The sequence below is a fragment of the Nesoenas mayeri genome, assembly GCF_963082525.1.
Source record: "Nesoenas mayeri genome assembly, chromosome: 17".
In the NCBI taxonomy this organism is placed as follows: domain Eukaryota; kingdom Metazoa; phylum Chordata; class Aves; order Columbiformes; family Columbidae; genus Nesoenas; species Nesoenas mayeri.
The window spans coordinates 10,514,690-10,624,559 of record NC_137565.1 but is presented as its reverse complement, the minus strand read 5'-3'; the positions used below and the strand labels follow the sequence as shown (position 1 = coordinate 10,624,559).

At 43.4% G+C, this 109,870-nt stretch overlaps 3 protein-coding genes across 3 annotated transcripts; all 3 read left to right on the top strand.

The window, feature by feature from the left end:
* Positions 1 to 7,922: 7,922 nt before the first annotated feature.
* On the top strand, positions 7,923 to 11,051 carry HSPB8 (heat shock protein family B (small) member 8; the record flags this gene model as incomplete). Its single annotated transcript, XM_080355312.1, has 3 exons — positions 7,923 to 8,562; positions 9,670 to 9,733; positions 10,892 to 11,051. Exons 1-3 carry the CDS (start codon positions 8,184 to 8,186, stop codon positions 11,049 to 11,051), a joined length of 603 nt encoding a protein of 200 aa, XP_080211438.1. The 5' UTR covers positions 7,923 to 8,183.
* Positions 11,052 to 30,474: 19,423 nt separating this feature from the next.
* On the top strand, positions 30,475 to 80,583 carry CCDC60 (coiled-coil domain containing 60; the record flags this gene model as incomplete). The annotated part of the gene is made up of 14 exons (XM_080354989.1): positions 30,475 to 30,924; positions 54,823 to 54,906; positions 55,964 to 56,055; positions 66,022 to 66,198; positions 67,179 to 67,301; positions 68,249 to 68,353; positions 69,911 to 70,001; positions 71,797 to 72,025; positions 74,777 to 74,867; positions 75,460 to 75,555; positions 75,979 to 76,101; positions 77,506 to 77,637; positions 78,864 to 79,053; positions 80,485 to 80,583. The coding sequence occupies 14 exons, from the start codon at positions 30,475 to 30,477 to the stop codon at positions 80,581 to 80,583; spliced, it is 2,082 nt and encodes a 693-aa protein (XP_080211115.1).
* Positions 80,584 to 91,195: 10,612 nt separating this feature from the next.
* Positions 91,196 to 109,113, top strand: TMEM233 (transmembrane protein 233; the record flags this gene model as incomplete). Its single annotated transcript, XM_080354988.1, has 3 exons — positions 91,196 to 91,384; positions 98,047 to 98,181; positions 109,069 to 109,113. The coding sequence occupies 3 exons, from the start codon at positions 91,196 to 91,198 to the stop codon at positions 109,111 to 109,113; spliced, it is 369 nt and encodes a 122-aa protein (XP_080211114.1).
* Positions 109,114 to 109,870: the final 757 nt, after the last annotated feature.

Sequence of the window (109,870 nt, the reverse complement as noted above, 5' to 3'; positions counted from 1 at the left end):
ACCAGCTGGTCCAAAGGGAAGAACTCAGCTCCTTGCTCTTCTGCCAAACCAGGAACCAGCAAATTAATTTCTGTTGGGGGGAGAGATCCAGTTAGGGAGGAATTTGCTGGGAAGCTTTGGTGACGAGTGGGGGTGACCTGTCCCCACCACAGCAAGTATCAGGTCCCTTGGGTCTCTCCTCCAGAGTTTCTGCCCACTCCGCAGCAGGCCTCTTCCATGAGAGAGTGTTTATTTATTACCAGTCATCCAGTCCCTGCTATAAATAGAAGGCTAGAAATCACCCCCCCATTCCATCTCTTTCCCCTGCCCTTTCCTACCAGGTATGCATTATCTTTTGCAGGGTTGTTTTATCACCCCCACCACTGTGACTTGTATGCAAACAAACCGCTGAGAGGCGCGCAGCAGCCGTGGGGCTGGTGGGCACAAGGGAGAGGGGAGCTGGCTCCGCGCTGCGCTCCCAGGGCCAGGCCACGGCGTGGGAGGGGGTGGCCGTGAGGTTCCCTTCTCAGAGGAACCCTCTGGCAGTTTGGGGACAGTTCAGGTTTTTCTAGAAAGAGCTTTGCCCTTGGAGCACAATGCTGGTGGGACAGTGAGGAGTTGAGGTAGCCAAGCTATGGGGTGTCGTGAGAGCACACAGGGTTAAAAAGGGCATCACATGAGCCAGGGGACCCTGATTCCCCTTCCCCATAACAGGCAGCGATTTTAAGCAATGCCAAGAGGATTTCAGGAAATCATTTCTCCTCGAGACCCTGAGGCAGGATCAGCAGCCCCATCACAGGGCCCACACCGAGCTGGGGCAGATGCACTCACCCCAGTTTGTCACTGGGAGGATGGAGCAGTGCAGGGGGGCAGGAAGGGCCCCCCACTAATTGCCTGTTTTCCCAGGAAGCCGCAGACAAGCAGCAGGAGAGCCCTGGGCCCTGGGGTTTTGTCTCCCTGCCAGCCCAGCTGCCTGCGCAATGACTGTGTTTTGCAGGGTAACAAAGGCTTCTCCCAGCACAGGCTGAGCTGGTGCTGGGGAGTTTCTTTCTCTTACAACACCTGGGTGCTTAGAGACGCTAATTTGGGCTTAAGACCAAGGCTCCCTCCCTTTTTCCATCCCCTCCCCTTCCATCCTGCGTGATTATTAACGAGTTTGGGCTTAATGAGTCAAGGAGGTGTGTCATTTTAATGTCACAGAAAAGGGCTAAGTGGAGATGACATCTGCTGGAGGAGGAGAGGGGGTAGAAAGAAATGCAACCCCCCCACTAGAGTTACCTTAGCAAACATAGAAACCTGTTGGAAAGTGCAGCAGCTGGGGGTGGATTCCCACCTGGGTGGTACAAAGGGAAGATTTTATACCAAGGGTCCCTTTTTCCCAGTGTCCTTCCTGCTGCTGGTTCCCTTTGTCCTGTGCCTTCAGCCCCCAAAGCCCCCCTTTTCCTAGCTCCTTCCCCCCACTTGCTCTCTGTAGGTGATGTGAAGGTGGCCGAGGCACAGAGCTGGGCACTGGTGTGGTCTCTGGTTTGGTGGGGACGCTTGTCTGTCTCCTGGGAGACCACTTTGTAGGACACAGAGAAAGGCATTCCTGGTAGGGCTGAGCCAGGGCTGTGACGGAGGCATCGGAGATGGGGTGTCCTCGCAGTGGGGTGCCGCTGCCTTCCCTCCCGCGCTGGCCCTGACAGCGACGCCTCAGCCACCTTCTGCAGTGAACTCCCTTCTCGGAAAGGGCTGAAAACCTCACACTTCTTCCCCAAAGAGTCTCTCCCAGTTTGATGTTGAAACACCCCATCCCTCAGCTCCCTGGGAGCACCCGAATGCAGTGATTGGAGCCAAAACCCCAGATCTACCCATGTTTCAGGGCAGTTTGTGCCCCTCAGCACCCCGTGACACAGATGTGCGTCTGCGGCGAGGAAGCAGCGAGCCGGGAGGTCAGAAACTGGGAAAGAGAAGAAGAGGGGCTTCATGCAACTGGTGTAAATACCACACATAACAGACTCGAGCTCCTGGTGGCTGGGGATGGATGATCCAAGCATCGCATCAGGGCAGCAGCGCCCACCGACCGTGGGACAGGAGGTGACTGAGGGTCGCGTGGGGGTGACGGTGGCTTTATACCCGTCCGGCTGACCCGCCTCGAGGGCTGACCCCCTCCAACAGCCCCTGGCAGCCGAACACTCCCTGGGGCTTCCTGAGCAGACTTGTGCTGCAGTCAACCTCTTTATTTATTTATTTATTTATTATTTATTATTATTCTATTTTTTAATTGTATGTCAGAATGGATGCAGGTGGTCACCATTACCAGTATTTATTTATTTTTATTTGTTTTTTTCTGGTAACAATAAGTTATTTTTGGATCTGTTTATCTGTTTGTTTGAATGTATCCATGCCACTGTTCTCGTGTAAAGGTTTACAGCGCCGACCCCTCTCGGCGAGGTGGCCAGAGGAGTGACGGTCACTCCTGCTGCCAGCGTGTCCCTTGGGCTGCGCTCTCCAGAGCAGGACAGAGAGCATGTGATGGCCAGAGGGACGCAGGGCAGAGCTGTTCATCTGTTTTCACGTTACAATCTAGCCTTTCCCATTAGATTTGTGATGGGCGTCACCAGAAAAACGTGTCTAGGACCTCACGGAGGTGACGCTGAGGGTCTGCGTGCCGGTGGCCGGGCGCAGGGCGGTTTGCTGGGGACGTGTCGCCGGGTCCGTGCTGGCGCCGGCCGGCTGCCAGCTGGCGGCTGCGCTGTTTCCCTTGGCTCCGCAGGCAGCAACAACTCGAAACCCGGCTGCTCGGCACCCGCACCGCTGGTTTCCCTGGGAGGATGCGTCGCCAGGGCTCCCCTGCCCTGTTTATCCCTGCATGATGACCCACCCATGGAAAAACGACAGAAATGAGGCCATGAGAGAGCGATCTGTGCGGAAGATGATGCAAAACCCAGCCTCGGGTGACGGGATCTACCCAAGTCTGTGTGTATGTGTATATATCTGTGCGTGTGTATGTATATGCGCACCTGTGCATATACATATGAATTTCCCTCAGTGGTGGTATTTATTTTTTAACTTATTTAAGATTTTTAGTACAACCTGGAACATCACCCTCCCTGTCAGTGGACAACTGGGTTTTCTGTCAGTTTGCGAGAAGCCCACGAGCTTTTCTGTCTCTGTGCCTTTTGCCAGCGCTTTGTTTTTTTCTTTCTTTTTAATGTTGTTTCACTTCATTGCTTTTATGGACTTTTGCTGTGCATCCGGCATCTCAGACTGCTGCTGGCTCTGTCTGCAAAGAGCAGCGTCCATCTGGTGCAAAGGCAACTCGGTCATTTTGGCGTTGGTGAATCACTGCTCGCCCGCAGTTGGCCGCACATGGGATGCCCAGGGCCGGCCGCAGCCTCACCCAGAGCAGCGAGGCTTGGGGAAGATATCTTGGCCATCTTTTGGAGGTGGTATCTCAGAGGGTTTTGCTTTCCTCATACACGGAGGCCGTTTCCCACCCAGGATTTCTCCCCCAGAGTTGTGCCGTTGGCTCTCCCCGCTCCCTGGACCAGCCTTGGCTCTGGGTTTGTCACACCGAGCGAGGCTCGTCCCCCCTCTCCCAACCGCCCAGCATTGGGGTCAGAGTACAGAAAACCCAACACCATCTCTGCAAGTTTGCTGGGAAGCAAAGAGAAGGGATATTTCAAAGCACTGTTGCGTTCTTTCTTTACTCCATGGGTTACAGCATTTGGCTGAGTTTTCCTTTATGTTGACTGTGACTTTGCTCCATGTTTTTGTTGTTTTGGGGGACTGAATTTGCACCAAATTTGTCTGCAACAGCCAATCACTGTTATTTTGCTATGCATTGTACATATATTGAACAGGCTAAGAGGACTTAGCCTCTATTTAATATTTATTTCTTCTATTTATTGAGCATTACTTTAAAAAAAGCTACTTGGGTCTTGCTGTTGGGTCCATGAAGGTAGGAGCTGTTGAGCCGTTGCCATTTACACTGGAGAGAGGTTATCAGGTGAATTACTGAGGCTGTCACCTGCCAGCACGGGGGCATCTGGCAGAAATTAGGCTCATTTGGACCTCAACCACCAGTGACTTAGGGAAAAACCTCATTTAGATGGTGAGGAGCAAGGCAGGGGAAAATCCTTCAGCTTCTTGGATCAGCTTCTCTTGACAAGTCACAACCCCCTGGAGAGGTGTTGGGTGTTCAGAGGCAACAGACCAGCTGTGCTGGAGGAAGAACGCAGCTCTTCATCCTCTGTGCCATGTAGGGCTGCTTGGATCACCAAAGATCCCTGGGGATCTCTGCTCTCCCACCCGACCACCTCGTGGCTCTTAGTGGTCGCTGGGGGAAGGGAGGACTTGTTCATTGGTGCAAGGAAGGGGATAGGGTTGAAGTGACTTGCCGTGGTCTCTACTGGGAAGCAAGGATGTCCACCCTGCCCACCTGGAGACCCTCCTCCTTGTGCCATGTCCTGCTTTGTCCCCTTTCTCGAGCCTTGTGCCAGAACCAGCAGCTTTACCTGGGCATGAGCTCGGGGAAGGTGGCCAGACCAGGACTGGGGAGGTCTCTCCTGTTACCTCCAACACGAGCTGGAGCTTGCTGCAGGCATCTACCCCGGCTTCCGAAAAAGCGTGGGATGTGCTCAAAATCGCGACTTGCCGCAGTGTCACTCTGCCATTGTCCCCGTCACCCGAGTGGGAGGTGTTTGTGCTCCATGCGAGAGCTGCCCGGGCTGGTGAGGGCGGACGTGGCTCCAGCATCGGCCAGCAAGTGCCCAGTGCTGGGCTGTTCCTGCCAAGCTGGCCAGGAGCCCTGTGGCTGTCAGGATATTTGAGAAAGGGATGGATTTAGTTGCCTGTGGACTTTGCCCTTTAGTGTCCAGTGGGGTTTTGTTACCTCTATACCAGAGGATAAATAATTCTCATGACTTTTGCTGCTACCTGGAAGTTTGCACATGACCAGGAGAGTCTCCGAAGCAACTGGTGCATCTGTTGTAGCAACAGCTACACAGTCAAGCATCCCAGCTTTTGGGCTGTTACCTACAGAACAACACCCTGAACCTCACCAGCCTGGGGGCAGCTCTCCGCCTTGGAAACCCAGGGAATGAGAAGATTTAGAACAAAAGCCAAGGCATGAGAAAAGCCACGAGGGAAACGGTGTCTCTTGTTTTCTCGCCTGTTGGTTGATTCCTTACCAAATGACACTGGTGCATCTACTCATTTGACTTCATTGTAAAACTCCCTTTGCTCTCCATCGAAATGCATACTGTATCCTTTAGTCTTCCTGGGGTATCCGAGTTGTTAGCCTGGTTAGAAAAAGGGTTCCAATAAAGGTTCAGACAGTATTTCCTTCTCATCGCAGCCCTGTTTGTCATGTTCCTTTCGGATCCAACTGTGCGCAGTGGGATATTTTGGGTTGTTTCAGCTGCTCTGCGGGGAAGGGCATGTGCCTTTGCTCCCAGCTGCCCAGGCCCGATTCCTCGGGGCATGGGCTGAAGCAAAAAACGTTGTGGGTTAGTATTTCTGGCAGCTCTCCCTCCTTGCTGGGCCGGGCTTTCGCTGCCCTTTGCCAGGCACTTTGGATCCCCCCGTCCTGTTCGGGCACCGGTAGCACAAGGCAGAAATGCAGCCGTCTCACCATGGAGGTCACCATTTGGGGCAACTGGTGCATTTCCCTGCCCGCACAGCCCTCGCTCCAAACCCTGTGTGACACCCCTCACCCTGGGCTGCCCCCCAGGGCTGGCTGGGAGTCCCACAGGGAACTGGGAGCACTGGTCCCTGTGCTGCACCTGGTGGGGCTCAGATGGGCACCCAGGAAGGGTCTGGCTGCAGCATGGATGGATCCTGGGAACATATGGCGGTGTCCCCAGGTCACTTGAAGGAGAAGGGAGGCTGCGAGGCCGCTTTGTGCTCCCCAGAGCTGATGTTGTGGGGCCAGCTCAGCGGCAAGAGGCAGCCGGGAGATTTGGAGTGACAACAGGAGCTAAATTGGGATGGCCTGGAGAGGGTGAGAGCCGGCTGGAGGGGATGTGTGACTAATGGGGATAAACAAGGCGACAGGGAGGATTCCTGGCCGGGGAGGGAGGATGACCCGGAGCTATGCGGGGAAATGCAGGAGGATCCTGGAAACACGGCAGGATCGTGGAGCTCCCCAAAACCCCCCTGGGGCTTGTTCCCCTCTCCCTGTGGGCTGGTGTTTGGTGCAGAGCTGGGTGCTGGGTGATCCCGCTGCCCAGCCAAGGTGAGAGATGCTCATTTGAGCTCAGGCTTGGTGTGTGGCGGTGTCCCCCAGGACACCCTGCTGTCACCCCCAGGCAGCAGGAGCCCCCAGCCGGGCAGGACAAGGGGATGGAGGGGGATCCTCTGCCCCTCCGCTGGCAGCTGCCTCCCCGTACCCAGGGCTGCTCAGCCAGGACCTCCCCAGGCATCCCCCTCATCCCCAGGGATCCCCTGTGATGGCCGGCTGTGTCCCCACGCACGGTGGGGACAAAGAAGCTGAGCACAGGGGAGCAGCCCTGCCCCACACTCTGGAGAGGCAGTGATGTCGCGTCGGCGCAGCGTGATTAATGCCGCTGGAGTGACCAGCAGCTGAATGGCCGTGCGGTCTGCGCTGCATTAGTCTGCCTGCTGTAATTAGTTCCATCAAGTCCATTAGAAAAATTGCAGGTGCTGGAGAGAAGGAGCGTGAGGCAGAGCCAGGATGCAGCTTGAGGAAGTGGTCCCGTACCCGGCATGACCCTCGTTGGTGACACCCCATTCTCCAGCGCATCCCATCGCCCACCCAGCCGTGCCCGGGCCACCTCCACGGGGAGCCCCCATTGCCACCAGGTACCCCCGGCTCGCGCGGTCGGGGCCGTGTCCCCAGGCGGATGCTCGCCGGGAGCTCTCCCGCCACCACCACCACCGCCGCGCCTCTTCCCACGGCGCGCTGCCCGCTGCCCTGTAATTAGCGCCAGCGCCGTGCGCGGCTGTGATTACCGCCTCGCCCTGCCCGTGCACAGTGATTGCAGCAGGGCTGGGGCATGCAGCGGGGTGAGGAGGAGGAGGAGGGTGAGGAGGATGAAGGAGCACCATGGGGACCCTGCCTACTTGCTGCCCAGGGTCCTTCACCTTCCTGCGGTTTGGAGACATTTCTCAGGGCTGAACAGTGAAGGTGGACAAGGAAGCGGGGCTGGAAAGGGACATCCCGTGGAGCATGGCTCTGCTCCTACATCCCACAGTCCTGCTCACATCAGGCTCTGAGGGCAGCTCCTGCCACAAAGGGGTCTGTCCCCTGCCCCAGCATCCCCCAAACGCCCACCCATGGGGTCCCACCACACCACAGCACCACACCAGACATGCCACCAGTGACCCATTTCCTGGTACAGTGGGCTGCTCAGTGGCATGGGGACACGTGGCTTTACAGTGAGGGGAGCAGCTTGGCCCAGCCCCACCGAGGGGGTATTTTTAACGGGTGACACTGGGGTGAAAGCAGCCGGCCCTGAGCTCGGGGGCTATTTTGGGCGGGTGGGCTGGGCGCAGGGCGCTGGGAGGGGGCAGCAGGGGCCGGGGCAGCTGCCGAAGTGCCGCAGCCCCGCAGCAGCCGGGATCCTCGGGCCGGTTGAGAGGTCAGCTGCCGCAGCCCAGATTCTCCACGGCTGTTTCATCCTCTCCAAAATACTCGGCTGACAGGGCAGGAATTGCAAAACACACCCCCCCCTCCTCCCAAATCCATATAAATAGCGCTCGCCCAGCGGCTGGAAGGTTAGAGAAGTTTCTCGGCTCCAAGCTCAGGCATTTATTGCAGGTCTCCCCCGGGAGCAGCTGGGAAAGTCGCACATAAAGTGCTGTGGAGCAAGAGGGGTGAGATAAGCTTTTTAATCTTGGGATATTCGTTTTTGGTTTTTTTTTCCCCCTCTCACCAAGTTTTATTTTCCTCTCCCTGGTTCCTGGGATCACAGCCAGACAGGAAGCATTTTCTCGCGGCCAGAGAGCTCCCTCCGTCCTTCCTGCGCTCCTCCGGCTCCCAGTGATTCAGCCTTGCATTGATTTTCTCCATCATCCTTCACCTGGTGCCGGGGAAGGAGGGGACCGGCCCCGCAGCACCCGCCGCATCCCGCCCGGGGTGGATGCGTCTCCTCCGGGTTGGGCTCCCTGGGGAAGTTCACAGCCAGGAGTGGCCACACAGAGGCTGAGGCTCCGCGGGAGAGCCCTGGGGACGCGCTCGGACCCCTCTGAAGAAAGCCATGGCTGACAGCCAGATGCCCTTCTCCTGCCATTACCCCGGCCGCCGCAGCGTCCGTGACCCTTTCCGGGAGCCCGGCTTGACCTCGCGCCTGCTGGACGATGATTTCGGCATGTCACCCTTCCCGGGGGACCTGACGGCGGACTGGCCCGACTGGGCTCGCCCCCGGCTCACCACCACCTGGCCGGGTCCCCTGCGCGCTGGCATGGCCCGCGCCTCCGCCATGGCCCCCGGCTACAGCGCCCGCTTCGGGGGGTACCCCGAGAGCCGCAGCCCCGTGCCCTTTCCCCGCGAGCCCTGGAAGGTGTGCGTCAACGTGCACAGCTTCAAACCCGAGGAGCTGACCGTCAAAACCAAGGATGGCTACGTCGAGGTGTCAGGTGAGAGCGAAGGCGCTGCGGGAGGAGGATGGGGTATGAAAAGCAGCCGGTCCTGCCCTACCCATGCTGGCTCAAGAAATGGCTGGAAAATGCAAAAATCACCTTTATTTTGAGCCAGCAGCAGCAGCCCTGTGCTGGGGAGCAGGGCCAGGGCTGTGGCGGGGCAGTTCAGGGGTGCCACGGGGAAACCGGCTCACAAGCTGCACTGGTTTGCTACCAAAATGAAAAGGAAAAGCCTCTTTTGGGGTAAATCTCCCCACTTTCCACCCCGGCCGGCCAGGGAGGCCCCACTGCGGGCGGTAGCACCCTGCAAACAGCTGCCAAGAGGGGCCCCAGCTTGGCTGGGTTAATTATAGCCGGGTGAGGCCGGCTCGGAGGGAGATTCCCTTTAAAGGGGCCGAGAGAGAGGCAGCTCTGGCACTGGGAACCAGGGGCAGCCGCCCCACAGCCCCCACCCCAACAGGCCCCAGCCTGGGGATGAGCCGGCCAGAAGCACATCCCTAAAAATTCAATTAATGGTGAGGACAGTGGGTGTGGGGTGCAGAACATCTGGGGTGCCCACAGACATCCAGCCTTGAGCATTCCTCGTGCTCAGCACCCAAATCCTGCATTGTCCCCAGTGCCCTGGGCCAGGGTCCCCAGCGAGGGGCTGGGGGCTGCCACCCAGCGTGGCCCTGGGTGTTTATTTGAGGTTCAAGGCGGAAAAATGCAGGTCAAGGGGATCTGGGCAGCCGCTGGTGTGGTTTTATCTTCAGGATGCTCCAGGCACAGGGACCCCAGCCTGGCAGTGCAGTGGCAGGGAACACAGGCTGGGGAGGGGGACAAGGACAGACGCTGCCAACTCCAAAAGTTGTATCACATCTGGAGGCTTTTTCTTAAGGCGCAGCTCTTGGCAGCCTGTGAGACACCAGGCTCTCACTGGAAATATGGGTGTGCTGTGTCCCCACACGGGAGAGGGTCCCTGAGCCCTCCCTGCAGGGAAGGGTTTGCACTGGGGAAGGGGAACAACCACTCTGAAAATTTCCTGTTGGGTTTTGTTGTTGCTTGTTGGGGAAGAAAAATAATCTCCTGGCGAGGTGGTGACGTGGGGTGTTCTCTTCCCTCCAGGCAAACACGAGGAGCAGCAGGTGGAAGGAGGGATCGTCTCCAAGAACTTCACCAAGAAAATCCAGTAGGTACCAGCTGGCCCTGGGATGTCCCCCCCGCAGAAGGGGCTGGGGTGCAGGGGGGCTGCCACGTCCCCTTGAGCAGCACTCAGATGTCACCAGGCTGTTGTGGGACCCCTGTGGCACTAGCAGCAAAAAGCTGAGCTTTGCCAGTCCCCGTGCCCTGACTCGCGTATGCAGGGACACCTGCGCCTGTTTGCACCCCCAAATCTGCCCTTTTTGCAGCACATACCTGGCTGTTTTGTGCCACACAGTGATTTCCCAAGGGAGGTAAAAGAGGAGGAGCTGTTTTTCCGGGCCTTTTGTCGGTCTCCTCTAGGCCTGGGGCTGCATTTGGGCGTGCAGGGAACAGGAGAGGTGCAAGGAGCAGTGGCAGCACATCCCCCGGGGTTCAGCAGGGCACGATGGGCTGACACCATCATCAGCCTCAAAATACAAAATACATCCCTCTGCACGAACCTACCTATCACTCTATCTATCTGCATGATGTCAGTGTGATCGCTATCGCGGTGACTCACCCCACAGCTCACTTTGGCAACAACAACAGCGAAGGACAGGGAGGCAGGCAAGTCCCGACCGCGGCGCTTTGCCCATGCAGGGGACAGACCCCCGGCCGCAGGGCTCACGGGGTTAACAGTGAGAACCAGCAAAGCCCAGGGCATGGGAAGGGTTTCCTCAGCGGGCAGCAGCTCAGCGTTGCTTTTCCACCCTTTTGCGCATCCCAAACTCCCACGGGAAAGCTGGGGCCAGCACCGCGCTCCCTCCTGCTCGGCGCTTGGCCGCGGCGGCGGCTCCTTTTACGGGCAAGGCTTGCGGCTGACGTGGGCTGCGGCACGGCCGTGAGCCGCTCCTGCTCTGCAGAAGCCCGGGCGGCACAAGCGGCGGGTGACATCCTGTCAAACACATCTGCCGGGGAGATTAAACAGAGTGCCTGGAGGGGCCAGACCAGCCAGGAGGCCGCTTTAAATATCCCCAGCGCATTCCCAGGCGCTACAATAATAACGCAGGCTTTGCCGAGCCCGGCGCCGGGGCTGCTGGCTCAGCATCGGTGGTTCCGCACACGCTGGGGTCCTGCGTGGGCTTCCCAAGGGGTGAAGTCCAACAGCGATGCTGTGAGCCCACAGCCACCCCAGCCCCTAAATCATCTTTCCTTTCTCCCGCAGGCTGCCCTACGAGGTGGACCCCATCACGGTGTTCGCCTCCTTGTCGCCGGAGGGGCTGCTGATCATCGAGGCGCCCCAGATCCCCCCCTACCAGCAGTACGGTGAGGGTGGCTGCGGCAGCGACATCCCCGTCGAGAGCCAGGAGGCCACCTGCGCCTGACCGGCCACTGCATCCCTCCCGCACCCCGGCATCCCTCCTCCCCTCTCCCCTCTCCCCCTGGACCCGCCCTGGTCCCCTGCGGCATCCGGACAGCCTCTGGCAAGGGTGATGGTGCCACTTGCAGGGACGGCAGCACTCGCCACCCTTCAGGGGGACCACCTGAGAGCCGGGGCACATGCCAGGGTGCCAGGCCACTGTCCCCGAGGGCTCGTAGCGGTCTGAGGTGCTGGTAGAGATTTTGTGCCCATGGGGCCGAGCAGAATGGATATCCTCACTGTGGTTATTTTTTGCTCTGAGTCGCTCGGATGGGATATTTATAACAATAGCAGAAAATGGCCCTTTTCTCTCTGAAATTGACATGGAATCCCGTAGCCCTGTGTCTTTTCCTTCTCCATGGGTTGTTTTTTTTCAAACTGCATCTCTGCAAAGGACGCGCATCCAGCGGAAGAGCCTGACGGCACAGCATCCGTCCTGAGAAATGCAAACTGTCCGTGTGTTTTGAACGTTGGTTTGGGGTTTTTTTTTGTTTTTCTTGTTTTTTTTTTTTCCAAAGAGAATTGTGCTTTTACTTGTCAGACCTGAGGAATAAAACCCAGTCGATGTTCTTAGACTCTGCTTGTCTCGGAGTGGGCGCAGGGCTGCGGGAGGAGGGCAGGGAGGAAGGGGGATGACACCATGTGCCACCTCCTGGCCTGGCACAGGGTCCTCCCCATGGTGGGGAAGGAGAATAGAGGTGTGTGGCGATGTTTGCACTGATGGGTGGACAAAACATTTGCTCAAGCCCTTTCTGCAGCCTGTGAATGCCAAGTCCCAGCTAACACTGTGCTGGGGAGGCACTGAGCCCCATGAGGACCATGGGCTCATCCTTTCCTTACCTTCTTGAGGGGTTTGCAAATGTTTGTCCTGGTTGGGGATGATGCTACATCAGCCTCTGAGTTGGGAAGAATTGGGTTTGTGCCACCCCCATTTCCAGCTCCCCACCAGCAGCTCTGCAGGGAAGCACTTCCCAGTTAATTCCCTGGTGGAGATACTGACAAATGGGTTCTGCTGGGCTCTGGACACGGCCGTAACACCATTCCCGGGGTAAAAGCACCAGGTAAGATTTGTTAACGTGCGGCAATGCCTGGGGTCAGCAAAGCAGAGGTGCCAATGAGCAGCAGGAGTCTTTCCATCGATCTGTGCAGCACCTGGACCGGGCACCCAATTTTCCATGTCACCAGGACCTGGAAGTTAAAAATACAACCTCACATGCTCCGCTCGGGCTCATTCGGGATGTGGTTACCAACAACAGCGCATCACGTGCTCTAAACCCTGGCTCAGGGGCACGATGGGACCTGCACTCCAGGTCACAGAGGAGAACCTTGGGGATCTCGCCTCAGTTTTATACAATTTTCAACAGTGGTTACGAAGCCTGGACCCCAGGCAGTGCACAGCACCCCATGCCCGTCAGCGGGAGCCAGCCTGGGCTCAGCCACGACAGCTCTGCCAGGCACAGTGATTTTTATGAATAAAATCTAATCCTTGAAATGTAATACTGACACCAGCAGGGAAAGCAATAAAGTCATGAGTCACAGCTCCAGCCCTGTGTCCTTGTGCCACCTGGAGCCATCATGCCTCACGGATGACACCTCTCCAGCACAAACCGTGCCTCCTCTTTCTCACTGCAGCTGGGCCCCTCTCCCACCCCAGAGTGTTTGAGGATGTCCCCAGGCTGCTGCTGCACCAGTGCTGGTGCAAAGGGAGCCCCAGGCTCAGCTTGGGGGCTGCAGCACTGGTAAGGTGTTGGCTCTCAGCTTTCCCGGCTGATCTGGCAGTTTGAAGGAAGCTTTTTTTTCTTTATTTAATCACTTTTTGTTTTATTTGGTTCTCCTTTCTGATGAATTCTTTAATAATGTCTCATAAAGGCTCTTGGAAGGTACATTAGCAATAATTTCTTAATGGCTGAGGCTGGCATTGGCAATTAGCACTGAGGACCTCTTACACAGGCAACGTGCTTGGACCTGCGCAGCCAGCGGCTTCTCAAGCTCTGAGATTGTCTAGAACATCACGTATTAATGAAATCATTGTAAGTGGAACTCTGTTGTGCTATGGGTTATTTTGGGGTGTGTTTATTTGTTTTTTATTTGTTTTTAAAGTATGACTTGATTATTGAAGTGAAGGAAGCTTTAAAACAAAACTAATCCCTCCTGGTGTTTCTGCCAATGGAAAAATAACTTTGGAAACACTGGGACATTTCTGCATCAGCATTTCCCCGTGTCTGAGGAGGATGGGGTGGGAAAGGTGAGTTTCTGGGGTACCAGGGTGCTGCAGAGCTGGGACCAGCGGGAGCTGTTTGCTCATCCTCAGCTTGCATGTGAGTTAACGGCTTGGAGCCATTAGAGCTGTAACACAACACTATAATGGCCGCTCCGCCAATTACATTACATTTCATGGGTTTATAGCAATTACACTGCATCGGCTGGTGTCATAACACATTATGGTTTATAGCTTAATATCGGCTCTAACAGGGAGATGCTGTGTGGGGGAGCATCCTCCGGGTAGGGAGGAATGGGCTTCCCATGGGTCCAACCCCGGAGCGGGCTGAGGGGGCTCAGGAGGGACCAAGACCCAGGGCTGTGCATTTTGGAACCCCTCACACCCTGGAGAAGGGGCAGAACTGTGCTCATCACCAACTCCCCTTGCATGGGGCACCTTTCTGCTGGCCCCGTCTGAATAACCGTGGCAAGCCAGTGCTCCCTAAATAAGGAGCAGTGTTAGATTTATCAATATCCACATCATTCAAAGCCACATGATTTTTACTGGTGGAGGAGCCGTCCTAATCAGGCCTTTCCAACTCTGCTCTTAGAGCAATGCTGCTGGTGCCAGCACGAGCCTGCGCGCCTGGCCGAGGAGGGGAGAGGAATGGGTATTAGGAAGATATATATATATATATATATATTTATTATTATTATTATTATTATTTTTTACTAAGAAGTCAGTTCTGATAAAATACCCAATCACATCTGAAAGGGGCTGGTGTAATTAAGCAGTTGGATGCTGGGTAATTTGCACTGAGCTCTTTGTTGGCAGCACGTGCCTCACTGCCTGGGCAGCAGCCAGAGCAAGGAGGATGAGGAGGGTGTCTGGTCCAGGAAAGGAGATGCTGGGAACGGAGCTGAGCTTAGAAATCCAGCAACTCTTGATGAATCTCAGAACCACAAGCTTGCAAGCTCAACTCTAAGCCCAGCAAAGCTCTTCTGATCTGCTGGAGTGAAATGCAGGTGGTTCATGCAGCCTTTTTGTTTGGGGAAAGATTTTCATGGCTTCTTTGCAGCAGGGATCCCTCCTGTAGCACAAGCTGGTGTTTCTTGGTGCTGGAGGCACAGCGCTGGGGTGGGCTGGGAATGCAGTGCCAGGAGATAAGGGGGCTGTGTCATGGGAAACTGGCCTTGGGGGACCTGCCACCCGAAACAGCTGTTGCAGAGGGGCCAAAGGACATGAAAAGATAAGGATAAGGTCACCCCAGCGCTGGGAGAGCTCGGCAGCAGCAGCCTGGGTTTGCAGGAGGCTGAATAATCTTCTCAGCCATGTCCTGCTGTCTGTCCTGAGCTGCCGAGGGAGCTGCAGGGGCTTTGCCGGCACCACCAGCCCTTGGCAAGGCAGGGACAGGGGCCAGTGGGGCTGAGCAGCTTCTGTGCACCAGTTTACACCCCACCAGCGCTGGGCTGGGTGAGCATGTGGCTCCTCTCAAGGCACCGGCTCCCAGCCTGTCCCAGAGGATTCATTTTCCTAAAATGGAAGCAAAAGCTGAATTGATTTATTTTGGTTGGCAGCATGCAGAGCAGGGTAAATAATCCCCAAGAAGCTCCAGGGCTCTCCAGATGCACCAGGCATCTCCAGAGGCCTGGTTTCTTCTCCTAGAAGACCCGGGTTGGTCTTATATTCTGAGTCCCCAGCCGGAGCCTGGGCAGAGCCGCGGCCAGCGGCCGGCACAGCAGCTCCCAGCGTCACATCCAGCTCTGCTCCGGGCAAGCATTGCTCTTGCATCCATGCGTTCCTGTGGCTCAGGACCTTTCCAGCTGCTCTGGGAGCCTCTCTGCAGAGCCATGAGCCATGTATGTGCCATGGGCACGCAGGAGTTCAGCCTGTTTTCCTCCAGCATCCTCTTCCTTGGTCCCTTCAGGAACCTGCAGCTCTCCAGGCTCTCTCTCAGCAGCTGGTTCTTATTCTGCAGATTATCTGTCTGGGTTTGCACAGGGGGGTTGATATAACACTTCTGTGTGTTGCTCATCCCCAGAGCCCTCTGGAGCATCCCGGGTTCCCTGAGGGCTTCTCACTATTTCTCATGTAAACCCAGGTCCCTTTGGCACAAGCCAGTCCTCACAGAATATCCTGTAACCACCCAGGTGTTTCTCTGCTAAAGTCGAGGTCATTTGGGGTTTTTCATGTTTCTCTTTGGGAGTTTCTCATCTGTCGGAGATTTTGCTTTGTTGCAGTTTTGTTCTCTACTTGCAAAGCAAATCTCATCTGCTTTATCTCAGTTGTCTCCAAAAAGAAGACTTTGCCACACAATGGCTGTGGGGTCAAAGAAGCAAAAACTTTCTTTTCCTCTAATGAAATGACCCATTGTCACAGAAATAACCCACCCTGGCTGGCCAGACGGCTTTTCTGTCTCTTTTAAACCACAAGCTGGGAAGTTCAGCAGGAGCTCCTGGCCATGAACCAGCACAGCTGCCCCTCCGAGCAGAGCAAGAAGTTGCTGAAGTTTTGCCCATCCCAGCAGAGAGGAGGAGAGGAGAGACCTCCAGAGAGAAAGCGATGCCAGTGCGGTGTTGTGGCGTTGTGTTTTGGATGTTTCTGCCTGTACCCATCTTGGGAGGGATCTGGGTGGCTTCGGGGCTCCAGCACAGACACTCCTGGGGGGACATTGTGTGACGGTGGTGTTGAGTATCACTAACCCCTTCATGGAGCCACAGCTGCATCCGCGCACTGGGGCATCTGGCAGCCATTTCTCCCTCAAATAATGAGCTGTAGCCAGGGGGGAGGAGACTTTTCTTCTATTCATTTTCTATTCTCAGTATTTAAACCCTGTTGCAAATGTTGCTGGTGATTAAGGGTCATCTTGCCATTTGGGTGACGTGCTGAAGTGCCGCTTTCTTCTCCCAGCCAGATACTCCATGGCAAATCCATCCTGAGGAGAAGCAAATTTCGCCTTAATTTTCTTCTTTCATATTGCAACGAAAAGGTTCCTATCCAAGGCAGCCTTAGAAACCTCTCCTTATTAAAAGACCTTCTTGAAACATATTACAGCAGCTGAGAAGGGTGGCTAAGAAGCACAAAAAGGCTGTAGAAGAGCTCATTAAAACAATAAATTACAACTAATTAGAATAAATCAAGCTACATCATCTCCAGCGTGAAGGTAAAATGAGGTGTGAGTGAGTGTTTTTAATAAGGCCGGTGCTAATCCCAGGCTCTTCTTTGAAGCAATGGTGAGTCCTGCTGCAGCGATGATCTTGCTGCTGGGACTGGAGTGGAAAACAGACCCAGACCCAGGAGAGGGGAAAGCGGAGATAATGGGATTTTTAATTGTTTCCCAATCTGAGCTGCCCGTCCCTAATTGCAGTGGGTTTGGGGGTAGCACAGCATCCACAGCAGCTCACAGAGGGGCAGAACAGGTCAAGGCACTTGGGTTCGCTCACTTCAGGGTTTTTTTTCTCTTTAATTTGCAATGCGCAAAGTGGCTGTGGGGTTTTGTTCCGTTCTGTCATATCACTTCATCACGCGCAGCCACCGCTAAATGACTTCTCTGCATAATTAGCAGTGAGATCATCTCCACCGCCTTGGCTCAGTGTCATTTCTCCTCCGGTCTCCAAAGAGCTGCTCAAAACAAGGGAGAGGAGGGAAGAGTGATGGGAGGCAGGGGGATGGGTGCTCTGCCTGTGCCCAGGCAGCCCCAGAGATGGGTGCTGGAGGGGGACACCTTGGACCCCTGCTCCTGCACCAGCTCAGGAAGGTTTGGGAGATCTCGCTGTCCTCCTCAATGGCATTAACACTCAAGCCAAAGGTCCCATGGAACACAGACCAGCAGTCTGACCCACACTGAGGACAGGGCTCGCAGGGGAAACCTTCTTTAGTGTGTTCAGTGCCCATGGAGGACACCATTCACAGAATCACAGAATGTCCTGAGTTGGAAGGGACCCACAAGGATCATCGAGTCCAACTCATGTCCCTGCTGCATCTGACAACTGACCAGAAGGTCTTTGAGCTGCCAAAGTAAAAGGTTTCCTGCTGAAATGAATGACTTCTGAAAGCACCTGGAAGCAGGCTCTGCTCTTGGGAAGGCAGAGGTGTGGTGCCATGGCCAGGGTCAGTGGTGATGCTGCTGGGACACCACGCCTTGAGCCTTCCTGGCTTCTGCTTCCCTCCGAGCGATGAGCACAACTGCCACTGCTGGAGAAATGTAGTAGTTTCATTAAGCTTAAATGATTAGCTCCAGGCCTTGATAATGATACTTAATGGATCTAATATTTTTTTGGCCTTTATGCTGTTGTATACAGTGGTGTATATCATTAATAACCTTCTTTAAACCTCCTTGCTTTCACTGTCACTAATTATGTTCAAGCCCTTCTTATGCCTAAGCCCAATTAGCTGCCTGTAAAGAGGCTTTACCCCATGAAGAATGCCTGGCTGTGCTGGGAGGCAGATGCTGATGTCTGGAGTTACTGGGCAGAAGGATGTTGGATTGGGTCAGCAGAGCCACCGGCTGGACCCTGCAGGGTGGCTGGGGCAGTTGTGGGGGTGCTTTCTGCAGGAGGTGGTGCAAGGACCCAGGGCAGCTTCACCCTGCTCAGAACCCCTCTCCCAGCCACCCTCTGAGCTCTGCAGGGGGTTAACACCAGCCAGGGCCACCCCGTGTCTTGGTTTTATCACCATCCGGCATCCAAAGGGAGATAATGGACAGTAGATGAGGGCGGTGAGGTCAAATATTGTTCACTATTTTTTCCCAAGGGTTTATAACAAATGTGTTGAAGATTTGGTGTTTTCTCAGGGAAGGTGTATCTGAGCCTGAGCCTCACCTGTTATTGCTAGATCAAACCCATGTGGTCCCCATGCTGGATGTGGCCAGGTGGAAGAAGGAGCATCACCACCATCTCCAGACACCTCTGAAACTTGCTGTCACCCTTGGGAGGAGCAGCCGGGTTCAGCTGCTCCTCCGCTCCTCCTTCCCGTGCCCCTGTGAGCTGATTAATCCATTAGGATTAACCTCTCTTTAACTCCTTGATTAGCTGCATTTTAAAACTCCATTTGTTTTCCTCTTTAAATCAAGCCAGAGTCAAAAAAACAGGCCAATTTGCAGCGATACTGATTTACTGCAATTTCTGAAAATCAGGGCGAACGTCGGGAAAGCGTGCTCGGCATTTCAACTCCTCCATGCAGCAGGAGCCAACTTTGGGAAGCACACCAGGGAACCAGCATCCACCCGAGTTCCCAGGGCTCGTGTCTGATGGTATCAGTGCAAACCTGGAAGATGCAGCCTGCATTTCAAGGACTGAACATGTCCTGGGGAAACTGAGGCCCTTGTGAAGTGACGTGTGGGGTAGTGAGGCTGATCCTGAGTGCTTAGATGGCTTTTTTGGTCCCTCGGGGACATCCGTTTCTCCACTGGAAATGTCCTCGACTTCCTTGAATTGCACCCAGCAGGAATTTCTCAAGATTCGGTTTCTTGCTTTAAGATCCCACAGGGCAGTAATGTCATGGATTGGTCTCATCCTGACCCAATTTGCCTGGGTAGACCCAGTCCTGGGTTTACTGAACATGAGTTTAGACTGTGAGCTGCCGGATCCCTCCAGGGTACAGGGTGTTTGATGACAAAATCTTTGCTCTTCTGTGCTTGGTATCAGCTCCAGTTTTGCCCAACACTGGGCTGCCCTGCACGGGTGGTGTTGGAACTGGAAAGTCTCTTGGGAGCTGTCTGTGAGCTGTCAACATATATTATAAGCTACAGTCGAGGTTTGAAAAGCTTCACACTGATGCACAATTTAGGGGAAGCATCTTGCATTTCCATAGCAATACAACAAGATTTTCTGAAATTGCACTGATATGAGAAAATGTCTTTTAAAGTGGCACCCAGATGGCAGGGAGATATTGTGCTGTTCGAATTCTCTTCAGATAAATTGAAGCTAAAGGGATGTTAAAACATTTTATAGGTTTTCCCCCACGGTCTCCTTCCACCACCTGCTACTGAAATGCCACAGAAGGAGTCATCAAACAGAGCAAGTGAGATCCTAACGGTGCACCACTTAGGAAATGGCCTCATCTCAATCCTGCATCTGATGGCAATTATCACCAATCGATCCCAAACCTGGCAGGGTCAGGGCTCCTTGCTCACTGATCTGTAAAGGTTGGGATGCACATGCAGGATTTAGGTTCCTTGGAGCTTTTGCCAGAGCCCAGAGCGATGGGGAGAGGGTGTCGGACCCTGTGGAGCGACAGCTCTGGGGGTGTGGGTGAGGTGCTGCCCCTCGGAGCCAGCCCCAGGGTAACCCTCGCCATAAATCATAGCCCAGGTCACTGCAGACAATCTTTGTGCTAACAAACCTCCCATTTGCTCCCTGGGAAGGTGGTTTTCAGGGCTGGGATTTCTCGTGGCTGTTTGCCCAAACCTATTTCCAAGTGAAGATGAGGAGCTGTAGGCAAACCCCAGGTGTCAGGGCTTAGCCTTGGCGTCTGCAGCGTGAGCAAGAAGTGATGGCTGGAGCCGTATCTCTCTTTGGAAGCCACCTGCCACAGGATGCATAGACCCCCAAATGTAAGAATGGAGCATTTGGCTATAAATCACCCCAATTCCAGCCATCCCTGGAGCTGTGCTGCCTCAGGGATGGGCTCCATCCCCCTGGCTTCGAGATGATGCTGCGGAGCCTCCCCAGCATTGCTCTGTGGGGCTGCAGGTGCTTCTCTCATAGGCTATTTTTTTCCTTTTTCTCCCTCCTTGGCATTCACAAGCGAGGAGTGTTTTCACTCCTGAGCTAAATATGTCACTTTGTCTTGTAGCGGCTGCCAGGTTTTAAAACGCTGGCAACTTGCAAGAGCACCAAGAGGACAAATGACAATAATTACACATCTGCCTTTACTCAAGGAAGGAGAACTGGGCTTTGTGACTTTTTGTTTTGGAAGTATAATTAGCTTGTTTACCCGGTCACAGACTTAAGCTGTTAGTCATGGCAAAAGAAACGTGTGCAGGCTGGTTTGTCTCCTCTGCTGGGTCTTGCTTCCCTGGGGTGGGCTGGGGTGCTCAGGGGAGACCGTGAGTAACAGCAGCAAATCTGTGAGCCGTGGTTGTGTTGCTTCCCAGGAGAACACGCAGCAGATGACAGGAGACCAGCACCAGGGCTCCCGGAGCCTGTCCCTGTTCCGTACCTCCCTCCCAAGGTGCTCTGACCCTCTGCTGGGTCACAAACTGCTGCTTCAAGCCCTGTCCAAGCCTGGTCCATGTGGGGCAGCTGCCCCTTCAGCCCATCTCCGGGCAAGCTTTTTTTACATACATCATATCCAGTAGTGTGATTCCTGGGTGCATCCAGCAGGCAGGGTGACGCACCCAATGGGTGGTGAGATGTCTTTGTGCTCAACACAAAATGGAAGCTGCTGGTGGAGTGTGTCGCCGTGTTTTTTCCAGCGTAGCAGAGCGCTTCCCAGCTGGGACCTGCCTTGAGTTTGGGGAGAAGAGATCCTGGGGAGATCCCAGCAGCAGCTTCAATGGGCTGAGCCCACAGGGAGCACCTGCTTGCCAGCAGCGTGGGCTTTTCGACACCCAGCAGCACTGCAGAAAGCCACGAGGGCTGGGGCTAGGTGTTTCTAAACAACCTTGGCCAGGCAGGCTTTGCCAGAGCGCTGCTTTTTCTTGTTATCTCTTCCTGCAATTATGGAATGACTCAGTGACAGCTATCCTGCGGTTTAATGCGAGAATCTTCCTGCAGGTATGGTGTATGTAATGCCCAGCAATGCTTTTTGGTTTGACACGGTACTGTCTTGTGTTATCACAGCTTGAGATGTTCAGCAAATAATCCAAATCTTTCCTTCAAACTCCAGGTTATTTTGGAGGGGGTAGTCATGTTATCTATTATACTCATGAAAACAGATAATAATAGTAATACCAGTTGGTGGAGTGCTGTTAATGCAACAAGGCTGTCACTTGTCACCAAGAATGCTGTGTGTGGCAGCAGCCTGTTAAAGAGAAAGTCAAAACAAGGCTGGCAGTAGGCAGCCTGAGCGCATCGCCGTCACTGCAGGGGCTCTGCGAGTGCCATCGGAGCCAGCAAGGATGTTCGGTACCACAAAGTGATGCTGGTTTGGCTGGTGCAGCCCATGACATGCTCACCAGCTGGGCAGCAGTGACATCCCGGTGTGCTGTGTCTTGTAGGGACACCAAGAGCACTGCCCTGGGTCTTGTGTTTGTGAGTTGTCTTGTTTCTGGCAAGAGATGCTTGCCCCAAGCTAGGCTGAGCTCAGCCCCTTCCCAAATCCGTGCGCTGCTTAGAGACCGGTCTTACCTCATGGGCCCCAAATTCCTGGTGATGTTCAGCAAATAACGGTGTTCAGTGCCTGCTAAATCCATCCCATGGGATGTGCAGGGTGCGGGAGGAGCAGCAGGTGTGTGAGCCCCTCCGCCATTCACCCCCTGGGACAGGCAGATGCTGCATCGCCCTGATGCCTGGGTTTGTGGCTGGTGGTACCCAGCACCCATCTTTCTCCATCTTTCCTTTAAAAAAGACATTTCAAATGCAAAAGCAATGCAAAGACAGGCAGTTACATGTCTGCAAATGTATCACTGATGTAATAAGGGTATGACCAGGTTTCTGTAGGAATTCATCTTCAGTGTGTTTGCTTCACAGTGAGCCATAAGCTTTCCAGGGGCACAAAAGCCTCTTTAGTTTTTGTCTGGGGGAATGTCGGCCCTAGCTCAGTGCCTGCTTCCCCCGGCTGCCGCCCCATCCATTGGGGGTTTCAGACCCCTGCCGAAGCAGAGGCTGCTGCGGGCAGGAGGATGCTCGCTGCATCCGCAATGAGAGCCACGGCAACCTCCCCGCCAAGCCTCGACGACTTCAGCATTTTCTTTCTATAGTGGAATGGAGAACGGAAACCTCTGCAGAAGTGAAATGTCTCTCTCAAATCATCAGGTTATTTTTATGTGCATCTATATTTTCTTATGTGTGTGTAAATACCTCCCACACACACACACTTTTATCTCAAGGAGTGAAATAAAAATAGCTGAAGAGCGAAAGGGGAGCAGGTGAGGGGGCGGTTGTGCTTTTTGGAAGAATCTCTTCAAGGTTCAGAAACAGCGAAGCCACGGTGATAACATGATCTGACAATAACTTCTCTGGGCCTGTCAGGAATGGTGTTAACGAAAGAGATCTTAATGACTTTCCCTCTACGTTTCAATTTACTCTAATGAGCCAACAGCACAGGCAGGAGCGCAGACTCAGCGCTGCGCTTGAGGAAGTCCTGACAAGCTCCGAGGCTGAATGCGTGCGGGGAATCGCTGCTCCGGGGCTCGGAGATATGACCCCCATCCCGCAGATGCCGGGGTGGCACAGAGGGATCTCCTGCCTCCCCGGGTTGACAGCAGCACCCGCTTTGCCCTCTGCAGCCACGGGGCCAGGCTGGTTTCCCTTGCCGAACCCCAACTCTCCCGCTCCGCAAGCCCAGGCTGGGCGAGTTGCAGGGGCGGATGCTGCATGACACTGGAGGAGAAAAGGAACACGCTGCAGGTTGATACAGATGTTGTATAGGCTCTGATTTCATTTTTTTTCTCCCCCTCTAAGTAGGATGGCAGCAAGGAGAGATTCCTGAGAGCTTAAGCTCTGCGAGGAGGGGAGGGAATTTCCCTGTGGAATGCAAAACGAGGAGGGTTATATGATCCCGCAAAGCTGGTGCTACACAACCCAGAGCCCTGTGTGCCCTGGCTTACGATCATTTATTGTCATTGCTTCTTTTTTTTTTTTTTTAATGATAACAAAAGGAGGATTATGAAATATTTTGCTGCGGGAAACCACGTGGCTGGATGGGGCCATGCATGGGACTCAGCGACGTTTGTCTGGACTGAGCCCCCTCTGATCCTTGGTACCGAGTGGCTGGAGCATTTCTGGTGGGATGAGATGCATCCAGCACCTGTTGTGGTGTTGGAACTCAAACTGCGCCAGCTGAACTTTGGCTGCAGTGCTGTCCTCAGAAATAAACCCATTGCGTCTGATAACACTTGGGCTGCAAGCTGCTCTCGGTGAGCCTCTGCCGGCTGCTGGGGCCGAGCGGTGTCACGAGTCACTGAGACGCAGCATCATGCAAAGTCACCGTCCCCATCCTGACCATTGCAGCAAGGACACGCAAGTCCCCCCTCCCAGCCGCTCCCTCGGGGGCCTTATGGGGCTGGGAGTAACTTGTCTCAGCATGGGCAAAGCTTCCTTCTCTTCCACTTTGGGACAGAGCTGGGAGGATTTCCAAATGCCTCTACTTGGCAGCTAATCCCCACTGTCCCGCTAATATGCTGGACATCAGTCCAAAAAAAGTTCAAGGCTTGTGTCCCTATAAATTGCATTGTTGGGTGTCCTCCCCCTTTGCAGAATCTCCCAGCTGCTGCTGAAGTCCAGTCTGTTAATTCCCAGTGAGGCCAATGCTGGGTGCAGGTGGGAGAAAAGTGTTGAGAAAAGCTGGATAAATTCTCGCTATTTTTTTCCCTGTAACCTTCCTGCCCCCACAATGCCTGTGCTGTGCCCTGCCTGGGACTGGTGACAAAGTGAGTGCTGGGAACAGGGACTTTGGCAACCCCCAAGCGGCTTCTGCAAATACTTGTGCCTTCGGTGCTCCATGCAGGGGCCTGTACACTGGAGCAGTTTACAGGTAATGTCTGGCAAAGGCACTTTGTCTTTGAAGCCAGGTCCGGGGCGGTTGGCAATGTCCCACAAACCTCTTGCTGAGCAAGTTCCTGGCAGCCCTGGAGGCGGGATGGCACGGTGAGGGGCAACATGGCCTTTGCTTCGTGTTTTGGGCACAGATTTGCTTGGTGCACTAAACGCAAGAGCTGCTTTTGGTCTGGAGCAGCTCTGGTTGCTGTAACCCAGCAGGTCAGACTGCGGTCAGGCTGGCGGCTGCAGTTTTGGTGATGGCTTCTCCCCATCGGCGGTGGGAGCCGTTCCCTCTGTAGTGAAGCTGTTGGCAGCGCACATTTAAGCCATTTTGTTCTGGGTTGGTCATTTGTTTTTTGTTTTTTGGGTTTTTGTTTTTACAAAAAGTACTTTCTCAGCAGCACATATTCCCATGGCAGAGGGTGAATTCCTGCTGTGGGGGGAGAAAAGCAGGCAGCAGGCAGGTTTTGGCTGTTTTGGTGAGCAGCACCAGCCTCTCCCCTCCTCACCCACGTTGAAGCCCTGTGAAGACAATTCTCACTTAAATGGTATGTGCCCACAGCATCTCTGAGTCACGCTGCTAGCAGAGAGCTCGTAATTCTTCATTTTTTCAGTGCAAATGTCTTTGGAAAAGGGCATTAAATAAAACACTTGACTGAGGTCCTGGCAGTGACTAATTCCTGTGGTACAGCCTGTTCCAGTGTTGATCCTGCTGAGCTCACTGCAGGCAGGGGGGTTTGCGGGGATCCTTGCAGGTGGAGGAGCAAAGAAAAAGCTGAAGGTTACAGGAGAAGGGTTGGAAAGGGGCAGGCACGGGCTGCGCCGGTGGGACAAACCCCAGAGCTCTCCATTGGGTGCCAGTGTGAATGTTTGGTGTGAGCTGTGCTCTCGGTCCAAAGTGGGGATACAGGCAAGGGGTGTATCAAAACCTAAAGCTTCTGCCCAAAAGTTACTGGAAATGTCAGACAAGCGGGGAAAATCCCTCTCTATGGATGAGCTCAGAGGGGATTTTGTCCCAGCTCGGGGGTTCCCTGTCAAGGAGGCAGTGGCAGCTCCAAAGATTCAAACAGGGTGACTGTATATCTGTATTTTTAAACATGCTGCCTCCCACCACATAAAAGCTGGCAAACCCAGAGCTCTGCTAAACAATCATCGCCTGCAAGCACACCTCCCAGGCACCTACACCATGAAAATCCCCCAGGGTGCAGCAGCAATGCTGGGAAGAACCCTTATCCTCCTGGGACCCCACTGCTGAGCAAACCTTCTCCATGAGCCCCTCCAGGCCTGGATGAGATGGGTTATTGCAGATCTCCCCATGGCCAGGACAGGACTGTTGCTGGGACCAACCCTGCCATGCAGCCGGTGCCAGGTGCTGCTGCGGCTCTGCACAGCGGTGCCAGGCACCTCTGCAAACCCTTTGCTGCTTGGGTACCAGCTGAAAACACGATCATGATAGGGGACTTTTGCAAGATGAACTAGCTTTGCACCCTGGCTTTATTATCCTCCTCTTTACCTCGAAAGCCCTGAGAGCTGCGGAGCAGGAGGCAGCCTGTGTGCACCGCCGACAAAACGGCTACAGGACTGGGCATAACTAATTAGAGCCTCTATAAAATGACATCTATTTCCACAGATGGGAAGCTGCTTCCCCTTTTTATGGCTGCTTCAGTTAATTAGTTATCTTAGAGGTTGCATTTGCATTCCCGGCTTTGTGAAATACCCTTTTGTTAACTACTTTTCATATACTTTTATGAAGTCGGCCACTGAAATGGGCTCATTTATCTCGGCAGTGACAGGCTGAGAGGCTTGCCCAGAGCTGCGTGCCAAATGCCGAGATTGTAAAATAATGTTTGGCTTGTCTAGTGTTTGGAAAGGAAACAGAAGGTGCTGGGCTGCGAGAGAAAAGTCCCAGGCTGCTAAAACCAGGCTCTGGATCTTGACAGCTTCTACAAAAATGTCTTATCTCTTGCTTTTGGGGAACTTGGCAGGAGCTGGGAGGGGATGGTCTTGTCCTGGGCTTGGACATCATCCTCATCCCCAGGGATGGGGTCACACAAACGCAATGTGATGGGAGTGCAGTGTGAGTATTTCAACTTCTCAAGCTTTATTTGCTGCATCCCCCCTCCAGCAGCACTGGGTTTAGTGCATGTCCCTGAGGGGGGGGGGGCGTTGTCCCCAGGAGCCCTCGCTGCCCATGGGGACCCTGGGGACACCCCAGAGCCACCACACCAGCCATGCTGCACATTGACCCTCCATTAGCAAGCTCATGAGCAACAGCAATAATCAATCACCGTCATTATTGTCAGGAAATGTTTGCAAAATCAATGTTTCCTCTGTAGCATAAGCAATTGGGGCTTTTCAATTTTCAGCTGTTTTGCAGGCACGTTTCTGCCATAAAGAATGGAAAACACTGAATAACTACAAAGTACAATGCAACAGATTTGCTCACTCCTGGCGGTGCAGCTGACTTCTTGCTGTGCAAGGCTCTGCAAACGCTCAAAGCAACCCCGCACGTGTTGGCGTTCGCTGCTGCACGGTGCGGGGAAACCTTCCCAGGCCACTTGGATGTGTTTAGGGACCACGCAAGATGCCCACGGGTGTTACCGCAGGTGAAATTTCCATTTGCTTTCCCCCTGTACCTACCACTCTGTGCTGGTGATGCATGAACGTTGCTAAATGCCCAAAATGGGGCAGAGGAATAGGGCGTGCGCTGCTGGCGGTGCCGGATTTGTGCTTTCAGCAGGTTTTAGTGCTTTATGCATTGCAGTCAGCACACTGGGGACATGATGCTCTATGCCGGGGGGCATGGTTGGGTGGGCTTGGCTGCCCCGGGGCACTTTCCAGGGACCCAGAGAGATATTATGTTGAAAAAAGGGAATCTGGCCATCAGTTCAGCCATCCCTCTGTTGCAGGAGGGGTTTTTGTGGTGACAAGAAACCATGCCTTTAAATCCGAACTTTGAAAATTCAGAGTGCAGCCCAGTTGTTGGGGGTGAAACAAAGACCAAGATACGTAAATCTCTATTTTCTGCACCAGTGAGTCTGTATTGGCCTGTTAGTTGACGCTCCTGAAGGTATCCGCTGGGATGCAACTATTATACATCCAAACTGTCACAAATGGTAATGTCGCTTTGAAAGACAAAGGGTAATTTATTGAGAAAAGAGTGTCATTTAGGTGGAAGGATGGAAGGAAGACAGTCGCTGCAGAACTGCCAAAAGAGAATACCAGATCTGCTGATAGTCAAGGAACAGCTTTGAATTTCCAAGGCTGCCCTTGAGGGATAAGAAAATAAAAGCTAAGGACAAAAAAAAAAGTCTTAAATACAGTGACAGCAGAAACCTGAAGGATCACAGTGAAAGATGAGACTTTCTCCTCTGTAACAATAACTGAGAAGAAGATAGGAATGTAATTTGTAAAAGCTGTTAAATTGCCACCAAAAATGTAAGCTGGATGGAGAAATGACACAGAAGGAAAAACGAAACAAATGCATACTTGTCATTCCTGGAGTATTTCTTCAAAAAGGGGACTAAACAACAAACAAGGTGGAGGAGAAATGAAGCTGAGGAAGGGACGAGCTGGGAGAACCCACTCGGCTCTGCTGGGCAACAAGAGCTTTAACCAGGAGCTTCCGTGGGCTCTGGGAGTAAAATGTTTTTGTGTGTCCCCCAAAATTCAAACCCCTAGATCCATCTTTTTGGGTTTTTTTTCTGAATGATTCATCCTTCTCTGTCTTGGAGGGAGCCTATTTCTATGGAAATGGCAGTGAGGAACCAGGCACATGCAGCTCGCACATCTCTGAGCTGGTGGCTGGTTATTCACCATGGCTCCAGGGGGAATTTCTTGCCAGGAAGGAGGTTGCAGGGTGGGCTCCCAATAACAAACTGTGGAGGAGACAAATGGCAAACAGCCTAGAGAAAGGTGGGATTGCCTTGCAGAAACCAGCCAGGGTGAAAAGATCTCTGCAAGAGCCTTGCCCCAAGCTGCTCGTGGGGTGCGCACGCCAGCAGGATGGGGCACTCGGAGAGAGGGGGTGTCTCCAGCACCAGCAGGACACTGTCCTGCATGTGTCCCCTCCGGGCTCCTGAGCATCTTGATGAAGACAAATGGTGCTTTTGTTACTTTAATGCCCTTAAAAATGGACCTGCCGGGGAAGCAGAGTGTGCTTTGGGCACAACTCCAAAGCATTGGTGCATTGAAGGCTGCAGGGTGTGGGTGCAGGACGGCTCTTGTGTGCCCAACCCGGCCATCAGCAGCGCTTGCAGCATCTGGATTGACTCAAGTTAAACGAGCAGAGGTGCTGGGGGTGACATGTCTCAGCTGGGGTCCTCCTGCTCTGGGACCCGAAGCCTCTTGCAGGTCTCAACCTTTTGCAGCCAAAGGTTGGGCTGAGGCTTCTTCAAATGCAAACCAATCGGCAAAACAAATCAAGCACCATTTTCAATGCAAAAGCATCACTGTATTATTAAAGCATCACAGATTAAAATGCAGGGAAATAATAGCAAGGGTGGTTTTTTTTCAGGGTTGAGAGGAAAGATGGGAAGGAGGGAGGAGGTGTTTCTAGGTACCCCATCCCTTTGGAGAGCTCACAGGATTCAAATCGTTGGAGTGATCTTGACAAGCTAAAAACCCAATCTGCTGGAAATCATATACCTCAAATAATGTGCTATTGCTGCTGATCGTCTGTGTATTTTAGGGCTGAATAGACAGAGTGTTCAATTCATCTCGACTTCTCATTTGCCACCAGTTACTGCTTGTTTGACAAGGTCTGACTGAAGTTTGAAAGGCTTTTACTGAAAATGGTCGTAGGAGGAGTGAGATTTGATGGGTTTTCTCAAGGGCCGAACAGCATCTGCCTGCAGCTCCTGGACCGGGTACGGGGGAGCTAGGGGTGCTCTGCCACAGGCCCCATGTTGCTGCCCGCAGAGAAGCCAAGGATTTTATTGAATTAATTGAAATACTGATTAATATGACCTTTACTGTGATGACATTCAGGTTTCCCACTTCTCAGTGCACAAACAAAGTCTTCTAACAATTTTGAGAACTGGTAAAGTTCCATTCACCTAAAGGCAAAATGTTTATTTACAGCCCTGTCTGCCCTTGGTCACAAGCTCTGGTGCCCCTAAGCTCAGGGGAGCCACCTTAGGTTGTCTCTCAACTGGAAGAAAGGTGAGAAAAGATATAGCTCCACAGGCAACCTCATACTTGGAGAGATCCTAAACTAGTTGCTGCCTCCTAGTGACCCCCAGTATTGGTTTTGCAAGAGGAACCCCTTGCAACTGTCACCCCTCGCAACTGTCACCCCTCATGCCCTTGAGGGCTGAAGCAATGCTCCTGTGGCATGGCCACGCAGCGCAGCCTCATCCCTAAGGGTGAGCAAGCAGCCTGTGCAAGGGCACAGGACACCCCGTGCACAGCCCGTACTGCAAGGCTTGTGCCTCAGCAGCCCAAAGTCCTCACTGCTCGGCCCTCGTGCACAGCCCTGTGCAAGGCTGGGTGCTCAGCACCCTGTACACAGCTCTGTGCAAGGGTCCTAGCTCACACCCTTATGCACAGCCCTGTGCAAGGCTGGGTGCTCAGCATCCTGTACACAGCTCTGTGCAAGGGTCCTAGCTCACACCCTTATGCACAGCCCTGTGCAAGGCTGGGTGCTCAGCACCCTGTACACAGCTCTGTGCAAGGGTCCTAGCTCACACCCTTATGCACAGCCCTGTGCAAGGCTGGGTGCTCAGCACCCTGTACGCAGCCTTGTACAAGGTTCCTAGCTCAGGCAGCTCAGGCTCAGTGCTCAGCACCCCATACACATCCCCGTGTGATACTGTAAAATCGGCCATATAGGCAATTATAACACGATTACAAAACATATAACAATTAATAAAAATGCGTATATCACATGCAAAGGTCGTTGCCCAGCCCGCTGCGCACACCCCTGTGCAAGGCTCGGTGCACACAGCCCCGTGCAAAGGCTCCTGCTCAGCCCGCTGCGCGCGGCCCCACGCGCGCCCCCACGCGCACACCCCATCGCGCGCTCCCCACGCGCACCCGCGCAGGCGCGCGGCGCCGCCGAAGTTTCCCGGGCAACCGCGTGACGCGGCAGTTAACGGTCGCGTGAGGCGGCTGAGGAGCGGGGCCGGCCCTGCCTTCCTCTTGCTCTGGGGAAGGAGCTGGGGGTGGGTTTAGGCACCTCCCTAGAGTTTGGGAGATGGGAGACTCTTGGTGTGAGGTCTGTGGGCAGAGTAGGTTGTGCTATTGTTAAAAATAGGTTTAAACGAAGTTTTATTTGTAACAAAACCCTTCAGAAAAAGGTGCTCCGGGTGTTCGTGAGGAGAGGGATTAGGGGTTAGTTGTCTCGGTCCCTCAGGATTTATTTCTATTTGAGGGGAATGAGACCTCAGGTGGTGTTAATCAGCAGAAGTTTCTTCTGTAGGTCTACCCTTTAGAAAACGTACTTGCTTCAGGGTTTGGGCAGCAAGTATGTGTTTTCCTGACTGCAAAACTAGAGTTTTTAATAATTTAGGGATTAAAACGACGAAGGTTCCCATTCTGGAACAATGCCAGTACCAGATGCAGCTAAAAACTGCCCAGGTGAGGCACCTGTGGGAGCAAATGCAGGGAGGAGCAGCATATTGAAGGCACCTGTGGCACCAGACCCACCAAAGAACAGCAAATTCAAGGCACCTGTGGTGTCAGATCCACCCAGGAACAGCAGAGCCAAGGTGCAGGTGGCCACTAAAGTGCTGAATCCTCGAGATTTTGTGCGCATCCAGGCTTTGCCTGGCTTGGCTCAGAAGGAAGGGAAGGTCTTGGCCAGGAGCAGAACGATTTACAGGAGCAGTGAACCTTCGAGAGAACAAGTGTTCTGGGAAAACCACCAGAGGAGGCAAAAGCAATTCACTCAGGGACTCTTCACCCCCTTTGGGAAGCCTTATCAGGAGATTGGAGAGATTGCCTACACAGACCCGAAAAAACTCACCCTCTACTCCTTGGGGCAGCTGTCACAGGTAGGCCTGGCTTTCCTAGTTCTGCTTTAAAAAGAAAAGCGGGGCAGCTTCTAAGTAAGCTGCAAGCCTGTGTTTCCAGGGAAAGGAGTTGTTATTTCTGCTTAAAGAAGAGTTTGAAGCTGTATTGCTTGCCTGCATGTGGACAATCAGAATCTGATCCAATGTTTTATGAAGCATTTACAGAGCATTTGTAAATAAAGTGGGACTGCTTTGCTGTCTACATTGTGATTTTTGAGCTGGCTTTTGAAACTGACCTTTAAAGTTCTTAATGAGAGCACTTAATATGAAGGAGAGACAATAGCAGGCTAAAGAATGAAAGGAAAAACATGGGATATTGAGAGTGTACTTAAGGGAAAATACTCAGGGAAAGGTAATAAGCCTTGAAAATGGAAGAACAGGAATCATACTGAGGGCATGAGTGTAAAGGATGGGTGAAAAAGCAGGAACGATAAATAGTGGCAGTTGAAGGTGGGTAAAAAGCTCAAAAGTTGAGCGTAAGAATGGTATAAAAAATACAGTCTTTGTAATAAAACTTACATAGGTAGGGATGACTTTGAAGGTTGTGAATTATTACTTTGTACTTTACTTGCATCTGAATTTGAATTTCAGGAAGGTGTAAGGTCCTTAGCCAGGAGTGGCTGTGATAGTTTGGTTGGTTGTGTGGTTGTTATCTCCGGGTGTCCTTAGTGCTGTAAACCCACCAGCTTTGTGGGTCTTGTACTGTCTCAAGTTGCTTTTAAGCCAAGCTTGAATAAACCAAAGGGACAAGAACTCAGTCACTGATGCTTGCGATGAGTTTGCAGTGTTCTGCCATTTGCTTTGTTTCCCTTAATGCTGTTGGTTTATGGAAGGAGATCTGAAGCTCTCTGTGTTTTCTGTGAGGTTTTGTGTGGAGAGCGATTTTCCTTGTGGAAACAAAGTGAGGTCTCTCTGGCCTATCTGTAACATCAGTCCCTGTGACTTTGAGCCTACGCTTTGCTTTGTGCTTTCTAATGGAGTGCCCAAGGGATAATCTCTGACAGCTGCAGCAGGAGCAGTGTGGTTGTTATTCAGGGTAGGTAGAAAAGATTCTGTCCACCCACTACTTAATTTTCTGCTCTGATTGTGTGTGTTGCATTCAGAGCTTGAAGTTTTAAGCTCCAAATATACAATGAGTGACATTCACTTTATTTTTACATACTACCTAAAGCAGTATCTTGCTGTCTGTCTTTATTCAGAGGCTTGTTTCTGTAAGGGGCAACACTTGCTGGATATTGACTAGGTGTTCTTGTTTTAACCCTTAACTTCTAAAACAACTTTCCTTCTGCAGATTGGAAGTTTCTTTAAAGTTGTTTTTGGTTTTTTTTAGCCTCAGATATACTCTAAAATTCTGGTAATCCTGAAAATTTGTTACTTTGTTGTTGCTGTTTTGGTGTTGAAAAGTGCTTGCAAGCTTTGATCTGTAAGGGTGCTCTGAAACCCATTTGGAACTTGGCTACTTAACCTGACCAAATTAAAAGTATGTAATTTATACAGAAAACAAACTATATGTACGTTGCTAAATATGTGGTTGTGGCTTATGCCTCAGATTCATGAAGCTGTCAGAGGGGATGTAGTCACACCTACCGTTCCTTTTTGTGGGGAGCATGGCTAAAAGTATTACATAGCCTTGAGAATCTTAGACTAACCATTTTTTTTCCTTTTCCTAAAATATAATGGTTACTAAGTTGAAAACCTAAAAACAAACACACACACACAAAGATTCCTGACAATGAATCTGACCTGTCTTCTGCTTCCTTTCATCCTCAAAAACTGAGGAATGCCCACGGTTTTCATGCTGCTCACACACTAACTCTCACTATTTAAGCTGCCAGCGTGCTCTGCAGAAATTTATATATGCATTTTTCAGAGGTACTAGAACAGAAATGTATTCCTACTGCCTAATTTTACTGTTAACTGGTAACTTTGTTACCTGTATTTTTGTGTAATATGTAGCCCCATTCGTACCCACACCTAGCAGTCCCTGTAATGTTTTTAATAACTGAGAAGATTGTAGGTACCAACTATGTCTAATTATAGGTGTCTGAGAGCATAACATTGCTGGTAGTAAAAATCATGGTCTCTGGTTAATGCTTTTGTACTGATCTCTGCCTTCTGAGTTAGCATTTTCTTCAGCCACAAGCACAGCTGATGATTTGCAATGATGACTGACAGTAAAATTTATAAACAACAAGATGATGATAAAAGCCCTGTGAATTCAACAGGAATTGAGTATGCTAATATCTGCTGGCAAATGCTATGTTCTAAACTGATATTATTACAACAACAGATTTTAAGAGCTAAAACCATTTGAGTAAATATGCAGAATGGTTATACAAAATGATAGGGGCATAGGATATTATATGTAATAATTGCACATTTAGGATGCTTTTTTATATACTTGATAGCAACAAATGTGTTCAGAAAAGCTGTTCATTCATGAATGCTTTTTGTATCTTTAAGTAAATTTTATATCTGAAAATGTAGAGCTGATACTTGACTTTTCTAGGGGTTGCATTGGAAACTCTGCTGTTCTATGGTCACACAAAAAATGTGGTAGTAAAGCTGGGTCAATGTAGTGGAAGAATTGCATCCCACTGGAACAAAATAAACACCTTTTAAACTACCAACAATACCAGAGAGGGATGGGGGAAGCTCAGAAGTGTAGCATTTGTGTTTAAAAAGGCAACCAGACAACTAAACCCTGCAAAAAAAAGCTCTAAAACCCACAACAAGGAGGCTTCTTTTACCCATCCTGTACAGTATTATCCAAGAGTAACTGAGTGGCTGCCTGCTTCTGTGTTGCGTTAATATCACTCCACACCCATACTGTGAGATAGAGCCCTTCCAGCTTCCATTACAAATAATTGGAAATTACTTCATTTGGTTTGGTTTTTTTTTCTTCCCTCTCTCAAAGGTCAGGTACGAATTGCAGACAGGACTGATTCATTGAAAGTCAAAGAATGTAGCTATCCAGACAGTATTTTTAATTTCCTAAGTGTTCAGAGCAATGTGTTAAAGGTCTCTTTCTTATTCCTTAATGGAACGGTGCATGGTAATGTTAGTCACCTTTTATCATGTTTATATATCTTCTTTCCTTTAATTGCTATGACAAATTAATTTGCAAAACCTCTGAGGTGGTTTGTTGACTTTTTACATGAAAGAGAAGTGGCCTTTCTGGCCAAGCCCTAAAAACAATCCAAGTCCACAAAATCTTGAGTATTATTAGTGTCAAAGCCTGCTCTGTACTTGTCATAAAATTCTGTTCTGTAATTCTGTGCTTTGGGTAAATAGGTCACTAGATAAGATTGATAACAGCATCTCCAATGAAAGGTTTTAAGCTGAGAACTAGAGAAGAAAACGGAGCAATTTCTTTCAAGAGAAATGACACTGATGCTATTTGTTATTGCTGCAGTTAAAGATCTGCCAGGGTTTCCAATTTAAAACCTTGCTTTCCAGAAGACTAAAAGCATGTTATTTCAAGGCAGAACTTGTAATGCAAAGAACCTTTTTCCTGCCAGCTCTCTGATGTGAGGATCGGTCATAATTCCTTATCGCTCTGGGAAGAGCAGGAAACATTACTGGTGCGTTTTCTTAGTATCTCCAAAATGAAGAAACTGGTCAGGCCAGAGTACCCTGGTGTGGTGACATTCCTAATGCTTTCCAAATTGAGTGTGGTCATTGATCAGCCCTGGTCTCTCACCTGCATCAAAGTGCTATACCAGAGTCATTTAAAAACCAAACAAACAACTTTATTATAGATTTAGAAGAAGCTTAAGAAATACCTTGAAACTTCCTATTTGAAGAACATGAAATTTCAACAAAATGCTAGTGAGGAAATGGATAGCACAATATTTCTTTCTGTTAACTAGACTGGCTTTGAAAGTGGAAAGCTACAAAATACTAACACTTTTCTAGTGTATTTTTTCCATATTAGATATAAGAGGTAGAATATATGGGTGAATTATCACTGGCATGGCTGTTACTCAGAATTGCCAAACCATTGATAGAGATGTTTAGATGGAAGCATCTTTTGGGGTATTTTGATAGGTTGTTGGCTGGTAAAATTGGATCCATACAAATTTTGCTAGAGGTGGTCTCAAAGTATTTGTTGGTAAACATTTGAGTATTTCTAAGTGTTACAAAATGCATATTGGCAGCATGAAAGAATTTTGAGGTATGCTTTATTTGCAAGGGTTAATTAATATTTGGTTTAAGGTCAGCTTCTTTTTGTTTCTGCTTGTACTTCTTTGCCAGGCTTATCAAGATACCACAATCTGTTAGCTCAGGAATTACAGTGTTTCTAAGGGCTGGTATTTTGGACAGAACAAGGGAAACAAGCAAGGGAGAGTACAGAAGAGATTGTAGCGGTGAGAGTCATGCTTTCAGCTTCCCCAGAGGTCCAAATTTTTCATGTTTGTCCTTGTGCATTTCTGGTGAAAAATTGGGAATGAAGATGAGAAACACAAAATTAGGCCCCAATTCCTTTTTTTCTTTTTTTGGCTATGGATGCAGTGCATGCCCCCCATATGAAAAAATCAGGGTGAAAATTAAAAGCATCTGCAAAAACAGGTTTGTCTTTACCCTTCCATTGCAATAGCTATATAGGTGGTGTCATGGCTTGCATAATCTGTTATCTGTTGCAGATCAGAAATAAAATAACTGTGGTGCACTCAGGAAATTTAATATGGGGAAATTCTAATTGTCAAGAAATTACTTTTTTTGGATTTTTTCCTTTTTTCTTGCTTTCTGAAGTCACAACAGTTTGCGGCTGGCTGTAAGCCTAGGGCAGAAAAGAAAGAAAGAAGGTGGTGCAAGAAGTGTCGGAATTTGGAAAAGTGCCCTTTCTCAGTTGACTAGAGTTTATCACCTTGCTATGACCAAAACATACTAGTGACGTAAAGTCCAGAGCATGTAAAACAGAAATAAAAGCAAGTGCAAGCATGTGATTACAATTTCAATATTCTTAGTTTTGTATTGTAAAAAATATTCTGCTGCTTTTTAAGGAAAAGAAAGGGTTTGTTGTTTTCTGCCTCTGAGAGACCTGGCTGAATGTACATTCAGGAATGTCTGAAAGACTTTGTCAGCAGCGTGTGATGCTTGCATCTGAAAGCCTGCCATACATGCATGTACAGGTATGCCTGGCTTAGGTTTCCATGGAGATTTCTTGTAGCTAATTAAGATAGGTGGATTTTGCAGCTAGTTTTTCTTTGGCTAACCTTCTCTAGTTTCCTTTTGTTGTCTTTAACAGGTAAAAGGGTCCGTGGTGGTGTGTGGTTTTTGGGTTTTGGTTTTTTGGTTGGTTTTTTTGGGTGTTAAGCAGATACAAGTTGAGGTGTTTGGTTATGTGGGTTATTCTTCTTTCTGGAGTGAACATACAGGGCTGTTCTGCTCAAGTGTATGTGGGCTGAACTAACTATGGGTATTATACCAATGACTTTTCCTACAAGCTTCATAACTTCTATCAATAAGTTCTGTGTGCAAGCTCTCAGCATGGTAATCATCAGGTAATCTCATTATGAAAGCTGATTACACTTTCAGCTTTCACCTGGGTCTCTGCTAGCAATAAAAAAGTGAAACTCAGGTTATACATGTGTTATGGATAATGCTGACTTCCAGTAAATAGAGTTGCTTAAGTATTTTTTTAATTGTCTTCTGTAACCTTTAGCTTGGTTAGCAAGAATAACAATACAGTACATTAGTTTTTCTTTTTAAAAATAGTAACAGATGCATTTCTTGTTGCAGAAGACAAACATTGGAGGATGTTTGGAAATGAACAGCCTAATGGCATGCATCTCTCTCTCTCATGTATGACTTTCTTGTCACCCATCCAAGGAGGTATTGACCCACCAGACATTTACAACACAATGATAATGCACTGTTATATTGCTGCTTTTATGTGCACGTTATTAAATGTTAGTAAGCCTGAATGCGTAAGGTTTGAGGGCATATTAGAAAGTGGTGAATAAGCAGACTGTGGATAATTTGACTATGGAATAACAGGAAAGGGTATGGCTTTAGATGGCTGAACTAGTGGTCTGGAGCAGTTTGCTTATGTGAGAGCAGTACTAAAAGGAGGAGTGGAATGAAAGATAAACAGAAACTGAAGTGATAGATAATAGTGTCATCATAGACAGAACTGGAACAGAGCAAATGAAATAAGGGAAGTTCAATTTTAGACATATTTTATCAAATTTGGATGTATGCCTAAATTGCAATAGCAGCTGTTTTTCTGCCCCTTCCACAAATATTACATTAGATTAGGCTGTTAGACTGTACACTGGCTACTGTTGGTTTTATTAATTAAGCTCATTCCCCTTTGCTAGCCTGAACCATAAATATATTTATTTCAACTTGGATTTAATTTATGAGCCTTTACTAAAAGTTTTAAAGTGTCAGTCACACCATTTCTGAAGAACTACAATTCTTATTTGTACATGTCCATGGACAACATGGAGATATTACATCCTACTGCAGTAATTCTAACAAGAGGATACCAACATTGCCAGCCAAGTATTTGAGGTTATTTAGCAGGCATAGTGAAGCTGTTCTTGATGCAGAATTTCTGAATTTCACTTCTTATTCTTACCTGTGATTTACTTTGCCACTGTAGTCACGTATCTGTTAGAAATTCTTGGCTATTTTAGAAGACCAGCAGCCCTTTAGTGCTGAAGTAGTTGGTTTTATTATTGTTAATCATAACATTTAAGCACCCATGTATTGAGGGTTTTTTTAAATGTTTTTCTTCATGGCCTTGTGAGACTGACAGTTGTTACCTCTTGTACCTTTGGGGACAATGACTTAGAAAAGTGAATTATCTCAGATAATTGCATGTGAAAAATAGAAACCTGGTGTTATAGTAGAGAATTTTCTGATCCTAAGCTTTTGGTTTTTCCTGCAGGTGTTTTTGCTTTGTCTTTTAGAATGTGAAACAAATAGTGATATAAATGAGATAGCATATACGCTTACAAAATTGTATTTTTAAGGTCAAACTCTTTTTTTTTTTTTTTTATTAGTTGGTTAAGAGTAGTAGTTTCACTTTCTAACATTAATATTAAATGTTAGGTGATACTCCTGAACTGAGCCTAACTACATATAAATGTTATGATCTATAGAAGTAAAGGCTTTATTGTCACTATATCAGTTTGTCATATCTCCAGAACAGCAGCTAACTGGTAAGGCCCACACAATCTCCATGCTATTAAGTTCAAAACAGTCTAATCAATTTCAAAAGTTCAATTTCTGTTCCGTAATGAATTAAGAGAAGCATATAAAATGTAATAACGCATTGTTATTAAGGTTTTAGTAAACTTGCCAAATGTCACACTGCTGGTACAGTCATGGTGCATTACACTTCTGTGATTACAGCTTGAGTTGTCATTATAGAGAATTGCGTTGCTCACCTAGATTTGGGAATCAATCTGCAATATTACGCCTGGGGCAGGAGAGAAATGCATTACAAAGGTTACACTTTACAGTGAATATTCAAAACATTAGATTTTTAACAGGTTTAATGTCTGCTTCTCTTAAATAGTGCATACAAATACTTTGTAGGTTACATAATGAAAGAAATCCACAACTTCTTGTATTTGAAGAACCTGGCGCTCCCCTGGCTGCAGTGTGGCAGTTAAAAGTGACTTTTGATAACTGGAAACACTTCATCAGATGGTTAATTTTGAGACAGAATGGGGGTGAGGGGGAATTGAGATTTGACTAGAAGTGCTATGGAAAAAATAAATGTATGTTACTTTTGATGAGTATGATCAGTTTAGAACTTGCACTGAACTGTAAGGTTAACACTCTTTGTAATTCATGGTTGAGTTGCTGGTTCCTTTGTGTCACTGATAGCACAAAGGAATGTTAATGCTGATCTTGTCAGACACTGGAGGATTTCTGTAATGTCATGTTCAGTGGAGTCATATCAGGAATGAATGTAATGTACTAGAAATATAGAAAATGTTTCAGGTGGTAAAGTCGAGCTTTTTTGCATATGTGGAACTTAGAAACCTCTCTGTGTATCTGATTGCTAGTAGAAAGTAAGCAGGTATTTAATTAGGGGTAGGGGAATGTGAACAATGTGGAGAATTTTATGTTTACATGAGGAAAAAAAATCAGAACTGATGTAGAAATGCAAGACTAGATTGGTAGATGGGTTGTGTTGTGCCCATTTCTAGGAAGGATGATTTATTTATAGATTAATTTTATTCCAAATGATGCTAAAAGCACTTTGCAGGCTCAATGTAGAGGTCATATCAGTCATGCCTGGTTAACTGGGTTCAGCAGAGCAATACTACCTGAGAGTTCAGGGTAGAAAGTGATGAAGAATAATGTGTCCAGTTGAAAAAGGAGAGATGAACTTAAGTGAGCAGACAGCAGTTTGAACAAGTTGAAGTTTAGACAAGACACCTTGCTAATTCTCCCCAAACACTGCATGGCACAGGAGAGGAATCATCTTTCTCATAAAGACAGTAAGTTTCAGGGTAAGTTGATCTGAATGCAAGAACTTTGAAACCTGTTCTTAAATTGGAATGTTTCCCTGTGCAGGCAAAGTAAACGAAGGCATTCAGCGGGGGGGGGGGGGGGGGGGGGGAAGTAATAATTAAAGCCTGAGTTTGGCTTGCAGAGGAAAACCCATTTATGTAAAATCAGATTATTGGTGTTTCACTTTCGTTGAGACTGTAGAATGATGCATCTTAAATTACGAGTAGTGGAAGGCAGCATTTCCCATGGCTAGAGTAGCTTCTCCTTATTCATGCCATGAGTATAGAAAAAGTGTTGAATGCGTAACAGCAATGATGGGAGGACTGTAAGCAGGAATAGGAGGACATAATGGAATGTCACAACATTCCTTGTAGTGTAATGTGACCTTCCCATTAAATTAAATGTATGCTATTTGCACAGAAGGAGAGCTAAGATAGGGAGTATTTTGTAGGGGACAATAGTAAAGTTAATTAGGCAGCTATATTACTGTCACTCTTTACATTAAGAGCTCAAAAGCAGGGTATGGCCAACGGAGGTATAAAGTTACTTCGGATTCTGTTCATTTTGAAAAAGGAATTACTTTGTTATTTGTGAAAACTAGGCTGTGACGTTGTTTGGGGTATTGTAGCCTGGAACCTGTTTTTCTGGTGTATTAAGAGGTTTTAATGTAATTCTTTAATGACTTGCTGCTAAAAGGTTTATGCATCCTCTTTGCTAATCTAATAGGTACAAAAGACAGATTCCACAGTCCTTATTGGTGTGAAATACTGTGATTTTTCATATGCCTGTTTATCAACCACAGTGGAGTAATCATGGAGTAGGGCACAGTTCAAGCGAAACACTGATAGATTTTGGTCTGCAAGCATTTAGCTTCATACCCACCTGTACAATTTTATTCGAGGGTCAAAAGGTGCTTCATGAATCTGTTGTGATATATTTAAATTCGTAATTGCTCTTTCATACACCACGTTCATCACAAATCTTCCCTTTTTAAGAATAACTTTGAATTTTTAGTAAGTTTCCTTACTCATAAACAAATTCAAGCTGTGTTTCATTGGGCTCCAGGAAAATAATCCATATGTTTGAAATAAAGAGACTGCAAAGTTGTTAGGGTTATTTGTAAAATTTTTTTTTTAGGTTGCAGTAAATTATGGAACCCGCTGAAGTCTCTGGCAGATCCTAGTCGCTATGAGTGCACTCTGCTGTGTCTTTGGCCTTGAGCTAATGCCTGTGGCACTTCTGGGAGGGTGAATCAAGTCATTCCTCATCTGTTAGAGCAGTCCTTGGACTGCACTACTTTAATTGGAAATGTCTTTACTTCAGTTGTTTTGGCCTCTGTGCCTCATTTTGCTCCTGCAGGTACAACCAATAGTTCCCAGTGATCAGATAGCCTCATTTGTCTTCCATACTGAGGATCCTGATCTGTCCAGGATTCCGAGATGGCATCATTTGGTCCCTCTGTGTGTCAGCATTTCCCTCTCAGTGCTTCAGAAACCCTGCGGTTTTGAACCCTGGTTGATTCTTCCCTCTCCCCTCAAAGACTGCTTGTACCCCTTGAATCTGTTAGCTCCCAGTTCAGACAGAGGAATACTTAAAGCTTTATTAGATAACAAATGAATCCCCATAGCTAATTATTTGCCATGCTGTTTGGAGAGATATTTATTTTAAGAATAAATGAAGCTGTGTTATAACTATGGCCTAAAAATAAAGGACAAGCATTCTCTCTTTCACTGGAGAGTTACTGGCAGAAAATCAAACCTGTCATGTCTGACAGTTTTAGAATAAGTCTCGCACGTATGGTTCATGCCTTGAATTCCCTCATGACTAGGCTGATACCTTGTGTATTTGTAGTACTGTCTCACCCCAACTGCCAGGTGCTACTGGTCATCTTGATCTGCCAGCTGGCTGTATTAGTTATGTTGGAGAGGTTGTGACACAATGCTGCAGGTACTGTTACCTTGGGCACCCTACATGGAAAGCATGCCCCCCTAAAATTATTCTTCCCTAAAAATCACACATGAGAGCCCAGCAGCAGTGTTTCTCTCTGCCACATAACCTACTGCTAAGACATGCCTGAATACAGGGAGTAGGAAATAGTAAAGGTCTGGAGGTCTGGTCATTGGAAGCTTTTAGGACTAGTATTTTCTTGCAGGTGTCATGAAGTTGGCTGGCTGGCAGAGAATAGTGTGACCGTCACCAGTTCACAGTGGTCAAGTGTGACAACCGTAAGCCACAACAAGCTGGCAGCTTGCTACTGACAAAGATTTTGGCCCAGAACAGACTGAAATAGATGGACTGTGATTCATCTGCACCATAATGATCACATAACAGTAGGACTGAGTTTAAACAGGGTTTATATTCCATTCCTAAATGTTTTTCAAAGCTGGTATTTACAGTTCTATTTAGGGTTGATTAGTTCTGCCAAAACTAGAAGTATGTATGAATTTCATACAGTGCATTTACTATGTTGACAAAATAATTGAAAACCTGTAACAGTTACCTTGTCAAATATATTCTAGTCAAATTCCATAATTTTAAAAACTGGAAACAGATCTCTTTCTAGTTCTGAGCCCATCTTCCAAAGTGGGTAGATGTACAAAGAAGCCTCTTCTCTAAAGAAGCTTCTCAAATACATAGGACCATCACAGTATTAGCTTAGAGCATATGGTTAAAATATTCTGTCCTTTATGTTGCTTTACATTGTTGATACTGTCTTAGGTTTATGTGTTTGTGTTGAAGAAAGTGAGTCTTTACTATAACAGAAACACGCTTAACTTTTCTGTTAACACCGGTGGCAGGTGATAGGTTATCTACAGATATCTACCACACACTGCTTCAATTTTTATTTTTTTATTAGGTTACCCTGAAATGTTAGAAATTAATTCCTGGAGTCAGTGTCAGATAAAGTGACACTGGATCAGAACTGTGAGACAAATTGCTCATTACAGTTCAGGGAGCTGAATTCTCTGTGCAGACAGCTGTACTGTCACTGGAGGGTTTTTGGGCACTTCACCCGCAAGCTCTGCCTCAACAAATGCTGCCATTGCTGGTGAAACTCATAGGTGGATTTCTGTAAAATAAGCTCATTTTTAAACTCGTATCGGAGGCATTGCTATGTCTTGGAATTGTTATTTGTTTGGTTGGGTTTGTTTCTTGTCATCCTGTTTAGAGCTTGTGTCACTGTGCAACAGCCTGAATTATAAACAATGATGTTAATCCATGAAAAATCAGAAATTAAACCTTGGCAAGATCCTAGTGATACCTATCCAGGATCATCAGATGAAAGCTATATTTTTTTTTCTGACTTTTTTTTTTTAGGAAAAAAGAAGAGCTCAGCAGCATGGAATCCATTCAGCTTCGCTGTCTGACAGTCAGAAATCACTCTTGCTGACAATGAGCTCACTTCATCTTGTAGTGAAAGCAGATAAAGAGATTTAAAAACAAACAAACAACACAAAAAAGCCCAAACCACTACACACCACACCAAATCTTTTCCAAAAAGTCACTTTGCTGTTTCCATTAGCTCATCAGAAATGTTCCTGTGTAACCTCATCTGGGTGTTCCTGCTCCAGTGGGGGGATTGGACTGGATGATCTTTCAAGGTCCCTTCCAATCCCTGCCATTCTGTGATTCTGTGAAATCCTTCCCTCTTAAGAAAGCTGCTGTCAGTAAAATATTGTGTATGTAATTTTTTTCCCTTCAAGTATTTTACTTTCAGCTGTTCTCCTAAAATAATATGAGCTTATATAATCTATGTGAGATCTGAATTGGTGTGTGGCAATAATTGTGAGTCAGAGCAAGTTCACTATGTAAGATAGAGGCTTTGGAGTAAGGCTTGCCAGTACCTATTGGTTGTAACAGCAAATTCTGTGAATGTAAGGCTTTGTGCTGTTTTGCTCAGAGGTCAGCTGGAAGACACTATTGCTTGAAAACTGTGATTTAATGGCTGTATGACATACAGCCTTAAAACTAATGGAATATGAAACAGGAAATCAAAACAAAGACAGTGCTTAAGGAGAATGGGCCACAGATGTAATGCAGTCTGTGTGTGCAGCTGGCACAGCTATCACAAAATGCTTCTGAAAATAGCTGTCCTTTGGAAAGTCAAGTTTTGGTGGTTTAGCCATGGCTTATTCCTTTGTTTCTGTGTCAGATACTAGCAGTTTGGACTGAACTTCTTTTACAAGAAGTGTAGAGTAGTTCCTAAATATTAATACCTTTTTAAAAGTCACAGATAAAATGATATAAGGTTTTATTTGCAGATAACCTTGTCAAATCTATTCCAGAATGCTAGTTCAATTAATGTGATGATCCAACCCACACTAGGTACAAATGAGGGGCATGTGTGTATGTGTGCATGTTTAAGTTCTATTATAAACTGCAAATTTATAATAAAGAGAGGATGTTTTTACTTCAGTATGTTACATCTAAAATCCATGCGGAGCTGTTGCTAAGACCTTGGTGTATATATTTAAAGGGTGTTTTGGATTAGTATCGAGATTAAGGGATACTCTGTAATCTTGCATGAAACATAGCTGCTAAGATCCTTTTCTTGACATGTTCATCTGTCTCATGTTTATCATGGATGAAGTTGGTGCCAGCCAGTCTGTGGATACAGACTCATTCTGCTGGTGCAGTATGGACCATATTCATTCCTGTCAAAGTACGGATTCACTTAGAATCTGTATTCAAGCAGAGAACTTGACCCTTTGACAAAAATATGCTTCAGTGAAATTAAACAGTGGATGAGAATTTGGTTGCCTTTTTGTTTGTCAACTTTATATTTTCAGTTTACTTAGAGAATGTGCATTTATATAGCAACCCATTGTATACTCTTTGTTTATTCTATATAAAGTGTCACTGGGAAAATACTTTAAGAGATTTATAAGCTTTTAAATTAACTTAGTCTTCAGCTTGCATCTAAAACTGAACATTTGTTTTAGGGAAGCAACAGGAGTGGCTGCCTGGGAAAATAACAATGGAACTGTCAGCCCCATATTGTGACGTGCATGTGGTGAAAAGATGACTTTTTTGTTAGGGCTGGCAGATGTACTCTGTTCATTTTACAGGTCATTACATTTCTCATTATATAAACTCAATCATCTGAGTTTTTAAAATATGATTTAGAACATGAAAAAAAATAGTGTGCAAGATAAATGTAGAATTTTAAATTTTGAAAAACAAAACATAATTTGAGAAAATGATAGATAAATTCTATAATGATCCTACTGTGTTATTCTCATTGTCTGGCTACTCCATATGGAAGGTTACGTTCTGACCTTAGGAATATCACTGCATGCAGAGTAACAACAAACAAAAAATTTCTATCTGCCAATCTGCTTAGAGATTCTGATTAATCTGCCTGCATTCTTAGAGGAGAGAATCTGTAGCATTAATGTGTGCACTAGGATATTCTTTGTCTTGATGTGGCTAGCAGACTTTTTAAAAACGCTTTAAAGTGCTGTGATCATGGAAGAGAATTACTGTTATTAAACTTCTCTAACATTTCTTTGCAGAAACTTGTTTTTCCTGATCACTGAGTCTTAGCTGTCTTTGGAAACCAGATAAAAATAAACAAAACAAAAGCAAACCACGAAAAAACCCCACAAAACAAAAACAAACAAAACCTCACACCCCAAAACCAAAAAAAACCCCACAACTTCCTCCCTTCCACCCCCTCCCTGAACTGGATGTAATGTTTGTTTGCAAAAAGCTCAAGATCAGATAACAGCTACTACTTTGGAAAAAAAGTGGTAAGTTTTGACAACTCCTTGGCCTGAGTAATAACTCACTTAGATTTCTTGCTTGGAAAGCAATCTGTTAGCACAGCTCTCCTCCACACAGATTTTCTTAGGAAAACCATAAATGGGAGGAGGTGATGTTTAATCAGCTGAGCTTTCTGTTACTGTTGGCTTTCCATTGTTTTCTTCCACAGAAACATGAGTCACTGTGATCCCAGAGTAACAACACTTAGAGTGCCACTAGTGAGCTGGGAAGATACAAGTGAAACAATGACTCTAACAAGTTCAGGCTTAATCTTTCCCTATGCGTTCGGCATTTTCTTCTCTGATCGCTATACTGTCCGGCCTTTCCAACACCTTCAGACTGCTGTTACATGAGGTTTAGGTATTACTCAGCAAAAAACAGAGCTGTGAAACAGAACACATTAGCTTAAGCATTTATGCTAAGCCCAAACCACTGCTATTTCACTAGCATGTGTCCCACAGCTAATTCTGGACTATCCATATGGATTGTCCAGAAATTAGATTCTTGACATATCCCTAAGAGTTATCAGACCCTTAAATAATGTAAGTACAGTCTTCCATATTAAAGCAATGCTAGACTTTGTAGCTTCTTACCATGTAGCCCAAGTACATTGCCTACTGCAACAGGGTGTTGGTAAGTATGTGTGTCGATGTGATTGAATGCTTTGTAGCTTAGTTTTGAGTAAATCAAATGGTCTATAATTGGGGAAGTCCAAGATGGATCTCTTTTGCAGAATCCTGAATAGGACACCCTCAGTCTTCAGCATAGGAAGGAACTTCATTACTAAGAGACCTTTTAAAATTTTACTGTGAAATTGATTCAGTAATGTTTTTTGGTTTTTTTTTTACTATGTCAAAGTAAAGCCCAGGATAGAGATTAAGATTATTGGTTTATTGTTGTGTCCTGCAAGTATTAAAATACAATAAGTATCAGGGTGAGACCTTCTAGAAATATGTGCTGGATAGGCACAAAGCTAGCTCGTGTAATTAGCAGCTTAACACCCAGTAATTTGACTCTAAGTATTAGGGAAATTCTCTAAGCCCTTTCTTGGTGTGTGTGTTTTGTTTTTTTTAAACTCAAATACAGGTGGATGCAATGAATTCCAATAAACCTTACTAACATAAACTGTCAGGTGTTCTGAGCCATTAGTAAAGCAAAATCACCCACATAAAGCTGATAATTTTGAACTCTCCTGCATGAAAGAGGTTTTCTAAAAGTTATGAAAGTAACTGTCTCAGAGCTTGAGATAGAAGTTCTTGGGACTGATCCATTGTGCGTTCCATTTACAAGGCAAAACTGCGTTTGCTTATGCATACTCAGTTCCTTCCAGAGGTGAATTTAACCATAATTGTTAATTCTACCTATAGTTTTCCTGGCCCTATGCCAACTAAAAATACTTTTTTTCTTTCTTAAGATCAGGGGAGTTCCAAGTCCTGGTTTGTTTGTCTTATAAAAAGCACAGCCAGCTCTTTCTTTCCTGTGAGTCTGGCTTACTTGGCCAGCTGTTGTTTGAGGAAAATTGTGCCAGGAAGCCTGTCATATTGTATTTTTTAATGTGTTTTTCTTTGTTGCTGGGATTTAAAATTATTTTAGATCTTATGAAAAAATGCTTGCTTAACAGTCTTTGCAGAATTAGGTTTTCTATTTATTGACAAAACCAGTAGGAGCAATGCATGTTTGCTCCCAGAACCTCTCAGAGAGTGTGTTTTGGTGGGAATGGATGCGGTGAGGATGATGGTTGGGGGACCAAATCCACTTATTAAGTGGGCTACAGCAGCCTACAAGAAAAAAAGACTCCAAAGCCAGTTTTTTTTTACCTCAGGCTATATAGCATAGCTCACTGCGTTGTCTGCATTATGTTGTCACTTGAATTTTTTTTTCCTTTGTAGGTCTGACAGTGAAATAGGAAGTAGCTCATCTTTCTGAAATGTTTTTTCCGGGCCAATGACAGTACTTTTAGTAGAAGTCAGATCTGTTCTGTTGAAAAAGTAAATAACTTTTTAGGCATGTCTGCACTTTAATCAGACCTATTCAAAAACTTAAAGACATATTCCTGGAGGAAAAACTGTGTTGTAATATTTAATTTTCAATAACTTCGAAATTCTAGTTAATATGACTGCAGTTTTAGAGAATGATAGCATTTCATTTGCTGGCTTGATCCTTTAGTTGTCTTCTCTGATATGTAGCAGTTAAACACAGTTGGTATTGGTGGGACTGGAATGACCTGCTACGTGCTGCATGGAGGACTTGGTCTGTGTGTTTCAGGTATTAGCTGAGCAGGAGAGGAAAAGGAATTAGTTACTGCTAGGGGAAGAATGTATCTCAAAAAGACAGTTTACTGTTTAAAAACCAGTGAGGTATCACCATGTTCCTAAACTGTCTAATTTCATTGCTTTTTTTGACTATTCATTTTTAAAGCTTCTCTTTTTGCTGATTTGAATAGTAATTCTGTGATAGATTTATGTAAACTATTCAGACAGCACAGGGTAGTCTGAAGATTTTTACACAGTGAAGTCCTTTGTCTTGGGTTTCTGAGCTAGTTTAGCATTTTGCAGTCCTGGCCATTGCCAGCTGAAGTAACTCCTGACTGTAAGGACCTGTGAGAAAGAAGCAGAAGAACGTCCTAGAAAAATTAGTGCTTGGCTACAGCCCACCTTGATGATACTTCCTTGGTGCTGTGAAATTTAGTTTCTACTAGACAATAGAATTTCATCTCAAGCTAAACCAGATCTACTGTGAAGCAGGACAAAGCAGATGATCATGGTCAGATACCTTGTGAAGGGTTCACTAACAGGTCAGTTGACCTAGTCATCTCAGCCTATTTGCTATGAATCTAGATGCAGAATTCTGGAGATAGGAAATGGCCACTCTGCTTCCCTCCACGAACAAATCCAAACAAAGGTCACATCAGAGTGAAATTTCTTTTAGTCAGCCTATAAAATAAACAGATTGCCTGGCTCACATATAAATGCCAAGAGTTTTAAAGGAACTGTTTGAAACTCTGAAGATCTTAAGGTCCATAAGGAGTTGAGATAAGACAGAGAAAAAGACAGAGGGCAAGGTGTCAACAGCACATCTGAAATCCACTTCAACTTCAGTGCTTAGCATCCACATGAAGAACAGTTGTGGAATATTAAACTGAAACATGGTTGAGGAGAAGGGAGGTGGTTCAGAAATTTGCTTCCTTTGACGTTATTCAGCGACAGTGACAAATGCTCTAAGATTCAGACTGTGTGAGGGGGTTGGGACTTCCAGGCCCACATGCAAGCTTTTGGTCTCACACACCTGCTTTCACTACCCTGCCCTTCCTGTGTAAGTTTATGTGACCAGGGACAAGTCACTTATCTTGTTCTACCTTCATTCTTCATGTATACAAAAAGGATAATACCACACTTGACAAGAATGTTGTGAGGATTAATGTCTAAAAGTAGTAAAGGGCTAAACTGCTATAGTAGTGGGGAGCGTGCAAGTATTGTAGACAGAGAGGCTCGGGAGTCCTCAGTGTTACTGGATGCTGTTGTAGCCCCTGTAGTCCTTCCATCTCTGCCAAGCCAGAAGACTTGGTCCCATCTATCACACTCAGAACCAGCCATGCTTAGCTACAAATTTGTGACCTCCAGGTGTGAGTATTACTGCTTATATCTGGGAATGAAGCCAAAGGAGAAGTAAGATCTTGCTCTGTTTTACTAACACACTGACAAAAATAAGTGCTGTGCCTTAAACTTAACTAATTCCTGCATCGGTGTTAAGTAAATAGAAGCCAGCATGGGAGAAACCATGGAAGTTCAGAAGGAAACAGGAAGTCTTGTGTTGGTTTTTGTTATGTATTTTTGTGTTTAATGATTCCTGAGTGATGGACAATTGGAAATTCAAACAACACAGTTAAGAGTTAACAATCTTCACAGCTGAGAACAGTGAGCAGTGGCCAAAAACAACCATTAACTTCTGCATGCACTGCTTGTGTTTACTGAACTACTATCCTGCACCCTTCCCCCCACCCCCCCCCCCCCCCCCCCCCATTTCCTTTTGTAAGAGAAGTGCTTTGATTGTTCTTAATATGGCTGTGTTTCAGTTTTATGGTAGTTTTCAACTTTGGTGTTCTTTGTCCTCTACCAGGTGGCAGTCATCATGCTTTTTATTCCATGGTTTTTATTGATTTGATCAAAAGTAATTAAAGAGATAATTTGTTCTCAATTACATTTCTGTGAATTTCCTGAGGCTGGTAACTCTGCTCTCCAGCTGTGTCTTTCCCCAGCTCCTTCTCAAATTAACTTTGTTCTCACTATGAAAAAAAGCAGAATAGTGTGTTCTTTTTTTTGTTTGTTGCATTTGGATTGAATAGAGACTCTGCTGCAGCAGATATCGATCTGATAATTTTATTAGGTACTCCTGCCTTGGTCATGAACTTTCATGTTTTTAGCATAGCATTCCAATAAGAAATCCCGTGTTAGACTAGCAGAAGTAAGAAACTGCTATTGTGGTGCAAAAGGGTTTTCTTTTTTTCAATTTAAAATAAATTACATTAATTTCTAGTAGAATGAATTTTTGAGGATCCAAAATATCATTGAGACGTTTGGTCTTCTGGAAGTAGATTTGGTGAGAACATTTGTAATTCTGACTTCAATAAGGCAAAATATCTAGAAAACACTAGCTATGGGTTAGTAATATTATCATGGCAAATATGCAACCAAAAATGTGAATAAAAGGTGGTGGGAGTGTTGCATATACCTAAATTACTGGCATGTTGCCTGGAGACCATGGAAATGACAAACAGAAGACAGAAATATTAGCATAGAGGGATGTCATACAGAAGTGATAATTTTTTTTTTGCTTGCTTATTTGCATTGACTTCCAAGAACATGTTTCAAAATTTTCAAATCATCTTAATGAAAAGAGTATATAGATACTATAAAGATGGCAACTCAAATAATGTAGCTGCTTAAGGGGTTAAAAGTAACTCTAGAGTAAATGCACTGACAATGATGGTATTATAACTGAGACTAATTTGATCCAATTATTTTACAAAACTTACCAAGCTTATCAGAATGAAGTAGATATTATCTGGAGAAAAGAAAATAAAAATGGATTTCCCTGAGGAATACAAGAAACAGAGGGAAATCAATGGAATAAACAATACTGAGCTGGTTTTATTGTGCAAACAACAGTTTTTCTATACATAGGCTCTCCACCACTATAATATCTGAGTGCTTCATAGATGTTAATGAATGAAAAGTGTTATTTTTCCCAGGTTCCAGTATAAGCTGGGGAATGATCTATTGGAAAGCAGCGTAGGGGAAAGGGACCTGGGGGTCCTGGGGACAGGAGGGTGACCACGAGCCAGCACTGGGCCCAATGGCATCCTGGGGTGTATTAGAAGGGGGGTGGTTAGCAGGTCCAGAGAGGTTCTCCTGCCCCTCTGTGAGACCACATCTGGAATATTGTGTCCAGTTGTGGCCTCTCAGTTCCAGAAGGACAGGGAACTGCTGGAGAGAGTCCAGCGCAGGGCAACAAAGATGATGAAGGCAGTGAAGCATCTCCTGTGTGAGGAAAGGCTGAGGGAGCTGGGGCTCTTCAGCTTGGAGGAGACAGGCGTGAGTGTCAGGAGGATGTTTACAGATATATAAAGGGTGTCATGAGGATGGAGCCAGACTCTTCTTGGTGACAACCAATGATAGGACAAGGGGTAATGGGTTCAAACTAGAACACAAGAGGTTCCACTTAAATTTTAGAAGAAACTTCTTCTCAGTAAGGGTGACAGACACTGGAACAGGCTGCCCAGGGAGGTCTCCTTCTCTGCAGAAATTCAAAGCCCACCTGGACACCTTCCTGTGTAACCTCATCTGGGTGTTCCTGCTCTGGCAGGGAGATTGCACTGGATGAGCTTTCGAGCTCCCTTCCAATCCCTAACATTCTGTGATTCTGTAGCTGGGATAAGGTGCTAAATGGTTTATTTAGGATGTCAGTGGAAATTTCTGACAGAGGTGAAATTGAATCTACTTATTCCAAATTTCATTCTCATGCCTTCACTAGCAGACAACCTTTCTCTCACTTTTCTGCTGTCTCCTTCCATTTTTCTGATATGTCTATACTGACAGTAACGTGCTCACTGGAGTGCAGAAGGAGACCTGACAGGGCTGGAACTCCCTCACTCATTAAAAGTACCCGTGGTAAAACAGTGGGATGAGTGCCCCTTTCTGTCGATATTGGGACCAAGCATGGAAGCTGCTGCAATAGCTCTTACTAAGTGCTCCCCTTGGCAACAGAGATTCTCAACTGTGAAGTGCTTTGCATTATTGATATGCTACAGCACAGCCTTAACAAATCAGGTATCTTGTCTTTGCTGACATATGTTTACATCTGCAGTTTTAGTTGTGGCATTTTTTTAAGCTGAAGCACTAAAACAGCATTACCCCCAAAACAATTTTAATTTTCTGTAATATATTTTTAGTCAAGTCCTTTGCTTCAGAGCCTCTTGTGTTTAATTGAAAATTCTCTTTTGGTCCTGATGCCTGTTCCATGTTCCCACCTTCTAGTGAAAGGGCAGAAAAGGTCACTATTGAGCAGCAGCAGTAAAAGAAGGAATAGGAAAAAAATCCTGAGTACTTGGCTAGAATCTTACCTTTAAAATTCAACACTTATTATTGTACCTGCAGAACAGCAGTAGTCATCTCTATATGAAGTGCTTCACAAAAGTGTTCTAAACATTTTTGTAAAATTAAAAAATACATTTCACCAGGTCAGTCTTGCACTTGGATGACTAAATGTTGGTTTGTGATGAGGCTGTGCTGATTTATTTCCATCAAAACACATTCACAGGCTGCAAATGTGATCATAATGCTTCTGTTCAAGTGATATGTTAGAAGGAAGAAGAGTGCAATAGGTGTGTCAATCTGCTATTTTTGACAATAACATATAAGGGTAATGAGTTAGCCAGAAGGAAAAAACTTGAGGAGTTGCCAAGGAAATTAGTTCTTTCACCAGCTTAAACAAAAAATTTGAAAATGTACAGCCTAAAAGTATGTTGATTATACTTCAACTCTGCATCTGCAGATGGTAAACACAGCACCTGCACAGGCTATTTCCACAATAAGAAGAAAGTTGGAAATTCAAAACATACAGAACAACATCTGCAAAGATGACAGGTGTATGAAATGGAGAAAATGTTTAATAAGAGGAAGGATTTGTCAGAGTTGAACAATTTTTGATCTCCAGAATTATTTAGAAGAGAAAGTGGTAGTATTTGAGAATTATTAGGATAAAATCTAGTGTGTCTGCAGGAGATGGGTTTTGACTGAAACAAAAAAGAATTTGTTCATCCAAAAATACTTTACGAGCCTTCAGTTTTCTTTCTAAAGCTGAGGAGGACACAGACAGAGGAGCTGTCTCTGGTAGGAATGCTGGGGTTTCCTCGGTGCCAGCAGCCCCCTGGGGCAGGTCGGAAAGGGGTCACCTCCAGGTCCCCAGGAGCAGAGCTATCGACAATCGGGTGGCATCGAGCTCCACCTGCTGCAATATTGCTGTACTTCATTTCACCTAGAGCTGCTGGATGTGATCTCAAGAAAAATGCCTGTAATCATCTTAATGGAAAACTTTTTGGTCGTTTCCTCGTATAATCTCCCTTTAAGATGATGTTTCATATATTACTTTGATTTTTTGTTTTGTTTTGCTTTTGTTTGTGTTTGTAATTATTGTTACATATGGAGTTGTATGAGATTTTGTTACTTCATCATAATGAAAGCAGGAAATGATCACCAAAACAGGTCTGTTGATGACTTAAAAGCAAATTAGATGAACTATGATGAAAATCTTCATAAGCTGGGAACACTAAAAAAAACCAAACACCCAAACTCCAAAGGTTGTTCAGATTGTCATGATAATATATTGTTGAGTTTAACAAATTAGACATGCCAGTATTGTTTTCTCTGTTTTTATATCTACACTGTAAATTAAAAAGATAGTGTTCTACTGTTCTATAATTATGTACTATTACTGTTTTAAGCTCAGATTGCACCTTTTCAATACACGCCATGGTAATGAAAGATAATGTTGTAGAAAGGAAGCTATTTCCTTCTGTTTTCTATGATAAGGCTGATTGAATCACATTATCAGTGCATGAGTGGAGGGGCTGATATATGCAATACCTCTTTCCCTGAGCAACTGTGAAAAGGTTGGCTGAGTTCACAGCTCTTTTTTTCCCTCCTTTGTGAACTGGCAGAGCTGGCTGGCCAGAGGTGGGATGCAGGGAAATGTTGCACCTGAACAAACTTGTCAGTGCTCTGTGGCATTAGATGCTTGAAATGGATATAGATAAATGGCTTTAGACCCTGTATTAGTGGTCAGTGCCTTCAAGACATTGAAACCTTAGGACTATATTCCACCACTTTACTAAGTTATTCTGAGAGACTCTCCATTGTTTTTAATCATGTTATTCAAGGTATAATCAGCCGTAAAAGCAATGGCACCTGGGCATTGTAGTGGGGGATTGTAACTTCCCTGATGTTTGTGTTCCTCAGCAGTGTCATTGTTATCAACCCCCCCGCACCACCCCCCCCACCCCAGTTTTCTGTTGGTTTGTGGGCTGCCTCAGTCATTATATTAGAACATTGGTGTTTGCAGTTCTCTAGTGGATGAACATACTGTTCCTTACACTTCGAACCTTTGTTCTGCTGAAATGTTACACAGGAACATAAATTTTGAAAAAATTTTGTGCCTTCTCAAGTCAAGATTCCAACAAGCAACAGGCTCTTGCGCTTAATTTATTTTTTGAATACTTGAATATTTCCAGGCCTTGGTCTGTTGTGCAAAAGTTGTGCAGCATGGCAAGCATTTTATCCACAGCTCTGAATCTATCGTGCAGTCTTTCAGCCTTTTTTGTACATTGACCATACTCTGACTGTATGGATGCTGCTTGCTGGAGCCTCTAGCTTTGCTTTGCTTGGAATCAATAAATTAGCTCTTTGATCTAAAACTAGTGCAAGGAAGGAATTGCTGTTTTCATATCCATTTAGCCTGAGCATGATACACAGCTGAGGGATCTGAAGACTTTTATTAATCTACCTATGTAATTTTTTTAATAGGAGGCAATATGTCTTGCTTCCACTTGAATAAACTAATGGTTGAAGTAGAACTAAAAGTGTGCTTGTATTTGACTTCAGGGCTTTTTATGTGTCTGTGCCTTCCTTGTGGGTGAAAGCACAGATCCAAGAATAGTGGTCTGTCACAGTTTGTGTCTTTGGGGAAGAGCAATTACAGGTAAGTAATTTCCCCTTCCTGGTTTTGGAAATTGGATTTTCTTTTTATGTTAGACACAGCACTCTATATAACCATTTTCTGAGAGAAAAGTTACATTTTTCTAAGCATTTAAGCATAGTAATTCAGAAAGCATGTATGCATTTTGCACAGTAGCTTGTCAGCAGACACTTCATAGGAAAATTGATTTGTGCACCAAAGTTACTTAGTGATGTTGTAATTTTTTCTACAATAGATTAGTCATTATTTTTGCTTTAGTTTGTATCTCTGTAGAAAAACTTATTTGCACCACTTGATTTTGAAAATTATGACCTACAATTATGCTACAGCACAGGTGACTAACAGTATTTCAAATATGGTGACACAGTTTTGTTCATTTTTTAGGAACCGGTGAAAACACATGTGGAGGAAAAACCACCCAAAGAAGTGGCTGAAGTTACTGCTAACAAGTACCCTCTCAATCTGAAGGTGAGACTACTGATGAAACCTTGATTTAAGATGGAGTTAAAGAAGGCCACAAACATGTTTTAATTATTCATATAGATATCTGTTTGAATTTGAGGTTTAACGCCTTACTGTACATAAGGAACCAGCCTTTTGTTGAACGACTGAACATTCATAGGTTTTATCTAGTGAAACTCTTTCTGAAAGTATTAGAAAAAATTGCTCATGAGTGAGATGTAGGGTTGTTGTAATACGGTAAAAATAGTGTTCTGAAAGTTCACTTTAGCTGTGTTAGTTATTCCATGTGTCAATTCTAGAAGACTGACCTTTAAACTATATGACAGTTTATCACAGAAATGGCTAATACATTCAAAATTCTTTTTTATTTCAGAAATCAATATTTTTATTGAAGTAAATAGGTTAATCTTGCACATCCTTAGATCTCAGAAACCTGAAGCAGCTGCTCCTTTGGGTGTTATGAAGAGCTGCACAATTTAACAGTTTTTGATGATCTTGCCTATACCTGTTGTTTCAGCCTTTGCCTGGTGTGACCTTAACCTAAAAATTTAAATACTGTAAGACCCGGCAAAAACTCTATTTAGATGCCACTTTTTGGCCAGCACAGAACAGTCAAATCTCCTTGTTTTGAGTCCGATTGAAAATTTTTTCTAGGCTGGGACTTGTAAAAGATTTTTCTCCCATGCATACTTTTGTACTTTGTTAATGCATAAGCACTCACAAGAGTCATTCCTCCAGTCTAAGCCATTGAACAATCTCTTCTTCCTGTTTTGTAGTTTAGTGAAGCTCACAGCTGCTTAACTGCCTGTAAGATCTCTGTCAAACGTGAAGTCAGCCAATGAGCTAAAGGCTGTTGGAACACGTGCACACACAGGCATGCACAGCAGTGTGCTATCAGGCTTGTTTACATGCTTGTGAAATGACACGATGCTGTCCCAGATGATGACTGTCTCAGAAAATATTTGGTGATTAAAACTGAACTCTGAGACTGCACATACCTTCTCTATGCTAAGCTATTCTTAATTAATACCATAATACTTATTTTCAATGTGATCATTTCTAGTCTCATCCATCAGAACCTGTGAAGAGGCTATCCCCAGTTAGAGAAACAGGAAAGGAGCTGAGGACTCTTAGTAAAGCTCTGGCTCACTCAAGGTAAGGGAATCCAGAGCATACAGAAACAGGCTGGTCATGGTGAAAGGAATCTTTGCTTCTGCAATGGCAGCAGTTGGATTATAGGCAAAACAATCAACTGTACTAACAGCTTAGAAAAGATGGTTTACAATTCTTTTATAGGCTTTATGTATATTCAAAATGTTGTCAATGCAGTATGAGGGATGATTGTTTGATAGCTCTGTGTCAATACTATATTGTCTATAAAGGTGCGTATTACTTTTTTGCAGTCTTTTTCACGACACAGTGTTGTGCCAAAATTAAGTAGTCAACAAAATAGTCAAAAATAAGCAGTGTTAGAACACATGATTATTATGTGATGGAAAATCATAGTGAAAATGTCTACCACTATTACAGAAAAACCTGCATGGACTCATTTGCAATATACCAACTTGAGTCTCAGGAAGATGCTGACATGGAAGGAATAGATTTTTGTACCCCTTATCTAATGGATACTGAGCTGTTATATAGGATCCCAAATCCCTGTCCTATTATACCTTTTAGCCAGCTGAGTTTGGACAGCAACTATTATTTGTTTGATGGGACTGATCACAGAAAGTAGCTGGTGTGCATGCTTTTCGTAGAAAATATGTTCTGTTGCCACTAGACACAAACTCCTGTCCCAACAGGGCATTTCTTGTGGTCTCATTAAAAAAAACACCACCACATGCACAAAAAAAAAGAAAACACACAAGAAGACCTATTGGGAACAGGCTTTAGCAAAGAGTATGCTCTCATTTAGGCGTTCATATTCTTAAATGCACTTAGGTTGTATTGTCACTCATGTTTCACCACTGTCACTGCAGGTGGTGATAAGTTGACAAGATTGAGGTGATTGAGGCTTCAATATGCTTTCCTGTTGCAATCACACATTCTGATTGCACTCCAAACTTGCCTACAGAGACCATTCACTCTATTTGCTCAGCATTAGCTTAAACAGTTGCTAAACTGCATAATAAGCCTTGCAAGAGGTGACTCTAGGGTTTTCTAAATTTTCCTGGAACCTCCTAGCTTTCTTGATGTGAGTGTGAAGCTAAGAAATGAATTAATTTGCAACTGAAACAGCAAGCAGTAGTACAAAAAGATTATTTACATCTAGCAAGGTTTAGTTACAGCCTGCTGCAAATACAACTGACAAATTATCACTGCCAGCCCAGCAGGGTACAGATTACACAAGTGTTTCAAGGTTCCTAGACTCAGTCTTTGAAGAACATTCACTAGATAAAAATGGTTGAATCAAAGCAAGCAGCAGTGAAACAGACATCTATATAAACACTTAATTATTAAGTGAAATCTAAGCAAATATGGCAGGGGGATTGGACTAGATGATCTTTTGAGGTCACTTCCAATCCCTAACGTTCTGTGATTCTGTGTAACAAGATACAGTACTGCTTTTCAAGGTGGTGGTGTTTGGGGTCCTTTATGTGACAGACTAAATCTGAAGGATTCAATGGCATGGAAAGTCATGCTTTTCAGAGTTAACTTTTCCACGTGCTAAAGAAGCACCATGTAGGATAACAGTGGTGCAAACTGAAGCTGGACATGATTTGTCCATACCAAAAGCAGGGAAATACATAGATTGCCTCCCTATACAATCTGTTTCTTCTGCTCCTGGTTTCTGAGTGTTAGAGCATTGTGTTGAATGCTGTATGGCGAGGTCAGAAATGGTGCAGGTGGTGTGGGGAGGGGAGTCTCAAGATATTGATCCTAACTCTTAGCTGAGCAGTTAACTTTACGTACCTTTGAGCAAATCACTTATGACCCCTCTGCAGCTCTGCCAAGTAACTTGTAAATTGGGGTTGGAAACTGGGCAATGTATCTGAACTAAAGTCACTGCATAAATATGCGGCTTTTAAATCGCCATGGATGGCACAGTGTGAATGAGAATTGCTTGTATTACTGATTATCTTATGCTTTTAGGGATGTTAGTTTGATAAATCTTACAATTCCTAGTACTCAAGTACATGCAAACTTTGTCTTATTCATCTCTACAGCACTGCTAGGTATTAGGTGGATAAATATTATTGCTCTCATGGGTAAATTATGAAAGTCAAATTGGGGGTGTAAGATTAATTATCACTGGAACAGCTACAATTGGAACTCAAGTGTCTCAGATAAGTAAATGCTTTACTTACTCTTTTAAACTTCAGTGATGCTTCTGTTTCTCTGATTTTTATTTTCAAAATTGGCCTGCTAAATTAGAAGCTCCAGGGAAAGACTTCTTAAGCGATCCAGCCCATTACTGTGGATGAGTGCAGTTGTTTCCTAGAACAGATGAAGTGTTTAGTCTGGCTGACTTTTAACTGAAGACATTTTTGTTTCCTGCACCAGATTATGATAAATGCAGATTTGCCTTCCACTGAGTTTTTAATGGTAATGCAATCTACAAAATTATGTTAAATCTAGATTTTTAATGATGTGAGTAAATTTGATACTAATGTGTTTTGATGTTCTGTCTTTTCTCTGAGTGATTAAACCCCCAAATTTTAGTCTTTCATCCCTTCTCACCTCCAGAAACCAGTACAGCTAAAGGGACAAATAAGATTATATTTCTTTATGTACATTGTCAGCAGAATTGTCAAGTCCTGATCAGTTGTACCTGGATCACACCCATAGAGGACAGCGATGTTGTGTGATTGTTCTTAAATACCTAACTTGGCTTGCAGGAATCCTTTTTACTGCTGATGCAGAAAGTGGAAAGAATCCAACTTCATTTTAATAACTCAAGCAGAGTTTGAAGAGCTCTAAGTAGGAAAATGCCTACCTATTAAAGCATCTTTGACTCTGCCATCCTCTTTTAATCCCATAAATTTAATTCACAACTGCATTCAAAGCCAGCATCATGTGATTGCACATGCCTGGGTGGAAAGTTTTCCATGACGATTGAAACAGAAGATGAAGAAAGGGAAGACTTAATTTTGTGCTACTCCACAAATAAATGTATATTTACTGAACTCTAAATGATATATTTACACATATTTGGTTTTTGAAGATCAGAAGTTTAGCATGGTCAGGGCCTAGTCAAAGCTGCTTAGTACACGTGAGAGGAAACGTGCCTTTTTCTTTTGTGTAGGCCATGGCCACTTTAATACTAGTTTCTGGAAAATGCAGTTGGCTGAACAAATGCTCAAATGAAGTTTGCCATTCATATTGTGTAATACCACACATTCTCTCCATTGAAATCCCAGTAGTGATCCTGTAACACGCCTACTATAATTGATTCTATTTACTGTGGCAATTAAGTAATGAATCCTACATGTATTGTTCAGGAAGTGAAGTAGGATATGAGCTATAATGGTCACAGAGAAATTTGCTTGAGAAAAGTCAGGGAAACAGACTTTTTGAAATATGAACTCAGTTTCTCAAATGCTTTCTGAAATGTACGGTAGGCAAATGACCCAGTATGCAGAAGAATATCCAATAGACTTAATATCTGGAAATCAAAGGTATGCATTAACTGTATGGTTTGGGTTTGTGTTGTGTTGTGTGAGCCTGGAAATTCCTTGAGTGTTATTGTATTACTTCTTAACAATGGAAGTGTGCTAGCCTTTCTTCTTGAGTGTGTACAATGTTACTTTACCTAAATCTGCATGTATGAAAAAATAACAGTAAGAAGAGCAAAGAAATCAAACCCATGGACTTTTTAACCAAATATTGAGATATGAAATTGTGGGAAAATAAAATTTCAAGTGAGAATGACTGCACTGATGGTTTTGACCAAAGGACAGGTCAGAAACACTGCTTAGTAACAATTTCAGAACATAGAAAAGGAGCTATTTTAGAAAAAAGCAGAGTGGAAAATGCGAGAAAGAAAGAAAACTGGAGTTTTTTTCTCCATGGCAGCAACTTTTAATTTCAGTTAAAGCAGTCAGGCTAGCAGAGTAGCATGCTAACACATACTTCAGGGAGTCGGTGAATACAAATGACCTTTGTGGATTTGGATTTTGCTGCTTTTCCTCCTTCTGATTGAAAAGGAACACCCAGCAGTTGTCTTAATTGGACATTAATTGATATATATTCACAGGAAGTAGTGTCTGTGATCTTGCAGCTTGTTTGTATGAAACAGTATAATGAAACAAACTGTGAGGAAGTTTTTTAATGATCACAGTGACATAGCACAGTAGTATGAATTTTAAAATTATCTCAAAAATGTTTGAAGAGTCATGACCGGAACAGACTTTGCTGTGTTCATAAAGCTTTCATATTCTACCTTACACATTAAAAGCATAATTAAACTGAAGATAAACCTTATAATTATGACCTCATACCTCCTCTCAGTAATATTCTCTTATATTTTCTTGAGTCCTCATGGTGATATAAAAGAGAATGATGACAGAACACAAGGTTGTTCGAACTACTCATCTTTCAAAACTATCAGTCACTGGTCCCAATTAGAAAGTCATACCAATGCTTTCCTACTGATGAGTTGTACCCAGTCCCTTTAGGGCACCTGTCAGCTCTCAGATATATTAATATAATTTTACCTAAACACAGTACTGAAATGTAGGAAGGAATTTGCTTATCTTTGTGCAACATATAATGAAAAACCATTTGGGAAATCTGTAGATGATGATCATTCCTCTTCCTTTGTAGGTCAATGCATCTTACTTCCAGTGGAGATTGCCTAAGTAGACACAAAGTAGCTCTGACTTCCTTGACTAAGCACTTCCCAATGTTAGATTCAGTGGGTGGAATACAGTATGGCATAAAAGACAGCACCTTTGTCCTTGAGCATTCAGATATCTTTAGCTCTGAGCTAAGAATTATGTTTTCACTTCTGCAGTAGGAAATCTTGTGCTGCTATTCTTGCAAAAACTAACCAAACAAGAAGTACAGCCCCTTTGAAAAGACATTCAGCTCTGCTGCAGATCCTTTCTTATTGCTTTGTTCCAGTGACATCTGTAAATGGGATACAGAAATAATGTTAAGTAATCCACACTTGCATGATGATATATTCTGTGGGAACCAAGAAAGCAGAAGTCTTTATAACTAATCACAAATTACAGAAAGATGTAGGAACAGTTACACAGCAAAAAGGATTACCAAAGCATTGGAAGCTTGTAGTTGTTAATCCCTAGCAAAAGCAGGTTGCCTTGAATCACTCTGTAGACTAACTCAGCTGCCAAGACCATGCAAGTGTACATGGAAATACTCTTGTTAAACGTTGCCACAAAAAATAGTGCTTAAAAATAAGCACATTCCTTCAGATGAGACTAACTGAAAATACTTCTTTGTATAAAAAAGGAGGTAGCAAGGGTGCTAGAAACTGGAATACACTGTGTTCTGACACTCATCTAAGCACAGGTGCCCATATAAAAACGATGTCTAGGAATTGACAGCTTGAAGCTGCAGGCTTGGAAGGAAAGTGTCGGTGCCATTCCATGAGCCAGTCAAGCCTTTATTTGAAAGAAGGCCAGGCCAAACCTCTGCACTGCGTTTCCCACGCTAAACCTCTGCTTTGCATTTCCCATAGTTTGAAGAAATGGCTCCCATGTATCTGTTTCGCTGTGCTAGTTAAATGAAACTAAACGTCAAACTGCTGGCAGTTTAACAGTGTTCAACTGGCTGCTTTTTTCTGTTTTAACTTAGAACCTGGATGGCTCTTTAAAATGGTTCAAGTTTCCTGAAGGCAGGTCTCTAAAAGTCACTTTGCATGCAGAAAGCCCAGCCTCTGCTAATGCATTCTTCATGCCTGCACCAACACCTTAACTGCAGTTTCTCCTGCTGCTTCTTGTGCTAGTGGCTGTGTATCTGAATTTAATACAAAACTATTTAAATTTTGTTACTGCAATGGCAGCTACTACCAAAACATTTAAAATGGCAAGAAATGTGTTATTTTGGGAGTTTTGGCTATGACCTTGTCTATCCTTACCCGTGAATCTATACCAATCCTTTTCTAATCTATTCAGACAAAAGAGATGTTAGTGTTCAGAGGTTATGATAAGTTGGCATTCCGTAATGCATGTGGCTTACTGGGAGATACAGCGGAGTCTGTAAAAGCAGGAAGAAGAGGCAATGGAGAGTTAAAAAGCAGAGAAGAGTCTGAGGCAGTACTAACAGAGAAGGTGAAATGTTTATCTGCCAATATTAGTTTACAATGTATTTAATATTTCATAATGTCAGTTGCTTGGAAACCAGTGTTTTGTGCCCTTTTGCTGCTTGGCAGAAATCACTCTAATTGGCATGTTTCTAGCACTGTCACTGCTGGCAGTTTGCAGCATTTTTTTTATCCAGAAGCAAAAATTTTCTTTTACATGAATGATGGCTCACATTAATTAGACAGCAGTCATGGCAAAGACAAGCATTTGAGTGTACGGATGTATGAATCATTATCTCTATCATCAATCACTGTAGAGGCTGCTATTCCCAACAACAATTCTGCCTTTCCAGGCTGTTCGTTTAAGTCTCGGTCTCCTTTCCTTTTGTGCAAAAATGTTTGTTTATGTTTGAAATTTAATAAGTGGGAACAGTTCATTGCTGATTAGATTTTACTATCTATCTAAACACTTATTATGATACAAAATGATGTGTTGTCACAATGTTTGAACAAAGCTAGCACTTAAAATGGGTTTTCCATTATTTAGTAGTAAAATGCCATGGTTCTATAAATACCTTTATGTAGTAAGGTTAAGACACAAGATCATGAGTTGTTTCTGCGTTCACAGGAAAATCTTGAACCAGCAGTATTTCTTGGTAGAGGATCAGGGACTTCAATGAAATTCCACTTAACAAGCAGTGAGGTTTTTACTGGTGATAGGAGCATAAAGTTTTTATCGTACATTCTTATAGCAAGAGACTGGAAAGCCCAGCAATGTCCAGATTTATTTTTTTTTCTTTTGAAGTTTTAGTAATCGTTCCCCCACAGCTTTTTAGAGAAATATTTAAAGGAAAGCCTTGAAATCTCAGATTTATTTTGCTGCCCTTCATCAGTAAAAGCTGTCTTCTCTGCTGCTCTGGAAGTACTTCTACCCCTCACCTTCATTTACATACATCTCTAGAGACACCAAGAGCTGGAAACCTAAATGTGCCTACCCAAAAATAAAACCTTTATATGAAGATCAAGAGGAAGAGGAGTTACAGCATGGCACAAAGTTGTGCATGTGTGTGTGTGCACATGTTTTTGTGTTCTGGGACTTCCTAAAAGATGAATTGCTGCCCTCTGTTCTTTCTAGATTGAGAATAACACATTTCCAACTAAACAAAATCCAGGGGTTTTTTTTGGTATGTTGCTTTTTGTACCTCCAGTTAGCCAAGTATCCTGGGTTTGGTTTTTAAACAGAGACGTTTCCATGCAGAGTATTGCACTCATCTGAGAATAAAATGGGAATCTACATCTGAAATAGTGTGAATATTCCGGATTGTTTGTATGTCTTCAGCTACTGAAGACAGCTGTTGATATGGTAGTACTTTTATTCCTTGCCAGAATGGTTAATGGTTCAGTGTGGTAAATAATCACATATGTCTGAGTTTCTATGGGTTATTAACCACATTTAGTAGATTTTAATGTCATTATCACCTGGTCTTCACTGAATTTAAGTAGACGCAAGAATATTTACCCATTTGCTTCTTACCGTGTAATTACTGTTAAATAGAAGTACTAACCAGTCAGTTCCTAATTCTCCATTGCCATATGTATACATATGCATCTCTAACTTGGCTGTAAACACTACCAAACCAGAATTCATAGTTAATTTATGTTAATATCTACATATTGATTTTGAATAGTTGCGTATTTTTTGTCCACATTCCAGTGGGCAGCTCCAGTATGTATTGATAAGAGAATGGAACATATTCTCCACTGGTATAAATCAGTATCACTGTTGACAATTTACAAGAAATGCAGAGCTTGTTCTCCTGTTGTTTTGTGTGTGCTTTGTAAATAAGAAAAGCACTGTGTGCATATGGATTTTCTTTTATCTTGGCGTTTCCTGCTGTTTCACAATTATTAGCTATTTAGGTGTTACAGCACCTTGTCAGAAAGCTAAGGGTTATACAAGAATTGCTTTAGGTACTAGAATGTGGCAACAGTTCAGATGGAGTCTGTTGTTAATGCGCATACACACAATATAGTATTTGGGGGGACTAGAATGATTTTAAGTGTCCTATTCCAACTGAAACAGCAATGACAGTAATGCTTAATCAACTGAAATCTGATGAGAATGCAGATATTGACGCTTATGCTCCTGCAGAGATTACCATAGGATCCTTCATAACTTCAGGTTCTCAGAACTTCCATTTTATTATATATTCAAAAAGACAGACCTTCCAGTACTATGGTGCCCTCTGAAACTAGGTAAGGGTGTAGATTTCAAGTTCAATCCAAATGAAACAAGCTCCCTGTTCTCACCACTTCCTTTGCGGGATATTTCTTTGGATTCTTCAGGATCCAAATACTCATCAGCCTCATCTGAGAGTTGTGATGGGATCACAGCTCACGATGGCATGGCTGCAAATAATGTGAAGTGTTCATTTGGAAGACTTAATACTGTTTGGGTTTTTGTTTGTTTGTTGTTTGTCTGTTTTTTTTAAATCCACAGTTTTAGTCTGTAATGTTCAAAATACAGTTTAGTTTTATTTACTGTAGTTTCAAAGTTATTGCCTCCTGTGCTTTGTTTTAGACAGAAATTGATTATTGTTCTATTGCTTTTTCTGCTATAGAAAATAGTTACTCAGAATGCTTTTAAATAGCGGTATGTGTAAAACTGCACTTGCTTTTCACATGAGAAGCCTTAGCTCAATATTCAGTTTGTCACTAGTGCAGCAAGTCAGGCAGCGTCCAGCTGATATTCACCTTGCAACCCCCTCCGCAGGGTCTGGCCCTGTGCCCAGAGGAGCTTTGGCTGCTCTAGGAGGGAGTGTTGCAGATGCGGCCTGAAGTGCTTTTATGAAAATACAGGAAATGGCATTTAGAAAGCCTGTGCTCTCAGTGGCTTTCAGAGCAATGCCACATCGGTTTCATTTGTATTTAGAAGTGGCTGTAAGCCTCTGGAAAAGGCAACATTCTTTTTGTATAGTGTCTGGAGCAGGAGATGTTCTGTCATTAGCTTTTTGATATAAAGGCTGTATCCATTAAGACAAGAAAATTGAATAAGCCATTTTATGAAACAGTGGCAAACAACTTCCATGGCCAGAGAAATCTGTATGCAGTTAAATTGTTCGATACTTACATGGTTATTGCAGCTCGCAATACTCGTTCACCATGATCATACCAGCTTCCTTCAGCAAGGGTTTGGCATCATGTGTTCAGGAGTGCAGGACATTCCTTTAGGAAACCATCTCCAACTGAGTTCATGCACAAAAAAGATTGTTTGAAAGAATCAATATGGCCCAATGACACTCCATTCAAAATTCAGGAAGGCATTAACTCAAGGGAAGTGTCCTACTCCTGGATAGTATGCTTGTCTGGCTTGGATCAGCTGCTACATTCTCGCTAACATTATGGCTGCTTCTTTATTTTCTTCCCTTGCAGTAACACCCTGCCTGTTGTCTTCACTCACAGGCTTCACCGGCAGCTTCCCTGTTCCTGACAATGCAGTCTTCTGACAGCCAGTGAAATGTAGCAGCTAACAGGTGGCTTCAGGGCAGTGTGTGTCAGGTTCTGACAACTGAGTTAAGACAGTGAGGGGCCCAGTGGTCAATCGCCTGCTACAAATTAGAATTAGGTAGGGAGTTTTTAAATCAAGTAGTGGACAAGGTGATGCTGAGTTCAAGACATTTGATAATTAACCTGTGCAGTGTTGAAAGAGTTAAGGGAGAGATCTCCCAGTTCATACTGGGGAACTGTTGGTCTTTGTTATCATATTGCAGAAGGAAATATTAACACAGAACTCCTGACTATAGAAGAATGTGATATCTCTCTTAAAAATGAAATTGGTGGGAAACAGAGAAATTAATCAATTTGGTAGTTTGTCTTTAGTACACTGACCAACTTGTGATGGTTTTTGGCAGGCGTCACATCAATTCCGTGAAGCGAGGTGGAGACTACTTTCATATACTGCACCAAGAATCGCTGGAGAGGAGCGCCCTGGAAGCAGCCCAGCCGGATGAGGGCACAATATGGAGAGATGAATTCCAACCATCCGTATACTCCTCTGATGCAGAAAAGTCAGAGGAAGAAATAAACAAGTAAGTCAACTGAAGAGAGCTTTGGGTGGTCTGAGGGCAGTGGTTTTTAAAAGTGACAGTTTCCAGTTCCTGCCTTTGCTTGGTATTGAGGCAGATTATTATTACTGTGTGAACTAGAAAGAGAAAATGCTTATAATCTAGGCAGATGAGGAGCTGTAAACCTAGGAAGCACGGTGCGGGGAAAGGTGCTTGAGATGCTGCTTAAAAAGGAGGAAATTTTAAAGGCAGAAGGTTAATGAGCCCAGGAAAGGTTTTATAGCCAAATCAGAACTGATTCTCTTAGGAGAAAAGGACAAGGCTGGTGAGTTTGTGCCATGCTTTTATTTCCACAATGAGACCACAGCATTAAGAATAAAAAAGAATTACATTCAACAGAATAAGTAGCTTAGCTTGCAGAGTGGATTTCTTCTCTAGTTCAGACTTATTACTTACAATACTACCTTTTTCAGATTTTCTGTCTGATCATTAGATAGTCTTCAGTCCTTTGGGTTCACACTGGTCTCTTCAGTGCACCTTTAATGCCTGTTGTAATGCTCTGGTTGTCTTCCATTTGTCAACCCTCACTAGGTGATGAGATGATTAAATACTTGCTCAGCAGGACAGAGTAGCTCTTCTAGAGGTTACACACCTTTGAAGCCTTATTGCATCAAAGGCTTCTTTCTTCAGCAAGGCTGAGGTAAAAAGATTTACATTCCACTTCCCTTTATGGACGTATACTCGCATTGTCTGCTCCGGCAGGGGAATTGGGCTAGATGATCTTTCGAGGTCCCTTCCAATCCCTAAAATTCTGTGATTCTGTGAAGTTTGTAATACTAATGAATCATAATAAATGCAGTAATTAAGAATTTAGAAATACACTTAAGTACTTTTTTTAAATGTGAGGAGAAGAGGAAGTGTGGTGATGTTAACATAAGTTTTATTGGCTCTGTCTTCATTTCACATACTCCTTTTTTAACTTCAGCCTTTGTCCTTTCCCGCAGTTGCTCTCTGACAGATGGTGACAACCTGATGAAGTTGGGGAATATGAAAAAAAAGATGACCTTACGGTCTTTCACTCCTGTTTATACCAGTGTCTTGATTACAAACCCCCCTGGAGCAAAGAGGTATATTTCATGGCAGATATAATGCCCTGCCCTCTTTAGTAGGACATAGCGAAATTCACAGCAACACAGACCCGTAACATATATACCTAGAGCTGCTGCTCAGGTGTGAATGCATATCCTGAGAGTTTCAGGAGTTTATAGTGAAATAGTCTGTCTTTACTAATAGCAGCTCTTAGTATTCAACCATTTAAAGTTTGAATTTAATGGGTTACTGAAAATCTCGTATGTGTGTGTGTACGCAAACACGCATCATTTGCTTTGCTGATCTTGACTCAACAAGTTGTAAGTTGCATAAGATTTGCTTATGTGGTATAGCTTTCAAGATAAGGTTTATTTAAAGGAAAGGCTGTCAAAATGAAAATTTAATTTGCCTTGTTAAAAAAGTAGGCCTACGAAAGAGGGAGAATACGGTACTTGTACCGTGTACGCTTCTGTATATTTTATATTAGTCACTAATACACACTATCTGTTCTAGTCTAAGTTCATTGATCCAACTGCTTACCAAAAATGTCTTTATATATTTACATTTGCATGTGGAATAAACTAAAATGCCAAAGATAATCTTAGTTCAGATAAAGATGAGTCCAACTTTTTTAAACTCACATGCTGCTTTTTCTTAAATGCAAAACTTAAAAGCTACTGTAGGATCCAGAAAACATACAAATCCGTACCATAAAGGGATAAATGCTGGAATCCTCATAGGTATGAAAGCACCAAGCACATCACCAAGATAAGTCCATTGGAAACTTCACATCAAAAACCATGCTTTCAGGATTGAGAGTTAGGTATCAACATGACAAAAATGCTGAAACGTGTCTAGAATTCACTGGGATAATGAAAAAATACTCTGCTTCAGAAAAGCTGAACATGTCTACTTCAGCCGACACAGTGCCAGTCTGCCTGCTTCCCTGACTCTATAGTATAACACTTCTGTGTCTCCTCTACAGCGAACTTCTCTTCCGACAGCTGTGTGCCATACACTGGCTTCTGGAGGCTTCGACTCTTGAATCCAACAGTTCGATGCATTCCATATTAACCTGTTGGAATCCAATGTACGTATGCAATGCATGATAGTAGATGGAATGAGGAGTCTGGGATCTTTTCTCCCTTATATGTTATTTCTCTTTCAAGTAATAACCGTTTGAGTGAAATGTTATTAATTCTGTGCTGAGCAACATAAACAAATTTTGCATTGGCTTTTCCCCTCTGTAGTCAGCAGGGAGTTGTATGGTGCAATCAGTAGCACAGCATGGTCCTCTATTATTGCAAGTTGCAAAACTAGGAGAAAATACTGAGCTATCCTAGCCAAATTTAGTTGTGTTTTCTTTCCTTTCTCTCTTTTGGTTAATAATTATGCAAATTAAATACATGGACTAATAGATATATGTATATTCCCATAGCCTTCCCTTGGAGGCTTATCCCAATGAACGTGACAGAAATGTCATGTACATTATAATTACAGAACAAAGCCAGCTATTAAGTGATATTTAGTAGCTGGTTTTATTCTATCTATTATGCATGACAGTGATGGATACTCGTAAAAGGTGCATTGCTTCTGAACTTATACTATTAAAAGTAAATATTAATTTAAGTTCCCAACATTTTTACCCAATATAATCATGTTGACATAATGTGTTTAAATTATTCATGGGAGTTTGGTAAAACAGTGAACTGTTTATGCTCTGATTTGCAGGGCAGAGCTCTTCAGAGCTGTTCTGTTTTCTCTGTACATTCTCAGTCAAGACAAACTGTGCCTGGGTATGACAGGGGTGGCAGAGTAGCATTATATAAAATTAGCCTGATTAACTGGAGGGGAGAATCTGTCTAGTATGTATTGTGGATGGATTTTTTCACTCCTTTATATATGGGGACCAACCAATAGACTGGGATAAAAGAAACAGTTTGTCAGCAAGTTTTACATATACAGGCTGACAGCAAAGTATACATACACAAGACTCTTGATTCATTTCCAGGTTCTGAAGTAGTGCACAAAAAGAGGGGGGTTTTTGTTGTGTTTTTTTTATGGTTTTGTTTTTGTTTTCCTAATGTGGTGATAGAAGGAAGCTTAGAACACTGATCTGCTTTGTAAAACCTTTGACTGATTAACTGGCGACTGAGTGATAAATGAGGCTACTTCAGCAGTGCCCTATTGTTATACTGCAGCTGCAAGGACTGCAGCTTCTGCATTTACCTTTGTCAACATGATGCAACATTTACACTTTTGGACCAGTATAGGTCTTCATTTAGCCAACAGCATGGAAAAATCAAACTTATATGAGCCTGCTGTCACTTCTATCCATGAAATCTTGCTATACTGGACAAAATTCTTCATTATTTGTGTGGAGCAAGGTGAAAGCATAATCTGGCCCGGTACATTCATGATAGTTCAGAGAATGACTGTTCTCTCTTCAGATCCCTCCTCACTTGTGACTATAACATACTCATGGCTCATACACCTTGCATTCTCTTTCAATTTCTTAAAAGCAAAGATATACATCAGAGTAATGGTCAGCGACCATTTTCTCTACATTTATTGCATTTCTTAAAATAAATATATAATAAAAGCAGGTCTCTTGAAATGGAAAACTAATTGAATTGTTTTCACTTAGGGACCCTGGTGGTTGTAAAAAAACAGTAAAAGAAATCCAAGAGGAAAAGACAGCAAGATACATGTGGGAGCTTTTTATTTCACGCACAAAGGTAACTTCATTGTTAATTTCTTCCTTGGGACCTGATCCAACTCTTCAAGCATTTGTTTTGTTGGTTTGATCTGGTCTAGTGACTGCAGAATACTTGTCTGTCTAGGTTTTGAAGAATAACAATTTGATAGTAGGTAATAGAACAGTATGTAGCTGACTGAAACTGTGACTTGGTCTTGGTGATAAGTACTGATGTGGTAAGAATTAAGCTAGTTATGTTTTAGCTGAATATTTCTTATTTGCATTTGCCCCCTTTTTTATCACCTAGAGTCATGTAGCAGTACTTGTTCACATAAACAGGTCTTTTTCAGTCAAATGGGGATTTCACACTGGAATCCTGAAGGCCTTATTCCAGGACGTTCTAGCCATGAGTTGTTTGGTTGCATTTTTACCCAGAACTTAAATTCAGAAACAAATGTCAAATATTGAGGCCTTTAAAGAAAACAGGATTCACTTGCCACATTCAAAGCAAGGCCAAGGAAAGGAGAAAACTAGAAATTCAGCTGAAAGCCTTTTAAAATAAAAATAAAGATAATACCTGAGAAGAAATAAAACACCAGAAAGTGATCTGTAACACTTGGTAACTGTTTTACTGTCTGTCTGACACCACAGAAAGACTTGCTTTTTCAAACTGCTGAAGTGACTGGAGGAAAATGAAGAGGGAGTGAGTGCTTAGGAGTATAACTAAGAACTCAATAAAGAACCAGTGGGTTTCTCACTCTGTAGCACATGTTACATTTTGATCTTTGGCAGTTTGCTTAAGTTTTTAGTTCCTTGCTTTGCCCCCTATAAGGCTAAATTAAACAAGTTTTGTGAAGTGCTTTTAGAACCCCAGGTGAGGCACTCTTGGATATATGAGCTGTTGTTACATGCAGGTTATTTGCTCTTGCTATTTTTCAACACCTGCAGCTTGTACCTTCATAACATAATTAAAATGATTCAATAGGAGATTACAATTTCTGTTGGAGAATGAGCAGCAAAAGTTGTGAAACTTTTAAAAGGCAAATATTGTGTTTTTGTGCAAATATACTTCCTGCTGTTGGCAAACAAAGAGGCAAGTCAGCAAGTCACATCAATAAGAGAGTTGTTTCTAAATAGGAGGCTTTCTGATTTTTCCATATAGTCTTACCAGTTCTCTAGCATCAGATTCAAATGAACAGGACCAGAAGAAAGCAGAATGAATGTGTCTTTTAGCACTTACGTTGCTGAGACTTTTTTTCCTCCCTGAATTGATGATAATATTACTTGAACACTGCTTTTCATATTTGATGTGAAACTTCAGGTGTAAATATTGAGTTCCTCAATTGGGGTACTTTGAGTTCCTCAGGGGTAGTTGCATATACATATTGTTCTGATTATCAAGCCTGCAGAGTTCAGTCATCTTTCAGACTTCAATTTTACATTCCTGACACAGGAAAATCATTTGCCAGGATATTGGGTGTTGGGAGGAGACCTGAACATTTATCAAACCACTTTGACCTATTCTTCCCTGCACGTGAGAAGGTTGCTCTTTTACCAGCCCTCTGTGCAGCTGCAGTGTAATTCATTGACAAATTAGCTTAATGTGGTGGCATTAATGCTATAACAGAGGAGTACTGAAGAAAGATAACAAAATGAAGGAGGCCCTACCCAAGAAATAACTAGCTTGCTTGAAGTCACTAGAGAAAAATCTATGAGGTTACAGGAGGACCAGAAGGATCTAATATTGGAATTATTAATAGTTAAAGAAATGTGATTCTTTGTCAAATTGCTACAAAGGATGCCTTCTTCCTCTTAATTTTTCCTTCTATGTACAGAAACGCACCTGGAAAACACGATGCAGTCCACTTATGAGGAAGATAAACAGGGCATCTACTCCAGGCATCTCTCAGCTTAGCAGTCAGTCATCTCCCCGTGGTCAAAGCCCTTGTGACAGCGTAACTTTCACTATACCTTGCTCTGAAGACAACACCAAGATCAACCTATCTTCATCTGATATTATGAGTGAGTCAGCACAAGCTGAAGAGCAAGACCTTCTTTCTGCCTGTAAGTTGTCTTGACTGCCAATATCAGATGGATTTGCTTTCAGTGTTACTAGGGACAACCTATAATAAAGATGCTGATAGACATACCGGTGTGTTTCTCTTCAGGCATATGGAACTTTGTGCAAGTCTCTCTGTGCCCTCTCTGTTAGCAGATTGGTTTGAAGACAATATAATCTCATGTGACTATTAAGTAAGAGTTTAACTTAAGATTTGGTTACAGCAGTTGTATAATTAGATTGTCATCCGCATCTGTAAGGTCCAACAGGAGGTGAAAACAGTGAAACTGTCCTCTGCCACAACCAGCTGATCCACTAAATACATATCTGTCTAACTTAGGGGATTCTGTTGAACTGAAGGGTTTCTTAGTCAGTGTTCCTCCCATCAGCGATAACCTGTGCTTGTTAGACCTGACAGAACAGTCTGTTAGCTCTGCAATGGTTTCAGTACAAAGCTAGATAATGGTATGTCTTTTCCTTCTAAGCAAAGCTGGACTAGAAAAGCATGTTAGCATTTAGCACTGCTAATTATCTTTTAATTAATACTTATAATTATTATGCTGACATCATGCTCTGCTAGACTCTAAATTATCACTCAGGAAAGAGGTCTTGGAGTCATCTGAGAACGCTCTGTGAATGTTCAGTAGCTATCAAAAAGGCAAAAAGAACCTTAAGAATGAAGTGGAAGACAAAGCAGAAAACATATTATGCAAAAATACAAATGTTTCATAAGTGGCTCTTCAGCTGTGGCCCTTCCAATCCAGACAGGCTGGTATCAGAGGTAGTAAAGTTTGATGGGGAAAAAAAAAAGGGTATGTTAGAGATATAGAATTGCTGCTGTATGAGAGCCAAATAGAGACTAGGGTGCTTCAGTGCAGAAAAGAAATGGCTGAATACAAGGTTGTGCATGGAAAATAGTGATTAGAGAATGGTTATTCATAAGTTCCCTTGATGCCAGATTTATGGGACACCAAATTAAATTGTCTAACAGAAAATTTAAAACAATGGGAAGTGTTTTCATGCAATGCATGTTTAAACTTAGGCATTCATTGTTACAATATATTGCTGGAAGTATATTCAAGTCCAAAACCAATTAAATTAGTAGAAGGAAAAACAATTGCTCTTAAATCTAAAGGAATGGGCATATTCTCTGGGTCTGAAAGACCTTTAGGTTCAGACTGCCAGAAGCTGGGTGGGTAGTATATCAGGAAGCTTTCGCTAATATCTTATACTACCTACAGAGCTGCTTCTGTCCGTGGCACTGGGCACACATCTGTAGCCCACCTTGCACACAAACGGGAGTAGCAGAGAATTCAAAGCTATGATTTCAAGCAGTTTGTTTACAGATGTAGGTGAACAACTGGTTTGTATGTGAGATGAGATTTGAAAATAATCTTGAGAGCTGTAATGGCTGGGAGCCTCCATTTGCTGTGGGACATCAAAGAATTATCTTGCAGTATGTGTTGTGTATGGGATGTTCAGTGTACCCTTTGGAACAGCATCTGTCACATGATGACCCGCGACTTCAGGGGACTGGCCTGAGTTACTAGTCTGCTCCTTTCAAGAATTATGTTCCTAGCTCTAAAAGTCTGTGCAGTTAGTTTCTGCAGGGCAGCTCTGTAGCAAAAGCTTGATTCTGTAATAATTTCCAGAGATGCCGGAGTTGTGTTTAATCCGGGATTCTCATAATAGGATGCTTCACAGACAAATCAGAAATGGATTACAAGTACACTACCCTACTAGCGAGGGTCAGAGTGGAGCCATCGTTTGAAACAGTGCTAGAATGCAGGAGTTTCTGGCCAGGACCTTGGCGCTCTTAAAACTCACCTGACCACACTTAATACGGAATATTCATTATAAGTGTGGTTCTTAACATTTTAGGCCATTAGCTGCTGCCAGCAATTTGCTCCAGCTGTGTCTCACATTTATAAATTCACAGTGTAATATTTAGATCTGTACTTTTAACAAGTAGAAATAGTTTGTGCTGCTATTTAACACAGGCAACAATCACAGTCATTTTCTATTATATGTGGTGCTTCACAAAAATGTAGGAAAACGACGTTTTGAATTTGAGGATTACAGTTTCAGGGTGTTGAGTTCTCAGTAAAAATGTCACTTATTACCATGTAGGACATACTGAGCACCTCAGAGGGTGACTTAGAATTTGACAGCTAACACTGGGATTTTTAATAACAAGCATGACAGTTGTTTTACTGCATGAGTGATTGGAAGGAATAACGCAGAGAAGGTGGCTGTCTCGGTGTCTCTCCAGGGGTTTGGCATCTAAGCAGGAATGAAATGGCAGTGGGAAGGAAAACAGAGATGTCAATTTGAAGGAAAACAGTGAGCTAAATTAGCTTTCCAGGTATTCAAGGGAGAGGAGAATGTAAGCGTTGACATTAGAGTGGAAGGCAGAAAGAGTAGTGTTACTAGTAGAGAGATCTGCTCAAAAGTGGACCAACCTGGCAACTGTAGCCACTGAAGGGCTACCTGAGGACATGTCTTAAGTTTTAGCTTATGTTTTCAAAAGTGATTAATGAATTGGGTATGTTCATATTTAGGTACTTATCTTGAAACATCTTGAAAAAGCTGGGGTTTTGGAAGAAACTTTAGTTTTTAGAAATACTAAGTAGCAGGTTTATTTAGGATGTCTCATTCAGGCCAATATAGATGGTGTCCTTTCTGCAAAGAAGAGAGGAATGTGCACTATTGAATTGGTGTGCTTTTACAGATTTTTTTTTTTTTTTTTTAATCAGCCCTACAGAGAGTCATGCGTGTCATACGTGAACATTCATCAAAAGATTTCCATAAACAAGACAATATGGCTGAGAAGCTGGGACTGCAGTGGTATGTTACCTGTAAGAGTTTCTGAATGATTAGGAGAAGCAACTTACCAGGACAGAGCTAATGCTTCCCCCACCACGACCCCCAAACAACTGGAATCAGTGAATTCAGATGACTTTTACAATTTTTGGCATGGGTGGTGGAATAGCCCATTTTACTGCTGTGCAAGCAGCCTGTGTTTTCTGGAAAATACACCATTAATCTTGCCTTCACAAACAGAAAAGACCTTATGCTCCAGCAGCTTTGTAGAAAAAGTGATGTTCTATATTATTCCTGTAGAGTTGTTTCCATTTCTACCATTCCGTTTTTCAGGAGTCTCCCAATAACATTTCTAGTTAAGCTTTTATTAGATGTGTCCCCTCATTACTCAGTTCTGTGGTGGTTTCCACAGCTATTTGATCAAGCTGACAAACCATTCTTACAATTAGACTTTGCTGAAGCTTTTTTTTTTTTCTTTGAGTAAAAATAAATGTTGTACTTGGGTAGCTCCAGCAAGTCTTGTAATATTAAGAATGTTTCATCAGCCCCTGTAGAATTTTTCACATTCTGGGGAAAGCATACTGTATGCTATTGTGAACCTTGTTGTGTCTTATAGTTCGTCAGTGGCTCAGAAGAGTTACAGAGCAAATGTGCCATTCGTTCAGGACAAAGAGAGTGTGGTATCAAGGAAGCAGAGTCCTAAAACCCAGAGGTATGGGTACCAATCTGGTTTTGAAGCGGGTTGTATACTGTATAAACTCTGCTCTATGTGTGGAAAGCATTTGGCACGCAAATGTCAGAGAATGCTTTATTACATGAGACCAAGGCAGGCCAGTGAAGCCTTGAAGCACATGGTACGTTTCAATGCAATGTGAAGGCATTTTCCTGGAAGGATACGACTGGAATGAACGACAGTACAAATCAAAATTTGCTATCACTTAGATTTTTTGGATTCATAAACTTCTTTCATAAATCTGATGAACTAAAAATGTTAAATTTGGATTTTTACTGAGGCTAAGGAGATCTTAAAACCTATAGGGGCTCATGTGACTGTATGTTCTGACCAACACAGATGCTTACCACAAAATGCTTACCACAAGATGTTAATTTGACTTTTCTGTTGTTTGATTTACAGCTACAATATCAGCTCTTCCACTAAAAGCAAGTCTAACTTGTGTGCCCATATGAGGCAGGAGTTCACAGCAATACGTGAAGAAGCAGCTGCTTGTTTACATGATACTCTGCAGCACCTTGAGAGGTAGGAAAAGACTGTTTTCTGTATGCTCTTAAAACACTATACACCTTCTGACCAGATTTAGGACTTGTCTTCAGGCCTTTTAAAGATGCATTTGTATGGACTGATGTTAAAATAAGAATATAGAGATGATGACAGAAAGTTTTATGACTGTGTACAAAAATACATATTACACGTTAAATATTTGCAGGAGTTTTTTGGGATATTTCTAAATTATTTTTATGGAAATAGTTTTGCTAAAAATACTGGATATATTTACTTTAGACATTATAGTCTTTTTCCCCTCAAAGACAGAATAAGAAATTCAGGTACATATAATGTGTATGGCTGTCTTGTGTTTTCAGTTCAGCGATCACTGTATCACAGAGATCACTTCAATGTTACTTTGACCCTTCTTACAAGTAGCAGTTGCAATGTGCTCTGTCAAGGCCTTTTCCCATATCAGTGACATTTCTCCGTTGTTGACCAGCTGAAGCCTGTTGTCCTTCTTTCACCCAGAAATGTTGATCTGTGACATCTGTGCAAATTCTTTTGTCTCAGTAAGCATCAGACCTTTTCTACATCGCTGTTCTGAAGGACACGATTTTCTTTCACCTTCTCACTTCCTTCTTTTTCCATTCTTCTGTTCCATTTCACACTTAGATTTTTTTTTTTTTTGTCCGCAGAGCTTTCCTTATCTGGAGCTGGGTCCTTGTTTTCTTTCCTTAGCAGCTGCTATGACTGCATAAGGAACTGATCTTTCCAGCATCCTGCAGTATGGAAAGACAAGTCAGGTGGAAACTTCCTCCTTTCAGCTATTTTACCATTCTCCATACAGCCACACAAGCACATTCTGTTTGATAAGCATTTGGAGATGAAACCTCAGTTTGGCAGGATATAGCATAAGAAACTTATTGGAGAGAAAAGCAGATGTTTCTTTTTGTTATAACACAGTAGTACTTTTTGTAAGAATGCATACACGAGCCCAATCTCTGGGTCGGAATTCTAGCTCAGGTCACTCTATTCCACCTCTCTTCTGTTGTATTTTGAAATAATATTTAGCCCTAAATCACTGTGAGGGGCTCTGTTTGCTTTTAAGCCGTGGACACCTGATAGAAAGTGGTGGTTGAATTTCAGTTAAAACATTATGATCCTGAAGTTTATTTCTTACCCACAGCCTAGACTTGATACAAAACATAAACCCTTTTTAATATGTTGCAGAAACATGGATGTGTACAGAACACTGCAAAAGCAAACACTGTTATTAGTGTCCACAGACTGAACATACAGTGTGTTCTTCACATTCATTGTTTTCTGCCTTTCATAGTATCTTCCCAGTTAACTATGTAGATCCATGGTAATGTTTAATACACAGCTTTAACTTTTAAGGTGCTTTTTTTTGTGTGTGTGTGGGTTTTTTTTCCATAGGAGTCAGGAAGAGCGATGTCGTGAAAAATTCCAAGCCCTGGAACAATTAACAGATTTTAGAAAAGACATGGAAAGAATAAGACAGCTGGGCCCAAGAGCCGAAAGAGAACGTGATGAAGGTGAAATAAACTGGTAAGGAGGCACAAAAACCCTCAGTTCAAATGAGAGATGGTCAGGGTCCTAGAGTTCTGTCTTTAGTCCAAAAAGCAAAGTATCACTAGAAACCATTGAATCGGTTGATGGAAATGCAGGCTTTTCAAACTGGTAGCAACAAAAATACAGATAGGATGTACACGAGCGGATCTCGGCCTGCTCAGCAGATAGATTAATTGGAAATGGTAAGAAAGGTGATGAGGAAGTGTTATTTTCCAGTGCTATCAGGCAAAAAGCACTCAGTCCTTGTATTCGTGTGCCCTCCCCAGGTGCAGTGTTAGAGGAGACTTCTTCTGCCAGGAAGTATGTAAAACGCACTGTAACCTGGAGATGAGAGATCACTGAATACTAGCAGTGTACTCCTGAGTGTAGAACTGGCCCTACTGAAGACCATTTCACTTTTTTTTTCTGGTTTAAGAAGGAAATTCCTTACTGTTCTCTTGCTGAACCAGTAACGTCTGTTCCAAACTGGAGGGAGGCAGCACCGAAATCATCAGCCCTTTGCAATGGAAGGCACAGCATATCCCAGTCAGGCACTGTCTGGAAAGGTTTGGAACATCAGTCCCTGGGACTGTCATAGCAGCACTGGAGAATTTACACAGACCATTAAAAACAATGGCAGTCTTTTCACAAGAGTTTTATTTTTATTGTAATGTGTAATGCCCCCAAATCTCTATATTCAGAGTGAAATGGTAAAGACTGCATGTTACACTGCACTTAAATCAGTGAGATTTATGTCAGCACGTAGAGGAGAATGATGATAGCAGAGGGAAAACAGATAGTAAAGAGAATCAGAAAGTGTGTCGGATCCGGCACTGATTGCACTGGAAAATCCATAGAGGCTAAACAAAATAAATAGAGAAAAGATGAAGAGGACAAATATGTAGTAAAATGGGAACATTTGTTAGGGTTTTTTTATTTGTTTTCATACCCAAGTTTGTCATCCAAATTTAAATGAACAATGAAGAAGCATCTATTTCAATGCCCCGCGATGGGAATTGGTGCACAACTCCAATAAAGTAAAGCTCTTACACATTATTCACTCAGAATTACACTGAGTATTGCATTCCCTGAAGAGAAATGTTTTCTGTGGTAGCTATGGAAGTGGTGAAGTAGCAGAAATGCCAGAAAACCCAGAGTTATTAATCAGACATGCATTTGTTTCCATGGCTTCTCTTTTATTGCTATTCATCTTTCTGCTAAAGGCTTCCTGAATTGCTTGCCAGGCTCCCAGAGTCTGTGAAGAGTGACCGCTGTGTACACAAGATCTTAAAGAAACTAGAAAAATATGGCAAGAATCCTGACTTGAAAATTGAACCAGATGCCTTTCTTAAGGCTCTGGCTGATCTCCAGGTGTGGGAGCTGTGTTCTCCAGAAATTGCTGCAGCTGTGGAGGTGAGATGAACCCAGTTCGTGATTCTCTGTGTGATGAAGCTGGGGAGAGCTGGTGTCTATGGCTAAAATTCATGCAGTGGAAAGTTGCAAGATTAAATCGTTTAGGATCTCACTAAATGAAGATGTTACTATTCACCTTTTACGAGGTACTTTGAACTCCGCAGAAGAAAGATGTTATGACATGCACTGGATTATTAACCAATATCATTTTATTATTATGTCATTGATTTATTTACTGCCACAGTGAAAGTGGCATCTGTCATAAACTGTTAGGATACTTGCAGAGAAAAGGCCTGTCATTCCCAGTTAGTTACATCCATGAGCAATTCAAGTAATGTATTACGTCACAGACTCAGGCACTCTGCAGATATCTTTGTTTGCTTCAGCAACGCTAAAAAAAACTATTAAAATCTGCTTGTCCAGATCTTAAGTTGGGCTCAACTCTTGTAGCTCTAGAAGCAATTGGCAGAAGAGGAAGGACACAAGAAAGAGAATACACTTAGAATGTGTACTGATGTGTAGTCTAACCAGGTAGCTAACTTTAAAAAAATGGCAATGATGCCACCTTGTGTTTTTTGGTCTCATCGCAGTTGTTTCCCCTAATGTTCAAGACTAACAAATTTTTGAAAGGTAGCAGGTTACTGTGCATCTCGCATATATCAAGTGTTATCATGCCTTACAAAGGCTAAATTTTAGCACCCAATATGTCAAGATCAGACTGCCTGTATTTTCTTGACATCTTTTTAAAAGAGCCATTTTCTCTTGTGCCCTAATTTGCATAGCCACTAACCAGAGAGACAGCCTGGCCTTAACATTCAATGTATGTCTCTGTGGTTTGCTGTTCTTTTTAGACTGATTTCTTTGCTGCTATTATGTTCCCTTTGCACTTTGATCCCTCATATTAGTGCAATAGTAATAGAGAAAAGCGTCAGCATAGCCAAATCTACTCTCTACTTATTTATACATCTTTCAAAAATAGCCTCAGAGGAAAGAAGATCTTGGTGCTCCTTCTGAATGGAATAGATAAAGGAAACTGTTGCATTTTAGGAACAAGATCATCATCACTGCATACTGGTTAATACTGGTAGAGATTCCAGATGAAGTTCTTATTTAACTTCAAGTTGCTTTAATATATGTACTGCAATGGTAGGTAGAAGACAGCTGCAAGTTTAAAACACAAAGACTTGAGCTGAAAGGATTTGGGATATAAACTGCAATGAAGATTGTATAGTTTTGTCTTTAAGTCCTGTTAGAGCATATCCAAATGTTCTGAAAGTTGTATTAAAAATGTTTTGGTGATATAAAGCACTATATTAACTGTTTGCAGAAGCCATTACATTTGTTCTGTTGTCACAATGGTCATATTTTCCCACGTTAGCCCTCTCTCTCACATTAAACAAAAGCTCAGGAAAGAACTCTTTTCTGTTTCAGTTTGTACGTGAAAGTATTGTGCAGATGCCAGAAGAGGATTTCAGTCTGTGGTTTCAGACAAGAGCAGCCCACCTCAGTGCACAGTCTTCTACCATTTAATCAAATGGTCACGAGATGATTTTCCAGCTATGATGGTCCTCAAACAGAAAACTACTGGCTGTTGAGATTTGTCTCAATGAAGACTGGGGAAGGGGAGTGAACTTGAGGAAGTCCCACTAACCACTCTTGCACAACTGAAATTCGTCCCTCTACAGTGCTCCACTGGCTGTAGTTGGCCATAGAAAATAAAAGCTAAATACTGTTGTTCCTTCCTGTAAGATATCTTGCAAAACAAGCATCTACTCAGTATGAATATACTGTTTTCCTCATCTAAATAGCATTGTCTCTGCTCTTCACTTAGGCTTTCCCTTATAAAAAATATCCCAAGCACCGGGGTAGTTGTAAGCTTTAAGACACATTTATATTTTGCATTGGGTTTATTCTGTAGGTAGGCTGTGATTATGGATTAATTCTTGCCCTATTAAAATCAGCAGTGAAAAATCAAACATCCTTAGATGCATTTCCCAGGCTTTCACCTGAAGATATGGGTTTTTTTCCCCCCGTTACCTTAGCCTGTGTTTGCCATTACTCTGCTGGGTAAGATGGTAGAATGACGCCCCTGAACTCAGTGATAAATACATGACCTTTGTGAACCTGTTTGGGCTTAACCATGTATTAATATTTCATGGTGGGTCACAATTGCTGGGTGATGGAATCAGTGACCCACTGACCTTCGAAGCTGATGATCTTAATGAGCTGCTTACCTGCCTGTCAAAGCTTCCAGAGGACCCATTGCAGAGAAATGCTGCTGATCCTTCAGACACAATAAAGCCAGCTTAGGGTCCAGGTGAGTACAGCGACCAGTAACCTGTTATTGATTAATGGCTTTATTTTGTCCCCTTCCTCATTACCAAGAGATAAATGTTTTTTGAAGAAAAGAACCAATAACACAGATTTCTTTTAGTTTTACAGCCATCAGAAAAAGGTAAGCTCTTAAAGTTCTGTTGTCCTCCTGCTTTTCTCATTATGTATGTGATGGTGATAAGCTAGCATTTGTACAGGTAGTGCAGGCATATTTTTCCCTGTTTGTGCTTTTTTTTCCCCCTCCGTCTCAAAATCAGTGGCAAACTTCCGTCCAAAACTCTGTAGGATTGATGTAGTGGCCAGTGAAATCGGTGGTATTGCTTCTGCCAAATGAGCAGGATGAGGTCTCATTCTGACCTGTGAGACTTTAACTTCACTGTCTTCTATTTAACTTCCTTACAGCCCTCCGTGTGTTTTGAGAAACCCCAATTCTGCCTTTCTTTTGAGATGATTTCACCATGATTTGAGTCAAGTTTCATTGTCGGTGCTGTTGTGTTACCCTGTGGTAACAGCTGAAACTACATGCAAACAAAAATCTTAACTTAGCAGCTTGGGAGCTCCTGGTTGAATTGTAGTTACAAAAGGTGAAACCTTCATCTTGGTCCTTCCTCACTACATGGAACTGCAGATATAAGGTTGTGAGTTTTCCTTACATATAAGAAATGGAAACAAAGGGGTTTGTCCTCAGCTGGAGTACAGGAGTTGTGCTGCCAAAATCAGAACTTCATACCAATCGAGCCTGTGACCTAATGCGTTTGCCTGCATGTAAGATGAGATGATTGTGCCAAATGTAATTAGCTAATGTCTGAGCAGCTCTTTGAGCTCCCAAAGCAGGATGCAGGTGCTGAATGTCAGGAGTCTCTAATGTTTTCGTGGGATTATGAAATATCTTATGTATGATTTTGTCTGATAATGGCTCTTCTCCTATTGCCACTAGGTTACAAAAGGGACTCCTTCTCTAGAAAGCAGATAATTTTTCCTCCTCCTCCAGCACCAGCCTAATGAAAAAAAATTGTGTTTCTTTTACTCTAAGGTGGAGAAGAGCTGCTCTGGAGTGAAGTAGCAGCTTCTGTTTTCCTGCTTCATGACAAACTTAATTTCCTCAGGCAAGATCCTCAACCCTACTCAAGCATTTGCCAATATAAAGAACTGAAACAATACAGAGGATACAGGTCCATATGCAGGTTAAAAAAAAAAAAAAAGAAGAAAAGATACATAGACTCTTTTAAATTTGGGGTTTCTTTTTTTATTTTGGGTTCTGTTTGTTTGTTTATTTGTTTTCCTCCATGCAGATATCTTGAATTCTCCTAAATATTCTCCCTGAACATCTCACAATCTTCAAGTCACCACTTAAGTAGGCCCTTGCAAGGTAGGTTCAAAGTCACCCATTTAAAACATTGGAGATGAATGCAAAAAGAGTCTAAACAATTTGCTAAAGGTCAACAGCACGTGTGGTAAAGGTTCTGGTCCTTTATAGTTTCAGCTAGTGGGCCAGTCATTCACAAATTCCGTTAGCCAAAACACACTGTGCAAGCTTGGGTTGGTCACTTCATGCACTGAAGGGATGTTTGGGGAACTCAGACAATGATTTCACAGCCAGAATCTTGATCTGTTTCTTGCTGCCTGATGTGTTCCCAATGTCATCCAAACCCCACCCTCCTCAGATCACACCTGTGTGAAACTGAAATAAGAACATTTTCCTGGGTCTCACTAGTAGCAGGGCAGAAAATTATTGTTGCATGAGAATTGCTTGGATATTGGGCTGACAAGCGTTACAGGAAAACTCATCAACTAAAGTAATAAGTAAAGCCTGTTTCACCATTCACCCTTCCCTTCTGCCTCACAACGGTTCTGAAATTGTCATCTCGACTCTCTTTTCACAGCAAAGATTTCATCATGGTAGAAAAGAAGCCAACCATCCTATTATACCAACAACAATACTCCAACTGTGATTTATGTTGAACATAAAAAGCAGCATGTTATAAATAGGGATTATAAAATAAACATCTCTGTCTGTCTTGGAGATAGGCTTTTTTATTGAGAGTAAATGTCACAATCATTGTAGGGCTATTCAAAAATCAGGGTACATTTTTCTAATTGGGATTTCAGCTTCATGTATCACCACTCTGTTCTGCTGTCTTGTATATTAATGGCACCATGCCAGCATGTTAAAGAGATGCATCTATATTTGGCCTCACATTAATAACAGCAATTCTATTTGCCAAGTTTTAATAAATTTTGCTGTTGTAGCATTGCAGAAGATATAAGCTCAGGCTAACAAACCCCATGATATTTGGGCCGAGCTCCAGTTCCTGTTAAGGTCAGTGGAAAAGTTCTTATTGACCCTGTTGACTGTTGATTACTGTAAAATCAGAATAGGTGCTTACAACAAGTGCAAAGGCTCATCTTGTAACCAGCAGTTCGATCTTTTATTCAAGCCACTGTTTGTAGCTGTACTTTTTGTTATGCAGCAAGCCTACACAAAGCAAAATAAAAATATGCTTCCCAGTAGGAAAGGTGACCAACCACTGAAAGAAAGTAATCAAAGAGAAAAAAAGACGTGACAGAATGAATTGCAGCTGGGAACAGTTCTCAGATACCCCAATCTTAATTTCCTATCTCTGGTGAGATTTCTTCTCATATGCCTAAAAGCTTCCAAAAAAGGACCAGGGCTGGACTTGTACCAAGGGTATGAGGACATTGGTCTGGACAAATCTTTCAGTTGCTCAGTGGCAGAGAGGTTCTTGTATAGACCCATTCTTCTTGCAAAGTCCCCATCCTATTCCTCTGGCTGCAGACTTCCAACGACTTTATTTCCTCTTTCTGGATGTTGAAAGGTTCAGAGGCATTTTATTGGGAAGTATGTCTGAGTAATGATTTAATGACTTAGTACTATTAAGGGCTGGTTTATGTAAAATAATACCAGAGCTGTTTTGAACCATCAGAGTAGAAATAATGACATTAAATATATTTGTAGATAGGACTGTTGTTCTTCCACTTTCTAGAGTGCAATGAGTGGAAATAAAGCTTAATCTTTCCCACTTTGGCTGGAATTGAATCACACCTTTGATAGTGATAGCAGGTTCTGTATCAGGGAAGGTCACCTGAGCCAGCCCACTAGGATCATCTCTTAGAGAAAATGGAAGAGCAGTTTTTAGAAGCAGACATCTTACCCTCTCCATTTCCGTTATAACCCACACAAGGGTTGGCATGGCTTGTTCCATCCCACTCCTCAGTTCTTCTCTGTAGGAAATGTGTTTTCCTCTTATTTTTAAATTTACAGCCCTGTATTTGGGCATTTGCTTTAACTTAGCAAACCCTTGGCTTCCTTGATTTAACTGACTACTGGCTGAAAGAAATCAATATCTAACCTCTTCCTGAAAAGATCATAAACAACCGAGTGCGAGAAGCTGAGAGGACATACCAGGGCCTAAAACACCCTGAAATTGCCCTGTTTCTTGTACTTAATCATGTGTCATTTGCCAATGTCAAAGATAGGATGTAGATGCATTTTGATCAACCTGATGCTTGTGGTTTATGACAGAATCGGAGAGGGAGGGAAAAGTTGAGACTGTTGTGTAACAGTCCAATATACCAGTGTCACTGTAGCATGTTTGAAGTTGTGTTTGTTTATTCATCAGGGTAATGGATGCAGAAAGAATATTCATTCAGAAGCTCTTTCAAGAGTAAGAAGCAAGGAATGCTGTTTTGCCGTTATGCCAGAAGCGCAGGGGGACACCAGCATTCATCCCATGGAACCAGCCATGAAGTTCTGTGCTTTGAGGATGCCACCACTGCTGTGAGTCTCTTCATGGTAAGTGGCCATTTCCATCCTAAAGTGCAAGTCTTATGGAATAAAAGGCAGATTCTAGGTTTTTATGCAGTCAAAAAGGGAAATGAAGGGACATATTCCACTGGAAGGGAAAGAATTTGTTCTTGCACAAAGCAGAGCAACCTCAAAACTAACTCTGTCCCATCAGAATACGCCTTCCAAAGGAGCTGGTGTGCTATAGCTACACAAATCTCCTGCAGACTTTAGACTGATTACTGCATCAGCCCCCCACAATGACACCATTTTCAGTGGTGTCAGTCCTGAAAAACAGTGTCAGTTTTCAAGATTCTGATTTGTTTCTCTTGTTGAACTAGACTTCTGCAGTGCACTTCACAGGGGTAGGATTCAGACCCTGAAGAACGGAAAGGCTGAAAAGAAAGTATTTTTTCTCTGTTAATATGCCTTTTTTTCATGGCAAAGGGTTGTTTGTTTTTCTATGTGATTTATTTAAGCTTTTTATTAGGGTGACTATATTTTAGTACATTGCATTGTAAATTACACCCAACTATGTATGATGGATTCAGTCATGGTGCTATAAATTGTAGTGGATTTTTAGAAGAACCCATTGTGGTTGACAACTGGGGCATCTAATTTATTTCTAGTGCCAGATTACTGTAACAGTCATCAAAACATTGTATTGCACAGATAGTTTATAGAACATTTATCAGAATATTCTAAAATATACTTGCCTTTAAGAGGCTGTTTCCTACCTATGGTTCCTCAAGCCTTGTTTACAAAGTAGGGCAGGTTGCAGCTAAGGGAAATATGTATGGTCTATAATGAAAACTTCACAGAAAAAGTGTGGAGGGAAGATTACAATGTCCAACTGTTCCCATTTGTTGTAGGAAAAGAGGTGGAACTGTGACCCATATAATCTAAGTGGTTGAGATAAAAATGCCAAAAAAGCAAGCTTTTGCTCTTAAGCTAAAATAGACTTGTTTACAGTGCATCCTGCTGCACCCTTGTACGAAGAATCCAGGACATGAGAAAGGACTGAATATTGTTCAACTTCTTAAAAAGCCCTCTCCAAATTCCACATTCTGTGATTCTGTGAGATGAAGGTCTAAATTTGAAAAACAGAACACTTCTTAGCATGGTAAGGGCCTCAAAATGTGCTTTAGAAGTGACTTATAAGCAAAACTTCTGCCTAAGATTCATCGCCCTTAACTTTTAATCCTAAAGCATGCAAGCTCACTTTGGGTGCATTCTTCTCCACATGGTTTCTAAGGAAATGTGACTTAGCTGAACTTTGCTGTGTTTTTAGATGGGTAAAGTGAGGCAAGATAAATCCTGCCATTTCGGTGCTACAACAGACTGTCTTGTCAGTCACAAGGAGAAAAACTTCCAAGAACATGAACTCATTTGCAGGGAAATTGGACCATGAGATAAAACAAGGGCTGCTCACAGCACAACACAGGTCACCTACAGCACTGAGCAAATGCCCATTGTTGCCTGAGCTGGCTTAACAAATCCTTTAATGTTGATATGTGACTAAATCGAACAGGTCAGAAGCCAGGAGATAGGATGGAAAAGGACAGATCATAAAAAAATATGAGCATATGCAAAGATGTCTTTCTAAGCATAGCAGGTTTGCACAGTCAACTTATGTATTGCCTTCAAATTATGATAGTACTTATCAGTGAATGGAAAAACAGTCTCAGACTGTGAAGGAAACTTTCATCTGGACATTTTCCTGTTCACATATTTATTCGCCATGAATAATTTACCAAAGTAACAGCTCATCACAGATCTTTGTTTGCAAAGCCATAGCCCACAGTCACAGTCCACAATGAAAAAGAAGAGTATACAGCTGGAAGAGTAAGACTGCAAAGTTATGTTTAGACTAAGAAAGATATTTCTATCACAATATCTGTTACTGCATCAGCGTACACTAATTCCAGTGGTACAATAATGCATCAGTTCCACAGACACTGTTGACTCAGTAACACCCATGGAAATACAATAGCAGAGAGTCCTGACCCACCCCTTTTAAGGAATGGAACATGGATCCTTCCATCCATTACACTTTCTCCTATTTAATATACCACGTATTAAACTTTGTCCACTTCAAAAGCAGTAAAAATGAGACATGCCCCTGTTGTGCCCTAACTGCTGTTATACTAGAAGAAATAATGACAGTGATATGAACAGACTTTGGGAAAGATCTAAAGGCAGGAATTTAGCCTTTGATTCCTGAATATTTTCATTTATGGGAGAGCGTTAAAGGGCAGAAAGACCTCTTGTTCAACATTTGTGCCATGCACAGATGTTCACTCTGTTTCTCATGGAAAAGAAATAATTTTCAGACAAGTTGTTTCTGTCTTGTTTTTAAGTCCACCCACTACTGTGACTTCCATGAGAAATCATCATTGAAATTATTCTTGTAACTCCTTGACTGCAGTATTCAGTTAAATAATACTGCAGCTCCCTGTATTAGGAAAAGTATAACTGAGTATTTAGTATGTGTATGAAAAACAGTAAACTGTACCTATCTGATTCAACCTCATAAATTAATAATACTTTTGCTAGGCTCCCACTGCCTGAATGAAATTTATGAACATTCTGTGATACTGCCAATAGAGAAACTTACTTCAGAGCTAGGAACAAATGTCTTTATGACAGCTTATTACAACAGCTTCCTTTGCATGACATTGACAAGGAGTTTGATTCAAATATTCATTCTGAATTGCTAAATGATGGGTAGCAGTAAGCAGCCTCCCAAATCTCTCCCTTCTTATTTATTTTCATGCTTAAGTAAGTTTAGTGCTTCAACATGGCTGTACAAATGGCTTCTATCTACAAGCTCCACTATACAAACATCATCCCGTGAACAGCGGCTAGGAGGTACCAAAACACCTAAAATCAAAAGCATAATGGCTACTTCCCAAAGTCTACCAGTAAACCTTTGTGGTACAGCTGTGTAGGGGTCAACACAATGAATTACAACAGATTTCTTTCTTTTAGCATGTCTTGAAACTGTAATAGTCCTGAATTCCCTAGTACTGCTTAGTTACCTGCTGTACCTGTTTTACTCATTAGCTTGTGTGTACAGACACTGGAACTTCTTTCCAGAACCACTGCGAGCCATGAACATGTCTTTGAGGAGAGTCCTACCAGCCAGCAAAGCATAGTGGAGAGACCATATTCTGCCTTACAACAAATGCTGCTGTCAAGCTGTACAACCCTCCAAAATCAGGGGAAGAAGACCTTTGAAAAAATATCTTGAAACTACCATGTCTCTGGCCCATCTGCTTTGCCCGTCACGATGAGCAATTTATCCAACATCTTGTCTTACTCATATATCTGGGAAAAACTCTGTGCAGAGTGATCAGTTTCTTTTTCAAGACTCAAATTGATGTGCAAGGCTGTAAGCAAGAATATTGGGTGCCCTGACTCATTCTCTTGGAGGGCTATTTTTATGATTGTTCTCCATGCAACTCCATCTTAAAATTCTCAGTTAATGTTCTTAAATAATTTTCACAGCTTTTTGCTGAGCCATCTCAGCACAGTGGTCCTTCCCTCTGAGGTAAGAATGTTTCCCAGGTTCTCAGGAATAGTACTATCACTGCAGTCTGTTAAATGGCACTCTTGGCTGAGTACTTTCTTCATGTTCTTTACCTCAGTAAGTGGCTACAAGTCAGCGCCATTTAAAATTTAATCAATCTTGTCCTAACAGGATATACTTCTTGGATTTTAACCCATCTTCTACATAAAACAAATCACTAAATTCAGCTACAATAACTGCCTCATGACAGAATATTTGTCTGACCAACCTCTTAACGAGATCTCATTATCACAAATTGCTCCTAAATATCTATAATATCTTTTGTAGCTCCACACATCTCACCACTTCCTGTCTCCTGCTTTCTTTACAATCCATTAGCATCCCTTACCAATCTCATTTGAACAATTAAACTGTACTGTTTCTAGAAATGCACAAGGAACCCCAGGGTCTGCTATTAGGTCCATGTCTTCTGAGCGCCCTAGGGCAGGATTCACACAGTCCAACTTCACAGAGCCCGGGTTCCTCCTACAGTTCATGGTCCTCAGAGAAAGATTCAGTGCAGGTTCTTGCCCTGATGTGACCAGTAACTCCACCAGTCTCTGAATCACTCTTGGAAGTCTCCCATAAAGGCACTTAAACTAAATGTCTGACGTTAGATGGTAAGAATCTACATCCTTTCCTCATACTCCAGTTTCAAGACTCCCTGGCTAATCTCTGCACACAACTTTGCCCTCTCTATAGAGGGTTGATTTGCCGGCAGCTTTTTGTTGTGCTTATTTATGTTCAACATTAATGGCTCAGACTGGCTCATGTGAGCTGGATGTTCTCATTCACATGCCTGATAATAGGTTCTTATTTACCTGTGAGTGTTACAGTTACAAGTAGACAAACTCATTAAGTCATCATAGCATTTCCCTGAAAATGTTCTCATGGCTTAAAAGGCTTGAGTGGTCCTGGAAGATGCTGGTCTGCTGCAGGGATAAGTCCATAGTCTGCATCCCTACTGAAATAAATTCAAAAATTGTGTGGAGTGATGCAAATGGTGTTTTCTGAGCTTGTCTGGTGACTGTGTTAAAGTCCCCTGAGACCAAACACATCAGATTTTACAGTTACAAAGAGCTTGTACCTAAAGAGTAATGCGTACCTTGGCAAGCAGATGTAACTCTGGTGTTTCTTATTCTTTTTGAATGATATGGAATATTTTGACATTTTGGTAAATCAGCAGATTCTCATTCCATGTTGTATTCCAGGCATGCAGCTGAGAGATTATTAATGTCTATGATAGTAAAAATACTGCATCTATATTTATGTCTTTACTGTGTTGACTGCATTCTATCCTGTAAGGATAACAATGAGAAAGGGGAAACTGTGACTCTATTCAAGCCAGTTGCAAAACTCCCAGTGACAAAAGTAGCTCATTCATAATAGCTCTAAGCACACCTTACTGTTTTCTGTAACTTTTAACTAATGAAATGCTCTCAGGCAGAGCAAAATCTCAACTCGAGCCTTTATCTGATCAGAAGTCTCCCCCTTTTGATGAAGTGCCATGCAAGTACAAAGTTCTTCTTTTATTAAATGTCAGAATAAGAATCTGTTGATTTCTGGGTGCAAGCTCTCCTGCTTTTACTCACTAACTTAAAAATCACAATGGAAGCAGATCCTTGTTTTTAAAACTTACCCTTTGGGCAAGAAAAGCCGCTACAAAACAAATAAATAAAGCTTAATACTAAATATTTCCTTACCTCCCCTCCTCCATCCCTCCACATGGATTTCACCTGTACAGGTGTTATGTTCAGTAATGACTTGCTAAAGCTTGGTCTCATACTCCAGGCCTCTGAGGCATCGAAATGCTTTAAAATGGTTATTTTCTGCTAGTCTTCAATCTTTTTTCTAAGTTTAGCAAGTCATTAGGGTTAAGAGATGACAAATTAAGCTGAGATGCAAGGAACTCCCTTTGCAGGCTTAAGCCACTTGCCCGTGGAGCTCACTGACACCAGAAATGAGAAACTAAGAGCACAACGACGTTCTCTGTGGAGGCAATGCCAACTCAGTTGAAGGCGTTTAACTGCGTTTAACAGTTAAAGTTTCGGCAACGAGGGGAACAGCCGAGGCCCGTGTGGCTCCGGACCCGCGGTGCCAGCGCCGGGGGAGGGGCCGGGCAGGGCCAGCCCGGGGAACCCCCCTCGTCCCCGGCCACACGCAGTCGGGACACGGTAGTTGGGGACCCTCGACGGCTTTGGTTCACGTTTCCTTTTTCCCGCTTCCTTGCGTGAATTTTCTCCCGGGTTAAGAGATTTCCCGCCAGAGGAACCGTGGGCGGGCAGCCCCCACCCCCGCGCTGCCGGTGCCGGTCCTGGGGAGGCGCCGCTCCGGGCGGCTCCCTTGGCTCGGCGCCGCGCCGGGGTCCCGCCTGCCCGGTGCGCGGCGCTGGGCTTTCCGAGCCGCCCGCCCGCCCGCCGCACCGCAGCCCCATGTCTGCGCTCCCCGCCGGTGCCGACATCAAGAGGGCTCTGGAGAACAGCCCCGAGACCAACATCGAGGATGAGCTGCCCGACGAGCCGCCGCAGCCGCGGCCCAAGAACTACCTGCTCCTCAGCATCCTCGCCTGCTTCTGTCCCGCCTATCCCGTCAACATTGTCGCCTTCGTCTTCGCCGTCATGGTGAGTAGCACCCCGCCGGGTGGCCAAGCGACCCTCGGCTTGGGGCTGGGTGTTTGGCGGGGCGACCGCCGGCTCTGCGCCGGCCCGGCCCCAGCCGCGGCGCTCCCGGCCGGCCCGGCCGGGACCTGCAGGAGCAAAGCGGGGCTGCAGCAACCGTCAGGGTCCCGGCCATCCGGCCGCCTTTTAACCACTTGTCCCGGGCGCCTGGAGACAAAACTAGGTGAGGCAGCAAGCCTGAGAGCATCAGCGGGCTCGGTCAGAGTGTCTACTTAGCAATCCTGGCAGTAGATATAAAATGTGGAGTGAAAAGCAGTTCAGGTTTTCAGTGTCAGACTACATAAGGGAGGGAGGTTTATCCCAAGTAACGGAATTTGTTACATCAACTAACTTGCACGCTGAATTGGACTTGGTATCTATGTGTGAAAGTGACAACTGGGGAACAGCAATCAGATTTGCAAAGGATCACACATGGTTTCTACTTCAGCTGATCAAATTTGATAGAAGTGTGGGGTTTTTTTCCAGTAAGCAGGTTCTTTAGCCTGATGCTATTTGCTACAATTAATACACATAGCAATAATGATTGTAGGTTGTTGGGAAAAATCCTTTTAAAATTGAATATTGAGTACACTGAGAGAACAGCCTTACTTCTACAACTCATAATTGATTTACGTGGTCCTTAATAATCCAGCAATCCAATTTACTTCAAAAGGATCATTAGCACAGAATCTTCTCTGAGTTAAAAGTTCCAGAGTCATATCCAGACTTTTTTAATAGGCTACACAATCAGCGTGATCAGTAACACTGCAGTGTATTTCTGTTGTTTAGGGACTAAAAAGGATTTAAAACACGTTGTGTATTTTCATAATTTTCTCTGACAGCCAGGCTGAAAAGGTAAGTAAAAAGATAGTTGTTTCTTTTTGTAACTAAGTATAAGAATAATTACCTATATCTAAAATATGCTAAAGCACACTCTTATAAAACTAGGAAGATTGATCAGCAATCACATTGCTTGAACTTGAAAATTACTTTGAGCTATTCCAAATTCATCTTCAGAGTCTTTTTTTTGTCCAGATATGTATTAGCTGTCATTTTTTTCTGTGTTTATTTTCTTTATTGTTAACTGTACAATGTGCTCTTTTCCTTGATTTGAGAAGATTTGGTCCTGCTGGTACTCAGCATCCTTTCTGTCTGTGGACACTTAGGGTGCTATATAAAGTAATGAGAGCTGATAATCTGGGGCTGTGAGCATCTGTTCACTGTGACAGTACTTTTACCAAAGCACTGGGGCTGCACAGAAGTTAACTGTCAAGGACAGAATTTGGCCTCTAAAGATTTTTGCACCCCATATGGAGAACTCTCCACCCACGCCCTAGTTGAAGTTCATACAGGCTTTTGGAGTCAGGCTTAAGTACCTGTCACCAAGAGATATGTAGAAACCAGGGTGGGAAGAGCACTTCCTGAATGCTGAACGCTTTGTGCAGGTCTCAGCTGCCCACTTCTTAAAGATGGGAAATAAAAACCAATTCAATAACCTCCACTAGATGTGAATATCTCTTCTATTTCAATGTCATTCCTACCTAAAACCTCTCCTTTTCCATGAAAATAACATGTTCAACTTGTTTTCCACAGCATGATTCCTCTGCCTTTTAGAGCTGCAACTTGTAACTTCTCCATTAACCTCAACTCCGGGTTCTGCATTTTAACCTATGCTGGTTTTATTTCTACTTCTGCTGGAATCTGCATTCTTGTCAGCTTGTTTCCTAGAGTTGTTAAGGGTTAACCCACTGAGAAGAGTGGGTTACTTTCTTTTCTCACAGAAGATACTATTATAGTCTGTAGATTTTGTCTGAGATCTTGTGTTAGAAGAGATACAGACCTGTAAAAGTAGAGTTCTTTATAAATTTCAACTGCCTAGAATAGGCCTAGAAGGAAAAGTCCTGTTGGCTTCTAGAGAGGTATGGCATTTGCCTGTGTCATGTCCTCCTTAAATGCTCTCAATTCAGACAGTGTTTTCACTCTAAAAGTAGAGTCTGGGCTCTAACACACCCCCAAATTAAATGACAGATTTGTCTTCAGTCTCTTCTGCTGCCCCATTTACAACTTCAGCACTGGTTTCCTCACTTGTTTCTCACCTTCAGGGGCACAAACCTTACCATTTCAGATCTTACCTCGTTTACTTTATTTTTAGAATCAACCTCTCCCAAGTTCTCCCTGTTGTGATAATAACCTTTTCTTGTTTCTTACCTCCTCTGTAAAAGAAATCTATTTCTTCTGTCAGGGTAAGAGGATAGTTCTAGAATGGACACTTAATAGCATCAGCATGTTGATGTACTGGCATTACAAGAGCAGCCCCCTCACAGTAGTTGCTGGTCACTGGCAGGTGTGAGGGTTTCTTGGCAGTTTTAGCAAATGGAGATGTGTTTGCCCCAGGGTCCTGGCAGGACTCCTACCTGTAAGATTACTGTTCTCAGTACTTTTCTGCAGTTCCAGGCAGATCTGTCCGTTCTGCTTCCTCTTGCTTCTAGCAGCCGCATTGTGTTTCTGTATGATTAGCTGGCTCACTCAAACCCAGAGGTGCCTCACTCAGACCTTCCTTATTCTTTCTCACATAGTTGAGACCGCAGGCGTGTGGGGTACAGGTACCAAGTCAGGAGGCTTATGTGGCAGAAGAGGCTTCTCTGATGCAAGGCTGTGGCTAGACAGCGTGTCACTGAGCTCTTTGGCTCCTCATCTGCAATGATGGCTTTTCCCCCTGTTGTGAACCCACTGTGACCTGCCCATTGTGTCTGAGCACTGGCTCAGGGGGACTGGCTGTATCTGGCTCATGCAATCAGAGCCAAAGGGAGGCTGTGGGACAACTCTGAAAAATGAACCAGTTAAATATTTCTAAACCCAGCACTGATGTTTGGTAGCTGAATAAATTTTCTTGGCAATTGTCAGTACAGCACCTTCAGCTGTCTTTATTGCAAAGATCTGTATGTCAGACTAGTCATCACATTCCACAGGGCCTTAGAGATTTGTAACCACTGCAAAACAGTCTCTTAAAATCTATTTCTCCCTCATTGTTTGTTGCTAACTCCCTCTTTATGTTGACACATTTCTGTTTAATCATTTGCATATTTCAAATAACATATGTGGTCACACTGTGACAATCCTGGCTTATCTGCCTCTGATAGTAACAAGTTCTTTGACTGCATTTGTTACCCTTGGATTCAGGTGCCTTGTCTGTATATTAGTTTCCCTAAGCAGAGACAACAAGCAAAAGGTGGTAGAAATCATGGAACAGCAGAGGATGCAGTGGGTCAGCTCTTCTAATTGAGATCCTAATGAACCACGTACAGTTTGTTGGCTTTGGTCAGGTTAGTGACTAGCGTAGTGACCAGTGTTCCTGTAGGGCTGCACTTCTCTTTAGTTAGAAAGTTTATTTGGAAAGTTTATACAGCTTTTTTTTATAGTAGCTTGTAGGTACCTGGACATCTAACACCATATGGGACAGCCTATACCTACTTCAGGAGTATTAAACAGCAAGGCTCGGCAGCTGTTCTTAAGCATTTTTTGCACAGCCCTTATCTTTGCAAACTGCTAAGCTTTTCCTCTGCAACAACACTTTCAATGTGTCCCCAGAGTCATATATTTTATAAATAGATGTGTGTGAACCTGGTGAAGTCACTGAGATTACTCAAGTAAATAAGCAGCTGCAGAACTGTGGCTTTAATTTAGTTGATCAACTTCATAGTGAGCAAGTTAGCAGAAACCTGAGAAATCATATGATATTAGGGTGAAAATGGTTTAAACTTGTTTTAAGAGTTGGACAGACAAAATGGCACACATAAAAGCTGTATTCTGTATAGATTGCCTAGCCCTTGGAAATAAGTAGTTGTAACATTTAACAGTTAATGTTTTCTCAGACTAATGCTGGGAACTAGAAGCATGATCCAAGAGCCCTTTCAAGCAATTTCAAAGAGCTTTGCATCAGACCCCAACCACTCCCCCAAACCTCTTATTTTTTCTTGAATGCTAAGTTATGCCATTTAATTTAAGCCTTCTAATAAAGAAACTTTTGTCTCCTTCCTGTCTCTCCCAAATCCTCTCTTTTACCATTAATGGTGTTTTCCTCCTCTTCATCATGGATTTGTATTAAAATGACATTATTTATTGAAGTGCATAGGGTGAATAATTTATGCAGTACCTGCAGAAATCACATGGACATTCTCCAGACTTCCTAAATACATTAGTAAAATTGCACAGAACTGCAAGCTGCTGCTGCTGTGTCTTGCTTACAGCTCTGTCTCCGTCTTGAGACCACGTCTATGAGGAGGTGAGTTTCGAGTGTTTGCAGGACCAGTCTCTAGATGTCATGACAAGTGAGCCCTTGAATGAGTGGGAAGAACAAAGGTAGGGCTGGGCTCTCAGTGATGCTTCTCCCTATTTCTCTCTGTAGCCACAGCCACATTCATAGTCGCTGACACGAGGCAGAAGGAGAACTCAGCCTGGTCAGGACCAAGACAAGCGATGTTTCTCCTGATACTCATTTTATTGACTTTACTGAATGTATTTTGAGAAAACCTAAGAAAACTCTTCTTCTGTAGACAGGACTGCTGAAAAGAGCGGAGTAACTTAACTGTTCCAGACACCCTTTGTAACAGGAGACCACACTGGTGGAGAACCAGAGGTGACTGTGCCTCAGCACAGCTGCTGTTTTTCTGCCTGAATGATCAGGTACCCTAAGGAAACAAGGTTTGGGCACTCATCCTATTTGACTATGTGTTTGTGTCCATCTCTCATTTCCGTCTCTTCTCTCTTTCCCCTCTATACCCTTTAAGTCCGCTAGCCAACCTCAGTGAAACCTGACAGCAGTGTTCTTTCGGGAAATAAAGTAGAGAAATGTTTAGGCATGTGGGCTTCCAGGAAGAGAAGAAATGGATCAGTGCTCTCTTTAAGGGCAAGAGTGCATCAGCAGCTCAGCCTTTCTTAGACACCAGAGAATAAGAACCTGCACTTATCCTTGAGATGCAATTCTAGGAATATAAGTTTCATTGCTTTGGGACTGTCTTGGCAAGAGCGATCTTACTGCAGCACTAACACCAAGGATGTGTCTAGCCCATTAACTTCTGTGTGCTCACTAATCGACAGAACACACACAGATAATGTCCCTAATTATTTTTCTGCTTGGGAGAAAAGGCTCTAGAACAATGCTTGGTATCCTCTGAAGGTCATTCCTTTCCTGCTTTCCACAATCTCAGATCTTTACTCTGTTGAATTGTTGTTCTGTCTTTGCTATAAAAAAATGATATGTAACTAAAGCACTTTTGTAATATAACTCGGTGATAACTGATACAGTTGTTTTCTAAAGACAACCTGAATTATTTAGTGCACAGAACAGTTCAGCTGATCAGGTCCTTGTATTTCTCCCCCTGCAGCTCCCATTTCTGGGATACTTTCTGGAATACTTAGGAGATACTAAAGAACAGGTTATGACAAACCTGATTCCCTGAGGTATTATGCTGAGATAGTTCAATAGTGCAGTCTGATGAAAAAATCTGGACTCAGTGTTATGATTTATGAACTCAAACTCTCCTGATCTTACAAAATAATTCGTAGAAATAGTACTCTTTTTTTAATATCCTTTGATAGCACCCTGTTCTTGGGAAAAAGTTACTACAAACTGTGTTATATTTGTGTACTAGAATACTTTAGTGTCCTTCACTGATTTTTTTGTTTTCTTTTAAAAATATAGGCTATAGTGTCTATTTAGACTATAGTCTAAATTTTAGACTATAGTCTATAGTCTATAAAAAAATAGTTTAAAAAATTAATTCAGAAAATCCTACAGTCTTTCTTAGAAAAGACTAGAAGATCAGAGTGGTCCTATCACACCTTGTCATCTCTGCACTTAATGAATATAAAGCATCTGTGAAATCTGGGTGGATAAACTCAAGTCTGAGATAATATCTGTATGTCTGATGCATATCAGAGGATGTGTATGATAATGACTATCAGTGCATTCCAAAAAGGCAAAGGGACAGAGTTTCTAGCCCGTGAAGATGGCACTCAGATACTTTGTTCATGTGATCTATATTTCCTTTTTTTTCTTTTTCCCACCTATTAATTCTGAAAACTCTGTTTTGAAAAGTAAAACACTGGAAAATAGTAAATTAATCTTTTTTTAAGTTGTTTTCCTGAGGCTTTCTGTAAAAATGCAGCCTATTTATGCTCCTGGAATGCTTAGGGTCTTATAAAGCTTAGGAGTTTATTTCACTGCTAGTGAAGTGGCCAACTAACAGTTCACATACTACAGAATTATTTCCAGAGATGAAAAGCCACAGATTTATGCAAGTAGGTATATTAGAGTTGATTTGACAGCTCTTATGCTGATGTGTACAAGAAAACTCATCATATGAATATAGTGTCACCACTGAAAATGGAAGAGCTGTAGTTTCAATTAAATGTGCTGAAAATGAGTGGAACAGAAAGCTGGACTCCCTGCTTATCTTGGGCTGGTGGCAGTGGGTGTTTATTTTTACAAATAAAATCACCATTTTCTGGAGTCCTTTCTACAGTACCAAAGTGCACAGAACTTAGTTCAAAGAGGTCACCTCAGTTTGTGTACACATTTCTGTTTAAATAAAAAAGTCACAAACTCTTCTCTTTCTCTTCTACAGGCTTTAAACAGTTATAATCAAGGAGATATAGAAGGGTCAAAAAGACTGGGTCGCAATGCGCTCTGGGTTGCCGTTGCATCAATTATCATTGGACTTGTCATCATTGGGATCTATTGTGTAGTTCATTTCACAACGGTAAGCAAAACACTACTAGTCCCAATGCAAGCAGTTCTTCTCTGTGCATGGGCTTCAGAATAAGAAACTAAAGATTGTCAGAACTATCTACTGATGTTAAAATGTACTTACTTTGCAGTTTTGAAAATTCTGTTGGCTGTCTGTGGTTAGATGCAAATGACTGTGTCTTAGCAGCAGTGGGTTTTCTAGGAACTCTTGCAGCTCCCATAAGTTTTTCCAATTTAGGCCAGTTGCTTTTTGGTTTTTCTGCCTATTAGTTTCACAGTCTGCAAGACAAGCTGTGTAGACATCCTTAGATTTCAGATATGAGTCCCTGGTTGCTAATTTTCACTCATAATGTGTCCAACATATCTTGTAACTTTGCAAGCAGAAGAAGACAGTCAATTACTATTTTACTCTTTGATATAGGTAATGCCAACTTAATATCAAAAGTGACCACAAATGTAATTTTTGACTTGTCTTGCTGTGGGAGAACATCATTCACTCTCATTGCTGTGTAATTTCGTACACTAGAACAATAGTGAACAAGCTTGACAAATGAATCTCTGTATAGACAGTGGTCATCTGGATATAAGCTTATTTGGAAAAGAGGACAAATGTAATTAGGGTATTGAAATCCTTTCTGAAGGTTGTGCAACAGTATGTTCTTTGGAAGCATGAATCTCTCTTTGGTTCAGCCTGTGTGCAGTTTGTTCAGCCCTCACAGATTTAAAAGCAAGTCACTTCAGGCCGGGTGTGCCAAGTTTTGTAATTGACAGCGGCAGTAAATTCCTGTTTGCTTCCACTAACTTACTCATTATTTCTTAGGCAAGGATAGCAGCTCAATATTATTTTTTTTAGGTAGGAGGAGAGAAGAGCAGTGTGAGGAGTGGCAGACAACACTGCCCTGAAGCATTCACGCTAACCAGGGCACACCACCTACGTTTAGCTGTAGTCAATGTTTGAGTTCCGCTACAGTAGGACCACGTGTGCTGAATGTGCGAATGCTGCTTTGTGCCCTCTGCCAGGTATTAGTGGTAATTAGCACTTTATATCTGGTATTTGTAAGCACCTCTCTCTCTCCTACCCTCATGGAAGTAAGCAGCAGTAGATCAGTATAATACAAATTTGTGGGATTTTTTCTTTTGAGGATTTTTTTTTTTATTGATTTTTGGTTTTTTAGTTGGGAAAATCTGTGTTAGGTGGAAGTCTTGGTGGGTGCCTGGGGACCCTAAGCACCCTGTTGGGATATTAATTTCTGTATTCAGTGAATAGTTTCCATAGAGGTCTCTTGGCCAAATGGTATCTTGAGTTTTGTGAGGACTCGGGATTTAGTGGACTCACCTTGCTCTCTGGCTTTCCAATCTCTTTACTACTGCCCTTCTCCCTCTCACCTGTCACCCTCTAAAGAGCACTTGCTTCTAAGAAAGTGTTTGATAGAATCAACCACCTTCTTTATTCTTCTGACATGAAAATGAGTGAACAGGAGCACCCAACTGGCCTTTCCATGCTTGCCTGAGTTCCCTTTGTTGCCTTACTCTTGGACATTTATATTTTATACTAAATTGTATTTGAGTTTGACATGCCACTGATGTGGATGGCGCTGCCTGCTCCATGCAGTTATCTCACATCCCTGTGTACTTGGTCATGGTTGTTTACTAAGAGCCACTTTGCTCTCTGCTAATGTGAAGTGATTGTAAATTATTTCTATGTTAACTTTAATATATATGCTTCAGTATTGATAAGATAGTACAAAGTAACCTTAATAGAATAATATGACAGTCACCCCTGTAACTGATTTATTTGATTACTAGTAGGTGCAGATTTGATGTTTCCATGACCTACACATGCATTTTTTCTGAAAGTTAATTTAGACTTCAGCACTACGCATGTAAAGCTTGACCCTTCCAGGATTTATTACTGCATGCTTTATCCCCCTGAAATTCATCAGCTACTGTATCACCCAGTTGTTCCTGCTGACATTCCTTGTGGCTTCTTTTGGTATTCAAAGGATAACAAGTCTCACTGCGAATTACCATTGGGAGTATGCCCTTGTATTCTCTTTCCATATTCTTACGTATCTCTCCCTTAAGCTTGTGGTTTATTATCCCATCCCATTTCTCATCTGTGTTAGTACTTTCTGTTATCCCATGACTGCTAGAGGGTGTTACTTGAGTATGCATAAACCCTTTGCTAAATTTCACTAGCTCATTCTGATTTATCCATGCAAAGATGCGGGGTGTAATGTGTTTGAGGGCTGGATGAGCCTCAGGAGTTCTTCCACATCTTAAGTCTGAGCTTCTGGAAAGCAGAAAACCTGAGACATCCAAGTCAGGTTGGCAGGGGACAATCTCCATCAATTGTTACACAACTTTTCCTCTTGGTACAGAAACTTGGTTCAGGCTCAGCTGGCTCTGAAGTCTCCTTGAAAATAATTCCCCACCTTTCCTGCAAGGGGCTGGAGGATCTGCAGGCCGAAAGGAACATTCCTTCTCCTGCCAGAAGTCACAAACTTCAGGCCTTCCACATCACAGAGAAGTGCACAAAATTCCTACTTTGAACAAACAGTGACATTACACTCCCGATTACACCCTCAGTAATACTGGTAGAGTCAAGAAGAGGAAGACCATTTCACTTTTCAGAAAACTCCTGCCTCGAGCCCCAAGCTTCCTTGCATGCCGCCTTTGGTTTATTCAGTTGCAGAGCAATAGCAACACCTGCATCTGCGTGGAAGAAACAGCCTTGACTTTTCATTTGGAAGATTTACTTGGTGCTAAGCCAACTCTGGGCTTGTACTCCTGCCTTGGAGAGCGTTGTTTGTCTTTAACACTGGCATGTTATATTTAGCATTGAGATATATATACATACATACACGTATATATATCTCCTGGAACAGGGCCCACTCAGTATTTGGGAACCATCTACCTTCTGCAGTCATGCCCCTGAATGTAGACAAGGCGAAACTGTCACTTGCCCAGCAATAAAACTTGTCTTGATCAATGTAGACATGTGTTTTCCTCATTATGCTGAGGAATCTCTGAGTGTTAAGCTGTGGTGTGTGCTGAATCAGGGCTGTCCCCTGTTCCACACTAGGCCACATTTATTCTTACTCCACCCTGTAACTTTCCCCCTCTCCTATTAGCTTCTGCTGCACTCCTGCCTTGTCAGTCCCGAATGCTGAATTACACTTCCACTGCTTGCTCAGATGTAACTGAAACCAGTATTTGTGTCACCGCTGAGTCTAGCCCTGCATGTGTGCCAATAGGCATGTTGTCCATCAAGAACTGCAGTGAGAAAAAGGACTCCATAAGGACCTCAGGAGAAACTGAAACAGTGCAGAGCTGTGTGCTGTAGCCTGCGTGTGGCCTTACTCTGCTGTAATATGTCTGGTTAGAGAGTGAACGGCAGGATACCTAATGACAGGTGACACCTGGCTGTGAACCACATCCTGAGTCCTGCCTCTAGTTCTGATCTCCTTCTCTGAAGTTGTGGCATACACACATACAAACAAAAACCAGAGAGAGAAAAGGGCTGCAAGGTATGAGAAAACCTTTATATGTGGAAAGACAAAATAGACACAATCTCCTTGGCTTGGGAAAGACTTAGGAATGGGTAGTTAAAGGTAGTGAAATAAAGAGTGATTGTTGTCTCTTACGAATAAGGTGCAAGGGCACCTAAAGAAAACAGCTTTAAAAAAGGAGGAGGTACTTTTTCCATGTGCCATACTATGCAGCTGTAGGACTTACGCCTTCTGGTTGCTGTGGGTACAAAAAATACAGATGATTTGAAATGAGTGAAGTTACCAAAAAAAAAAATGAGCTTAAATGCAAATATGCAGATACAATCTCAGGCTCTGAAAGCTGAAGATTGCATGAGCTGGAAGGCAATAAAGGCAGAAATATCAGCCTGGACATAGCCTTTTCTTCCACAGTCACTTCAGGCATTTGTAATGTGTCACTGTCTGAGGTGGGATGCTGTGAAGACAGCTGCTCCGCCCCAGTACCACTGTTCTTACACTTCTTCATTAAGCCTGCTAGTAACCTTTCCACTGACTTGAACGGATTTGGAGTCAGCCTTCCTGTCTCTTGCTAGTAATTCTGTTAGTGAGTGAGGGTTCTCTAGTAGTTCACGATCTGTGTTTTCAGAGCAGTCTCCAAATCTTTGGAGCAGATTCCAAATAGTGTTTCGGTTTGCCTTTTGATAGTTTAAATCTCTTGGTGTCTTTGAATTTCATTTGAGTCCCACTGGCAGGAACTGGAGAAACCTAATCTTGGGCTGGAACCTCCTTACAGAAAAGGAGACCCCAGATATTCCAAACCCTTTTCTTAACTGGATCTCACCATGTCATATTCTATTTCGTGCTACTATTATTCCATTGCTGGCATTGCTGCATAGCCTCTGAAACAATCTGCAGCTTCTTGCAGCACATGCTTTTAGACTGTCTCTAGTGTCTGAGTGTTGCTTGACAACACCACTCAGGGCAGAACTAGAGCTCACAGGTTTTGTTCCCCAATTGAGCCACAAAGCATGTAATCTAAAGTCCGTGGGTTTTGTGCAGCTCTCCAGTGGTTCTGTGCAGTCTGGGCAAATGGGAGTGAGTAAAGTAGAAATGTGGAGAACTAGTAAGAGGTGTTAGAGTGAAGTAAAGAGACAAGCTTTTCTGTAGAGCTGTGACTGAGATAGTGGCAGTTATGGTATGAGGAAGGGTAGCAGAAGTACTGAAGGAAAGGAATGCAAGGAACTCTTGCCAGTGGACCAGGGTCCAACACTTTATTCATTCACATCTGAAGTACATTGTCTTTGTTTATCTTGAACCCCAGGTTCACAGGCAGGGGTAGAATTATCTTCTGATAATAACATATGTGAGAAAGGTAGTTGTGTTCAGTGACTTTGGAATTTCATGCAGACCATAACGATATTTTGGTGCTTTTGTAGAGGAGTGTGAACTTCTAACCCCTTTAATCTCACTCGAGCTAGAACTTCACCCCAAGCAAGTCACAGAAATGCCAGCTGTCAGCATGGCTTCGAAGGAAGACAGAGACAGCCAGGCTGTGCAGAAAGTACTAGCTTATACTGCTGAATAAATAAAGCATATGTGCAGCCATGCAACACTGGTGGTTACTGGTCAAAGGAAAAGCAGTAAGCATATAGGCTGTGCTCCAGGGACAGATATGTGCGTATGTTTTTCTTAATAACTTATAAATAATTCTTCAGGGTGAAAATGCATGCAAGATTTTTAATATCTCTATTGTCCCTTTCCCAAGGTGCTCAAAAAGCCTTTGCAGCCATTTCACTGAGTAACTGTCTCTCATGGAGACACAATGAAGTGAGTGACCAGTATGATGATAGGAATTACAAAGCCAGCCTGCATATCTTTACATTGCCAATCCTGTTCTCTGTGCATCACCATAGTAAGAAAAGAGTCAAGGAAGGCTACGTGCCTTTTGCTGCAGGGACTGACCTGCCAGTAACTGGTAGAGCACCAGGTCTGAAGTCAGGGCATTCCTATGGTCTTTTATTCATATTAATTCTTGGTGTCCACCTAGCCAGTGAGGTCATACTGCTGCTTTTCTACCAGTAAGGGCACTAACTGATTATCTCCTTGATACTGTACCTCTTTTTACTGGATTTGTAAAAACATAACAGCTTAAAATCCTGTCTATCAAATGTGTTCAATCAGCTCAGATGCTGAGTAGTGGGCAGACACACATGGATGCACAGAGGCCATGTGATTACATCAGCTTTGTTTCCTTAGCAAACCACATGGAAAAATTCTGATCCAGTTGTTTCATCTGTGCAGGGGGGAAATTTCCCCACAATAGATTCCATCCATTGGAGTCCTGAGTAGCATCCAAGAGACAATTAACAAATGAGTTAATGCTGTCTGCAGGATATATTCACTGTTGAGTGCCTCTGGTCCTAGATTAGGAGCTGCTAAAAAGTAGCTGCTTGATGGAAAAGCTATCTCAGGACTCCAGCAGAGAATGCAGCATCCAGGGACAAGCCAGTGAGATCAGCACTGTCCATGGGTAATGTCTGAGACCTACCCCCAGCAAAAAAATTTGAGGGAACTTCTCATTTATTTCCACTCTTGAAACAGATGCACAAAGAGTCCTTTTAAAACCTCTGACGTGTATGGCTATTGTATTTACCAAGTTGTCTGCTGAAAATATTGTTCTTGCCTGACGGTTGTATGTACCACTTGAAGGAAGCAGAGATGCTGTTGACCTCATGAAACTTTGTCAAATAAGAGCCCATTTCCTGGCAATGAAGGATCCTAACTTGCATTGATTCAGGTAACCCAGTTTAAAAATTTAGTTCAGATTGACAGATGATTGGTGCCATTAGACACTTAGCTCTTTGATTCAAAACTGTATTGAACCACTAATCTAGAGGGATGTTTGTTAAGAGAACAAGTGCTACTAATGTGGCATAATGTATCCATTAGATCTGTAGAATTAATAATTTAAGCTCACAAGGCAAACTCTCTGACTTTTCCTCCTTTAAAAATACATATTTCTGTGTCCTTGCAGCATGCTATCTGAAGACCAGGACTGCACTTGGAGGATATCATCATGTAAATCTCAGGAGGAGAAACAGAAGATGAGAAGGAAACCCTTCATTCCAGACTGTTAGATTTGACCCTACAAGTCTGCAGAGGCATGTTGCTGGCGGATGAACTGATAGTCCAGTTAGTTAATCAGCATGGCGTGACCAGGTTTTCAAAATCATTTATTTTTAAAGAATCTCAGTATAAAGCAGCATTTTCTCTTTTACCCTAACGTATCATGAGATCTTACCCTAACAATTCCCTTTTCTTTCGCATTTACATGGAATGTATGCTGGATCCACAATGTTCCCTGGCTGAGCCTAGCCAGACAAAGCCAACAGATCTGGACTGTTTATGGTGCACAATGTAAGATTTGCTGCACAGCCTGCTTAAGCTCGTAGAACTCCTGTTGCCTACAGTGGGTTTTGGATGAGGCCATTAAGGATTTTTTTAAATTACTTTAATCTCAACATAATACAATCATAACCATGGGTTTGTGATTTTATTCTGCTATGTGATTTTATAATGCCATGGGTGTACTTTGACTCAGCGACTGCTTTCTTCTGTAATCCTCAGCTTTTAGGTCTTTACCTTAGATTTTTAACCACCTGGGACCGATTCCAATCACTTGATTATTAAGAGACACTCTTCTTCCATAGCATCCATATTTTTCTTAATGATTTATTTTTGTTTTGTTGTCTTTCATTGTTGAAGTCCCTTGGCTTAGCTCCAGTTCTTCATTAAAGTTGCACTGATTATATTTTCCTCTTTAAACTTCACTTATGTAAAAAGTTCTTATTTTTTTATCTGACAAAAGATCCTCTTTTTAAATAGATGTTCTTCATCCCTTTGTTATTGTTCTTCTAGCAAGTCACATAGTTTCATTGTGTTCTGCTTTGTTCATGTCTCTTTTTTTATTCAGTTCATCCTTTCATCTTGCCATGAAATGTCTGTGTATCAATGCAGTTAGAGATGGACGGACTTTTGTACCCTTATGTAGTTACACACGCTCTTGCTGATCCTAAGATATTCCTCGGTGAAGAGTTTTAGGTTACAGAATTCATGGCCTCCACTGCAGTTTCTTGATACCTTATGAAAATTTAGTATGGGACAGCTGTTTTTTATTAGCTGAAAACTGTTTGAAAGAATGTATTTGTTTTGCCACACAAATATTCCATGTTAAAAGGAGTAAACTCTGAGTGTTAAGACGGATGGCTACATCTTGAGCAGTTTTTGCTCCATTTGCTTTAATTGTTACTACATCTTCAAGCAAGCTATGCCAGCTTACACTTACTCTGCTTGCACTAACGTAAATCTGGACTGATGACCCCAAAATGCATGGGAGTTTTGCCAGTGCAAGTGAGAAAAGACTCATACCTGGCAGGAGTACAACCGCCTATTAAAATAAATAATAATCTCCCAGAAACCTTTACCTGTTAAAGCATATGCCTGGAAGTAGCATGTATTTTCTGTGCCTTGATATTATACTTTCAATGTGCTTATTTGCTTTTCTTTGTGCCAAATTTTGTCTTTCATTGAAGTCAGTGATGCATCACCTTATCCTTACTTACTCCAGTATAAATCTTCATGAACACTGGTGAAATCAGTTGATCTCTTCAGCATTTACAATGATCGAATTTGTCCACGTGGGAATCTTGCCACCGATTTTGATGATTCCAATAATTGGCTGTTCTGTGAACTCCTCTTTGGTTTTTGAATACTATTTCAATGGTCTGATATGTCTTGTGGGACTTTTAGTAGCTTACCTTCTTATCAGATATGATAGAACTGTCATTGAGAAGTGGAATAAAATTACTTTTAATTCATGTCTATTCTGGTATGTGGGAAGTGTCTTTTCTAAGCTTTGTTGCCTCTTCTATTTTAAAGAGTAATATCCCTTTTCCTAACCCCTTGGACGGTTTCAGAATAAAGTGAATCAAAGCAAAAGCAGGATTTCTGCCCTACATGATACTATACACCCAGTCTGTTCTGTGGCTAGTACATTCAGATGCTTCTAGACATCACTTAATGCTCAAAATATCAGTGAGGTAGGCTCTTGGCTTCATTTTCAAAATAGCATCCAGCAAGAGTGTTGAGGCCTTTTCAGTGGTCCCTCGGTGGTGTCTTCGGGGCTTTCCTACCAAGAGGAAAAAGTGATCAGATGAGGTCACCAACGGAGGTCTCTCAGCAGGTAATGGAGGTCACATTTTCACCACGTTGAATTGCTGGCATCCAAGTCAACACCATTGCATTGCTGTAGTAGTAGTTTTCTACGCCAGTGTACTAAAAACCAAAGCATGTACAAAAAGTTTCGTCCTGCAAAATAGTAAACTCCAGTACTGCAAACTAAACCACAGCTAGTCCTGTGAGAGGGGAGAAAGATTTCCAAAGTTATCTGGGCACTAGAGGATAAGGATAGGCAACTCAAAGTATTTTTTGGAAGTGCCTAACAAGGAGTTAAATCAATAGGAGCTAGACACCTGGCTTGTTCAGATGCTTTTGAAAACCATACTGGAAATCTAACTTGCATCTTGATGCTAATAAATATCTTTGAAGTCTCGTTCTTAATACAACTGAGAATTGAGCCATTGTATCTTCAGTGCTTCTGAAGATAAATGTTGCTACCTTACAGTGCTATTGATTGGTATAAAAATAAAGGCTTTATATTAAACCACTTAATGTGACAGGGGAAAATGCAGCTATTCCTCTAATGTCCTTTAATGCTTCTATGTCATAGGTAATCTTATTTTTGCTTTACTAATGTACTGACATTGGTTCTCTTCATTTATTTATGTTTACACGAATTTTCAACCCTGTTTGAGAAATGCAATCAAACACAGCTTGTCCTGGAAATTAATATGGTCCTTGTGCAACCAAATAGGTCTGTCATAGGCGTGATGGCCCCATACAAAGAGAGGTATCAAACATAGGGAAGCGAAATGGCATTTTACTGCCCAAATCGGCAAGACCCCTGGTGACAGCAGTGGATCTGGAAGGCAGGATCCAGTTGTCTGAGGAATTAGTGCCTGCTTTATATTCTGAGGGGCATATAAATGAATTTCATTATCTGTTACAAGCTCTGGAAATTACCTTTTCTTCATCATCATGCATCTAGATTTGGATTTGCCCATGATTGTTCTGCATTGCACCGACCATTTTTTGGTCGGAAAAAACCCACAAACCTGTCATACATATGTACTGAATGATGTTATTTCATGAAATAGGGGGGAAAAGCAGTAAAACGTATTTCAACTCAGCATCTGTGTCCTGTCAGAATCTTCCTTCCACAAAGCTGCTCAGGGCTTCCATTTTTTGATGCAGTCTTCCTGCATGCTGAAGGCACCAACTAATGCCTGAAGTCCTGCTCTCTTTTCCTTCTTGCATGTATTACAGGCAGAGACAGATGGAAACTTGAAATTGCTGGCCTCAGCTCCTGGATCATGTTAGCATCTTTCGCTTCTTACAGGGCAGCTGCGTTCTGCAAAACAGCAGTGTGCATGTATCTTGATATGTAACCCTAGAAGAGGGCTTCTAAATATAAGAGGAGTTTCTTTGCTGCTGTATGAAGGGGGTCAGCCAGACGCTTAAACAACGTGTGGTGTATCTTTCATCAGATTGCACAGCAAAAAAAAATCAAGGGGACAACACAAAATTAAATTCTTAGGTGCCTCTCTGCAGGCACACCCAGGAGTTTACAACTTATGACTTGAAGATCAGCACTGGCTCTTTAATTTGTGTGGTTGCAGCCCCAATCCATGAACAGTGTGGCTCATGGCCCCAGGAGCTGTTGCTTTTGTACCAGTGTCTCTTGATATGTGCTCAGTATGAACTGTGTTCTGCCTCTCAGCCTGCAGACAGATTCTGTCTGATTGCTGCCACAGTGTCCACCCCTTGGAATCAGTCCAGAATCAGTCTGCTGGAGCAGTGTGTAAGCATCTCCCTCTAGGCTTATTTCTTTACCTGGACACTAACTTTGTCTACCAGTTACTTAAGATGGATTTTGTTACTGATTTACATCAGTAGGAGAGAGACTGGGTCATGTTCCCAGTTAGTTTTTACTTTGTGTGCATTGTGTGCACATGTGCACAAGAGGATGCAGTTGAAGGACTGGATTCCCCAGGGCAAGTTAAGATTTAAATACTAAGAAAGTCACTGGACTGATTTGAGGCCAAGCTGGTAAGCGTCAGGCTGAAACACCACTTGAGTGTTTGTTTCTTCTTACTACCCTCCCATCTCCAACCTCAGTTTAATTAGTAGGTCTCTGAAGATGTGCAGTGTTATGTTGGAGTAGGGATGAGAAGAGATGCAGCAGTCTAGGAGTGATTTTTATGTGTGCTCACAACTTTCCGTTTCCCAAGCACAACGGCATGTTCTGCATGCGCAGCGACGGCATGCGGCCCTGAAATGTGAGTGAGCCTTCAAGGAGGCTGCCCAGCTTCCTCTGCATTACTCCCTGGCAGCCTGGCAAAATGGGCTAAATTCAGAAGTGACCTAAGAGGAGGAGGTTTGGAAACAGATCACTCAGCCAATGTAAAGATGGAGGAGCAAACTTGGGAGCCCAAGGTAGAAAGGAAGGTTATAGTAAGAAATTTAACTGGAAAGTTTCTGTAGTTAAATTTATCCCATCTGGAACTCTAGGATAACTTCTGCTGCTGCTGCCACCCAACTCTTCATGACACAGAAGCTACAAGAAGAACTTGCTTATGTGTCCTTTATAATGTGATTTATGGCATGTCTGAATCTGATCTACCAGCTCATGACTGAGGGCGGCTCTTCTGTATTTGTCATACTTAGCTGTAGGGCTGAGTCAGCTTCCACTTCACTTGCAATGACTTCTCTTTGGCTAAATAAGCTTGCATCATGTCAAGGGAAAACAACTTTGCCAGATACCAATGGGTTCATCAGGACTTTAAGCTGCACAGTGTGAGACTTTAAGTCACTGTATTTCTCTTCTAACCTGTACTCTGGGGTAAGAAAGGGGGAAACTCCACTGAAATTAAGGGAGCAGGCTGTGTGCTAATGGTGACCCATGGCAGCTCAAAGAAATTTCCTTGAAAAAAAGAAAATAAAAAGCACAGTCCACTTTTAAGTGAATTTCTTATTCAAAATTATTCTGTTACATTTTCCCCTGATCCTTTTACCCTCTAGCCAGCCATTTGC